Source organism: Phoca vitulina, unplaced genomic scaffold (genome assembly GCF_004348235.1).
Source record: "Phoca vitulina isolate PV1807 unplaced genomic scaffold, GSC_HSeal_1.0 scaffold8, whole genome shotgun sequence".
In the NCBI taxonomy this organism is placed as follows: Eukaryota; Metazoa; Chordata; class Mammalia; order Carnivora; family Phocidae; genus Phoca; species Phoca vitulina.
Genome location: NW_022589711.1, coordinates 79,858,901 through 80,003,079, shown reverse-complemented (window position 1 = coordinate 80,003,079; position 144,179 = coordinate 79,858,901). Strand labels below are relative to the sequence as shown.

Genomic DNA, 144,179 nt, shown 5'->3' with positions numbered 1-144,179 from the left:
GCTCAGGGTAGAGTCCACTTGGGATTCTCTCTCTCTCTCTCCCTCTGCCCTTCCCTCTGCTCATGTTCTCTCTAAATAAATAAAATCTTAAAAGAAAAAAAACATACTCCTCATACATCACTAAATTCACTTCAAAATTTGTCCATCATAAGAATTTAAATTCTTAAAATCATAAGAATTTAAAGAATTGCAAAGAATGTAATTTCCAGAACTTTCTAGATATAAACATTTAAAAATATATTTGGTACATCCAATGAATGTATCTTTTAAATGTATCCAATGGAATTTAAATACCAAAGCAATTTGACTAGCACTTCCATTTTTAAAAAAATGAATAAATGAACAAGCTCTTATTTAACTGTTGGAAATTTTGTATTTATATCATTTATTTATTATTGAATTTATATTTCCATTCCACTTCTGCCTAAAATTCAGTCCTAATGTAATTTTATTTCATTTATTGAAATGTTTTATTGATCAAACTTCTTTGTACAAAAATAGTATATAAATATCAATTTATTTTTTTTAAGTTTCCTGTGACCATAAGGTTCTAAGTAATAAAATTCTTCTATATTGTTAATGTTATAATTACTATTATTAATCAATTAAAACAATAGAAATATATTATAAACTTTGAATAATCATAGAATAAAAAGGAAATTATATTGGAAATGCACCTTTTATTGAGAGGAGCTTGTTTTCATTTCCAATTCATTCATGTATTCAATGAATATTACTTATTAACAGAATAAGACAAGAGTTTGCCATCATTTCTATTTCCATTTTTGTTTTTATAGATGTAAACCTTGAGAAACCCTGTTCATAAATAAGTAGGTGGAAATGGAAGGTGTCTTGTTACAGCAATGTCAATCAATTCTGTGAGTTCCCTGTGAAGTATATGCCAAAAATCACATTGTGATTGATCCACCATCAAAAATTATTTTTAGCCATCTATCAGGTGACAACCCATTAGGTTCTACTTAAATTTTGTTGACAAAAGAATTGGAGACCACTTGGCTTGCAAAAATGTATTAGTCAGTCATTAGAGCCATTTACTGTCTTAAACCCACCGCTATACCACCAGGCATTTCTTCTCAGGTGCTTTTTACCACCTGGGGGAAAGCATCTCAGTAAGACTGGGAGAAAAGTCATTAATTTATTGAGTAAGAGAAGCTTGTAAGAGGGAAGATGGGGGAAATGCCAGCAGGACAACTTTTTCAGCAGTTCCCAGGCAGATCCACTTTGAGAAATGGTTCGTGTGGAAGTTGATTGATTCCCCTAAAGCTATCAATCCCCGCCCATGTCATGGAAAGTCTTTGTAAACTCTCTTGGGATTTGCATACTGATATTGGAACACCATTGTATGAGCTCATTCTTCTACCACTTTTAAATATATCCTTCAAATCTGTGCCCCATCATTACACCTCGTACCTCAATCACCAACGATGTGGTGGGTATTTTTCCAGTTACTGGAGATACAACAACCAATAAAAGAGACTGTCCTTTGTGCTAGTAGAGGAGATAGACAAGAAGTTATCAGAATTTGACTCCATTTTACAGTGAGCAAACTAGGGACATGATCATGATAGAGTCAGAAATAGAAAGCTCAGGCCATTGCGGCCCCTGGGACACAGCTGTCACGTCTCCCGGTAGCCTGCAAGGGCCGGGCGCTGTGACCTCTGTCCTACGTTTCCCCAGCTCCAGGTAGAGTGCGGGCACACAACTGGCTCTCCATGCATATTTGCTTAATTAATTGTCTGATAAACTGTCCTTTAAATGAGGACCACTCTAGAGTCATTTATAAAATCACAGCAGTTTTAGATTCAGAAGGAAACTTAGTGACCACTTGATCCCATTTCTCCTTTACTTTTTTTTAGGAAACTGTTTATTCTCCATCAACCTTATATCCATTTTCTGTTTAAGAGTCTGTGGAAGAGCAGCTTAGGATCACGCAGGGGTTGTTCCTCCCCACCGAGTGGCCTGAGCAGTGGGAGCTGCAGAGCAGTCCTGAGCCGTGGCTGGGAGCTCCAGTCTTCCGTAGGGAACTGCAGGACACGTGCACACCATCTGAGACCTCAGGCTGAGTAGCAGTAAATTCGGGATCTGGGGCAGCCCATTCACCCGGAAATTCCTCCTTGGTCACGGCCTTTTCAGGAGAGATCAGGCCTGGCCTCCCCTGGGGGTTCACGGGAGACGGTGCCACACGGTGTGCAGAACTTCGAACATCCATCACCTCCGACCCACTGCGTGAGCTCCCGCGCTGTTGTGTGGGTGGCCGTGTCCACACAGCGTAGAGGAGAGTCTGGTTACACAGAGCGATGGCAGGCGGGTTAACAGAAGACATCTCTGTGAGAGGCTGGTGGTCAGCCCGGGGATCCGTGACCACCGGGAGACACAGCCCCCTACAGGCTGCCAGCACCTGGTTAGCGAAGGTTCTGGGAGCGAAGCGGCCACAATCAGAGTGGCTCCTGCGGCAGCAGCTGACATGAGCACAGCCCCCGGGCCACTGTGCCTGGACGATATGACACTGACATCAGCCGGGTTTTTGATGGCAACAACAGCACGAGCTGCCGGTAGACACTTTTCTCAGGTTCTCTTCAGATTTATGATGTAGACGCCATCACTTTTCCCTTTGTAGATGTACTGTTCCATTTGGAAGTCAAGGTTGGTGCCACCTAAATGGGTTCCTGCTGCAAGGAATTTGAGGACATCCTCCTCCCTTTGCAGGAGAATGCCAAAGGCTCCAGACATTGTGAAAGTTTCCCTTTAAGTTCCATGGGGACCCAGAACAATGTGGACCCTCATCTGGACCCTCAGCACAGAAAAGCCATTTCACCTTTTCTTGAAGAAGAGAAATGAAGACTGGAAAGGCAAAGTGACTTGTCAAGGTTACGAATCTAGTCAGTGATAGATCTTGTATTTGTGGCCAGTGGAAACTCTAGATCCTTCCAATCCAGGCAAATTCTACATCCAGTGTCCTTTAACATAGCCCAACTTGATAGCCTCCACTGAGAAATATTCCTGCTCCATAACCAAGTAACCTCCCAACAAAGCCTTAGCATCTACATGAAATGTGAAATAAGAAAATGTTTCTATTTCATTAATTCCCTTGGAATTCACAGGAATAATGTATCATAACAGAAACAACTGGTCAGTTGGGTCACTGAGAGTGGCTATCCATATAACCCAAAATATGGTTTCTTGTTTTCAGCTTGGAGAGTATGAATGAAATTTTTAATGAATGGGATTCTTACACGGTTTCACTGTGAATTTAATATCTATAAAGAAGCCCAGAGGCCAAACTTCCCATTAAGGGTTAGCAGGATTACTGGTCAAGAAGATTCCCTCAGGCAGAGAAATAACAGTTCAAGTGGAAAAGCAGTTGTTTCTGTTCTGAGGTCTCTGGGGTAAGTCCTTGAAGTCACTGCTGCCACTACCAGAGGGAAGTCCCTAGTGGCCAAAGAAAGAGGTTCCAAGTAAAAGAAAGAGTTGTTTAATTACACTGGCACAAATGGAAACCAAACAAGTAAATAAGAGAATTTGAGAGGAGAATTTGTTGCTTTGGTTTCTGAGTCTGCCCCCAGTGGTTTCATTTTGTATATCTGTGGCATTTGGTTGAGGTGATGTGCGGTGAGAAGTTTCTGCTCATGGCTTTCCAATAAGAAATCCTGGAAACCACACTCAGGGGTAAGGACCAAAGGAACCCAAAAGAAGAAATCCTTTCACAGCTATCCTTCACCCTCTACTGATGACCCCCAGATAAGAAGCTCTCTCCCTGAGCTCTCTTCTGCATTCCAAGCTGGATTTCTCACTCCCTCCTGGACGTCTCTACGTGAAACTTCCAAAGACATCTCAAATCCATTCTCATTGTCTTTGCCCCCAAAACTGATCCTTCTCCTGTTTTCTCTTGCTCAGCAGACCACCCTACCATTTACCCAGGTACCCAAGTCTGAAACCTAGAATTTCTTCTTGACGCTTTCTCCTGTACCACTTCAAACTCAGTCACCTCCAGGTCCTGTCATTGCTGTCCTCTAAGCAAACTTCACACCTTTCTCTTCCTTAGGAGGCATAAAGCCAGTGCCTTAGGGGCTCATCAGTTCTCGCTGGAGCTCCCACCTGGGCTCCCAGCCTCCCGTTGGTCCCCTCCAGCCCGCCCTCCACATTGTTCCTCATGGTCTTTCAAAAATAAAAGTTCAGTTACCTACCTTTCCACTCTTTAAAGTCCTTCAGTGACCCTGGCAACAGAAACATCTATAAAATATGTTGAAACAAAGAAGGAATCTGTAAGTCTGGACACAAGAGTAGAAATTCGAGCCCTGTTACTCATCTTGGGCAAGTCACTGGGCCTGTCAGAGCCTCCATTTCCTTATCCATAAGGTTTTAGTCTATATTATTTATTTTTTTCAATTTTTAGTGAATGAAATAATGTTAGTTTTGACCCACAAATTTAATTTCAGAATTCACTGGGAGGCTGTGACCTGCTGTTGATAAGTATTGAACCACACAGTTTCTAAGTTTCCTTCTAACTCTGAAGATTTGGATAGGCCAAGTCAGAAAAGAGAAGAGCTTAAAAGACTAGGAAGAATCCCTTTTAACTAATACCATAGAAACACTCACTTATATACGATGAGGCCATCCCATATCCTAGTCAACAGCTCACTATTTTGCCATTTGTAAATATGGAAACCACAGACACTAGTTAAAAATTAATCATGGGGGCGCCTGAGTGGCTTAGTTGGTTAAGTGTCTGCCTTCGGCTCAGGTTATGATCTCAGGGTCCTGGCATCAAACCCCGTGCCTGTGTCGGGCTCTCTGCTCAGGGTCTGCTTCTCCCTCTCCCTCTGCCCCTGGCCCCCACTCATGCTCTCCCTCTTTCTCTCAAATAAATAAATAAAATCTTTTAAAAAAATTAACCACATAATATATACAATGGAATATTATGCAGCCATCAAAAAAATGAAATCTTAACCATTTGCAATGACATGGATGGAACTAGAGGGCATTATGCTAAGTGAAATAAGTCAGTCAGAGAAAGACAATTATCATATGATCTCACTGATATGTGGAATTTGAGAAACAAGGCAGAGAATCATAGGGGAAGGGAGGAAAAAATGAAACAAGAAGAAACCAGAGAGGGAGACAAACCATAAGAGACTCTTAATCTCAGGAAACAAACTGAGGGTTGCTGGAGTGGTGGGGGGTGGGAGGGATGGCGTAGCTGGGTGATAGACATTGGGGAGGGTATGTACTATGGTGAGCACTGTGAATCGTGTAAGACTGATGAATCACAGACCTGTACCCCTGAAACAATACATTATATGTTAATAATAAAACAAACAAACAAATACTTAATATATGTGCAGAGCTTTTTAATAACCACTTTGTTGCATAAAATCTTGCTATGGAAAATCAAAATAACAATAATAATTTTTTAAAAATAAAAATAATTAACCACAGACCTCAGTTTAAAATTGTATAATTGGTTTTATGATAGTATCCACAACTCCCTGTCTCTTTAGGCAGCCAATCCCTTTTAAAAAATACAAAAAAGTGTGGAGAACAGGGGCGCCTGGGTGGCTCAGTCGTTGAGCGTCTGCCTTCGGCTTAGGTCATGATCCCAGGGTCCTGGGATCGAGCCCCACATCGGGCTCCCTGCTTGGCGGGAAGCCTGCTTCTCCCTCTCCCACTCCCCCTGCTTGTGTTCCCTCTCTCACTGTCTCTCTCTGTCAAATAAATAAATAAAATCTTTTTTTAAAAGTGTGGAGAACAGCTTTTTTTTAATTTGATAATATACCTTGCAGATTATTCTGTATTAGTATATTCAGATACACATCCTTGGATGGCTGCATAGTATTCCATTTCTAGACAGAGATTTATTTAATTAATTCATTACTGATGGCCATTTATACTGAACCACAAACATCCTAGAAGTGGAATTTCAAAGACAAAGAATATATGCAGTTTTCATTTGCTAGATATTACCAAGTTATCTTCCACGGAAATTTTACAAATTTACACCCCAATGAACCAGGTATGAGTGCCAGTTATCCCAGATCTTCACCAACATTTGCTTGAGAATCAGCCACATGGATTCATATCTCAGCTTTGGCATAAGATATGTGATCTTGAACAAGCTGCTGAATCACTCTGAGCCTCAGTTTCCCTGTCTTTTGGCAATACCCATAGGATTGTTACAAGGATTAAATGCAGTAACGAATGAAGAAGATATTTTATAATTTATCAGATGTGTTTGGCAACATCTCGTTTTCTACGAGCCCTATCCCAGTAACAGTAATATAATATTTAACTTTAACATACTATTGTAAATTAACTTATAATTGTAATAGTATAAACCCCTTGAAGGCTGTCAAATTTAAGTAGTATGCCTCCTAGCCTCTGTGCTCAATCAATGTTGACACATGATGTCTCAGAACACACATCTTCGTCTTTAAATATATAGTTTTCAAGTGAGTCTTGCTTATTGATGGTCTTTGAAAGTTAACGCTTTCTAAGCTCTAATGCAGTGCATGATGGACTGACGAAATCATTGCAGGTGACCAATATCTCTTACCAAAAATAGCTCATTTGTTCTGTCAGAAGTTGGTTTTGCAGTGCCATAATATACCAAAGGAAAATTCTCCAAGCAACATTCTTTAGAGTCATTCACTAGAACCTAAATATTTTTTTTTAACAGCTTTACTGATGTATCATTTACCTATTTGGAGTATAAAATTGGTGATTTTTGGTAAATGTACAGAGTTGTGCAAACATCACCACAATCCAGCTTTAGAACATTTCTATCAGCCCAGTAGGATTCCCACATGCCCACCCACATGTCCTCTGCAAGTCTGTTGTGTCAGTTCGCCAGGGATGTGTGGAGAACTTGGATCCTCTCTGCTCCCACACTGCACACTCTCAGAAGGCAGGTGTGTGGAGAATTTTTCAAGCTCCTCAGTGATTGTCTCATTTCCAGATCTCTCTATGAAATTTCTGGCTTGTTGGCCATAAGATTGCTTTTTCCAACCTGACAACAACCTCTGCTGAATGAAGTGCTGGCCGCCCTCATTTACTTGCCTCCAAGATCCTGACGACATGACTGGGAGGTGTTTTTCACCTTTTGCTGGAACTCAGTTGTGCTCTGTCCAGCAGCAAACCTGCCGTGGGTGCTTTCGGCTTGCTGCATTCTACTAGAAGCTTTGCACTGACTGAGCTGGGACGGGAGTGGGGGTGGTGGGGGGACAGTGCCAGGCAAGAATGCCATATCTTCCCATTCTTCGTACCAAAATACAGCAGTTCTGGATGAAAAGAACACTTCTCAATTTGTTGTTTGCCTTTGGTCGATTTCCAGAGCCCTGAAGTGGATGCTGATGACAATGCTGTCTAGTTTTATCATTAACCTCTAGGGGGATGACATACTGACTTGCTCCTTCTGCCCTGTTGGAGTCTGGAAATTGAGTGTGAACCTGAGCAGCCTTCCTCTACTGGACTTCTCAGTGTTCCAGCAGCTCTGACCAGCGGCCTTCAGTGGACAGTACTGTAAGTGATGAATTCTTTGAAGGGAGAGCCAGGACCCAAGGTCACTGTGCCAGACCTGGCAGTCATGAGGTGGCCGGACAGCAGTCAGCATACACGGTTGATCTTGGTTCTGCAGGGGAAATTGGTGGACAAAATGAGCCCAATAGGACAAAAAAAGCAGCAGTAAAAATATGTATTAAATGTAGCCTCTTGTGGCTTTTTAAACGCTAAGAACTGAGCCCCTTCCCAGCTCAGGAAAATCCAGAGGTGAAGGACATTTGAAAGACAGCTGAGGGGCTGAAAGAAATTATTGCCTTGAGACTGAGACATTTTGTTGTAAGCAGTGTAGCAAGTTCAGTGTTCCTCTTACATCTACAGAGAAGAGTCCTTTACTAATATCCCAAGAAGCCAGTACAGCATAACAGCTTGATGTTTGGGGTTGGAGCCAAACTCGCTCAGATGGAACAGCCCCCCACCTTTCCCACCTTCCCCTTTTACATGCTGTGTGACCCTGGGTGATTTTCCTAAGCTCCCTCTGCCTCACCTGCCTCTTCTGTAAACAATACTTGCCTCAGAGGGTTTGTACATGTGGAAGGTCTTTGAATCATTCCTGACCGGTGGTATAAGCTCAGTAGATATTAGTTCTTATTAATATTTATAAACATTGTTTCTAGGGTTCCCCAGTGCATCCCTCATGAGAGGTTACTGGCTGTGAAATGTCCTTACCAGCTCTGGGATAGAGGAGCGGAGTGAGAGCAGGAGCTTAAGAATGGGGCTGCTTTCAGATGCACAATTGTGCCCCCCAAGTGGTACCAAATCCACTCAGAATGACCTGCTGGCCACCACGCTTCTCAGACAGGTGTTTGGGAGCTCCTCCGGACCATCCCTCCCCCAAGCCCAATCCCTGAGCATCAGGCCCCACTGTGCCTGGCCCACATGCCTACTGACCAAGCACCCCTTTCCTCAGGCTGGGCACCCAAGAGTCAGAGGTCCTCTCACCTAGATTCTCCTAGCTCTTCCCTTCAGCTCCTGTGGCCAGGTCCCTGGCAGCTGGCTCTCCCAGAGCAGCCTGCTAGCTCAGCCTGGCTCCAGGCAATGGCCGACACTCCCTAAGGTGACACTTAGGAGCCCTATTTACCCTGCCAAGACAGCAGGTATCTGCTTCTCTGATAATCTGGAATAACTAGCCACCACTTGATAAAGACACACTCAGTGAAAATACATACATGTCATATTCTTGGTATAGGTCAAAATGGCAATCATTCCAAAATTTGACTTCAGTTCTTGTTTAGGGCTGCATGAGACACCACAGAGTGTTTTAGTAATTCTTGATCTCTTAAAAATATATGCCAGGCCCATTTGCGGAACTCAGGATTAAACACACTAAGAGTCCTTATCACACTGAATTCCCATTTTCATGTGATAGAACATAAACTCAGATCTGAACCATATGGGTTTAAGTGATAAAATCAAGCTTAAGACAACCAAAACAAAACAAAATAAAACAAAACAAAACACTAAGAAAGCAGTGGGCCTAATGGCCCAAGGTGCAGCCAGTGAGCACAGACTGCCTGAGTTCAAAGACTTGCTCTTCCCCAGTAGCTGGGTGAGCTTGGATTAGTTAATTAACCTTGCTGTGCCTGTTCCTTCATCTGGAAAATAGGAATAATCATAGTACCGCCTCATGAGGTTGGGTTTTTTTTTTTTTGAGATTTTATTTATTTGACAGAGAGAGAAAGAGAGAGCACAAGCAGGGGGAGCGGCAGGCAGAGGGAGAGGAAGAAGCAGGCTCCCCACTGAGCAGGAAGCCCGATGTGGGGCTCGATCCCAGGACTCTGAGATCATGACCCGAGCCGAAGGCAGATGTTTAACCAGCTAAGCCACCCAGGTGCCCCCTCATGGGGTTCTTTTAAGAAATAAAAGATGTGTGTGATGTGTGTAGCACACTTAGAATAGTACCACATTACTGATGCTTATAAAGTTTAGCTATTCTTCTATTTGTTCTTATTGTATTATTTGCTGGTCAGATAAATCAGCATTTCCTAATTGTTGGTCCATGGAACTCAAAGAGGCCACAAAAACTTACCACTAAATGGACTTAATTTTTTTAAATTTTTTATTGTTATGTTAATCCCCATACATTACATCATTAGTTTTTGATGTAGTGTTCCATGATTCATTGTTTGCGTATAACACCCAGTGCTCCATGCAGAACGTGCCCTCTTTAATACCCATCACCAGGCTAACCCATCCCCCCACCCCCCTCCCCTCTAGAACCCTCAGTTTGTTTTTCAGAGTAAATGGATTTAATTTTTAAGACAAAAACTCACATTGTGCTTAATCAATAAGGTAAATTATATGTGAAGTCAATATGTTGGAAACATTTGTATTTTCAGTGATAAATAAAGCCAAAATGATTATTCAAATGTTTTACTCTCTTTATTGTAAATTTTCATAGAATGAAGTCTATGCTTGCTCACCTTTAACAGCCTGTGAAGGAGAATTTTCATATCTGACCAATCCACAGTAAACCAGTGTTGGGAGATGTTGCCAGGAGGATAAGCACTTAGAAAGAGGCTGCTCCACTCCTTAATTCCCATGTGAATTTATAGGCGCAGTAGATTAATGACCTTCCCGGGACACATTCAGCATCAATAACAACATTAAAATAATTAGAAAATAGTTATTTAAAACAGTGTGCTAAATATATTTGTAATACCTATAAGAAAGGCATAATAGTCACAATATGTTAAAACATCTTACTTATCAATAAGGCACAGGCTAACAAGGCAATTTATAAATGACAAAAGAGAATAAATGGACAACTTATAAAAGAAATACAAATGACTACACAATATGAAAAGGTGCTTAACCTCACTAACAACACACAAAATGTCAAGCAGATATATTTACTCCTAACCCACTGGCAAAGACAAAAATAAATAATTGATGTTACTCGGGATTAGTAACAGTTGGGTGGCAATGTGAACTGGTGGAGCTTAGAGCAAGAATGCTGCCAGAACTTTCTCCCTCTCAGGTGCAAAGCCAGCCGGGAAAAGTGTCTGCCTCGGAGCTCCACCACGTCCCAAAGGCTCTAGTCTCATGCGCTTCCCTAAAGCAAGCACCGTGGCTGAGGAATACAGCACCACGGTTGGCTTAGTCTGAGCCAGTGGGGGGGCCCCACCCAAAGGAGACAAAAATTTAAAGTCACAGACCGCATTTAAAGCCACAGAAATGAACAGGATCACTCAGGGAGAAAATTTAGAGAAGAGCCCAGCACCATGCCAGTGGGAAACTATCATGTAACCACAGATACTGTGTGTATCTTTCCAGGGTGGGTCCATGCTTTCACATTCCTATTTATGTGCATATATTGTTTTATTAATATATAAGACATGACCTCATGTGTATCATTGTTTCCCTCACCAGTATGTCCCGGAGTAATTTCCGTGCCTGGTATCCCCAAATTTAAGGCTTCCCTGGGCTATTTCTCTGAATTAACTCTTGACTGGGGCCAAGAAGAAAGTGGAGGTGGTCCGCTCCTTATGCCCCAACCCACCTCACCCCTACCTTCCTGATAATGGTACCACCATTTCCTGAGACTTGGTTTCTCTTTCTTACATTTTATTTTTTGTTATCCTTTTTAGAATTTATTTTCCTGATTTCGTCTCTTTGGGGGTACATCTATGCTGTCATTTCAATGAGTTTTCAGGAGAATACGTGTGTAAGTCATATGGTCAATCTGCTACAGCAAAGCAAAAGTCTCCGTAATGTAATATAAGGGATAAAAGCAAGTTGTAGAAATATCTACATATACATATATCTACATCTATGTATATAATACATAGATGTTTACATATATACCATTTTTAAATTAACAAATGTATGCTCTGGATGTTTAGAAGTCAAGCAAGAACTTTGTATAGTATACATCTCTATATTTTAAAAAGTTTTTTGAATGGGCATCAAATATTTTTACAAAGAAATATTTTTAAAAATCAGTAAGCTGATTTTTAATTTTTTAAGAGAGAACATGGTCATTAGAGAAATCATTGAAAATTCAAGAAGAAAAATGAATTAGAAGAAAAGCTTCCATAAAGTGTGGAATTACTATATTGTACATCTGAAACTAATATAATACTGTTAAGTTAACTAACTGGAATTAAAATAAAAACTTAAAGAAAACCAATCTCCTTTCACTTTGTTGATAACTATTTGTCAGAATAATATTTTGGCTTGTATCCCCTTTATCTTTTTTCCCTGCAAGTATGCACATGCTTTTTCTCCTCAATGCAATAATTTTGAACATAATGATGTTTTCTCTTAATAATATGTCCTGAGCATCTTTCCAAATCAATAAAGAAGTATCAGCTAATCTAAAAGAATAGATTTAATACTCTCTTTCCAATAAAATTAGAAATCAATATAGAAAGATAAGGGAAAATACATTGGAATTTTAAAGATATCATTCTAATAGTGTATGAGTTGAAGAGGAAATTACAACATAAATTTCAAAATGATGGAAACTAAAAGATAACCAAAGCTCTATAAATCAAGAATTGTAAGATGCAATGTATGTTATATTACATTATGTTAGTAGTCTTAAATGCATTTATTGGTAAGTAAGAAATCTTTAGTAACAAAGAAAGATTGAAAATAATTTGATTTTTTAAATCTGTGTGGTAGTTACATGGGTATTTATTACATATATATGTTTTTGGTTTTTTGTTTTTCTGGGTATTTGGGATATCTCATATATTAAAACTTTTTAAGAAAAATAAATGAGTTAACTCAGGAAACATTTGACTCAAAGTAAACTCAAAGAAAGCAGGAAAAAAGAAATAAATACAAAAGCAGAAACTAATTATGATCAATAAAGCTAAAAGCTAGTTCTTTGAAAAGACAATAAATAAGCCCCCCGTTATACTGATCAAGAAAAAAGAGAGAAGACACGAATTAGGCACAAAATAACATTAGAAATGAAAGGAAGATATAACTACAGATGCAGTTGAAAGTTTAAAGTATAAGAGAAAAACATTATAAGTTTGGAAAATATAAATTATAAAAATAAATTCAAACAGAAATGGAAGACTTGAATAAACCAACAACTGTTTAAAAACTTGAATAAGTTGCAAGGGAAAGAAGTGCTCCTTTGTCCTCTCACAAGCGGCACAGTATGGTCATAGGCAGGTTTTAACAACATTCAACAGATTATTTTATCCAATACAACCATCACAAAAAAAAACAGAACATTTTTCAAAGAAAAAAAGAAAGCTACCAACTTATTTTCTGGAACAAAACTGTTTTAGCCTGGGCTTCCCTGAAAACAGAGCCTGAAACTCAGGCTTGCGTGTGGGTCGTTTATTTGGAATATGATCCCGGGAAGTCGAAGTGAGGGACGGAAGATTGAAACAAGGAAGGAGGAAAGCTAACGTAAGGATACTTCATTGAGTTGGCTTCCACTAAGGGAGACCGAAAGGCCCTATTAATTTCATCTCAGGACTGTCAGCCTGGGAAAGAAAGGAAGGTGCATAGGCTCACCTGAGTAGTTTGGTCAAGGTCCGACCTTGGTCAAAAGTGCTCCCCTGGGCACCTGGGGCGCCTGGGTGGCTCAGTCGGTCAAGCATCTGCCTTTGGCTCGGGTCATGGTCCCAGGGGCCTGGGATTGAGTGCCCATCAGGCTCCCTGCTCCACGGAGGGTCTGCTTCTCCCTTTCTCTCTCCCTCTACTGCTCCCCCTGCTTGCGCTCATACTCTCTCTCTTTCTCTCTCTCAAATAAATAAATAAAATCTTAAAAAAAAAAAGAGTGCCCCCCCAACAGGTGTTAGCTCTTCACTCCCCAGCACAGAGCAGGTTTTGTGGGCATCGCTCACCTATGCTTTGGGAAAGCCCGAGGAAGGATGTGAAAGGAACATGGCATGAACTGAGACAAGGTACGGTAGGTTGTCCTGGGACAAAGCCAGCATGGAACTGGTCATCCAGGAGTTAGAGGTAGGGCTGGAAAGATGTTTAATGCTCAAGAGATGTTTGATAAAAAAACTAAAAACAGGTTTTGCCACCAAAACCAGATCAAAACTATATAAGAAAAGGACTCTATGGGCCAATCTCACTCACACAGACGGATACAGAAGTCCTAAATAAAACCTAAGCAAGTCCCAAAAGGGCTTATCTCAGGAATACAAGAATTTGCTATTAGGAAATACCCATCTGTGTGACTCAACACACTAACAGATTAAAGAATAAAAACAAAATACAATCATCTTCACAGATGTAGAGAAAACATTTGAATATCATTCACAAATTTTAAAAATCTCTTAACAAACCAGGAATGCAAATAAACATCCTTTTATTAATAAGGCTACCCTATCAAAAACTAACAGCAGCACCACAAAAAGATGAAGGCCTAAAAGTTTCCCATTAAAATCAGGATCAGGGGCGCCTGGGTGGCTCAGTCAGTTAAGGGTCTGACTCTTGATTTCGGCTCAGGCCATGATCTCAGTGTGAGATGGACCCCTGCAACAGGCTCAGTGCTCAGCAGGGAGTCTAGTTGAGATTCTCTCTCTCCCTTTCCCTCTGCTCCTCCCCCACCCCTCAAATTAATAAATAACTCTTTAAAAATAAAATAAAATAAAATCAGGAACATGTCAAGATGCTCACTATCATCTCTCTATTAAATAAAGAAAAGTTCCAGAAATAAACCCTCCTATTTATGATCTGTTGATTTCAACAAGAGTATCAAGATGATCCAATGGAGAAAAAATTGTCTTTTCAATAAATGGTGCTGGAGCAACTGAATAGCCACATGCAAAAGAGTGAAGCTGAACCCCTACTTTACATAATATGAACTCAAAATAGATCAAAGACCTCCATGTAAGAGTTAAAATTATAAAACACTTAAAAGAAAATAGAGACATAAATGACTTCAGATTAGGCAATGATTTCTTAGATGCGACACCAAAATCACAAGCAACAAAAGGAAAAATACACAAAGTGGACATCATCAAAATTTAAAATTTCTCTGCTTCAGGGATGCCTGGGTGGCCCTGGTTAAGCGTCTGCCTTCAGATCAGGTCATGATCCCAGGGTCCTGGGATCGAGTCCCGCATCAGGCTCCTTGCTCAGAGGGGAGGCTGCTTCTCCCTCTGCCTGCCACTCCCCCTGCTTGTGCTCCCTCTCTCTCTCTTTGACAAATAAATAAGTGAGATCTTTTAAAAAATAATAATAATAAAAATAAAATTTCTCTGCTTCAAAGAACACCATCAAGAAAGTGATGATACAACCCACAGAATGGGAGAAAATCTTTGCATATCATATGCCTGATAAGAGACTTCTATCTAAAAAATATAAAGAACTATTACAACTCAGTAATAAAAAGACAAACTGGTTCAAAAATGGGTAAAGGATTAAAGAAGATCTACAAGTGGCCAGTAAGTACATGAGAAGATGTACAACATCACTAGTCATTAAGGAAATGAAAATCAAAACCATGCTGAAATACTACTCCAAACCCACCAGGATGACTATAAGCCAAAAGTTAGGTAATAACCATTGTTGGTGAAAATGTAGAGAAATTGGAACCCTCATACACTTAATGGTGAGAATGTAAAATGGTACAGCCATTTTGGAAAACAGTGTGGCAGTTCTTTAAACAGTTACCATATGACCCAGCAATTCTACTCTAGATTTATACCCAAGAGAAATAAAAACTTAAGTCTACACAAGACCATGATTTCGTGAACATTCATAACAGCATTACTGATAATAGCCAAAAGGCAGAAACAACCCAAATGGCCATCAACTGATGAATGGATAAATAAAATGTGGCATGTTTGTATCATGGAATATTTTTGGCAACAAAATGAAAGGAAGTGATTTGGCAATGACTTCTAGGATATGACAACCAAAGCACAGGCATCAAAAGAAAAAATAGATAAATTGGACTTCAACAAAAATAAGAACTTCTGTGCATCCAAGGGTACTATCAAGACAGCAAAAAAGACAGCCTACGGGATGGGATAAAATATTTGTAAATCATATATCCAATAAGAGAATAACATCCAGAATATATCGAGAACTCCTAAAACTCAACCACAAAAAAAGACCCAATTCAAAAATTAGTAAATTACTTGAATAGACATTTTCTCAAAGATCTACGAGTGCCCAGTAAGCACATGAAAAGATGCTCAATATCATTAATCATTAGAGAAATGCAAGACGAAACTCCAGTGAGATACCACTTCACACCTAGTAGGATGGCAATAATAATGAAAATGGGTGTTGATAAGGATACAGAGAAATTGGAACCCTCATGTGTTGCTAGCAGAAATATGAGATGATGCAGCCACTGTGGAAAACAGTTTGGTGGTTTCTCAAAAGGTTAAACATGAAACTACCATATGACCCAGCAATTTCACTCCTAGGGAATTGAAAAGAATTTAAAGAACTAAAAAGTAGAGACTCAAACAGATATTTGCACATCAATGTTCACAGTAGCATTATTCACAAAAGCCAAGAAGTGTAAACAACCCAAGTGTCCATCAAGGAATGAATGGATATACAAAATGTGATATATATATATGATATATATATATATATATCATATATATTTTATATATATTATATGTATATAATATATATGTAACATATGTAATGAAATATTATTCAGTCATAAAAAAGAAGTGAAATTTTGGTATGTGCTATAACTTGGATGGATATTGAAAACATTTTGCTTAGTGAATGAATGGCAAATTCATGGACAGAAAGTAAAATACGGGCTACCAGCGGCTGGAGGGTGAAGGGAAGGAGTACTACTTAATGGATAAAATGTTTTTCTTGGGGATGTTGAAAAAGTTTGGGATATAGATGATGGTGATGATAACACAACATAGTGAATGTACTTAATGCCACTGACACGTAAACTTACAAATGGCTAAAATGATAAATCTTATGTATATTTTACTACAATAAAAAAAGAAATGAAGTATTGATACATGCTCCAAAATGGATGAACCTTGAAAATATTATGCTAAGTGAAAGCAACCAGTCACAACAAGTCACATATGGTATGATTCCATTTATATGAAATTCCGGAATAGGCAAATTCATAGAGACAGAAAGAAGATTAGTCCTTGTGTAAGGCTCAGAGGGAGGGAGAGCTTAGGAGTGTGCAGTTTTTTATAGGGTGATGAAATGTTCCAACAATGATTGTGATGACCCTTACATGACTCTGTAAATATGCTAAAGCCATTGAATTTTACAATGTAAATGAGTAAATTATATGGCATATGAATTATGTCTTAATAAAGCTGTTACAAAACACCAAAACATATTCAAAAATTATTTAAATTATTTAAAAATAAGAAAATAAGACCAAAAAATTAAAAAGAAGAAGAAGAAAGAGAAGAATGCAGAAGAAGTACACAGGAAAATGAAGAAAGAATGAAAAGAAAGAACAGAAGCTCTTTTAATCAGTAAGTAAACACAAAATTATTTGTTTATGATATAACTATTATAGAAGAGTTGACTCTCAGACAAACGTTTTAAACGTTGTTGATTCCAAAATCAACACACCAAAATCAATAGCAGCCTATAGTAGGCTGAATAGTGGCCCCCAGTGATATCAGGTTCTAATCCATGAAACCTGAAAATGTTGCCTTGTTTGGAAAAAGGATCTTTGCAGATGTGAGAAGTTAAGGATTGAGATGAGGAGATCATCCTGAATTATCTGGATGGACCTTAAATGCAATCACATGTTTCATAAGGGGGCAATTTCACACATACACATACGGAGAGAGAGAGAGAGAAAGAGGAGAAGGCAATGTAAAGATAGAGCAGAGAGGGATTTGAAGGTTGACCTTGAAGATTGGATTAATGTGGACTCAAACCAAGGAACACTGCAGCCACCAGAAGCTAGAAGAAGTGAGGAACATGTTCTCCCCTAGAACCTCTGGAGGAAGTATAGCCATGCCAACAGCTTGATTTGGGCCCAGTAATACTGATCTTGCATTTCTGGCCTTGAAACTGTAAGAGAATAAATTTGTTTTGTTTGTTTTGTTTTTTAGATTTTATTTATTTATTTTGAAAGAGAGAGTGGTGTGGGAAGGGGGATGGAGAGAGAAATGCAGGCAGACTCTGCACTGAGCACAGAGCCCAACTCGGGGCTCCATCTCACAACCCCGAGATCAGACTTGAGCCGAAACCAAGAGCTGGACACTTAACCAACTGTGCCACCCAGGTGCCCCTAAATTTCTGTTGTTTTAAGCCATCAAGCTTTTAGAAATGGCAGCCCTGGGGAACTAATGCACAGCCCTATAGCACCCACCAGAAGAAACTAATTAAAAGACATAATGAACAAAAGTTCCCACTCATAATAGCAATAAACACTTTAAGATACTTAGGAACAAATCTAATACTGTTCAGCACTAATCACAGAGTTTCTGGTGAAGCACCAGGTCTTGCTTCCCTAGCAGACTAAAAAGCCCTTTGAGTTTTGAGAACACATTTTTATTTATGAATGATGTATCCCGTGCCTCCTATGAACTGGTTAATCCACCAGGTACTAGAGATTTAAAAATAAATAGACATAAAGCCTGACCTCAAAACAAACAGACAGGTAGTAACACTAGAATGCAACAGGTATTTCAATAGAATTAACAGTTTCATGGGAGTTTGGCAGAAAGAGGAGCCCTACCTTGAAAAATTAAGTTTCACAAAGGAGAAACCTCCTGAACTACCTCTTCAAACTTCAGGCCAAGAAGAGGTGAAGCAAGAACAGTGCAAGTAGAAGGAATAGTGAGTGTAAAGATAATGAAGTATCAGGAAAGAATCTGACATATTTGGGGAACAGGAAAAAGTTCACTCTGTGTCCACTGCGGGCACTATTCTGTATGTATTGCATACTTCTTAGGGAAAAAGCTGGAAAGGTAGGAAGAGGCCAGATCAAAAGGAGAAGGAGGAGAGGAAGAGGAAGAAGGAGAAGGAGGAGAGGTAGAAGGAGAAGAGGAGGAGGAGAGGAAGAAGAAGGAGGAGGAGGAGGAAGAAGAAGGGGGAGGAAGAAGAAGAAGGAGGGGAAGAAGAAAGAAGAAGAAGAAGAAGAAGAAGAAGAAGAAGAAGAAGAAGAAGAAGAAGAAGAAGAAGAAGAAGAAGAAGAAGAAAGGAGAAGAAGAAGAAGGAAGAAGAAGAAGAAGAAGAAGGAGGAGGAGGAAGAGGAGGAGGAGGAGAGGAAGGGGAAGAAGGGGAAGGAGAAGAGGGGGAAGGAGAAGAAGGAAGAAGGAGAAGAAGACAAAGAAGGAGAAGAAGGGGAGAAGGAAGGAGAGGGGAAGGGGAAGGAAGGGGAAGGAAGAGGGAAGGGAGGGGGAAGATGGGGAGGAGGAGGAAAGATGCCTTAAGCCAAACAAAAGGACTCCTTGAAGAAAAGGAAGCTAGAAAAAGTCTTTAGCTATGGAAGAGATTTGATTTTTTTCTAGTTAACTCTGGTGGAGAGTGGGAACAGACTGGTATCAGGGAGGCCAATTAGGAAGCAATGAAGCAATGAAGCAGTCCAGACAAGAGGTGGTGAGAGCTTCAGAAAAGCAGTGGAGGTGGAGGAAAGGTGACAGGTTGGAGAAGTTTTAAGCATTGAGTCCATGGAGACCAACTGGACGTGGAAGTGAAGGGGCAGTTGAAGAATGGCAACTCCATGAGAACAGGGGATGGTTGTCTGTCTGTGCACAGCCATGTCCCTGGCATTAACACCAATTCCTGCCACACAGTAAATACTCAAAAACCAATCGTCTAAGGAATAAATGTAGTACGACTCCCAGTCTGTAAGGTGGAAGATATATTTAATAGTGACATGTATAGGCAAAAACACGGGAGGAGGAATCTATGTATGGGCAAAAGTGCAGTGGTTTATTTGAGTCCTGTTGGTTTATGTGCCTCTAAGTGGGGATTTTGTCTGGAACTCAGGAGTTTGAGACCACTGGAAATAGATGAGATTTCCAGGAAAAAGCATCAGAGCAAGAAGGGCTAAGATCAAGGATAGACCCTCGCCCTTCCTTCCACCCTCATCCCCTCATATACACTGGGTTTTCACCAACTCTCAAGAGGTGGTCAGCAAAGGACACTCAGAAGCAGCTCCAGATGTAGAAGGAGCATGTTTCCCTGATGCCAAGGGATAAGAGTTGAGCAGGAAAGAGTGTTTACCCTCTCATAGGCTGCAAAGAAACCAAGTAAGATGAGAACCACAGGAAAGGCAATTAGGACACTGGATTAGTCTGCTCGGGCTGCCATAACAAAATACCATAGCCTGGGTGACTTAAACAACAGACATTTATTTTTCTCACAGTTCTGGAAACTAGAAGTCTGAGACCAGGGTGCCAACATGGTTGGGTTCTGGTGAGGACTTTCTTGCGGCTTGCAGAGAGCTGCCTTGCCTCTGTGTGCTCACATGGAGGAGAGAGTGGGAGGGAGGAGAGAGAGAGGCTCCATTCTCACAACCTCATCTAAACCTAATTAACCCCCAAAGACTCCATCTCCAAATACCATCACATTAGGGGTTAAGCTTTCAAAATATGAATTTTGATGGGGACACAATTCGTCCATAGTGGAGACTATTAATGACCCTTGAGAGAGCAACTTGAGAGGAGTGGGGAGAGCAGAAGCAGATAGTAATGGTGGAAAGTGAATGGGAGTAACCTTTGATATTTTTAGCTCTTTGTGCCTGGAATATAGTAGGACCTTACTAGATAACATTAAATGAATGTTTGTGGAAGATTCTCAGAACTTTTACCTGTCCCCTTATTCACTTAAAATAGTTACACCCTATCTTGAGTTTCTCCTGCATCCTTCTTCCAAATCCCTCTGGACTCACTTTGCTTCAGATGTCACAATTGTTCTGCTGAAAGCACCTGATGACCACGCCCCAGTGGAGAGCACGAGCCATCTGCATGGAAGGCCACTGAGCATAGCGACACGTGCATCAAACTGGGGAGTGTGCCCAGGGCTATGCAGGGCAACCTCTACCCAGCTCCAGCCAGCTCTTATCATAAAGAATTGTGGGCCCCGCACTGCGGTACATTTGTATTTTCCAAGAGAAGTCATAATCTCAAATTATTACGTGAAACTACCCAAGTTTTCCATTAGCAACTAATTCAAACTAGTTATGGGGGTTCAACAAAGTGCACCTGCTGGGCTCGGAGACACTCAATCCACACGCAACTCTCAGGTCGCCATGCTGGTCCCTGCTGTAGATCTTGTAGGGAGTAAATTAAACGTAAATGACAGAAACTTCTACTACTACATAATAAATCAGAGAGTTCAGAACCTCATCAACTCCTAGGCATGATCTGGGTTGAGAATAAAAATAAGCTTCCCCTAAATTCATGGAAACATAACCCAAATTAGAGTTGCAGAGGACACTCAGAGATGTCAAGTACATTCCTAATGGATCAAGAAGGACAAGCAGGCTGTTGACGATGCAGCCCTTCATGTCTCCATCAGAACAGATGTTGGTTAGAAGAGGCCACAGGGCAGTGATGTCACTCAGATCCAGACTCTCATTAGGGAGCAGGATTGGGGGGTGGTGAGGGGGCGTCAGAGAAAAGAGGACCAGAGTCTGTTCCCTTGACCTCCCAGAGACCTGTTTCCTCCTTTATACAACCAAGGGGCTGAGCCTGGGTCGCTCTCCCCAGTCCCTTCTGCTCTGCTATGTGCACTGAGTGGTGGGCTGAATGCGTTTCTGTTCCCCTGTCGGGACTCAGGTTGTTTTCTGACCTGCAGGAGCAAGCAACACCTCTTCCATTGGATGAAAAGCTGTCGCCACAGGCCACAACCAGTCGGCACTCTGAACCAGTCTTGGGGGGGAATAAGCAGTGTCAGAAATTCATCTTCATAACTAGTAAGTGAAATTTGGCAGAGAAGAAAGACAAGAGACAAGACTAAAGGGAATAATTTCTTTTGTTTTGTTTTGTTTTTCCACTCTGCATCCTTTCCCTTATTAAAATGAGAGAGACAACTTAAGAAAAAGTCTTGCTCTTAGAGGAGTAAATTGCATTCAATTTATTCATTCAACCACTCACTCAACAAATATTTATTGAGTGCCTCTGGGCTCCAGCCCCTGTGCTAGGCTTAGGGATAGATATATATATACTATGAAAGAAAGGCACTGTGAGGAGGCAGACGCCTCCCTAAAAATGCTATTTAAGCTGGAGGGTGGAGGAGGAGCAACGCACAAGAACTGTTCAGGGAAGGGTGTTCGAAGAATAGGAAATAGCAAGTCCAAAGAACGGAGTCAGAGAGAGCGTGGCAAGTCCCAGAAACTGTCAAAGGGCCAGCTGGCCAGAGCCTGGTAACAAAAGAGGGCGAGTAAGTGGATTCCCAGATTCCTGGAGTGGTGGCCACCATTTGGATGGCCGTCATGAGTTTGGATTTTACTCCAAGGGCAATGGAAAGTTGTTTGAAAGGGATACAAGGAGGGGGTTGACATTATCTGATTTCTGCAAAGATCCCTCTGGCTGCCGCATGAAGATTAGATTTGGGGAAGACAGGAGAAACCTGATCATGAGACGGACACAATCATTCAGGCCAGGATGATGGCTATGGAGAGCAGTGAATGGACTGGGATATATTCTAGAAGCAGAAGAGAGAATATGCTGATGGCTTGAATGTAGATGGTGTGGGAATGTGAGGAATCAAGGATGACTCCTAGATATTTACCTGAAACACAGACATTTGTGGGTACTGTATACCACAGTGGGGAAGGCTGGCACAGGAGTGGGTTCAAAGAAGAAAAAATGGTTATTTTAGTAAGTAAGTGACTTTTACTATTTTAGAAGAACCCCTTAAACAATGTCCCAGGTCACAGTGCTGATCATGTCATTGTCCTGCCTCAAACATGTCAATCGTAGTAGTATTATTATTATTGTCATTCCACATAATTTGCAATTCCTTAAATATGCCTTTCTCTCCTCACACCTTTTAGCCTTTGAACATATTGTTTTCTTTCCCTAGAACATCCTCCCCTCTTCGTCCACTTGATGAACTCAACTCAACTCAAAAGAGATACTTCTTCATAGAAGATTTCCTTGATTGCTCCAGGCTGAGTTATGTGTGTTTTCTAACAGGGAGACATAGTACTAATTTAGAGCACAGAACATGGAGTCAGACTGCCTGGGTTCAAATCCTGACTATACCACTCAGCTTCTGGGGGTCCGTCAAGTTCAGGCACTACACCTGGGTTGAGTCTATACCCCCCAAATTGCCTGGGACAGTGCTTGGCACATCATAGGGGCTCAGGAAATCTGGAATGAATGAATGTGTATTGGAATGTTGCCTGGTAAAGATCTCGTGAAGACGCGTAACTGACTTTCTTTATTGTTCTCGTTAGGCTTCAAACCCCCAAACCAAGTTTTCCAATCTCCCTTCCAAACGAGAGGACATTCTCCGGAGACATATATCAAAATGCCCGAAATGAGAAGCAATTGCATTTATTTTCCTGCGGTGCTTTCCCTTCTTTAGAAGAATTTCTCTACCGTGAGCCCGCCATCTACACTCTCAGTAAGCAGGTTATCTGCGTGCCTTCCTGGGCGCCTCGCCCGTGCCTGAGCTGAACGCCCTCCAGTGCTGACAGCTGGGCCCGCCGGCACATGGGTCCTCTCGCTCTGTCCCCAGTTCCCAGCAATGGCGGCACTAGCCTGAGAGTTTGAGCCATAACCACACACCCCGCACGTGTATGTTCTCCAGATTTCTTCTTTATTCAGCCACCCAGCTAGATCTCGTGTTCGTCTGGAGATCTGTGCAGTGTGCTGGGAGGCAGAAGGGAAAGATGGCAAGATTTGAAGGCCGCAAATCTGGGCCCAACTCGTTAGGCGATCTGAGCAACCACTCTGAATCAAGTCTTTTAAATGAGTACAAGGATGGCTCCTGCCCTGCAGGAGTGTTCTGGGTGTGGCAAGCTATTGTTAAGAGCACTCTGGAGACTAAAAATGTCTGTGGAAAACGTCACGATTGAGCATCCTAAAAAAGGAAGAGAGAATAATAGATTTAGTGATGCTCCTAGTTATCCATTCTCTTAATATTGTGAGAAGTGCTTTAAAATTCATGGCCTAGTTTATTAAAATTGATTGTCTGACATAGTATGTGCTCTGCTCGAGGCACATAATAGAGCAAAGCAGGGCTGGATTCACACTCTGGTCTCTGGGCTCTGAGTCTGCTAGTTTTTCCATTCTGCTGGACAGCTGGGGTCCAGGTCAGCTGGGGGCCCGTCTCTCTCTCAAGAGGGTAGGCCAAAGCCTATGGTGAGTTCCCCCACATATTCCTCTACTCTGATTCCCCCAAATTCCTGATTCCCAAATCTTCTTGGTTTCAGGGCTCCTTAAGACCACAAATTCATCTGTGAAGACAGAGGAGGCCCCTCTTTTTTCCTGAAGGCCTTGGCCCCTGGCTGAGTCCAGCTGTTAGCGGCAGAGGGAGACCAGCATCCATTGCTTCAGAACAAGCCTCTCCACCTCTTCACAAGAGCCTCAGCAAGCAATTCACGCACATACCTACAACCTGTTGGGTGCTGTCCCAGGCCCCTTGTGGGTACAGAGTTGACCCAGGTCCAGTCAGTCCCTGACCTTGAGAATGCCTAACTGGGCAGCAGTGGAGTCAGGATTTGAACCCAGACAGGTCAGGAATTTTATACTGAAAAGGTTCTCAGAATTCACGAGGTCCAATATTCTCATTTTACAGATGACAACGCTGCTTCAGAATTTACTAGGTGCCAGGCCATATTCTAAGGATTTTTAAAATGTGAGATAGGTACAAAGGAAAAAATGGAGCCTAAGAACTTTTAAGAAACTTACCTAAGATCACATGGCAAGGAATAAATGGCAGAGCTTCGGGCTTCCACATCCACACCCTCAACCTGTCTTACTGAGTGAGGAGTAGCATGGGGACCTCAGGCCCCTCTGCCAGGTTACCAGCCCTTCCCCACACACCCGTCAGGTGTCCTGTCCCCCACTTCCGGCAGGCCCGACAAGGCCCAGTTTTGAGCCAGAGGGCAGAGACGCTGTCAGTGACAACCCAGAGAATGAACAAGAGAGGGGTTTGTCCTCTGCTGTTGTTCCTCTAGCCTTTAGTCAGCCAGAGAGAGTGGTTTCCCAGAATCTCCCAAGTCACACAGAAAAGCCCCAGCAACACAACGGGCACTGAGAAAACAGCCCCGCATCCTTCCAGCTGAGCCCTCTCCACTGTTCTCTCTCAAATCCTGCACCCTCCTTTGCCCTTTACCTGACTTTGAGAGAACAAGTCCTCAGCCTCCAATTTGAGCTGCCATTTGAGTGGAGAAACTTCAACAGATGGGTCGAGACAGATCTGCGGATTGGATCCAGGGGGCGGCTCATAAAATGTGGTGTCAGAGCCCCTTCGAGAGGGCTCCCAGGCAAAGCACTCCAGCTGGCCCTGGGTAAGGTAGGCCCATGGAATCTGGATGGAGGCCTCTAGCCTGCCAGGCCTGAGTCTGCTGCAAAGACACTCTCGTCTCCGCATCAGAACATTTTTGCAGCTACTTCCTACTGCAGGAGAACAGACTCCAGTCTTTTCTGTGCTGGGGTTTCCAGCTCCCATCTGTGTCAGCATGAGCCCCTTTCATACCCTTGAAATACCAGGGATCTGGTCTGAAAAAACCCCGACCCTGCTGCTGGTTTAGGGCCTCACAGTTGCTTTCAGGCCATCATCTGCTCCGCATTTATTGAGCATCTACTATGTGCCAGGCATTAGGCTCCATGCCAGAGATCAAGTGATGAAGAAAGCAAATATGGTCCCTGCCCTTAAGGAAAGAATGGTCCAGTGGGGATACAGGCCATCATGACCAGGACCATGAAGTACAGGACTAGGGAACTTAGCCCAGTGTGGGTGGTCAGGGAAGGCTTTCTGGAGGAAGAGATATGTAATCTGAGGTCTGAAGAATTAGTGGAGTTTAACCAAGCAGAAGTCAAAGGAAGGAGGACTGGGTGGGAAAGTGTTCTAGGTAGAAAGGAACGTGTGCAGAAGCCTTGGTGAGAAGAAACCCTTGACTTTCAAGGAATGAATGTTGTGAAGAACGTGAGGGGCGGGTTGGCAATGGACTGTGGAGAAAGGCTGGAGAGATTACAAAGGCCCAAGTTGGATTTATGAAGAAAATAGAGGCTGTTACTGGGTTTTATGTAAGCAAGAGTGTGTCTGGCTGACCCCTCATCGTACCACAGGCTGTATTCAAGTCGGTAAGTGACCTGGCCCTCAGCTCATATGTTACCTTCTCAGAAAGGCCTCCCTGAGCACCTTAGCTTTCACGCAGAGAAGGCACAGAGCTCAATTTGAATGAAAGTTGGAAATTTTGATTGACATAGGCCGTGACTAATAAGTGATGGGATCCGGCTCGGGATTGGGGGGGTGGGGCTGGGGTGGGAATTCAACAGGTCTCAGTCATAGCTCTTGGAAAAACTAAAGCCCTCCAACTTATAATCAACAGGTTGAAGCTCTTCACTCAAAACAGTTCCACAAGGTCAGGGACCATCTGGTCACTTGCAGTAGCGAACACCAGAGGGAACCAAAGCTAGGCGTTTGAGGAAGAAGTGTGAGGAGACCATGGGCGTTTCACAGAAAAGGGTAAACAAGAACTTTCATTTTCTCTTGGCCTCAGAGCAGGTATGAACAGCAACACCAACACATTGAGGCCTTTCACCAGAAACAGCATTACTACGGCAAATAACCCGGATAGAGCCTCATTACTCAAGCTAATGGTTTAAAAACCCCACACGGCTTAGCAGTAAGCATGAGGGAAGTGACAGAAGGAAAGACCTGTGAGCTCCCCCCAGGTGGGGGCGGGGCTCAGGAAGCCTAGCCCCGCCCTCAGGACTAGCAGGACTGGGCACCCCTTTCGGAAACCAAAACAAAGAAGAGGTTCCAGCATGGAGTTGGTTAGAAAAAAGAGGGAAACAAAAAATCCCACAACTGTAAACGGTGGCTCCCTGAGCACAGCCAGCGTGAGTGGAATTTCCTTTTGCTGTTTAGGAACGAGCGTTTCATGAGGCCGATCTCCAGACAAGACAGAAAGCAATGATTCATTACCTCAGCCTTCTGTTTCTGCCTGCACTCAGCTCAGGAAGACATGAGGCCCTAGTGCTCCAAGTTCCCATTCGTCTTTACTCTTGAAAGGTCACTTTGAAAAGACTGATGAAAACTTGACAAATGTAAATATTAGCCGTGTCTTGAATGACGAGCATTTCTCAAGCAAGAAACTAGCAGTTATTTTACGGAGGGGTCTAAAATAAAAATCACCCCGTGGAAGCACGTCTTGCCCTAACACTACAGCTCAAGTACCCGGAGTTTGCAGTCCCTCAGGTTCTGGGTTCTGAGAAGAGAGGATTTCTTGATGTAGGTGAGACCCACATGGACAGGCATGGACCAGCTTTGACGAATTCTGGCTTCTCAAAATAAATCCGTAAACGAAGGGACTCTTTCAGTGATCACTGAAAATGATAAATGGGCTGGGAAATTGATAGTTACGTGAGAAGACACCAGAAATGGTTTGAAGAACTAAGTTGAAGAAGAAAACCCTGGGGAAGCTGAGGGAACCTTGGGGAGAAGAGCAGTTGGTAACAGTCATCAGATATTTAAAAAAAAAAACAAAAAAGAAGTTATGTAAAAGATGGTGAGCCAGATCTTTTCAAATCCACAGGGGGTCGGGGCTCCTGGGTGGCTCAGATGGTTAAGCATCTGCCTTCGGCTCAAGTCGTGATCCCAGGGTCTTGGGATCAAGACCCACGTCCGGCTCCTGGCTCAGCAGGGAGCCTGCTTCTCCCTCTGCTTCTCCCCCTGCTCGTGCTCTCTCTCTCTCTCTCTCTGTATCTCTGTGTCTCGAATGAATAAATAAAATCTTTAAATAAATAAATAAATAAATAAATAAAAAATAAAAAAAATCCACAGGGGGAAATGAGAAAGTACACTTAACTAGCCACCTAGTCCTCTAGCCCATTTTTGCACACTCCTTCCTCCAACTACTAAGCTCTGATCCAAAAGCTACTTACAGAACCTGGAAGTTTGTGTTTCGAGACCATATATGCTCTTAATTCATTCTATGGCTTTATCTTCATAGCCATCACTTTTTAAAATGACTGCCAAACAGCTATTGACCACGCTTTAACAGAATATGAGATCATTGGTAAAATATAAGATTTTGAATAAGTAGACACATTACCTTAGCCATCACTTCTGTCCTTCAAAATCCCCTCGCTACCCATGGCCAAGGTCACTGGCACCTTATAAAAATGATAAACAGGCTTCAAAGATTTCAAGAACTCTCTGGGCTTCTCTCACACCGCATTTGGCGTCAAGCCCTCTCCCTCTGGTGTGGCTCCCTAAGATGCCATTCTGTTGTCCCAAACCTGGAGTCTCCACAGAGCCTCTGGATGGATAATTCAGTTGTCCTGAAACTTTGGGTTTTTGGTTTTTTTTCAGCCCCAGTTCATTGGTCGTCTCATCCTCAGTTTCATATCTTGCAGCTTATCCGAAAATCCCACCCAACATTACCAAGCAGCTCTTATTCCACAATTCAGCTCCCTGAAGAAGGCTTCTATTCTCTGGGAGGAGAAGCTCACAAGTAATACCGGCAGGAATGCTAACATAAGATCAGGAAGACCTAGCCAACATTGTACAAATGGTGCTCTTTGGAACAAGTCGAGTTAGTGGATTACACCAACACCAGGATTCCATGATCAGATAAGAAGGGAAAATATTAGGTTTATCACTCTACCCCAGTGACACACAATAGATACACAGTAAGTACTATTAATTGAATACATGGATTAAATACATATCTGCAAGACTTCTCAAAAACTTTAAAGTTCTGGTATGCATTATAAATCTCCAAGAGGGTGACGATTTGCTCAAAACTTGCTCAAGGGATCCCTCTCTTATTTTTCACTGAACATCAACTAACATTTCATGGAACACTATTATATTGAAGAACTCAGTTTGGAAAATGCTGACCTAGTTCCTTTTTTCCCTCCAATGTGATTTCTCTGCTATATTTTAGCCAGTCATATCTTTGACTCAAAACTACCTAAAAATAAATAACTATTTTTGTAATGCATATTTTTCTCCAAACCACAAGAGTTTCCTACCTGTGCAGTCAGTTTTTCAGGGAGTCCCGCAAAAAAGCACCACAGGAGAGAATTACTGGCCTTTTATAAGATCCATAGGCATTAAAGAACTTGACCGATTGTTTGGGTCCCAAATAGTAGAGGCTATTTGGTGATTTATTGTTATTTTCTGCCCAAAATACCTGATTCAAATAAATTAGGCACCCACAGTTTTTAATGTCAGTATGGTTTTTATGCAGTAGCTTTCCTTTGAGGGGCATGTATGTATCCTAGAAGCTTAAGTGCCAATTCACAATTCAGTTTCCCGTGCTTCCCTAGAGACACCTGCTTCCCTTGCCTTCTGTGGATGCCAAGAAAATGCCTGAGCCAAGAGATGTAAAGGAATCCACAACTTTTCATGCATCTGTGCCTTATATGCATTTACAGTTAATTATAATAATATTGTATCTATCCAGAAATCGCTGTCAGAAGCAGGTAAGAAATACGAAGTTGAAACGGTCCGAGTGGCCAAAAGAGACATTTATTTCATGGTTTACGGCCAGAAGTGTATACACCTTCTTCATTGCAGTGACCCTCATACTTTCACTCAGAGCCAACTTATTTTTTATCTCGTACATAATTGCAACAAGTGTAAGGACTTGTTTCAAAGTTTAAGGACAAGTTTAAAATTCTAAGAATTTTTTTTAAAACAACAGTCTGCTGGGCATGACGGGCAAATGGCGCCACAGCAATGATCTGCTCCTTGACCCAGCATCCCTTTGGTTTTGAGAGCCGTGGGCTTTATGTCTTTATACCTGTAAGGCTGGCTGGTCTCTCAACTGTGGAAGCAATCCCCCTTGGGAAGGACAGGCAGGAGAAGGAGCTCAGGACCAGTTCCTTGGTGGCTCAGCATCACGCTGGTTTCAGAGTCCTGTTTGGATGGTAGTACCCCACTTGTCCATCACTGAGTTCTGTCATGTTCCAAAGACATATCCCCACCTTATACCAATCTGGTCCCTTTTGAAGTTTGCTTTGGGTCAGTCCACTCTCATTTGAAAGTTGATTTTTTTTCCGTTTAGGTATGATGATTCCACTTTTCAACACCAAAAAGTAGGACATAAAGTATGATGACAAATAATTTTCCGACTTGTGTATCCTATTTAGTGACACATTTAACAAATTATCATTAAAGCCAAATCCATATAAAATGATAAATTCAGCTATATATATTTACTATATATATCATTAGCTATACAATTTTTAAACATTAGAAGTTGGAATTTGCCCTTTAAAATCTGGCTTATGTGGCCACCTTTGTTCCATGTACCTATAGAAGGACATATTTGTTTCTTGAATTAACTTTACTTCTCTCTGCTGTGGGGATATTTTTGCATATAAAAACATGTCCAAGCATTTTAGTTTCTATGGCACTAGGAAAAAATGAAGCCCATTTTCTTTACGGAAAAAAAAAGTAGCCAATTTCTATGCATGTAGGCATATGTGTCTCCCTCTGGGGAGAGGAACGCTGGCTTCCTGGCCAAGTCAAACAGGCTGGTTCAGCGCCGAGGCCTTTTATAGCCTGAAGATCTGGGCTGCATTTCCCTCATCTGTAAAAATAAAGCACAAAACAGGGCTACTGTCAAGTTTCAAATGAGATAATATGCGTGCTAGTGCTTTGAGAAGGGCTATAAAAATACAAGCCATATAATTACCAGCGGAGTGGGGATTCCAGCAGGCACCATGGTAAATGTGGTCACAGATCAGGGGTAAAGACTCCCAGGACACCCTGCAAGGCCAGGCCCCGCTAGTTCTTAAAGCTGCAGAGAGGTCCCCACCCCCACCCTGGCAGTATGAGACAGAGACTCAACTTATCCTTTTCTGCTTCTTGTGGCCCTAGAACTCTGCTCCCCCAACCACTCCCTGAGGACAAAGTAAAGTAAAACAGACAGCAGTAGAAGAAAGCAATGTGTACTCATTCTTATGAGCCTTGCCACGTTAATACTGATCCTTTCCTGGGATAATCGATTTATACCTATAAGTCTGGCTGACCTCTCAACTCTGGAAACAATCCACCTTGGGAAGGACGGGGCAGGATTAGGAGCTTTTATATTGCGCTATACATTGCTCCTATTTTAAATTTTTATATACATAAGACATATATATGATATATGATATATATATAGAGAGAGAGAGAGATGTAGCTGTAGATACATAAAACCAGGCGTTTTATATTGGTGTGAAGCCAGTCCTTTCACTGGAATCATCCATACCTTGTGCTTCTACAGGTCCTTTGAATTCTCTCTATTGATGAGCCAATCAACTATGGAAAGAGCCCAGATGTCCATCAACAGATGAATGGATAAAGAAGATGTGGTGTATATATGTATACACACACACACACACACACACACACACACACACACAATGGAATATTATGCAGTCATCAAAAATAAAATCGTGCCATTTGCAATGACATGGATAGAACTAGAGGGTATTATGCTAAGTGAAATAAGTCAATCAGAGAAAGACAATTATCATATGGTCTCACTGATATGTAGAATTTAAGAAACAAAACAGAGGATCATAGGGGAAGAGAGGAAAAAATAAAACAAGACAAAACCAGAGGGGGAGACAAACCATAAGAGACTCTTGGTCATAGGAAACATACTGAAAGTTGCTGGAGGGGAAGGGGGTAGAGGGATGGGGTAACTGGGTGATGGACAGTAAGGAGAGCATGTGATGTAATGATCACTGGGTATTATATAAGACTGATGAATCACAGGCCTGTACCTCTGAGACCAATAATACATTATATGTTAATTAATTGAATTAAATTTTTAAAAAACGTTTAAAAAACAAAACAAAGTACCTAACTAACTAGTTCTCTACCAGGACAGTGTACACAGAAATGAAATAGTCTGCCTATGGCGACTTTGGCAGCAATAATGCATCTTAGGTCAAGACTAACTTTCTTAGTGTTTCCCTGTGTACAAAACTTACCCCAAATGATAAGCTCTCTCTCTAGACTATGTGTCTGCCCCCCCACCCAAGTTTGTATACTCCATGCTTGTGTACGTGTTCTTCAATCACGTCTTCGTTCATTCAACAAACATGTATCAATCTCCTTCTATTTCTAGTCAGATTTGCCTAAAATATCTTTCTTTTAAAAGAGTTTTTTTTATTTATTCATTTGAGAGAGAAAGAGAGACAGAGATAGAGAGAGACAGAGAGAGGACAAGCAGGGGGAGAGGCAGAAGCAGACTCCCCGCTGAGCTGGGAGCCCAACACAGGGCTCAATTCCAGGACCCGGAGATCATGATCTGAGCTGAAGGCAGACGCATAACCGACTGAGCCACCCAGGTGCCCCATAAAATATCCTTTTTTAAAAAACACATAAACCCTCTGCCTCCTCCTCTCTTTCAGAGCCAGCCCACATATCACGTCCTTAGGGCTACCTTATTTGTGAATAATTGCTCATTGAATTTATCATACAATATTTTACCTCCTCACACACCTACATCCCTTACCAGTTTATGAGTACCCTCAAGGCAGGACTCAGTCTTGACTCTATTTTATTCCTAGTTCCAAATGCTGGCACATAGTAGACAGTCAAGAAATGTTTGTTAATTTGAATTCTATGAGACGGAGCCTGGGTCAGAGTAAGATGAGTAAGACAAGGGCCTTGCCTCAAGGAGCTCACAGCTATCACCTTCCAGTTAGCCTTGCCTACAGCTGGGAAGTTTTCACTCCCCTTTCTTCTTCCCCTTGTTCTTTCCAGCCCTGGATTATTAGGCAAAATAAGCACTACTTAATTGACCAAGGGAAAGGGGCACCTTGGAGTTTTCCTCCTGGTGCTGATGCCCTTAACTCTTTCACTGCCATTCTTGACTTGAGTGGAATATCTTAATAATTGTCTTTATCTGCCTACGTTCACCTTGAACCAGCATCATTAAAAAGGCATTTTCTGGGACGTCTAGGTGGCTCAGTCAGTTAAGTATCTGCCTTTGGCTCAAGTCATGATCCCAGATCCTGGGATCAAGCTCCGCATGGGCTCCCTGCTCAGCCGGGAGTCTGCTTCTCCCTCTGTCCCTCCCCCCATGCTCTCTCTCATTAATAAATAAATACAATCTTTTTTTTTTTTTTAAGCATTTTCTTTGGCACGGTGACTCAACTCAAAGTTTGGTTTGAAGGTGTTGTCAGATATCTCCTTTTTTTTTCCATCTCTCATGGCATGAGTGTTTCACTTCCAACCAGTGATTTGTGTAACAGACCCTTTATTTGAAGCGATGGAAGGGCCAAGAGGGTACCATTGTTGACTATGTTTAGGGTATCAATTGACCTTAATCTAGCCCTGGTCCATTCATTATTTGTTAGTAACTCTAGTGAAAGGCTTGTTGCAGGAAAATGAAACACCTGGATAAAAGGAGGCATCTTGGTCATTGAGTACAATCTGACCCCCACCCAACTGCTCCGTCTATTTGCTTACATGTACCCACCCCTGTGCTCTATTCCATTTCCACTTTGACATCCACTTTCTCCCAAGACAACTCCCCCCACCATAATATAGACTTCCTCACCGTCCTGTTCACTTATCTGGAGTTCACTCCTAGGAGAACCCAGCTCCAGTCCCACCTCCGGTTTGCACAATGTCTAGAAGTCACAGCACATTGCACCAAGTCATAGACATGGAGTGCCACTATCCAACAGCCCATGAGTTCTCTTGGGTTATTTTTAAATGTGAACATATACACATATTTTAACCCTCAATTAGATGGCAAGTTTCTGGAAAACTAAGTCAGTGTTTTTTGGTATAGGGGAATGTGAGCAGTAGGTGTACGATAAATGTTTTATATTAAATGCTCTCCAGATTTCAGTTATTCATGGGGCCCCATCTTTCCCCATTCTCCCCCTCCCCAAGCACAAATCAGTATTGTCACTCTTTAGTCCAACTTCAGGCAGATTTAAGAGTCTTCTCTCACTATCTCTCACTCAGGGGCAAGTCTCCTGCATAGAGGACATCCCCATGAAAATTCAAATCAAGATATTTATGGGAAGTTTGAGCCTGGCGCCCTCACTTACGTATCCTCCTGAAGAGCAGGGACGTTCCACTTCCTTGTTATTGTAAAAGTTTTCTTCTGTCTTTCAACAAGTGAAGATCACCTGGGGAGGAAACAAGTAGTCCCTAAACAAGGAAGTCTCAAAATGTCAAGTATCTATAGTCAGCAAAACTGTCTCCAGGAGCCCTAGGCAGGGACTGCTGACATGAGAGGGTGGGCGAGGTGATGAGCTTACAGTGGTGTGGGGTGGTGACACCAGTGACCTCAGCTGCCACTGCACATCTGCACTCTGCAAAGTAAGTTAGTCACCCTGTCGTTCACTCCTCACCACTCTCCGATGAGAGCAGAACCTGTATTACCCCCATTTAACAGACGAGCAAACGGAGGCTCAATCGGTTTAATAGCAGGCCTGACTTCCAAGCATAAACACAACCACTACAACACATTGAGAAGTTTTTTCTAACAACTCCTGAGGCTCAAGCCCAAGAAATGAAGTGGTGTTAAACACGAGCGGAGTATTCGTTATGAGCACAAACTGATTCTGAAGTTGATTTTTCTAAAATGGCTCCAAATGCAATTTGAAGTAATTTCCAAGTGTCTAGGTTTATTGTGTCAAGGAAGCTCTGAGGATTATAGAATAAAGTTGCTACAAGATGCAGCAAGACCAACTGCTCTGGGTAATCTTGTAAGCTTCAACAACCATGGGCAGAAAAATAAATTCACCCAATTGTGCAGAGCAGAATGGTGCTCCAGGTGAGCCATCTTGATCCAGCCAGTGATCCCACCTTGACCTTGGGCTCTAATTGCCTTTATTGTGGACACGATACAAAGATAGCATTTAATTTATGAGTCACTCAGCTCTATGAGGGTATGGTTGGCAATTCAAAACTTTTCATTCAGTGTTCTAGAGCTGTGTTTTTAAAACTCATTAGTTACATGTTAAATCAATTTAGTGGGTAGTAACCATCAAGAGAGAAAGGGAAGGAGAGAGGGAGAAGAAAAAGAGAAAATAAAGTGCGTTCCACACATTATGAGCAATATTGTTTTGTGAAACAATTTTCAGCTGGAAGTCATTTTTTAAATATAGATGTTTACCTGGAATATGATGTAAAAATCACAGCCTGAAAACACTTGAAAAACACTGGCCTTGGGATGCCCAGGTGGCTCAGGCCGTTTGGGCCTCTGACTCTTGATTTTGGCTCAGGTCATCATCTCAGGGTCGTGAGATCGAGCCCTGCATCGGGCTCTGCACTCAGCATGGAGTCTGCTCAGGATTATCTCTCTCCTTCTCCCTCTGTCCCTCCCCACTCTGTGCTCTCTTTCTCTCTCTCTAAAACAAATAAAAATCTTAAAAAAAAAAAAAAAAGAAAGAAAAACACTGGCCTTGATTTTTGAAGTAAAGTTTCTTCAAAATACAGGCTATTGGGCACCTGGGTGGCTCAGTTGGTTAAGCGTCTGCCTTCGGCTCAGGTCATGATCCCAGGGTGTTGGGATCAAGCCCCACATCAGGCTCCCTGCTCCACGGGGAGTCTGCGTCTCTCTCTACCCTTTCCCCTGCTCATGCTCTCTCTCTATCTCACTCTCTCTCTCAAATAAATAAATAAAAATCTTAAAAAAAATACAGGTTATTGAGTTTCCACTATTACTGAGCTAAACGGAAACACTTCTAAGGTTGTCTTTCTTACCAACCTTGCTGAGCCTACTGAAGAAGTTATGCCTACTGTGTGGCCTTGGGTTAATCCCTGAACTGGAGGAAACCCAGCTACAGCAGCTCCTGCTCACAGCCCCCAGCACGAACCATGTGTGGAGCCTACACCTGCTGCAGAAATCCTCTAGAAGGCACCATGGAGAACAGGGAGTCACTCTGAGACCGAGGAGAGAGCCCTGAGGGGTGTTCGGGTCCAGACGGTTAGCTAGCTACTCGACACTAAAGTTAGCTTTCATTCCTGTCACCGTTATTAGCCAACCCTTCGTCTGACCTTTCCCACTGATGTGGCTTGGCAGAAAATGGGGCTACACAGCATTGTGGAAAATCCTTCAGCATCAATCACATTTTTCCAGAGAATTCACATATCCGCCAGCCCAACTCTGAGGGGCTCATTCAGGTCCAGGAAATGTGCTAATGAGTCAGGCCCTGTTAGCATAATTTCATTATTAAAAAAGGTTCCTATCCTATGAGGAACTATACATCTGCACTCTGTCTCTCTCAGCCTATTCTAATTTTAGGATGTGGGGTTCCATGGTGCAAAGCACACTTCTCTATAAAGCCACAGGAATCCCTTCTGAAATTACAGCTGGGTAATACTTTTTTGTTTCTATTCCATTATCACATCAATTCACTGACAACATGTACCAAAACATCTAGGAAATTTTCAAGCTTTGTACAACAGTTAAAGAGATTTATGCAGAGCAATACTGTCACGACTCATGGTTTCCAATAAAAGGGGAAAAAAACAGACTCCTTATTTCTTACGAATAATCTATCCATTGAAAGGTCATCCACTTGTTTTGTAAAGATCTCCAATGCTCACATGGTCTATAAGCTCTTGGGAAAGTGGGGTGTGTCCTCATGTGAAAAGAAAGAGAAAGCATTAGGGACCTCATGTTTTTAAGATTTTAATTTCAATGCTACGTATTAGAATGGAAAAGTAGCAAAAGAGCCACAACAACATTAATAGCTGCGGTTTATTCCATATTTACCATGTGCCAATTGCTTTATACGCAGTGTCTTATTTAATTCTCCAAACGATCTTAAAAGCAGAGCTGACATTCAGCCAGGATGCAGTGGTAGACTGTGGAGTAACTGAAATGTTTCTTCACCAGTTAGTATATATTCACTGCCCTGAGACCACTGAGTGACAGTGCCCTCCCTCTCCATGCACACAACACCTTGTTCACCCTTTCCTCTTCCCTGGGGACATCCAGGACTATTCCAGGACTAAAGCATAGATACCAGAGACTGTTGTGATTGGTCAGTGTCCATGCTGTACCCATGGTTAAATATTTCCAATGTCACCCCTGACTTAGGAGGTAGACATGATTATCCTCATTTGCAGATGAAGAACCAGAAGCTTTAAAGAGTATGGCACACTCTCTTCTCCAAAGTTGACTACAACAAAATTTCCAGTCATGCATGCCTTCAAGAACCTTGTCACCGGGCCTCTGTTTCTCCTCCCCTAGAGATTGGGTTAGTGATCTCAATGAACAGAATGTGGCCGAAATGATGCTGTGTGACTTCTGGGGCTAGGTTAGCAAAGGCAATTCATTTTCTACTTGGCTCTCTCATGGGACACTCACTGTTGAAATACAACGACCACGTAGAAAAAGCCCAAGCCACACGAAGAGGCCATGTGTAGGTGCTCTGGCTGAGGTCCCAGCTGAGGTCCCAGCTGACTCCCAGCATCAACAACCAGACATGTGAGTGAATGAGCCTCCAGATGACATGGGGGGGCAGCCCCCACCTGTCAAATTACTCCTCAGACTTTGAGTCTTCCAGCGAAGGCCCCAGATAGCAGAGAACGGAGACAAACTGCCCTGAGATACCCTATCGAAATTTCTCACCTTAAAATTTATGAGTATGCAAAATGGGGGGAATTTGTTACATGGCAATACATAATCATAGGAAGGTTAAACAATTTGTCCAAGGTCACACACCTAGTAAGTGGTGAAGCCAGAATCACCTGACTCTGAAAGCTAGCATTCTTAACCACCAGGTGACACTGCTCCTGAGGCAACATGGTAGCCAGAAGATACCAGCTGGACCACCTTGCAGCTGGGTGTGTGGAGTTGATGGATGGGCCAGGGTTGCCATCACTCTCCATGGTGCTAACCCACACACCTTTTATCCTGCGGCTCTCTTATGTATGGTTTCCATTTCCAATTATCATCTCCTGATCCAAGATATCTGCTCCAATTCTAGCCATCACATCTGGATTCCAGTCATTAAGAAGACAGAAAGAAGAGAAAAGCATGCAACCCTCCTCTCAAGAAAATTTTCTGGAAAGCGCCAACACTATTTCTACTTAACATACCACAGTCCAGAACTCAGTCACATGGTGCACCTTGCTGCAAGTGATGTTGGGTGGCCTAGTGTCCTGCTAAAACCTAGAAGCATGTTTCTGTAGGTTCTAGAGTGTAAAAGAAGAAGAGATCTGATATCAAGACACCTGGCAATCTCTGCCATAGAAAAGAAAGGGGATTGGGTAGAAATCAATGATTTCCAATTTGAGCCATGTTAATTCTTCACTTGCTCTACTTTCCCCCAACCTTTTGTTTCTTTAAAAAATACTTATAATCTATTATTAAATATTTTCTAGAGGATTTGAACTGATTTTGCTGTGAAAGTTTTGAATGCCCAGAGACAAAGGAATCCCTTGGCATGTTGCAAGGGGAAATTTGCCCTAAAGGTAATCTGGGTTCACTCTACTGTGGCCCATCAACCCCCAAAGGAATAGAAATGCTGAACAGACCAAGAACCTAAAAAATATATTGTCATGTTCAGCCACACAGGATTAGCTGATGGTTTTGGCTTGGTTGAGAAATAAAAGTTACAACGAACTTTGCAGGAGCCCATTTCTAAGTTGCAAAGTGTATTTTTTCCCCTCTTAAGTGTACATCGAGAAAGTATTTCAGATGACGCTTTCTCAGATGACTACAATGCCAAAAGTGATTTCACTTATCCCTCCCTAAAATTTGAATGTCTACTCTCTTTTCCATTTCTAAGATTCTTCCCAACATGGAAACCATTTAGGTGGGTGGAGGCGGAAAGCAGCCTTGGACTAAACAAACACATCACTTGAACTTCTCATCACAAGCCACTAAGATACACATTTTTCAGTGCTTGATGATTCAATCACAAATAATCCTTTAAAGAAGGGACCTGAAATGCCATGGCCAATGCAAGCAAGTTTAAAGAAAGGAAAATGATATTATCCCCAATAGACAAATCTGTCTTTACAACATTTTGATAAAAATTTGCCACCATGTAAGTAAATAAAACAGAAAGTCCAGGATGGCTTAGCAATAGGGAGAAAAGACTAATATAAAATGTTCCATTGGCACAAAAATACAAAATCTGCTTTCTGAATTGGAGTCTATTTGATCTTAATTAGAGATGTCTTCAACTTGTTTCTGCGAGAAACGGGACTAGAGTTTGGATGGAATGTTTTACCCAGGCTTCCAGGGGAGCTTGGGAAAGAGTGTGTAACAAGAAGGCCTAACCCTAAGAATTCCTCCCTGGAATCTAAAATCCTGATCCTGAAGTAAAACTGGGTAGGAACTCTGTGACCTGCACTTTCTGATGAGAAAGGGGGCGGGGGTCTGTGTTCTGCCCACAGGGGAAGAGGGAAAGCTTGAGTGAAGATAAATTTTGCTATGGATGCTTCCCTCCACCACACAGAAAGCCAGCCAGAACAGAAAAGGAGCAAAAGTCTGCACAGCATTTTGTGAAAGACAAACAGCTTTCACCCTTAGACCTCTATAAGGCTCTTTGCAGCTTGGAGGGAAAGCATATCATCCATACAATTCTGACCATGGAAACCAAGGTTCGGATCACTCATGATTTTCTAGGAATCACCAGCTGGTGAGTGGAAGAGTTCGTACTCCAGCCAGGTCATCAATACCAAAGAGATTATTCTTTCTATGACTTCACATTTCTCTCTCTCTTCACTTTTCCAGGTGTCCACTGTGTAAGGACACACCACATAGGCATTGGTTTTTAAAATATGTCCACAAATTCTTCAAAACTCCTCCTTAAAAATAGAGCCTACCAATTCTTCTTCCTTTTAGCATGAACTGGACTTAGTGACTCACTCCTAACAAACAGAATATGGAGAAAAGACCACGTAATGACCAGGTCATAGAGGGCTGCTGCTGTGTCTGTTGGTTCGCTCATCTGGGGGAAGCCAACACACAAGTTGTGAGGGCAATCAAGCAGCCTTATGGAGAGAATTAAGGCCCCCTTTCAACAGCCAGCAATGAACCGAAGGCTCCTGCCAACAGCCTTGTGAGTGAGCCATCTTGGCAGGGGGCTCGCCCAGTCAGGGGTTCAGGTGACGGTAGCCTCAACTAACATCTTGACTGTGGCCTCATGAGAGGCTCTGAGCCAGAACTGCCCAAAACCCACTCTCAAATGCCTGACACATAGAGACTGTGAGATAACAAATATTTATTGTTCCAAACCACTAAGTTTTGGGGCTAATTTGGTACACAGAAGTAGAAAACTAATAGGGGTGCCTCGGTGGCTGAGTCCGTTGAGCCTCCGACTCTTGATTTCATCTCAGGTCATGATCTCATGTGGAGATCCGTGTCAGGCTCTGAGCTGGGTGCCTGCTTTGGATTCTCTCTCTCCTTCTCCCTCTGCCCTTCCCCCTCTGCTCATGCTGTCTCTCTCTCAATAAATAAATAAATAAATAAATAAGTTAATTAATTAATTTTTAAAAAAGAAATAGATAACTAATAAACTAGAGAGCTCTTCATTCTGTTCCTTGTCTCCCAAAAGTGTATTCTTTTCACCATACCATGTGTTTTTGTTTTTGTTTTGTTTTTATCTCTCTCTACTTTTCAAAGAGTCCAGATTGTTTAAGTACAAACAACCCAGGGGACCCCTCATGCTATTCTTTGGCTCCCAAGCCCTAGCTTTTGGGCACATTTTCCCAAATTCATGATATCCTTTAGCTATTCTGTTCATCTAATTTGAGTCAGCATGTTAGTGTTTAATAATCTGTATCATCCCCTCCAGATACTATGTTTATTTTAACAGGGAACTTCAACATCTGAACCTAAAGGGCAGTTGCAACATCAGGTAGAGTGGGAGGGGGATTTCTGGCCCTTGAACTGCACTCATAGTATTCCGCTGTATTCTCTCTTTGTGGACACCCTACAGGCTATGCTATGCGATTACCCAACATATCCAGGGACACAAATCCTGGATTTGAAAAAGTCCAACAAAGGAAGTAATTGAAAAATGAAAAGTAGAAGGTTGAATCCGAAAAGGCCATATACTGTATGGTTCCAACTCTATGACATTCTGGAAAGGGCAAAACTATGGATACAGTAAAGATCCATGGTTGCCAGGGGTTGGAGTGAGGGAGAGATGAATAGGCAGAGCATAGAGGATTTTTAGGGCAGTGAAACTACTCAGTACGGCACTGTAATGACAGATACATGTTCTTATGCATTTGTCCAAACCCACTGAATGTACAACACCAAGTGTGAATCTTAATGTAAACTATGGACTCTGGGTGATAATGATGTGTTGTTGTAGGTTCACTGATTTTAACAAATGTACCACTCTGGTGGGGGACGTTGATAGTGGAGGGAAAAGGACATGTGTGGGGAAAAGGGGCATAGGGGAACTCGTACTTTCTACTCAATTTTGCTATGACTCGAACTGTTCTTTTAAAAAGTCTATAAAAACCTAAAAAATAAAATTTTATTGTTTTTACTGTTAGTCTGGGGGTGCCTGGGTAGCGTAGTCAGTTAAGCATCTGACTCTTGGTTTCGGCTCAGGTCGTGATCTCAAGGGTCATGGGATCAAGCCCGGCATCGGGCTCCACGCTCAGCAGGGAGGCTGCTTGAGAGTCTCTCTCCCTCTCCCTCTGCCCCTCCTGCTCGTGCTTTCTCTCTTTCTCTAAAATGAAATAAATAAATCTTTTTTCTTAAAAAAATGTAGGTTAGTCTAGATTCATAGATTGTGTAGAAGAGAGGCAGACAGCAATGGAGGAGACCACAGTTTTAAGGAAGGCCTACATCCAACACCAGAATCCTTGATGTCCGTGCGGTGAGGAGCCAATATGGCACCTCACCAACAGCAAAGTCAATTTCTGAGCTATCTGTTTTCTGCCCAGCCTTGGACTAGATACTGGTGGTACAGAAATTATAAATGACTTTCCAGATCTACAATCCACTTAAGGAAACAACGTAACACACAAGAAGAAGAATAAGCGAGAGCAACCAATACAACCCGGGATGATAGAGATTGCTGACATGTGTGGTGGTGAAGCTAGGTGTGAATTAACTAGTAGGACAGGGGTGTGAGAAGTGGCTGAAGTGACAGTTAAATGATGCCAGGTGCAGAAGATAAAAGATAAAAGGTGCAGAATTGGGTGGGAGGAGTAGCTATCTTGGTGGGGATTCAAGTGAAGGTATCTTAGAGAAGCTGACTTCTCAGTGATGTGTTGGAGGGCTATTGCACATGGATTTTCAAAGACATTACTCTACTATCCAGGAACTTGACTTACTCCCCAAAGGCCCAGAAAATGGAGAGCACTCCCGTAGACAAAATGGAACATGCCTGCATAGAGAGACCTGCCTGGTGCTAAGTACTGGCTTTTGCAAGAGGACCTGGTGTTTCCACACAATCATGTACTCTGCTCCCAGACGGAGGCAGCCTGTGGCACCACCCATCTGACCCCAGCTAGGGGTTTCAGGAGCCCGCTCGTGATGCAGGTGAGGCAGGGCTGGTTTGTGGGCCGGGAGTACAGAGCCCAGGGCACTCAGAGGGCAGAATCAACTGCCAGACATACAACAGAAATGAAGGGTGAGGGGGCTGCTAAGGGGGAAGCAAATCGGGAGGAAGGGCCAGCAAGATAGAGACCCTCTGAGTTCAGAAACTCAAAAGCTGAGACCTTTTTATAATACATCACTCTTCAATGGGAAGAGGACGGCTAAGGTAGAGCCCTTAAGCTGTGCGTCTTCATACAGCTCCTAGCTGTAAAACAGGGATGATGACAGAGCTTACCTCATAGAGTTGGCATGAGGATTGGGTGAATTCAAATACCTACAGTCACTCGGAATTATGCTGAGCACGCAGTACGTGCTTAGTAAGTATTAGTTGTTGCTGCTGATGTTACTAAACCCAGACAGAGGCAGCAACGGCTCCTGGAAAGAAAGTTGCCAGAGGAACCCACACAACACTCGGTGACAAAGGTGCCTCGTGACAGCATGCTAGAAATGTTTTCTAAACACATTCTGCCGGGCTGACTGCCCTCTCCCTGCTGTAGGGATGGTCCATTCTGGCCCAGCGCCTGGGATCCTGCCAGAGGCTGTCTTGCCCCACCATCGGCTTGGGGCTGCCCGGGACTGGGGCCCACCGGGGACCATCGAGCGGCCACCACAAGCCTCAGCCCCCAGCACGCGGTCAGCAAGGAAACGCAGCCTCCTCCTTGCAGGGGCAGATGTGACCCGAGCAAATCACGTTGCCCTCATCTCTGGCACAGCTGACCCTGAAGCCTGCATTAATCCCCTCGGTTTGGCAAAGGAGCAGTTCCCAGGGTTATCTTTAGAATTCACCCTCCAAATGCTTTAGCAAGGAGAGACTTTTACTGATGAGTGAAGGGATGAAATGGGTTAGCTCAGTTGTCACAGTCGCAGAAGGAGGGGCCTCGTTGTGTCAGCAGGACAGAGAAAGTTAGCATTTAAAAAACACCAATGGCATCTCCTGAGAACTTTCTCTTTTGCCCTGCCAAATCAGGTCTCCTCGTCACCATCCCCGTTTTATGTGGCCAAGGGTGAAAGATGCAGAAGTCCTGGGAACCTCTTGCTTCTCTTTATAGAGACCCTCTCCCCACAACTATTCTTGGGCTAAAATCTGTGTTCTACTCTTTGGCTCAGCTGGCTCCTACACTTGGAAGCATTTAGCAATGTTGGTCACTCATTCAGAAATATTTATCAAGGACTTACCATGTGCCAGGCACTGTACTAGGCCCTGAGGGTGAAAAGATAAATAAGATAAATTGTGCTCCAGGGTCTCTGTCCACCTGGTGGGGTCACAACCATGAAAAAAGCAATGTAGTAAATTCTGTATCATAAGTTGGTTATCTTATTTTCAGACTTTGCGGAGTGTGCATGAGAGTCTATACCCATAACCCACCACCTGATGAATGTCTTACAGTTTACCCCTGTCAAGGAGAATTACGTTTTAATAAAAGTGCTGAAAGGCAGAAAGGCTTTCAAGACAAAAAAGGAATCCATCTCTGTGGCAGACACTCCTTACTGGTGAGAGAGATGGGGGGCAGGAATTTTCCATGCACTTTTCAGTCATCTGATTCCACCTTCCTTAGAAGGTATCCCCAAAAGCCAAGATTATAACTCAGATGCCCCACTTTCATGCCGAGCATCTTATCAAAAGAATCACCTATACTAAAGGTTTCTCTCTGGAGAGGGGAAGGTTTGCCTGCTGTTAAGAAAAGCAGTGTTTTTTACCATATCTTTACACTAAGGACACTATTTCTCCCAAGACTCAAACCCTTTCTCAGGGGAACAAGATGTCAGCAGTCTATTGTTAATGCATCATCTTCTATCTGCTAAGAGATACCGATGGGTCCCTGGCCATGGAGGTGGGCTTGTCGTGGGTCTGCCCTACAGCTTCAGCTAAAATTAGGCTTTATCTCAGCTGGAAGGGTCTCCTTCTTTTGTGGAAAGCTATTTGGGATGGAAAGGGATATAGTTCTTATTTTTTATGAGCCACTTCTGGCTAAGGATAACTTCACTGGGTGATCTCAACAGTAAGGAAAAGGGGAAACACCCTACACATTTTGGGTGTCCTGGGAAGAGCCCCCCTTTGAACTCTGCCCTGCCCATTGCCACTGGCCATGGCCAAAATTAGGGATAGACTGTCCTGGGGGCCTACCCCGGCTAGGTGGAGACACTCATTTAAAAATAAACAAAACTGGAGAAAAAGCTACTGGAATTGGGTCTGCTGGTCAACAGACTATCATTAGGACAAACACGGTATGAAGGGGTCCAAGAGAGAAGCCCAGGAGACACAGAGATACAGAAAGTTAACAACCTACCTGCAAATTCACCCCATAGAGCGGACACTATCTAATAGCCACCTCTACCCAAGGCCCGCTAAGTGACTGAAATACTAAGTGCTATAAAAGAGGAAAGAGCCAACGAGGAAAGCGATTCTGTGGGTCAGGGGGCAGCAAGTCAAAGAAAACTTACAGAGGACATGGGACTTGTGTTGGGCCCTTAGAGCCCAGACCAAAGTAAAGTAAAGCAATCTCAGAACCAACAACTGTAACTCAAATGATATTTTCAGGTATCTAAGTCAGGGATATGAATTGTATACATGAGGGGTATAGCATACTAACTTACTGAAGCTTGAGCTGGCTCATGTAGTAATTTTTATTAAACTATGAATTGACTTAAACTGGAAAATATTTGTTTTTTTTAAAATGACCAAATCAACCCAAGTGGAAATAAACCAACCATATTTTTCTAAGATGACCAATAAAAATTAAAACAAAGGCGTTCATTCATTCATTTGTTCCTTTGACAAACACTGAGTGTCTACTAGTGCCAGTCAATGTTCTAAGAGAATATAAGGTTCTTGCCTTTGAAGCTTACAGTTTGGTAGGGGGAAGACAGACAATAAAACAGATTGAATAAACAAGTAAATATCTGGAAGTAATAGGTTGAAAATAAAACCAAGTAATGTACTAGAACTATTAATTCAGATTGGGTGGTCAGGAAAGGATTTTCTGGGGGAAGTGACACTTGATAAGAAAAGGAAATGATGAGTAGGAGCTGGGAAGGCAAAGATAGGGTACTGGGATGATTGTTTCAGGCCAAATAAACAAGCATGAAGGACCTAAGGTAGGAGCACTTAATGTGTTCAAGAAACCAAAAGAGAACAAGGGCTAAAAAGTGGTGAGCAGGAGGAAGGTGGGACAAAATTAGTTAGGAAAGCTAGGAGGACCATGTCATGGTAGGCCTCATGGGCCACGGTCAGGGGCTTGGACTTTGCTCTAAGTGTGATGAGAAGCCACAGATGGTTTCAACTGCTGAGTGGAAAATGGGCCGTACAGAGTGAGAGGCGGGGGCAGGGAGGCCACACCAGGTGCCGTGGCAGTAGCCTGGTGAGAGAGGGTGATGGTTTGGATGAGGCATGCATGCCAGCTGACCCAAATCTCAATTTTTCCATTGCCATCATGGGAAAGCATCAGCAAGCTGTTCTTAAGTTACCTGGTGGTTGAAAAACAAAAATGAATTCTCCCAAATAAGGTTCAGTCAAACCATATAGGGATGCCCTTTTCCAACAAGCCATGCTAGAGTTGTCTTAGTCTCAGACAAAAGAATAGAGGAAACACCCCTTTTGGTGTCCTTGAATCTTTAACAGCTTTGGAATTTGAGAAGATGAGTTTGAACTAGCTGGACTGAGTCTTGGACAGCAGAGATTGAAAGGGAGTTTGGCTGCCATACTGAAGAGCAGGGGACACCCTGCATCTCCAGCTAACTAAATCAGCAGTTATCTGTCCTTTTGGTGGAGGATTATTCCTGTGGAAACTCAGTTTTGTCTTCAAAGGATCATAGAGAGTAAGGTTAGAGAACGGGAGTTGGGATTTGAGTATGAATCTCTTCTGATACATTTTGAGCTCTTCAGCAAATCACACACCAGTCTAAAACTGGTTCTTCTTGGCTGGGTGGGAGAAGAAAGGGTTAGATTTCATCAGTCACCATGTGCACAGAATTTTATATAATGGTCTACAAGATACACAGAAATTGTAAAATGCATATTATTATTTGCCAGATGCCAACTGTGTTTATATAACTTGATTTTCTTGGTTAGTGATCTCCATTTTGTAAATTAGTTCAAACCAATAAATCAAACTCCATTTCATGCTATGAGAGAGCTACAGATTAAGCTAGCAAGCCCTGTGTGGGGTTCTTTATAAAAGAATAAGAGAGTCAAACTTGTGTTCTTAATGCCCATTTTATATGCATGACTTGAGTTGAGTTCCTTATGCATAATTCATGTGGTCATTTACAGGCTTTTTCATGACTCTTCCTTTAAGGGTTAACTAACAAAGGACGTTATCAGCCATGGCAACCAAGATGTTATGCAAATCTATCTCAGAGCCAACGGAAAAGGGGGTGGGTTGATTAATTAAAAAGATAGAGGAGGAAAGAGGGATACACATCCCTCTTGATGTTACTCATCATTTATTAATGTATTTAACTGAAAAGAATTTTGAAGGGTAAATACGTGTTTGTGCATTTCCTCTGGGTGTGAGGGCGCTACTTATCCTGTGAGCAGCCATTTGAATGAATGCAAAACTACTGATTTCATTCATTTCATTTCCTCTCCCTCCAAGGAACAGCATCATGAGAAGGTGGATTTGGTATCAGGTGACACCAGATTTTTGCTCCCTTTAGCCCATTAAACTAATCAAGTCACTTCTTTTAACAACTCACTTTCTTGGATATGCAGTACAAATAAAAATATTTGTCCCTATTTATTTACCTTGGTATAGGGTGGGAGGGGACTACACAAGGGTATGAATAGGAGAAGACAGCAGTTATTGGGAGTCATCTGGAAGCTGGATGTCAGAAGCAGAGACCAAGAGAGGTGATTCTCCCAGAGCTATTGAGGTGATAGAGAACTAAGTGAAAGCAAAGTTCCAGCAAAGCATTCCCACCACAAAGCTCCTGACATAGCTGCTACTTCATTAAATTGCTGGAGAGAAACAAAGTGGGATCCTCTAACTTGCCAACTGAGACTTTGCAATTTTCATTTCCAAAAACTGATCCAAAAGCAGTGATAGGGTCTGACTCCTGAGTAGTTAAAATGTTTACCCTTTACCTGAAGAACAAATGTTTCCATCAAGTGCAGCTATAAAGCAAGACTGAATCAAGAAGCAAATTAGTCTTTCTTTTTTTCTCTCTCTCTCTTCCTCTCTCCCATTCTCCCACTGCCCCCCTGCCCCATCCCACCTCTCTCTCTCAGGCTTCCGTACTGATTGAGACAAGGTCAGAGCTCCTGTCCAGGAGAATCTTCCAGAGACAGAGAGCGAAGCCATCAAAGGTCTTTCTGGATTCCATAAACAATCCCAGAATAGCTTCAAATTAATGGATGACTACTCCTTGACTAATAGAATCCCCATGACAAGACAGCAGCCAAATTTTCTATGAGCTACCTGGCTTTTGACCTTATTTCCTGTACCTGAGAATTAAAGACACCTACTCCCATATCCCGAGTGTTTGCTCTTCAGCATATTCTATTTTAAAATTATGGTGTAATTACATTCTAATCCCACATTACAAAGAATTTGTGGATTGTTCTGAATCAACTGTGGAGTAGACAACACCTTGTTACTGTTCCAAAATAACCTCTGTTATTTTTTGATTATACAAATAATATATGTTTATTGTATAAATTTTGGAAAAAAAGAAAAGTCTGAATAAAGAATTAAAAACTCCCTGTCAGTATTTGATGTGTTTTCTTAGGTTTTTTTTTCTGAACATATGTGAATACATCTGTAATTACAACATTAAAAGCATGGTCTATTTCCCCATAGAAGAAAATTATAATTGGGGTTGCCTCTGATCTGGATTTCAGCACTTCATCCCAGGGGCCACAAATGATGTGCCATAAAACATAGCTACAACTACAGAGTTCTATAACCATTTAAAATTAGTCTTAAATGAGCAATGTTCATAATTCCTGCTAATATCCCAGATTACAATGAGGTCACAGAGGCTTCCAAGACACTGAATATCACTAATTTTTTAAGAGGTGAGCATTCTTGGAACTAAGAATTCCCTTCCCAACCTTCCAGGAAGAGGAATCTCCAGAATCACCAGAACAATGGATTTTCAGAGCTTTGCTGTTTTCCCAGCAAAGTTGGTGCCCACAACCCCAATCTCTAAGTCTGACCAGTTGTTGGATTGATATCACTGGGGTCTTTGCCTGTCCTCTCTGGAAACTAGAAGCCAGTTAATCCCATAATTCCTTATAGTAAAAAAGGTAAGCCTCTCTCAGTTCCTCATACCTCACATAGTCTTAATTCTGTATTCCTTAGAGCTTCTTTCTCATCTTTTTCCACCATGATTTTTTTTCTAAGGAAACTTCCTACCATTCCCTTTGGAATCCTCACTCTGTGTAAAAAACGAACAAACAAACAAACAAAAACCTCCAAGTCTCCCATTTCTAGTAATATAGATTATTTGGAACAACATCCTGCTGGAAACAACTAAACAAGAGCTGAATTCACTTTTAAGTCTTCTTGAAAGAATCAAAGAAGTCAGCAAGGAATTATAAAACTGAAGAGAAATTCTGATAGCCCAGTGAGTTCAATAAGCAGAAAAGTTACTAAGAGCATGTGTCCATTCTGAAAATTTTGAACTTTGGTTTTAATGGCCTTGTGGGTGAAGGGCACATTTACCAATCCCTGGACCTGCACAAGACCGAGGGTCTAACAGGAGACACATAGACAGGCTCCATAGTAAGCTAGGATTTCCAAAGAGTACAGCCTGAGAGTGAGGCTAAACTGGCTCACCCTGGGAACCTCAATCCTTCAATCTACAAGGTGGTCCTAGGTTATTAGTGCCCCAAGATCCCAAGCAGAAGCAAAGAACATTCTTTCTGTAGAATTCATCATAGGTTTTGAGTTATTACAGATTTTTTTCAACTATAATGACACACACACAATCACAGCTAACAACTCCAGAGCAATAAGCAATAAACAAAAACCCTCGTGCACAACCTCAGATACTGAAAGTATCAGATAAAGACTATAAAACAATTATGCTTGTGTTTAAAGTTTATGAAAGACATGCTTGAAGATATCTGCAGAGAACATAAAACCATAAAAAAGCAATATAATGTATTTAGAAAAGAACCAAATAGAACTTCTGTGAAAGGAAAATGCAATAACAAATTAAGAATTCAGTGGATGGTTTTGATGCTGCTGAAGAGAGAATTAGTAAGCTGAAATATGGGTCAGAAAAATTATCCACAGTGGAGCACAGAAAGACAAAAAAATGGAAATCACAGAAGAGAAGGTAAGAAACAGAAGACAGAGGGATAAAGTCTAATGTGTATTTAACTGGTGTCAGAAGAAGCTAGATATTATTGGGGCAAGACAGTATCTGAAGAGATAATGGCTGAAAATGTTCCAGAGTTGGTGAAAGATGCCAATCCAAAAATTCAAAAATCACTACAATATTTAGCAATATACCTAAAAATGTTAGACACATTATAGTGAGCGTACAGAAAACTAGAGATGAAGATAAATAAAACCTTAAAAACCTCCAGAGGAAGAAAGGCATCAACTTCAAAGGAGCATCAATTAAACTGACAATTTCTCAACAGCAATAATGGAAACAAGAAGACAATGCAGTCCTATCTCCAAAGAGCTGACCAAAGATTACTGCCACTTGAATTTTATTTTTTTTAAAGATTTTTATTTATTTATTTGACAGAGAGAGATAGACAGCGAGAGAGGGAACACAAGCAGGGGGAGTGGAAGAGAGAGAAGCAGGCTTCCTGCTGAGCAAGGAGCCCGATGCAGGACTCGATCCCAGGACCCTGGGATCATGACCTGAGCCAAAGGCAGATGCTTAACCATCTGAGCCACCCAGGCGCCCCTAGAGCAAAGCTCTTTTATTTTCCACTGATATCCATGCCACCAAGCTCAGTCGCCCACTATCCGTCTTGATTCACACACACACACACACACACACATCCCTACCTTGGCCCATTGACTGAAAACACTGGCCCTGACTCCAGCTTTCTCTCTGACCCATCTCACAACATCGCCAAGAGTGACTTCAGCATCCACATGACAAAATCAGCTCACAACCCGCCGTTCAATTGTGGACACTACCCCCACCCCCAGTTTCAATACTCTTTGATCTTAACAACCCATTCCCATGGTCATATCCTGGACCCTAAAATGCTGTTTTAAATATTTTATCTTATTTTTAAAGCACAAAAGCAATACAAACTCACTGTAAAAGAAACAGTGTAAATACTATTAACTTTTTTTTTTAAAAAAAAGAGACAAAAAGAAAATTAAAATCACCCATGATCCCACCCTCCAGAAATAACAAAACATGGCTGTGTGTGTCTGCCCCCAGGTGTTTGGGTGCCTAAGAGAAAGCCAACCTGTCTTTCACAGCATGGGCCTGTCCTTTCAACTAAACCATGTGCTTGTCTGCATCATGTGACAATGTCTCTTGATAGTTAACAGCCAACAGTTAACCTGTGTTCTGTTCTGGATGCAGGTAGACCATTGCTTTGACCTTAACAAGCTGCCTCCTCTCTCTAGATTATATTGCCTTTTCTGTAGAACAAAAGCATTGCCTCTGATAGGTTTTTTTTTTTTTTAATTTATTTATTTGTCAGAGAGAGAGAGCACAAGCAGGGGGAATGGCAGGCAGAGAGAGAGGGAGAAGCAGACTCCCCGCTGAGCAGGGAGCCCAATGCGGGACTCGATCCCAGGATCCTGGGATCATGACCTGAGCCCAAGGCAGACGCTTAACGACTGAGCCACCCACGTGCCCCGACTCTGATGTTTTCTAAGGTCTCTTCTAGTATAGGATATTCATATTTCTAAGACTTCCCTAAAAGCGAAACTTGGAGGAACATCTACACAGTCAGCCTGGGCAGCTGGCTTACCGTACTATCAGAGCCAAAGGCCCAATCTGACAAACACTGTTATCATCCAGAAGGCCCGCTGTACGGATTCACAGCGCTGGTGGTATTACTGTGCATTTTTAATCAGGGGCTATTATGATGAACAGCATTTTCCCATTTCTATTTCCTGCACTCCCTTGACACCTCCATTCCCATTTTCAAAGGATATGGAAACAGCTCGCTTCACTTCAGATGTCAGTGTTTATTAACACTAGGGCAGGAAAGATGTGCATGTGAACCAGCAGAGATTAAATAATGGAGACGGACATAAAAGCTTTTTATGTTGATGTTCTTACATATCATTTATTGACAATACAATCTTGTTTAATGCTTTCCAATCCCATTTCGGGGTTTGTCAGGAGCATGCTGGGACATTGTTCACAAGCCATTTTGTACCAATTCCTTGGTAAGCAAGTGAAAAATCTTTGGAGGATGGCAGGCTAACAGTGGCCATAAGGAGAATTCAGACCGTGATTCTGTGTTTGGTGCCCAAAGGGTCTCTGCTCCCCCAAGCACTTGGTTCAGACAGCTCCCAGGCTCCATGCCTGAGTGAGGTCTGATCATCACCTTCCCCTTACTGAGCCCCTCCTGTTCACCCGTTTTTCTTACTTGCAGGTTGCATGAATGACTGGCAAAATTCAGGACTGTGACAGAACTCTGAAACAAGCAGGTGAGGCAGACAAAACGCCTCAGTCTATGGGAGCGTGGGATCAAAACCAGACATTACGATTTGGTGAGTAAGTAGAAGACTACAAACAGAATGCTAAAATCCCAAACAAAAGTAAAAGCAGTGTTTACATGGTACATCCAGTGCAGGGTCAAGTACCTCTGAGCATAAAGAGAGATCAGGAGCTGAGAGGAATACCAGGTGTGTGTACCCGCAATCAGAGAACCCCTGACCCACATCAACATAGCCCCACACTGCATATTTAATATGGAAATCTATTAAAAAATGGTTGAAGCATATTTAACATCAGGTTTCTTCACATTTACTGAAAGAGTATATAGTACAGTAGTTAAGGGCTCAGGCTCTGGAACCAAGCATAGCTGAGTTCAAACCCTACCTCCATGAACTATACTTTTCTCAAGCCAAATGGGAATGATAGTAATACCCCCTTCCTAAGATAATTGTGAAAATTAAATGAAAGGATGCACATAAAGTACTGCATATAGCACCTACCACATCCAGGAACTCAAAAATCATAAGCTATTGTCATGGGATGTAGGTGGGCTCTTTTTTGGCTACTTGAGATAAATGGTTAGAGATTAAGTCAGTTTCCTTAAATCTCGACCAATACCAGCAAACATATTGATATATATATAAGCTTAGTTCCAATACTTGTGATTATGATTTTCTTTAATTCCACCTATCTTCATCTTTACTTATTTATTTATTGTCCTGTGATGTTAGGACAAGGTTCTTTTGGTAATTTTATATAGTTGAAAGTCCCTGTAGAAATTTAAATGGTCATATTAATTTCTTTAGTTCTGCCTTTCTGAAGTAACTAGCACATAGTAGTGTGTCTCTTTAGAATAGGAACTTGTCACGTGTTGAAATTATTCTTTAAAAGTATAAACTTCTAGGGCGCCTGGGTGGCTCAGTTGGTTAAGCAGCTGCCTTCGGCTCAGGTCATGATCCTGGAGTCCCGGGATCGAGTCCCGTATCAGGCTCCCTGCTCAGCAGGGAGTCTGCTTCTCCCTCTGACCCTCCTCCCTCTCATGCTCTCTGTCTCTCATTCTCTCTCAAATAAATAAATAAAATCTATAAATAAATAAATAAATAAAAGTATAAACTTCTATACAATCACTAGGGGGTATTTTAAGTAAGTCATTTTTTTTCTTTCAATAATTCCATGTATGCAAAGATTTAAAACTATAGGCAGTAAAATTCATGGTCCAAAAGGGCCATCAAAGTTCAGGCAGCCTTAAGGACATGGCACACTGTCAGCACTGAATAATAATGTATCTTAACCATTAACATTGACTCTTTCTTCGCGTTTCGAGTTTTATGAAAATCTTGTATAGAAGATGTGCCAACTTGTGGGGATCGTTGTGCACAGTGCTCAAATGTGGAAGCCACAGACGTGCACAGTGTCATGGGGGTGGTGCCTGCACACCAAGTAGATTGGGGGAGACTCCAGGATTGATTAATTCAGTGCTGGATCACCAAGGACCCAGATTCTATATTTCCACTCTGCTATCTATCCTCACTGGGTCACCTTGGTCCTCAGGCTGCTTGCCTTTCTGGTAACTTCCCATCCAGATAGAAGGGTACCCAAAGGGAGAAGAGGTATCTATCCGACTTATGCATTATGTTTTAACTTCCCCCTCTGGAAGAAAAGGATGTCGCTTTCTTTTCCCACCAAACACAAGCCCCTTCTTAGTCCTCCATTCTCCCAATAGAGTTACATCACCATTTTGATTAGAGAGATATTCAGTGTTTACACTCTGATGACTATTTAGACATTACTCAGACTGAGTCAGATGTTATCCTATGATTTATAGTCTTTTTTGTAAAACTTTGGGCTTTCCCTGGAGTTTACAACTACCTATTTTTATTTACTTATTTTTGAACATACTTACTATTGATTCAACCAAAAAGTCTCCATTAATCATCTAAATTCCTCTCCAGATGTTCGGAAACATGAGAAATTTATAAAATCATATTCTTGAAGAATTTTCTCTTGGAGACTTCTGACCTGTTCTGATCAGAGCTAGCTGCCATTTGGGGATACTTGTTAACATCACCCTAAGATGTTCTTTTTTTCCGTCTCTTTTTTTCAGCAATTCTTTTTTTTTCTCTTTTTTTCTTTTTTTTGGTTTACTACTGAGTTTTTGTGGTGCACACCCTTCTGTAGCCTCCCTGAAAAAAAGGAATGGATCAGAGGTAAATTTATAAGGTCTTGGAAATGTCCTCATCTTCATTTGCTTGATAGCTTGGTGGGTATAGAATTATAGATTGTAAAACATTTTGTTTCTGATATATTCGAGGACATTTCTCCACTTTCTTCTAGCTTCTAGTTTTGCTGGTGAAAAATCCAGAACTGTTATGATTCATCATCCTTTGTTACATAATCTGTTTTCTTTTCTCTCTAGAAACTTGTAGGATCACATCTACATCCCTGTGTTACGAAATTTAATGAGACGAGGCCTTGATGTGAGTCTGTTTTCATTTATGCTGATAGCCACTCAGTGAGCTCTTTCTGTTTCCTTTAGTTCCAGAAAATTTTGTTGAACCATTTCTTTGTTGATTTTTTCCAGTTCCACGTTATAAACTTTTTAATTGCCAATGTAATAAGCAAAACACACAAATTTTTAAATGTTTGATTTTCATTTCTTTGGTTATAGTGATGTTGAGTATATTTTCATACTATCTTTACTGTTTTTATTTCCTATGTTAATTATCTGTTTGTGCCCTTCATCCATTGCATACCCTTTCTTTCTAGCAGGACTTTCCCTACTTTTAGGCGAAAGATTCTTCAGCCATTATTAAAGTATTAAAAAACAAGAAGAAATATAGGAAGACAATTCATATGATGCCACCACCCAAAGATAGCCAGCCACAGTAGATAATTTGGTGTTTTCTTCCATCCTTCTTTCCTTTTTGTTCTATGCATATATGATTGTGGATCATGTTGTTATCTGACAAAGTTGTGATCATTCTGTTTGTACAATTACGTGCTCTACAATTCTATTTTTTTATTTTTAAACCTCTGAAGAAGGCACTTTCAAATGTTGAGTCACTCAATTCTTTTTTAAATTTTTTATCAAAGAGTTCTATCCTAAAATCCTAATTTTCAGTAGGCCCACATAGCACTTGCTCTGAACTCAAGGCAGGGAAAGGGCTGTATACCTCTGGAGACATGTGTAATTGGAAAATTTAAAAATAGTTCTGTGACGAAAGGGAATAGGTTCAAGATAAGGGTTTTGAGTCTCTTAAGATTCCAAACTCAGGAATTCCCCACTCTTGGCAGACCTTCCTGATTTCTCTCTCTTTCCCTCAAGAACTGTACCTAGACCCTCTTTATTCTCTCCTTCCAATACTCAGGTCTTCACCCCACCTTTCTTTCCTCACTGCCCATTCTAGATCCTGATGGCCCAGAGGCCTTCACCCCTGGTGAAGGAATCTCCAGATTTCTTCCTCCAGAAATCTTCATGACTCACTCCCGCACCTCCTTCCAATCTTCACTCCCTGGTCACGCACACCCACACCCACTTGGGCCACACTCCCAATTCCCTATACCTTATTCCATGGTTTCTTTTGTTCCTAACCACGCAAAAGTATGGTCTTTAGTATTTATTCTGTGTCCCCTATCCACCCCACTCCTGAGGTTAGAGATCTTTGTTATGTTCACTAATGTATCCCCAGAGAGACTAGGACAGTGCCTGGCACATGGCATGTGTCAGTAACTTACTCATTTTGTTGAATGAATAAACGATCGCTCAAACAAGCACTCCACATGCCTTTACCACCCTGGCTCTCTCCCACCCTTACTGTGTCAATTTCCAAACTTGAATTTAGATAACACTCATTTTTTTCAGCCTCTGATGCTGTGGCTTCTACTATTTTCAGGCTGCTGAGAGTCTGCCAAGTGGATACACCACAAAATCATATTGCTAAGCCTCACGTGTGCCTTTAATCATACCTAACCATTTTTGTATTTAGCTCATGTTGCCTCCCTAGCAAATTCCACACTGTGATGTTCTAGAACACCTTTCCTTTTTGAATTTGCACAGAGCCAGATTGGAGTCCCACCTATAGCCCACGTTCAGACCTGAGCGGTTGTTTTCATTTTTGCAATACCTTTTTTCCAGCTCTTAATTTGTCCGTACATTTGTTGGCCTCTTTCCCTCATCTACTTCTAACTTAAGCACTCTTGCTGAATTTTCAATCTACTCACAAGCTGCCCTAAATCATTTTGTTTTAATAGAGAGAGTTGTAAGTTTTCGGTTTCTTCTTTTGTTTTTGTTTTTTTTTTTCTTTTAGTGTTCTTAGGTGATTTTAAAAGGCTCTATGAAGTTTAAGCTTAATGGCTGTGTTATATTCCATTATGTAATAATGTACTTAACCTATACTATGTTGGACACAGATATATTTTTCCAGTTATTTTGTTATCGTAAAAACTTAGAGACATAAATCTTTATTTTGCAGTTCTGCAAATTCCTTATGGTAGGTTTCTAGATTTATTGGGGCCAAATGGTATAAACACTTTAAGATTTATGATAAATTTTGCCAAGTTTCTTTTCAGAAAAGCTGTACTGATTTATGTTCCTAGTCACAGTGATCATTTCATTATACCCTCACCAAGACTAGGTGTTCTCATGTTACCATTTTTTCCCCAACTGGATAGCCAAAGAATAGTGTTTTATTTTAACTGCATCTCTTTGATCATTCAAGTTATATATAACATTTTTTCACATATTCATTAACTATTTGTACTTGTCTTTTTGCAAATTGCCTATTAATGTTTTTTTTTTCTCTTTCATCTATTGAGGTATTCATGTTCCTAAACATGATTATTTATTTATTTGACAGAGAGAGAGAGAATAAGCAGGGGGAGGGGCAAAGGGAGAGGGACAAACAGGCCCCCCAAGGAGCAGGGAGCCAAATTTGGGACTCGATTCCAGGACCCCAGGATCATAACCTGAGCCGAACGCAGATGTTTAACCAAGTGAGCCACCCAGGTGCCCCATGTTTTTAAACATTTTGTGTGTGCACTTGATAAATTTAGTGTAGTAATTATGTGTAACATTCAGCAGAAGTAATTTTCCAGTTTGATGATTGCCTTTTCATTCATTTCTGCCTTTTTATATATACACACTGTTTTTTGTTTGTTTTTAAAGACTTACTTATTTACTTGGGGGGGACAGAGAGAAGGGAAGAGAGAAACTTAAGCAGACTCTGCACTGAGCGAGGAACATGACATGGGGTGATCTCACCACCCTGAGATCACGACCTGAGCTGAAACCAAGTGCAACGTTTAACCGACTGTGCCACCCAGGCGCCCCTGTGCCCACTGTTTTTAAATCTTGTTAAAGCTATGTATCATTGCCTTGGGACTCTTCGCATTTGCTTTTAGCCCTGAAGAGTCTTCTCTGATCCAGAAATTTGATACTGTCCTCTAGTTTTTGTTTTTAATAGTTTGAGATTTATTCAAGTTGCTCTTCATATACTGGCATGGCAAGTGTTATCATATAAATTTTTCTTCCAACTAACCAACCACTAATGTTCCAGTTTTGGAGTTTTAGCTGGACCAACAAATAACACCATTTCCCCCTCGTGAATTAGAAACTCCTTAAGAGATAAGGATACAATGTGGGCAGATGTTGTCTTCTTAATGCTGTAAAGCTGATTAAAACATGTAATGTTAGATAACCAGCCAAAATAATCTGCTAGTGCACCTCCTCCCTGGATTAAGCTGCCTCCCCCCCAGGCCCTGATAGACGCCCAGTGAATCCCAGAAGTGCAGGAGCAGGAACCCTCTCACTAAGGGACCCCCAAGCAGAGGGCAGACCAGCATCCAGTTTATGTGCAGGCCAGCAGATCCAAATGAGGGAGGAAGGGCTTGAGTCACAAGCACTCTTGTTTCTCTTAGAATTCTAAACTCATCAGTCAGGTATTTCCCTCTTCCTCCCCTAGAAAGGAGAAGGTAAGGGCTTGGGAGGGGAGCGGGCAGTGTGATTCTAGTTGATGACCCCGTACCTAGAAACACACACTCAGGAAACCAGCTTCTCTCTATCCCTTCCTCCCACCCCACTTTCCCCTCCCCTCCCCCCACCCAGCGACATCCAGCACCATTCACTGAAGAACCTTTCACTGCTGTCCTGTTTTGTGATGCTATCTTTATCATCACCGTGGATGTTCTATGGGCATTTCTGCCCTCTCCTGTTTCACTAAACTCCGCTAACAGTAGAAACAAATTGATAACATTATTGCTATTTTCTGTTGTCTTTTACTTTCTGGGAAAGCCGATCCCTCCCCGCCACCCCTCTTCTTTTTCTTTCCTCAAAATGTATTAGTTATATTGTCTGTTGTCCTCTAGATGAACTTTAGAATGATTTTGTCATATTCCAAAAATAACCCTTTGGGGATTTTGACTGGAGTTATATTATAACTATAATTTGGTAGGAATTGACATTTTTATAATATTCCCTTCTCCCTCCCAAGAACATGGTATGGTTCTATTTATTGAAGCTTTCTTTTATATCTTGTAGTAAAATCTTGTCATTTATTCATATAAATCTTTCATATTTCTTGTTAAGTTATTCCGCATTTCATCTCTTTTGTTGCTATTGGGAATGCAATATTTTTCCCATTATGTTTCCTCACTGGTTATAGTTAGTATATAGAAAATCTAGGGGTGCCTGGGTGGCTCAGTCGTTAAGCGTCTGCCTTCAGCTCAGGTCATGGTCCCGGGGTCCTGGGATCGAGCCCCGCATCGGGCTCCCTGCTCTGCAAGAATCCTGCTTCTCCCTCTCCCACTCCCCCAGCTTGTGTTCCCTCTCTTGCTATGTCTCTGTCAAATAAATAAAATCTAAAAAAAAAAAGAAAATCTAGTAATTTTCAGATATTTATCTTTATATGTGTGTGTGGATCTTTCACATATTAAGTCATTCTTTTCACTCTTTTATTAATATCAGTATTTCCCCGGGCCATGCTACTAAAATCATCTCAGATCTCCTTGCAAAACCCTGTGTTCTCTGTTCAGTCCTTACCATCCTTGACTTCTTTGCTGACCACTCTCCTCCTTTTTAAAAAGCTATTATTTATTAAGTACCTCTTGTGAGTCAGGAATTATGCTAAGTGCTTCACTTAGATTAATGCATTCAGTCCTCATGATAGCCTTATTTTAAGTAGGTCTTATTCTACCCATTTTACAGATGAAGCTGAGACTTAGAAGGATAAGCAAAATTCCCCAAGGTCACACAATAAGTAAGGGGTAGTATTGGGCATTCATGTGTTCAAAACCTTTTCAATCCTTCGTCGTCTTCTATGACATTTTTTTTTTTGCCTTTTTCCTTTTATCCTGTATCCCTGTTGTTCATTTTTAAAATTTGGGACATTTTTGGTCATTTTTCTTTCAACTGTTTTTTCTGAAGTTTCCTCCTTCCACACTCTTTCTGGGACTCTGATGACATGAACATCAGACCTTTTGATATTCTCCCACAGGAAAAAGGGGCTCTGCCTTTCCTATCCCCTCCAAATCTTTTTTCTCTGTTGTTCAGACTGGATAATTTCTATTGATTTGTCTTCAAATGTACTCACTCTTTCTTCTGTTATCTGAGGCCTGCTATTCTGTCTATCTGGAGGGCTTTTTATTTTGGTGTTTGTATTTTTCAGTTCTAAAATTTCCATTTGGTTCTTTTATATTTTCTACTTCTTTGCTGAGTCTATCTTCCCACTCATTTCAAGACTGCTTGCCTTTACTTCTTGGAACATTTCTATAATCACTACTTAAAAGTTACAATTCCAAAATCTGTGTCATCTCAGCAGGGGCATCTGTCGCTTAGCTTTTCTTATGTGAGATGACATTTACCTGTATGACGAGTAATTTTGGATTGTACCTTTGACATTCTAAATGTATGTAATGAGACCTGGAATCATGCGTAGATCCTATGGGGAATTTTGATATTTTTGTTTTAACAGGCAATTGACCTGATTGGGGTCAGTCCACAAGTTCCAACCCGCCTTCTGTGGATTGTAGTTCCAACAACAGTTCAGTTTTCAGTGTCTTTGCAGGGCTATTCAGATCTGTGCCCTGTGTGTACCATCCAGTGACCAGTAAGGGACCAGCATGGTGTCAGTCCACAGGTCTGTTCTCATAGTCCAATAACCTATTTAGGATCACACAGATGCAGGTCCAAGTGAGCCCAGGAGTGAGCCCAGGGGTTCATAAACTATCTAATGGGGTTGATTTCCTGAGCTGTTCTACCTCCATGATCTTCTTGATACGTTTTCATTCCCGGGGGCTTCCCTTTCAATCTGGGTGTTTAGTCTCCTCCACCCCCTGGCTGTGTACTTCCCACAACACAGAGTATGCATTCCCAAACGTGAAATACACACTCAATATGATAAGGCCAATCTAAGTGCCGTGTCTCCCAGCCTCAGCCCCACACCCAGACCAGTGACAGTTTGCAGGGGGATGTCTTGAGCTGATTAGCTCACACCAGTTAGGATGTTCCTCAGGGGCTGAGGATGGGCTGGACATCTGACAAAATCAACGTGCTGTGAAGAACAGGGACATGGCTGCTGAGGAGAAAACGAGCAGTGTCTATACACTGCTTCTTTCCTCCTTTTCTTCCCTAAACCACTAAATGTTACCATCACCCTCCTAATCACTCAGGCTTTTAAAACCTCTGTGTTTTCTTCACCTCTGTGCTTCCCCTTTCCAACCCCTGTGAACATCCAGTCGGTGCTCAGCCTAAAGATGCCTCTTCAACAGGGACTCTCTCTTTGATATTCTCTGTCTAGCCAATTTTAAAGCCTCCTTTTATTTCCTTGCCCTCAGATTCCTCCTCTCCATAGTCAGCTTCCTTAGCATTGTGATCAAGCCTCCCCCCTCCATCTGCCCTCTGCCTTTCCAGAAGTATCAGTTTTGCATGCCCCTGGGGTCACCAGACACCCGCCTCTACCACATCTGCTACATTTGACTGAATGTCAGTCCTTAAACATACACTGCAGTTTCTGCCTTTTGTCCCAGCTGTGTCTTCCCAAAAGACCCTTTTAACCCAATCACATTAGCCAAGACTCAGTGAACACGCCATGTTCTCCCTGAAGGCTCAGTGACCTTACCAAGGTAGAATTTGTCTCTTTCCCCTTAGGTTTTAGGACATCTCTACTGTAGCTCTTGATCACATTTGCCCTGAGTTCTACTATTATTTCCTTCATCAGGGCATGAGCTACTTAAGATGCAAGACCATCTCTTATTCTCTTTTGTAGTCCCCAACGTATCTGGCCCAGTACCTCAGATGCAGTAGATACTCAAGATATGGTTGTTTCATTAGATTCAATTAAATGGGCTTGAATCTTTAGCCTCTACTGTAACATTCTTGGGATCAATGCAATCCAGAAAAATTATCCTCCTTCCAATGGACTTCTGTAGGTATCTTGCTCAGAAAGGAATTTAATAAGAGAAATTATTCTCTCCCCAACATAGCCTGGGCACTCACCTCTATGCCACTGTAGTTCCTTATAGTACTTCTCATTTTGTATCATTAATCATTGTTTAATTATTTGGTCGGTATCTCTCCTGCCCCAAACTTTGACATCATTCTTTGAAGGCAGAAACTGATAATTATTCTTCTCCACTGTATGACTAACACCTACCACAATTTCAGGTTTGCTGAAAGCACTCACAAATACTTATTCCTTGAATGGAGTTCAATAATTAAGAGCTTCTGAGAAGAAATAAACAGAGGTTTAAATCTGTTACATAGCACTGCAAATTGCAGTGATAAGAAATAAACTCAGAAGTCTAGAAGCAACTGAACAACAGAAAATAAGAAACACCATAAAATATAATCTGCCCTTATCAACACAATCTCAACTTATCCTTCTCCCATTCTCTTCACTCTTTCTTAACTTCCCAAATTCTTTCATTCTTTCTTTTCCTCCTTTGTTCATACATGGGGATGGGGTTGCCAATTGTCTCCTTGTTTCCAGTCTCATCTTCTTACATGTGATTTAGAGTTTTTAGCTTGTTTTATGGCTGCCTAGGTAAAGTTGATATTTCTTTGCCCCGTCCCTTGCAGCTTAGTGTGGTCATGTGACTAAGTTCTGGCCAGTGGAATGAAAATAGAATGATGTATGCAACTTTGGGGTCATACCCTTGAGGGAAAGAAGTATGCTCTCCCTTTCCACTTATCCCCTTCCCAACAGCTGAAATGCAAGTGTGATGCCTGGAGCTACAGCAGCCACGTTGACCCACAAGGTGGAAGCTACATGTTAGGGTAGAGCAAGAAGATGAAAGTAGCTTGGATCCCTACCCCCATGTAGTCACCAAACCCACCTTGGCTATCCACCCACATTGTTAAGAAAGTGAGCTAGAGAAATGCCTACCTTATTTAAGCTGCTGCTACCTTTGTCTTTAAAATAACATCAGTATTTACATCCTTAATAATACAATGCATGGGGGCGCCTGGGTGGCTCAGTCAGTTGAGCGGCTGCCTTCGGCTCAGGTCATGATCCCAGGGTCCTGGGATCGAGCCCCGCGTCGGGCTCCCTGCTCAGTGGAGAGTCTGCTTCTCCCTCTCTCTCTGCCTACTTGTGCTCTCTCTCTATCTCTCTGTCAAATAAATAAATAAAATCTTTAAAAAAAAAAAAAAATAATACAATGCATGGCCATCTTTATGACCATTTTTCCCAACAGAAAAAAAAGGGGGGGGGGGCGGAAATGAAGGTACTTTTTGAAAAAATCCTGCACCTATAGACCAAAATTCTTGGCTATTTACCTTGTGACAATACTTCTTTCATCTGGAACCTATCTCCAGAAGAGAATGGTATGAGCTATAGGTGCAAGATGTCTCATTCTCAAAGGATAATGTGTGTTACCACAAGGGAATTAATGCAAGCATAAGACACTTTGCAAGAAACAACCCATGTCCATCAATAGATGAATGCATAAAGATGCAGTACACACACACACACACAATGGATTTCTCAGCCATAAAAAAGAATGAGATCTTGCCATTCATGACAACATGGATGGACATAGACGGTATCATGCTAAGTGAAATAAGTCAGACAAAGACAAATACCATATGATTTCACTTACACGTTGAACCTAAAAAACAAAATGGACAAAAAGCAGAAATAGACCCATAAATACAGAGAACAAATTGATGGCTGCCAGAGGGGAGGAGGACTGGGGGATAGGCAAAATGGCCAAAGGGGAGTGGGAGGTACAGACTTCCAGTTATAGCATGAACAAGCCATGGGGATAAAAGGTATAGCATAGGAAATATAGTCAATGGTACTATAATAGTGTTGTATGGTGAGCATAGTATAACATGGAGACTTGTTGAATCACTATATTATACACATGAAACTAATGTAATATTGGGTGTCAACTATACTTCAATAAAAATAAATTAAAATATTGATAGCTTTAAAAAAAAGACATTTTTGGGGTTTCCTGGGTGGCTCTGTTGGTTAAGCATCTGCCTTTGGCTCAGGTCATGATCCCAGGGTCCTGGGATTGAGCCCCACATTGGGCTCCATGCTCAGTGGGGAGCTTGCTTTTCCCTCTCCTCAGCCCCTCTCCCTTGCTTATACACGCTCTCTCTTTTTCTCTCAAATAAATAAATAAAATCTTTAAAAAATAATAATAATAAAATGTAAAAAAAGATGTTTTCCAAAATTTTATAACATGCTCTATATCTTGAAAACGTATAGATGCTTGCTATCTTGTGATATTTCTATTAAAAAATAAAGTTGACCTTTCAGTATCTAAATGAGAAAAGAAAAGTTGTAATTGAATGTCTACTGAGAATCGTTTTGGTTTTAAGTAAAGGGTTAGAAGTCTGTCCCCATTTGGACTTTTGCGGCCAGAGGAAAAAAATCCAGCAATAGCATTACCCATTATTATTTAATGTTACTTTGAGTAGACAGCAAAAGAGGTTCTATTGAAAAAGCCTTCTGAATTACGTTTGTCTCTCAGGGTTCTGAATCTTTCATTCACTTCCCCCAAAAAAGAACTAAATACTTATTTTAAGGTCTGAAAAAAACAAGGGAAATTATTGGCCAAGGATCCCCCTAAAACACTTAGGGTGAGTACTGAGATACTGTGCATTTCATTAATTTAACTGCTGAGAACTGTGATTGCTTACTAATATTTATGCAACTTCTCAAACTTATTAATGATAATAACTTCATATTTTGTATTTAAAAGAAACAGTAGACTCTTAGCATTCTTAGATTTAACCTCCTGGTTTTTATCCATGAAAAACTTGGGATGTGTATAATATGATATGATCTTATATTTTGCTGCATTTCACAGAGGAAATCATGCCTTGAATGATCCATTTGACAGGTTCACAAAGGTCTATGAATGTCAGGATCTCACCTTCAGAATTATGACTATCCTCTCTTCAGCAGGAGGCTTGCCTGGTTCAAAGGACCTTGTTCATCAGAAATCTGGAGGGCTTCCTTCTACAGATCCTAGAGTTTACAGTGCCTGGAAGACCAAGAGAAGAGACCATCTCCTTTCAAAACCCTTTTGTTAGTCATTAATAATAGAGAGAGGCAAGTGTTAGTTACTGATCCCTTTTCTCTACAAATTATTCTCTTGCTAAAGGGACAGAGAAAATATTACTAGTAGATGTGCAGTTTGGAAGGAAGACTATCAATCAAGAGATCTCAAATGAGTGAGGCCCTTCTCAGTGGCTTCCTGGATTAGAAGCTCTGATGCATTCATTGCTCTGTTCGAGAACCGAGCACAAGGTCAGGTGCACAGGGGGTGCTCAACAAATATTTGTTGAAGGAATAAATAGATTCTATGGATAATTCAAGGAAGCATAAGAAATATTCCTGCCCTGAAAGAGTTTACCAGTTATACAGACATAATACATAAATAAAAAGAAACCAATTTTCTAAGAAGCTAAGAATTGGTACTGATTTTAAGTACTGTAGCTTTGCTGGAAGGTAGTTCTCTAAGGCTTAGATGAAAAAGTTGAAGGTGAGATGAGCCTTAAGAGAAGGGTAGGTACAGAGGAAGGAATTCCAGAGAGAAAGATAGGCATGAAGATGTAAGGTAGAGCCAAACACACTGGGCAGATACGATGGCAGAAGACGGTTGGGGTTGAGGATGAGGTTAGAAAAAGAAGCAGAGGCTGTGTGGAAGGCCTGAGCCAGCCAGCCTGAGCCAGCCAGACTTTTCTATGGGTCACAGGAAGCCCTTGTGGTTTGCTCCCCTGGAGGAGAGAGCCAGGAGGGGGCAGGAAGACCAACTGCTCTCTAGTCCGCATGTCCGGGTAAGAGTCTAACTTAGGGCAGTGGCAGGAGCAATGGAGAAAGGAATGACATCGGGAAGCACAGTGAACCACCCCTGTAGGATCCGTGAGATAAAGCTGCAACACTTTTCACTGGAATCACAGGAAGCGAGTCAGTTCACTGTGGGCTGCTCTGACATAAGATGCACTAGAATAAATTCTAAAGTAGGAAAAATCTTTTCACTTATAAAACAGTTCTATTAGCTTGGCTTAAAACATTTTTTCAGAAATATTCAAGTTCATTTATTTTCAAAAATACACAAGAGTAGGGGCGCCTGGGTGGCTCAGTCATTAAGCATCTGCCCTCGGCTCATGTCATGATCCCGGGGTTCTGGGATCGAGCCCTGCATTGGGCTCCCTGCTCAGCTGGAAGCCTGCTTCTCCCTCTCCCACTCCCCCTGCTTGTGTTCCCTCTCTTGCTGTGTCTCTCTCTGTCAAATAAATAAATAAAACCCTAAAAAATATATATAAATATAAAAAAAATAAAAATACACAAGAATATACAGAAACAAGTAAAAACTACCCCAAATCCCACTCCCATCCACCAAGATTACTGTTATTATTTTGGTGAATACCTTTCCACACGTTCTTGTATGCACAGATATATACAAAGTATGATAGAATTTTATTAATGTGTTCCATATGTGTTGTTCCACAATCGATTTTCCTCAGCCCCTAATATGTTGTAAACATTTTTCCGTGTTGATAAACATTGACCTACATATCATAATGTCAGTCTGCCTATATCACAATGTTCCATTAATGGATATTTAGATTCTCTCTGTGTGATACCATAAACAATCCTGTGATTAACCTTATTATGCATATAATTTCCCATCTGTATAATTATCTCCAAAATACAAATCTAAGAGGTTTTGGCTAGGTCAAAAGCATATATAATTTTATGTTTTGATACCTATTTCCAAACTGCCCTCCAAAAAGTACATCCCTTCTTTCATTTACTCAATAACTATTTCTTGAACACCTACTCTGGACCAAGCACTATTCTGTATGCTGAGAATAGGACAGTGATTAAAATGGACAAAGTCCCTGCCCTCAGGGACTGTACATTCTAAGGCAGAACAACAGACACTAAACAAACAACTAACAGGTAACATATTGTCAAGTAGTGGTAACTGCTAGGAAAGCAAAATAAAACAGTAGCAGGCTGGAGAGTCACAGAGTGGACAGAGGAAAAAGCGCATTTTACACAAAGTTGTGAGGAAGCAACGATGAGGAAGAAACATGTGATCGGACCTGTGAAGATAGCCGAGGGTAACAGTGGTGCAGAGAGAAGGAACAGGAAGTGCAAAAACCCTGCCGTGAGAACCTGCCCAGCACGTTCCAGAAAGGCAGTGACTCCTGAGAGTCGCAGGAAATGTGGGTGGATAGGGAGCCAGGTCAGACCTGAGAATGCACACTAGGAGCAGTGTCCGCGAGGGGCTTCGCAGCCATTCGTAGAGGTGTTTGGATCCATTATATCGGCCAAAGGGATCTGAGATTCTAGTCTGAGGACACTAAAAGAGAAGGGAGAAAGATGGGACCAGATCTACTTTTGTGTTTTGCCCCTTCTCGGTCTCCTATTCATTAGACACTCTGCTGAGCATGGAGCCTGACGTGGGGCTCGATCTCATGACCCTGAGATCATGACCTGAGCCCAAACCAAGAGCTGGACACTTAACCGACTGAGCCACCCAGGCGCCCCAAGACCTGTCATCTTAATAAAAACTCAGGCAGCAACATGGGCTCATGATAGCTGATTTATATTAATTTTCCCCAAGCCATCTAACACAGAATCTTTAACACAGAAGGTGGTATAAATATAAATATTTGCTGGATAAACAAAAGAATGTATTGACAAATCTTCTCTAAAAGTACCTTTACTTTGTAGGTGCTCTTCTATTGTTTTGATTAGCGTCAATTTCAGAGGTTACATTTTGACTCTCTTCTCCAATTCTGAAGATTTTTGAGGACAGCTCCCTGAGCCCTGCCCTGGCATCTTCTTACATCTGCAGGGAAGGTCTGAGGAATTTAAATGTGACCAAAGAGAGCACTGACAGTATTTAAGACACAGGTCTGAGTAAACCCAGGGCTTCACTCTGCCCCAACATATCTGCCTGAGATCACAATTTCTTCTACAGTGATACTTTAGAAGTCACACAGAAAAAAAATAATACTAAATAAGAGCATAAGAAATTTTAAAAAAATTAACTTCAGGAGAAAACGTGATTTGCTGACAATGAAAATTGCAATGTTGGTTAATTTACTGTTCTTCAAACAAAATTAATAATAACATTTTCTTCTGGTTATAAAAGTAATTCATACTCATTGTAGAAAAATGTTTCAATACTGAAAAGCATAAGGTAGAAAATAAAAATTACACAATAACCCATTATCCAGGGACAGCCACTATTGAAATTTTGTTGGATTTCTTTCCATTTTAAACATAATTTTGATCCTACTGTACACACATAGTCTTATATCTTTCTTTTTCCCCTGACAACAAATTCTGAACATTTTCCCAATAACATGTGTTTTTTTTTTTTTAAGGATTTATTTATTTATTTGAGAGAGCACGTGGAGGGCGGGGCTGAGGGAGAGAATCCAAGCAGACTCCGCACGGAGCGGGGAGCTTGATGCGGCTCGAACCCACAACCCATGAGATCAAAACCTGAGCTGAAACCAAGAGTCAGATGCCCAACTGACTAAGCCACCCAGGCACCCCTTAATAACATGTCTTTAATATTAGTAAAAGATAAAGTAATGTTCCAACTATGCCTTTGTCATAATTTATATTATGTGCCTATTATGGACGATTGTTTTCAACCTATATTATAAACTCTTACAGTGTTGCAGTGAACATTCTTGTACATGATCGCTGAACAAATCTCTAATCAATGCCCTGAAGTAGAGCCCGAATGTGTAACTGTTTGGCCAAAATATACGATGTTTTTAAAGTCTTTTGTTAAGTGTTTCAGAAGTTCTTTCTGAGTTTTATTATTTATTTTCTTTCCAGAAAGGTCGTATTAATTTACACTTCCTTCCTACTACCCTCAACCATCCCTGTCACCCACTCTTTACCCTAAGAGACTAGCAAGGATGTGCTGGGTTCAAATCCCAGCCCCACTCTCTTAGGGAAGTTATTTAACCTCATGAAAGCTCAATTTCCTCATCTGTAAAGTGGGGATAGTAACGGGGTATCCAGCTCATAGGCTGTTATAAAGATTAAATGAAATGATAACATAAAATTGCCTATTATAGTCCCTGGCACATAACATGCAGTCAATAAGTATTATCAACTGGTACCAGTAACCAGTAAAATCACTCCACCCGATTCACTCCTAACCAGCGTAATATTTGGGTGCAAAATCCCCTAACACAGTCGGGAAAAGTACCAAGCTTCCCTGTGTAATAAAACTGTTTATAGCTGAAGTCACGCAATTATTGTATCCACACACAAAGCCTCGGTATTCTAAAAATGGCAGCCTCTTTAGTTACCACCTGGAAGCAAAGAGGATCTTCTGAAAGGTGTTTTCTGCGCTTTATACATTATTTTCACAATGGTATTTTTCTTATTATTTCAAGGGAAACATATCCACTCCAGGGGCAATGGCCACAATTTGGAACTACTGCAGCACGAACAGCTATATAATTCATCAACAGGCCTCACAGGTATCCACCTACTACATTTTGGCCATAGGCTTTCAAAAGAAATCAATGCTTGTTCGTTTTAAAGTCCCTGAGCAACTTAACTAAGAATTTCATTCCAATTAATCTGGAATTCAATGGGTTCGCTATTTGGCTGCCCCGGAATTTTTGGTTGAGGTGATCCCAAGATAAATGAAATCATTTGCAGAGAGCCGTTTATCAGATGGAGGCCCTAAAACTTGCATGAAATCAGTTTAGCTCTATTTAAATCCAAAATAGATCATTTTCAGTTGTTTTATGAGAACACATTAGCTTAATTTTTTATAGAGATATTTATTGTGTGGGGGAGCATTAGTCTTCAGCTCTAGAGAGAAACAAAACTGTTCTGTATTTGTTGTCTGAGAGGATCTTCCTACCAGTGGCATGAATATTCAGAATGTGTTCTAGATTCTTTGAAGTTCCTTGACAGTGGGTAAATTTGTGTCATTATTTAGGAGAGAAACCCTGGGACATTTTACGTTGTAAAAACAACAGAGGAAATGAAATTGTAGGATATCAGTTAAAGGTCCGGGTTGTTGTTTTCACCTGGGACTTCTTTGGAAATCTACTAAATAAAAAGCTTGGGTCTCCTGCCAAAAGGTAGTATTTGGGAACAGAAAACTGATTCAACTCTTCCCTTTCAGAAGTACAAATATGCCCAGTGTTTTCCTGTCCCATTTTCCTTCTCCATACTCTGAGATCAGTGTTATCAGACCCTATAAATTTCCCATGCAGTGGGTCACCAAATAAACAGAGATATATGATACCAAACAGTTGAGTTTAAATGTCTTCCGGTTTAACTGTTTTGGCCAGAAGAGATGGGTCATTCCTCCTGTGCGATGGATTAGGGAAAAATTCTCATTTTGAGTTGTCCAGAACCTGATTCCACCCAGATCAGCTTCCAACTCCCTGCCGCTACAAAGAATGACTTGCTGGACGTCCTCATGTATGTCCCTTTGTGAGCCTGCATAAGAATCTCTTTGGGATAGACACCGAAGGTAGAACACTGAGTTATCAGATGTGCATGTATTTAATCTGACCGAGTCAGATGACAGGACATAGCTGCATCGGTCTACTTGCATTATATAAAGTATTCTGGAATCCGACATTTCCCCCCCGACACTTGTCAGTATCCAATGTTCTAATTTTTGCCAATCTAATAGGTATGAAGTGGTATCTCATTCTTTCTTTCATTTGTGTTTTTCTGATTATAATATATCCGGGCATCTCATTATGCTGGTTAGCCTTGGGGGTTTCCTCTCTGTAAATCACTTGTTCATAAGCTTTATCAATTTTCACTGGGATTTCTGTCTTTTTCTTGTTGACTTGCAAGAGGTCCTGGTCTACTCTCCTATGGGACAGTGCAAAATATCTTCTCCCCTTCAGTCAGCTGTCTGTTAACTGTCCATGCTTAACAGAAATTCATACTACAGAAATTCTTAGTTTTGGGGCACCTGGGTGGCTCAGTCAGTCAAGCATCTGCCTTCAGCTCAGGTCATGATCTCAGGGTCCTAGGATCGAGCCCCACATAGGGCTCTCTGCTCAGTGGGGACCTGCTTCTCCCTCTCCCTCTGTCCCCTGCTCATGCTCTCTCTCTCTCTCTTGATCTGTAGCTCAAATAAATAAATAAAATCTTTTTTAAAAAATTCTTAGTTTTTTGGTAATCAAATTTATCAGTATTTTGCCTTATGGCTTGGAGCTTTGATGTTTTTAAGAAGTCCTCCCCATTCATGAGTGACAAAGATAGCCTCCTACATTGTCCTCTAGCACTATAACAATTTTACTTTTCTTATTTAGTCTTTAATCTGCTTCCAAGTGGATTTATCTCTGTATGCTGTTTTAGGTTGGAGTCCAGTTTTATATTTCACCATATAGTGAACATTTTCTACTAAACAATCCATGTTTTCTTCATTGACCTGGGTGCCATCTGAATCTTATACTAAATACTCATATGTACACGTCTGTCTCTAATTTCTCTATTTTGTTTCAATGGTCTATTTGGCCATTCTTTTGCCAAACACTATTCTTATTCCTATTGTTTTGAATGATGTCTTTATATCTGGGCTACTCTCCCTGTTTATGACTCCTTTACAAGTTTAGCTTAGATATTCATGGGCTTTTATTCTTACATATACATGTTATGGTAGGCTTATTATTAAGTTCCTCAGAAAATTATTTGTAATCTGCATTGGGATTGCATTGAATATGTGAATTAATTAAGATAGACCTGAGCTCTTTATATATTAAGATCTTCCACCCAAGGGTATGGAATGTGTTTCCATTTAAATTAAATCACTCTATGTTCTTGATTAGCCTTTAAATTTTTTTTCCAAAGACTATTCTATACTTACACTAACTCATGTAATAATCACAACCACCATTTAATCTTCTAGTATCACCATTTTCCAAATGAGGAAACTGAGCCCAGAGAAATAAGGGACTTGCCCAAGAACTCACTGCAAGTGAGTAAAGTAAGTAACAGAGCCTACATTCAAATAGTTTATAGTCCATACTCTTAACCACTGTATTGCCTCTCAATTTACAGGCAGTAACTTTATAAACTTTATAGTTTGGCTGCTATTGTGAATGGTATCTTCTTTGTATTATTATTCATTCATTATCTGATAAATTATTTTTATTATATTTTCTAATTTATTGTTGCAGTTGTAGAGAAATGTTGTTCTTTTTTTTAATTTTTATTCCAGTATAGTTAACATAAAGTGTTATATTAGCTTCGGGTGTACAATATAGTGATTCAACAATTCCATACATCACCCAGTGTTCTTTTTTTTTTTTAATTCCAGAAATGTAGTTGATTTTTAAAAGTTGATATTTGCATCCAGTGAAGTTTCTGATTTTTCTAATTTGTTTTATGGTCTTTTTTTTTTTTTTTTCCTTTTTTTTTTTTTTTTTTTGGTATATCAACTGTCAATAATGGCCATTTTGTCTTGTCCTTTCCAATTTTTAAGTCTTCTCATTCCTTTTTCTTGCCTTATAGCATTGGCCAAGACTTCCAGTAAATGGTAGACTCTCTGTAGAAGAGATCATGGACAAAGAATGTCTCTTAAAAAAAGCAATGTTGTCCCAGAAGAAGGTTTTCATTTTATCTTGGCTATACTATATGCAGCACATCAGAGAACTGTTTCACAGAGTATAGGTTAGAAATTGTGTCTGGTGGTCAAGAATCCATTCTAAGCAGACAGGCCCTGTGCTTATCTATGCCACAGAAATTACTTTTCCTTAGGAGATAGCCCTTCCGGGGGAGACATAGCTCAGTTGTGATAAATTTGACTTCATTCTGACTTTAAGTACATTTAATTCCATCCTAAAGCCCTATAGCAACAACACAGCTCTGCACCTGTCACTTGCTTCACACAATCTGCTAGATGCAATTGCTTCTGACAACACACTGGTCTCCATCCCCATGGGGGAATTCACAGACAGCAGCATTGGAAGGAGCCTTAGAGATCAAGTGTTGCTCTCATTTTACACACATCTGAAAGTCCCTATAGTGGGTGCCTCATCACCCTTGAGCAGATGATACACCTTGGGGGGCTGATGCTAACAACTGAGAGAGCTTGAGTCAGACTAGGGGCTAACACAGCTTTCTCCTAATTGGCTTCATCACTCCAGCTTCAATTGGCCCTGCTTAGCATTCCTGGCAGCATCTCAAGGCTTACAGTGTCTCATCCATCCTGACTTCAATGGGGACTTAGAGGAGAGAAAGAGGAAACATCCACTCTCCTTTCTTGTGTCCTCAAGGCTTTTCCCTATTCAAGATTGGCTCATCTGTACAGAAGTGGGTACTGGTGTCTCCATCATGTAGTCCTGGAGCCTGAGCACAGTCAGACCCATCAGAAGCTCTGAGTAGGTGACCAAACACACCCCTTCCTTTTACACATACCCAGGGTGACTAACACTTGTGGTAGAGATGAGTGAACTGAAAAGCCCCACAGGAACCTTACACCCAGTACATCCAAAATGGAACTTCTCACCATCTCCTCCAAAATCACTCCCCTCTTACAGTAACCCCTGCCCGGGCCCTGGAACAATCTCCGTTCCACCATCCTCAGCACCTTCCTGCCCATCACACCTAAGGAGTTACCAAGCCTTGGCCACTCAGCACCCTGAGAGTCTCTCTGGCCCACTCTCTCCTCCCCATTCTGATTGAGGCCTTGGCCATACCCTCCCAGCTGCTCCCTGTGCTCTACTCCTGACCCCTGGGATCCACCTTCCATACTACTGCTGAAGGGAATCTTCCTCATGCCTCTCTAACCATGCCTCCTGCCTAAAACCTTAGAAGGCTCCCCACCACCGTCAGAGCAGATGCTCCCTAGCATGGCAGCTACTACTCTCATAGCACAGCCCCGTTGCTCTCTCCAACCTCACACCCTGATGGCAGGACCCCCAGATCCCCACTTCCCTCTACCCTCCCTGACTGTGCTTCTGATCCCTGTTCCCCCTACCTAGAACCTGCATCCCATTTAGTGGGAACAGTCTAATGCCCCTAGAAGCATGTTGGGGGGCCCTGCTCCTGGGAGCCTTCATTGCCTCCTCACCCCCTTGTCCTGCTGAGGTGCCCTCTCTCTGGGCTTCTCCTAAGACCCTGTGCATCCATCCCACTAAATTATAACATTCTCTCACTGTAGGAAACCGGATTCTCTATGACAATAGTTTATTGCATAACCAGTCTGGTTTCATCTCTGTTCATATTTAAGATACAACCGTGAATAAAATACATGGAGTCAGATTTAGTGTGGGAGTGCCCCCAAAGGGACCTGTTCACCACTGGGTGTCGAACGCCTAGCACAATGTCAACCTGGCACACGGTGGCCCATCTGAATGAACAAATGATGAGTGGATGAATGATGAACGCCCCTTCAGGACTGGGTGGGCGGTCACGATCAGGGCACATGCTGGATGTAGATAGATAGTGAGTGGCACCACTCGGCGCTGCGTGGGGAGGGGGCGCTGCAGGGCGGCGGGGCGAGGGCTGGATGGCTAGGGGCGGGGGCGTCTGAGGCCGGGGACCGAGGGTGGCCGGCGAGGGCTCGGGCTTGCCCGCGGACCCTGCGCCACGACTCTGCGCGAATTTCGCTTTCGCTTTGGGCCAGCTGGAGGCGGCGGGGCCGTCCCCAGAACAGCTGCGGCCGGGCACCGTGGAGTTAATCCGAAAGCGCCGCAAACCCCGCGGGCCGAACTCCACGTGTCACCGAGAAGCTGATGTAGAGAGAGACAGAGAGAGAAAGCAAGCAGGAGACCAGAGTCCCGGGAAAGTCCTGCCGCGCCTCGGGACAATTATAAAAATGTGACCCCCTGGGTCGGCCTCCCACCACCGCCCTCACCTGCTGCGCCCTCAGTCCGCGTCCAGCGCCGGCTCAGTGTCCACGCAGTGCCCGCTCAGCATGTGCCCGCCGCGCGGTGAGTACCCAGCCTGACCGGAGACGCCGCGCTGGGCGCGCTCGCAGGCGCTCGGGTGGGGAGGGGCGGCAGCCGGGGAGGAGGAGGCAGAAACTTGGGAGCCGCTAAGGGAAGACTGGAGGGCAGTGCGCAACCTCGTGCAAAGGTGAAAGAAAGAATGACTGCGTGCTTACCATGCCCTAAATAGGACACTGTCTCCTTATCTAGAAACAGCCTCGTGGGCTATCATTATGCCCACTTCACAGGTTTGAAACTGAGGCCCCACGCGGTACCTTTCTTTCTCAGGGTCCCTCAGCTACAGCTATGAGAGGGCAGATTCCAGCCAGCTTCAAAGTGAGGCTGTCTCCCCACTGTTTCCAAAACACTAGGCCATGAGTCTAGGCTAGTCACTTCCCTACCTGGCCTCAGTCTCCCTACTGGTGAAATAGAGGCTTTTTCTGGGTGAGCGCTGAATCCAACATCCTTGTCTGAGCTCATTAGGGGGCCCTCACAGGTTGGCTTCTAGCCCTACAATAGAGCCCTGCCTTCCAAGAACTTGATTCATTTCTCAGGTGTTGAAGAAGATTGGAAATGGTGCAGGGAAGTTGGTGTGGTTAAGATGTGGATGGGTGGAGATGACCAGAATGAATAGAAGGTAGAGGCAGGCCAAACCAAGCTGACAAGCTCAGCCTGCTCCTCTTCCTTTCCAGGCCTCCTCCTTGTGACCATCCTGGTCCTCCTAAACCACCTGGACCACCTCAGTTTGGCCAGGAGCCTCCCCACAGCCTCACCAAGCCCAGGAATGTTCCAGTGCCTCAACCACTCCCAAAACCTGCTGAAAGCCATCAGCAACACGCTTCAGAAGGTGAGTTTTTCAATATTCTTGTTCCCACTTTGCAGCCTCTCTAGGGAAGGGGCTTCTCTGAACCCCTGGTCACCTGAAAAGAACTGCGGAGAAATTGGGGACGTTAATCAGGAGCTGTCAAGACGGGGAGACAGAACTTTACAAAGGGCCCAACTATTAGCTAAAGAGTCTCAATGGAATTGTGTCTCCAGAGAAAGGAAGAGTGGTAATAAATTATAATGGCACTCATTTTGGCTATGTCTACACAGAGGAAAGTGAATATTTACAGTGTTCCCTGTAGCCTGCCAACAGAGATGGAATTGTGTCAGGCCCACACTGTTTTTCTGACACACTTATCAATCCAGGAAACCATTATTAGGTGCAGCCTCTGTGCTCTAGGGGCTACAAAGATGAATTAGACTTGCCCCTCACATTGCTCACCAGCTTCCAGTGTGGTAACACAGTTCTCTGTCTGAGCAACACATTCCAGGGGGCCTGTGACAGTGGGCATCCAGCCTTCATTTTCTAGGGAGAGAGTTATCTAATATTATTTACAGCTTCATTCATTTTTTTAGGTTTCATATTTTAATGCAAAAACATCTTCTTTCCTTTTAAAAGTACTTCTATACCTATAGCTTCTGCTGGAACAGCCGAAGACTGATGTTTTAAAAGTTGTCTTTTGGCTTCTTGTTCTCTAGTAAATCTTTCCTGAATATTTTCTAGCTTGTTGTTTTATGAATATATTAAAATAAGCTCAAGGCCACAAGACCTTCTAAAGAATTCTTTTCCCCCTCTAAGCTTTCACAATGTGCTGCCAATTGCTTCTCACAGTTCAATCTTAATTAAAAAGGCCAAGTGAAAACTGCAGAGAAAAGTGCTTTGACTCCTGAAGAAAGTTTCAATATGGATACAATTGAGGAGCTGCAATTTAAATAGATGCTTTATGTGAAAAAGCTAACTCTTCGACTCCCCAGTATAGCACTAATGGTCAAAAGATTGCAGAACTCAGTTTGATATTTTTTTATACCATTCCTTTGTCAAATTAGCTAGAACAAATCAGCTGGCTACTTACAGAAGAAAGAGGTGGCAAATGCATGCGATTCACAGCCCACAGATTTGTAGAGTTTGGTCCATACCTTTTGTCTTTGATTTTGAGTTTGATGCCATTGAAAAAGAGGACCTTTCATATAAGAATCCAGATTTCCAGCTTCTCTTGAAAAGATCTAAAGAACTACAACAGAGGGACCATATTTCCAAAATGTAACTCTTTACCACCTGCTCAGGATGGTGACTGCCCAGGTGTGTGTGAACACCTCCAGGACCAGTGTGTAGTTTCCTGTTTCTGCTATAACGAATTACCACAAAGTAAGCGGCTTTAAACCACACCAATTTCTTATCTTACAGCCCTGGAGTTCAGAAATCTGAAATAGGCTAGAGTCCAGGTGTGAGCAGAGCTATGTCCCTTCTGGAGACTCTAGGGGAGAATCCATTTTCTTGCCTTTTTCAGCTTCTAGAGGCAACCCACATTCCCTGGTGTATAGCCCCCTTCCATCCTCAAAGCCAGCAATGGCCAGTTGAGTTGTCCACATGCTGCATTATTCTGATGGTGACCCAGGAATTACATTGGACCCACCCAGATAATCCAAGATAACCTCCCTATTGTAAGTCAGCTGATTAACAACCTTCATTTCATCAGCAACTGTAATTCCCCTTGGCCGTGTAACATATTCTCAGGTTCTAGGGGTTAGGAAGTAGATGTGCGGTTGGGGGATAGGGCATTATTCTGCTTACCACAGAGATTTTACTACTTGTTTCCAAACATGCTCTGCATCTCAAGTCTTGATTATGGTTCATGCAGTTCCCTCTGCCTGAAATTCTCTCTCCTCTGCCTGCCACCTTCTAATCCTCTTAATGCAGATGTCTCATCTCTGGTGAAGCCTTCATACCCTTCTCAGTACTTCTCACCTGCTGACATGACTCCTCATCATTTGGGCACTTTCCTGTCTCTGCAGTTGAACTTGGAATCTGGGAAGGGAGCAGCAGATGATAGTCCTTTTCTTTGTCATGTTCCTTAGTACAGTAAGTCCCCCCTTATCCAAGGGGGATACTTTCCAAGACCCCCAGTGGACCTCTGAAACTGCAGACAGTACCAAACCCTATATTGTGTTTTTTTCCTATACACACATACCTATGATAAAGTTTAATTTCTAAACTAGGCACAATAAGAGATTAATAATAATAACTGATAATAAAATAGAGCCATTCTAACAACATAAGTTATAGGAATGTGATCTCTACATACCTTACTGTCCCGTACTCACCCTTCTTCTTGTGATGATCTGAGATGATATAATGCCTACGTGATGGGGTGAAGTAAAGTGAGTGACACGGGCACTGTGACGTAGCATAAGGCTACTAGTAACCTTTTGACTCCGCGTTGGAAGGAGGATCGTCTCCTTCCGGACCACGGTTGCTGGCAGGCAACTGAAACCAAGGAAAGTGAAGCCACAGATAAGAGGGGGGACTGCTCGTACACCTGGGGCTCAATGAATAGAAAAATGATCTCAATCTTCAATCAGATTTACGGACTTCTTAGATAAATTTCATAATTCTAATTCAACAGTGCTTTCCAGCATGCTCGTAAGATGACATCTGTGTGTGTGGTTGTGTATGTGTATGTGAACCGCAAATTAAATGTCCACTTGTGTTTAGGGCTACACGTTTGTTATATCCATCAGGTTGGGACCTTAACAGTTCTGCCTTTAGAAGTTATACTTGAAAAGGATATTCATAAAACACAGGTGCTTTGGCAAAAGGAAAAAACTGTCTTCACCAGAAACGAGTGTCACAGCATGGTGTAGATGCTGATTAGCATAGCCTGTTGAAATGATTTATAGTGTTTACATAATGGAAAAATGGATCATCCAGAGAAACAGGTCCTAAGCAAAGGGAGAGGAGGGATGGAGAGAGAATGTAAATAACCTGTTTCCTTTTGTCTTAGGAAGATCCCAAATTTCCTACAGGTCAAAGAGATGGATGTCAGAAGCAGCCAGCTCTCTCTTTGCTGGCACCCTGCGGGGCCAGCCTTATATGAAGCCAGGTGCCTTGTTAATAATATAAGCTGGGTTACTCTTTATGTTTTTTACAGGCCAGACAAACCCTAGAACTTTATTCCTGCACTTCCGAAGAGATTGATCATGAGGATATCACAAAGGATAAAACCAGCACAGTGGAGGCCTGCTTACCATTGGAATTAACCATGGTATAGATGATTTTCTTCCCCAAGCATGTAATACAGTTAAGAGCTAGGCATCAAACCTCATCTTCTTCCAAAAATGTGCATGTTTCTGGTTTCTATCATCGTGAGATTTTAACAGGTCCCACTTCAGAAGTTGAATTTAAAAAAAAAAAAAAATATATATATATATATATATATATATATACAACAAATATGTGTTTTACAACAATGTGAATATACTTAATACTATTGAACTGTACACTTAAGAGTAGTAAAGATGGTAAATTTTATGTTATGTGTTTTTTACCACAATAAAAAAGATATGTGTGAGAAAAGCCAGGAAGACGTATATTAAGAATTAATATCTTTGATGTGATTTTTTTTTTTCTCTAGAATGAGAGTTGCCTGGCTTCCAGAGAGATCTCTTTGATAACTGTAAGTCAGAAAATTAAAGGTTTCAGCCTATACGATGAATTCATATCATTGATGTCTCATTATTTTTTCTTCTAGAATGGGAGTCGCCTGGCCTCCAGAAAGGCATCTTTTATGACGGTAAGACACAAATACTCTTTCTTTCCTCAAATGCAATGTGGGGGAAACATTTTTAGCCATCTCAGTGGTTCTTTCCCCATTTTGTCATATCACTTAGACCCTGTGCCTTAGCAGTATCTACGAGGATTTGAAGATGTACCAGGTAGAGTTCAAGGCCATGAACGCAAAACTTTTAATGGATCCTAAGAGGCAGATCTTTCTGGATCAAAACATGCTGACAGCTATTGATGAGCTGTTACAGGTAAGACCTTCATACTACCAGTAAGAGCACCTTCTTCATGCTGAGATGGCTAGTCAGGGTCCATGATGAAGTATAAAATCGCCCCTTCCTGGATTGGGAGAGGCCTGAAATCCCCCTCCTATATCCCCTACAGAGCCTCTTGACAAAGGGCACTCGTGAGAGGCCACGGCAAGAAAAGCAGACTCCCACTTGTTGATCATGTGGTATACACCAGCCTCTCTGCAGATGTTTTCATAGATTTTCTCTTACCATCCCCATAACAACCACATGGGGTGTGTACAACGGAGAAAAGCCAAGCTTAGAGTCAGCCGCTTGTCCAAATGGCTTGTAAGTGACAGAGCCAGGATTGAAACCCCCATCAGAGAGATTTCACGAGACTTATCTTCTCTCTCACTTCTAAAGGCTCCAGGATGTGCACTGAGGGGCCAGCATGCATATCTGCAAATACTGTCAGAGAAAACAAGTGGGGTAATGCCTGGGTATGACCCATTTTGAACTAAAATGTGTATGAAATAAAAGAATGACCTATCACCTGGGACATCCACAGTGTCACTCATAGACAAGAACTGGCTTTGTAATTTTCTGAATCACCATAGCACATGATGCTAATACAAAACAGAGAAATATTCACATAAGAAAGAGCAGGGTGACTACCTTGGTGACCAGGGCATGGAATACAAATAAGTATGATTTCTCTCTTTGTGCCAAATCACTGTTTGAAAGGCAATGAGCTTCCTGCAAGTATCAAAGAATGTTAGCATCTCGAGAGTTATCTCATTTTCGGGGGTCCAAGAGTCGACTTGAGCATCGGAATCCATTCTACCAGGAATCAGCCAACCATGCCCAAACCATTCACCCCCTCCGGGAGTCGGTATTTTCCCTTGTAAAATGGCGTGGCTTTACCCACCTTACCTTTCTCTTGGGCTTTTTGCAAGGAACAAGTGGAAGTATTGATCCTTATGAAAATATAAGATCTTGCATTGTGTTATGAAATGAAAGGGTAAAACTGAGAGATCCATTGCCAGGTTTATGTATCTGGTACAAATGAGTGTCTGCAGCAAACAGGTCTGTTACTCAAGGAGTTCCGATCAGTAGCAATTCATCACCTCTCTGTTCTAAAAAGGACTTAGCTTCTTAGTATAACATACAAAAATTAATTAGGTATTGCAGCAGATGTCATCTGAACAGAATTGTTCCTTTCTAAAATGCAACTCCCACTGATGATTTTCTAAATAGCTTTAAGTGTCTTTTCAGAGCCCACTGAAGATACATGTGCTTGGATAATGAGTATTTCTTCTCTCAGGTTCTGCCTGGCCATCTGGCTGGGAGTAGATTTGGGTCGGGTTTAGGAGATATAATGAGGGAGTGGGTTGCAGACTCTGAGACATGTATTGGCTTCACCCATTTTTACGGATGAATGTTTTAATTTTGGAATACCATGTATGTCATCCTTAATATTTATCCTCATAGGCCCTGAATTTCAACAGTGTGACTGTGCCGCAGAAATCCTCCCTTGAAGAACCGGATTTTTATAAAACTAAAATCAAGCTCTGCATACTTCTTCATGCTTTCAGAATTCGTGCGGTGACCATCAATAGAATGATGAGCTATCTGAATTCTTCCTAAAAAGCTGAGGTCCCTCCCGACCTTCAAGTCATTCTTATAATAATGTGAACCAAAAATATTTTTCACGGGATGTGGGTTAAGAACCAGGGAAGGGGTGGCTTGACCTGGTCCTACTTAAGCTAGTACAATAATTCTCATGCTTGTTTACATTAGTTGCCCCCGCAAATCTGAAAGATGTGACTGTTATATCCACAGGCTGCCTTTGATCAAGTAGATTTCACATTTACTATGGATAAGTTATTTTTTAAGTTTTCGTGAGCAAATTGCTAAAGAGGGAAAATGTCCTCACTGAACATGTTTTTCTTTTCCCTTTAATAGAAGAGCAAGAATTTATAAGCTATTTCTGTACCAAAGTGTTTGTAGAAACAAACGCTCAAGCATAATTTATTTTAAAATAATTATTTATATAATTTTGTGTTCATGAAGGCATGTGAATTAACTTATATTTATTTATGTTATATTTATTAAAGTATTTATTATCAAATGGATTTGAGAAATACCTTATGTTCTAAAAATAAAATGATTGAATAAAATAAGTCTCATATTTTTTCTAATATAATTGGAATACTTTAAGCGTTAAAATACACATTGTGGGAAAACTGAAAACTCCAATGTGAACAAAATTCCCTTGGAAAGAATGCCACGATATTCTTACCCAAGTCCTACTGCCTCTAATCTCCCATTTTAAAGGGAGACTTCTAAGACTAGATACGCTTTAATACCAAGGCCATCGGGTGAGTTACGGTTTTTGAGAGTATATTTTGTTCAACACCTGCATCTAAAAGTAAAATACATAAAAATGTTTTTTCCCCGTTAACCACAGCCCCATAACATACTGCGTGCATTAGACAAATACATAATAACATCCTCCAACTGGGAAAAATATCATTTAGAGGTCTTCTAGTTAAATTATTCTAATTTTTGTGACCCTTTGGGCCCTCAGGGGGAAGCTGTTTCCAAATTACAATGAGAAAAATTCTCCATTTGCTTCAAATGATACAGAACTTTTGCCTGAACCACATGGATAATTGCCTCTCTTTGACTTAAGAGATGTGCTCTTAATGACCCAATATTAAATTCCATCTTTTTAATTCTCTAAACCATGTGAATTTTAAAAGATTCACCTGGCAGAATACCATGTAATTTTAGTGCTCTGATAATCATCTTCCTCCTTCGTATGAAAAGGCTATAAGAAAGGCACTATTTAGGGGGTCCTGCCCCCTTCCTCATGTGACTCCTCCCCACCACATCCCAGCTCGTATCCTTGGGGACCCCTCATCTATGTGGCAGACTGACTCATTTGTTGAGATTCTCACCCCACTTGGTATACAATTAGATAGAAATCATCAGAAACTAGATCCCAACACCTACTCCCTTTTTCTTGAGGAATTCCTCCACAACCTTGAATGACCTGCAAGTGATTCACAGACAGGAGTTTCTTGCCTTTAAGTGTTGGGTTTAGGGTTTCAGTGGCTTTGATAATGGGAAGAAGAGCTCGATGGCATGATGGGCCATCCTTACTTGGAATGACGACTCGTCCGTGGTCTGTGCCCAGAAACAAGGAGAGGCAAGCGGATCATCTGTCTATGGACAGGGTTTGTATAGAAGAACACAGGTGTTACTTTGGTTCTAGAAATTACCATGACTGGCCCAAGAAACCTCTTCCCAACTAATTCCATTCTTCATTATGTGGTTAGTTTGTCTCTTTTTTCTTTTAATCCTGGGCCTACAATCTACAAGTTGTATAACATGACCAAGTTGTTTTAACCTCTCCTTGTTTCCTAAGAAGGGAAGACGATGCTAGAACCTACCTCAGAGGATCAGAGCGAGGGTTCCATGGAACAGCTCATGCAGAGCACTCACACTGCACCCGACATGTAATACATACACCATGTGAGCCATTTTTGAAAATTATTAGCAGTCTTTGGGCTTGGTGACTGGGCCAAATTGGTGAAACCCTCCTTTGCTACTATTTTCTTACCTGTGAAATTCAGAAAACTGTAGGCCCTATTTCAGTGCTGTTGTGAGGATTCGATGACACAGTACAGGGCCAGCATCGAGTCAATGCTCAACATCAGTTTGTTAAAAGTGTTAAGATTGTTTAGATTTCCGCAATGCCCTGTCCCTGCACAGCACTCAGCACATCATAGGTGTTCACCAGGTGCCTGGTGCAAGTCCCTGCCTTCACAGAATAAAGGATGGGGAGCAAAGGAACTTAATAGGACCAAGGCCCCTCCTCCCTAAAAATATTCCCCAGCCCTAGCTTGTTAGAGATTCATTTGATCAACAAATTATTTTTAAAAGGAAATAAAGAGTGAAAGTGTTTCTCACACCTGAGAATGACTTAATCCGAGAATCAGCATGAAAACAAACCGCTGACAGCTGCCCCACTGAGGGCCCGGAGCTTTGGACAAAGGGAACAGTTCTGGGGAGCAACCTGGCCAGACATCCAAAGGCAGGTATTGGACAACTCAAGAGATGCAAAAGCACCTTAGACATCCTAATGAGGAAAGAAAACATGGGGACAGAAAGAGAAGAAAAACCAGCTTTTTTTTTCTTTTTTTAAGATTTTATTTATTTATTTGAGAGACAGCGAGAGAGGGAACACAAGCAGGGGGAGTGGGTGAGGGAGAAGCAGGCTTCCCGCTGAGCACGGAGCCCGATGCAGGGCTTGATCCCAGGACCCGGGGATCATGACCTGAGCCAAAGGCAGACGCTTAATGACTGAGCCACCCAGGCGCCCTGAAAAACCAGCTTTGTCTGGGGCGAGCACCGACAGACGGGTGGGTCCCCTTGGCTGTATCACCCTGAACCATTCAGGTGCTATCTTTGTTTGAAGACTAGACGCTTGGTTCTAGCCAGCATGATCTGGCTTCCTAGTTTAGGACAAAGTGCATTACAATATTGCCACAGAATGAATGTTTGTGCCCCCTTAAAATGCCTACGTTGAGGCCCTGATCCCCAAAGTGATGGTACTTAGAGGTGAGGCGTTAGGAGGTGAGTTAGGTCATGAGCGTGTTGCCCTGATGATAGGATTTGTGCCCTTGTAAGAAGAGAGGGGGGAAACCCCCACCCCCCTGTGGGAACACAGTGACAGGTGGCTGTCTGCAAACCAGGATGAGAGCCCTCACCAGATACCAAATCTGCCTGCACCCTGACTTCAGACTCCCTAGCCTCCAGAACTGTGAGGAATGAATGTCTGTTGTTTAAGCCACCCAGTCTCTGGCATTTTATTGTAACAGTCTGAGCTGACCAAGAAATCTATTTTAAATAAGGGAGAAAAAAAAAACAAACAAACCCAGCCACATTTTCAAAAATTGAATTGTATCAACTTTTTGGTTGAAATGTATTTGGTGAGAACAGGTTAAAAACTTCAGTTGTATTTATGTTTCTTTGAATATGATATTAAAAATATGAATGTGAGGGGCACCTGGCTAGCTCAGTCTGTAAAGCACATAAATCTTGATCTCAGGATCGTGAGTTCAAGCCCCACGTTGGGTGTGGAGCTTACTTAAAAAAAAAATATGTAGGGGCACCTGGGGTGGCTCAGTCAGTTAAGCATATGACTCTTGATTCTGGCTGAGGTTGTGATCTCAGGGTCATGGGATCGAACCCCACATCAGGCTCTACGCTCAGTGTGGAGTCAGCTTGGGACTCTCTCTCTCTCCCTCTGCCCCTTCCCTCACTTGTTCTCTCTCTCTTATTATAAAATAATAAATAAAATCATTTTTAAAATATGAATGTGAATTATGACATCAATTTAACATCAGAATATATTCACGTGACCTTTTTTAGAAGCAACATTAACTAATGCTTACCGGGTGCTAACTAAATGCTAGGCGTGTTTCTAAGTGTTTACCACAAATGCATCAAATCCTCCCAATAATCACACGAGGAGAAACTATTACCTTCCCCTTTTTATAGATGAGGAAACTCAGGTAAGAAACCACATAAGCTTGCATGACGAGTAAGTGATGCGCCATGATTCGACCCCGGGCGGCCTGGTTCCAGCCCATGTAGCCACTGCAGCCTTTCCCCTTACTGGGTAGTAAGGGCCCAGTAAGTCAAGGGACATTTTCATCATAAGCATACAAACACCATCATGGTTATTTATACATCTCTCCCCCTCGAGACACTATGAGAACCTCAAGTACAGGAAATGCCATGTTGTTACCCATGTCTATGTGTTCTTAGGCCCTGGCACTGAAAGGTGGTAGAAAGCAAGACAAGGCAAATCTTCATGGGCTCCCCTATGTTTCTCATTTCTTTTTCTAATCTGGGAATAAAGAAGAAAGTCTTTAGTCTTTAAAAATCAAAGTATTCCCAATTACCAAAAAAAAGTTTAAAATTGTAAAAAAAATGCACACATGTGCTTAGTTCAAAACAATTTTACATGCTTATGCTGGAGAAAAATCTGAATTCATAAGCCTGTTGATTTATGTAACCCACATAGCTATGGCTTGGCATTATGTGGTCACTGTCCTTCAGAAGCCACACGCCAACACATCACACTGGTGAACCGAACAGTCGTCCACTTCCCCGTGCACGGGTCTCACACACACACACCCCTTGACGGTAGTTCCAAGAGGCCCAGGCGATCACGTCACTGGCTGGTTCCCACACTGCCCCTGACTGGAGTGGTTCGGAGATCCAGCCAAGCTCCTCGACAACCCCCCATAGCCCTCAGTAACCCCCCAACCAGAGAAGCTCCCTTTCTGATCGCTTTACCCATGCAGGTTCCAGACGAGATTTCACAAATGGCTTTTACAGCTAAGGAAAAGTTAAAAACTCACTGAACTAGTCCAAGTCTCTCCTGTAGTTGAGTTTTTATAAGTCACAAAACCGTCTCTTAGACTTCCCAACTTGCTTGAAAATAAAGCACCACTGTAAATGCACAGAGCATACCTTTTTTTTTTTTAAGATTTTATTTATTTATATGTCAGAGAGAGAGAGCACACACAAGCAGGGAGAGCGGCAGTCTAAGGGAGAAGCAGGCTCTCCACTGAGTGGGGAGCCCGATGCGGGGCTCGATCCCAGGACCCTGGGATCATGACCTGAGCCGAAGGCAGACGCTCAACCGACCTAGCCACCCAGGCGTCCCTAGAGCATACCTGTTCTAAAAATGAAATTCAAGCCAGAGGTGACAGCAAACAGCAAGAATGGACTTCCACAGAATAAAGATGGCTGACTAACTCCAGGATGTCTTGTCTCACCAGGAATCTACATCATGACAGGAACACATTGGATCTAAATTCCACTGGGGGGCTTCAGGGCAGAGCTGGAGGTCCTCATTAAGAAGCAGGAAAAACCTCAGAACTCCGTGCTCAGAATTCAACCCCAGGACCTCCGCTCCAGAGCCGTTATCAGAAACACTCAAACCACAGGCTGTGGGCTGGAAAAGATAGAATCCCAGCAGTTCTCCAGTTGGGATCACACCCTTCAGCAAGCCATATGCTGCTTTAGCCCCAAGAAGAACTTCCAGCAATGGGCAACGGGTTAGACCAACAGCTGAAAACCACCCTCCTCATGAGAATCCCTTTAAAAATCAGCAAATATGATGGCCTCTTCAGAAAATGGGAGTGAAAATGTGCTTCCACAGGACAAAGCAGAGGAGGAAAATTTTCCCCTAAAGCAATTCAATAAAACTACAAAATGAGTCCCTAATGTGCAGAAAAATCCCATTAGGGAGATGCACAGGTGAGGAACTAATATGAACCCACCTGGTTTTAAATAAAAACACACCTTCCAATAACGAGGGGGAAGGGGTGTCGTGACACACTCAGTCATTTCTGGAGTGAGGACAGTTACGGGGACAAGGGGATGGGCAAACTCTCCTGAATTTCTACAAACTCCCGGGTGAACCAACTTACCGTGGTTTATGCTCAGTCCCAGTTCAAAAACTGGAGAGCTGGCTACAAAACCAACTAATGCCCAAACAGCCAGGATAACAGCAATCGAGAAATATGATGCTTTTAAAAAATACTTTGTAAGTAAATAATAATACAAAGAAGACACATGAGTACTGTACAAATGCAGATTTATTTTTCTTCCCTTCATCCATAGTATGAAAAAGGTTGAAAATTGTTAGGAAACCGCTTACATACAAAGCACCTCTGAAATTATGCTTTTCTTCGGAAAACAATTTATAAAAAATAATAAACATTTAAAAATTCAAGTCCTTTAATAAAGTATTTTACACTCCTGAATGTTAAAACTCCTGTGTTTCCTAAAATATAGTACAATTTAAAAAAAAAACTCATAAAGTGACACTGATTTGAATTCCACAGGATCCCTGACAATTAAAAATATGTTCTCCCCTATAAAGTGAATCTGTTCTTCACAGGCAAAACAATATTAAAGTGTATTTCTCTGATTAATTCATTGAGATTTATTTTATTCTCCAGCTAATTCTTACAGTAGACTAATGGTAATTTATAGTTTCTTCAAATAAGTTAACAAAACATATCCAAAATGTTAATCACCACATGCATGATTCTGGGAGAGTGACAATATCTATACATACCCCAAAAAACCATTTCACCAATTAACAAGAGCCAATGTGGCTCATTATTCCCTGGGGCAAATCTTCTTCAAGAAGACATGACAGTTTTCCCTTGGTCCTGCTACAGCTATTTCTGAGTGGCATTTTTCCCCCCAGAAAGTAAATGATCCCAGGGTGAAAGTCAAGAAATGTAGTGTTTAGCGTTGTGATTTTGGAATGTTGATGAAATTTCTAGGGACTCTCTGACCATCCATCTATCCTCACCACATGAGATAAGATCGCCTCTGAGCGTGCACCCCAACATGTGATGGGGACAGGATTACCTTCCTCTCATCACTCTAGGACCAGGTAACATGATTGGTTTACCGGTTTAACAGACCACCAGCCAGACAGGTTGGTAAAGTGAGCTAGGGAAAGCATCCCACCTAAGGAGATATATTGTACCTGGGGGCATGTGTGTCTGTCTGAGTGGGGGCTAAAAGAACTCAGGAATCTCTCGTCATTATTAATGTCACGATGAAAAAAAGCTCAACTAAATTGGTGCAAGTCTAAGCACACTACCACTTAATTGCTAAAAAGTTTTCAAATACTTGATATGAATTTCATAGTTCACAGACTCCAAAAGGAAAATTACCACATTTCTCACCTGACTGAGTGGAGTCATTTTAAGCACCTTTGTAAGGATAGATGTTGGATGGGGAAGCAGGGCAGGATGGTGTGAGCAAGAGGTGCAAAAAAAAAAAAAAAAAAAATCTCGATGTTGTGAAGGTTTTTTTCTTCCTTTAAGTTTTCTAAATATTTTACATTTTCTGTGCCCCTGAATAATGCGAGCTGCAGAGTGGCTGCCTGTGTGCAAGGAGCTGCCTCCAGACTGTGAAGTTCAAGGTCTCATCAAGTCCATACCCAATTACCAGTTGAAGTGGTCTTTGCAGATAAAAGTTCCTGAGGCTTCCTTTTTCAGTTCATCTGCCAAACTTCACCTTTCCTGTAAGAAACCTAACAAAAGAAAGAATCAAACAAATTCAGGGATTCACTGTTGGGGAGAAAAGGGAGCATGCTTTTAGGGAAAATCACTTGGCCATTTCAAAAAGGATCTTCTGCAATGGCTGGGTTTTCCTGAGCTGAAGATAAGCCACTGCAATTTAAAGACTACAGTTACAAGATAATAAAACATCCTGATAAAAATACAAAATTCCACCAATTAACTGGATATTCTGGCCACACAAAGGCACAAAATATTGGTAAATTTTGATTTTTTTTTTTGCTTGTTTGTTTTTAACTCAGAAGAGTTTTGTTTGCCTATTTAATGAGGGAATTGGGCTAATAAGCTAGCTTTTATGATCTCTTTCAGTGCTAAAAAAAAAATCTCACAAACCCCTTTATGGTTCTAATGTATCAACAAGTCAAGTGTCTAGTGAGATCAGGAGCAGAGACAAAAAACAAAATAACAACCCATTATAAAGATTTTTCTGTGAGAGAGATTTTTCAAAGCTTATTACTCTGAAGGAAGAGGCTGTGATTATTTGGTTATGACAACACAGAGGCCATTGTTGGCAACAGGCAGAAGCGCCTATATGCAAATAAGCAGATTTCCACACGTGGGCCTCAGTAATTTACAAAATTTCAACATATCCAGGAATATGAATGAAAAAATCGGCACCAAACCTCAGTATTCTATTTGAATAAGCTTGAGGCTTCTGCATCCAAAATCTACTGGGGAAATATGCCCACAGTATCTCAAAGAATCGGGACAGATCACAGAATGATTTTACTGTTCATATAAACTTGTGGGGCATTTACACATTTTTGCATCCTTTTTGGAATAAAAAGCCCAAACAGAATTCCAATAAAGCCCTCTCTCTGACTTCCTGAGGCTTTGGAGAAGTAACACTGCATTTATCAACTACAGTAACAATAGGTAATAAAGGTTTGAAGTGGTTTGACCCATGTGCCAAATCAAGCCACATACACAAAAAGAAGTAATTAAAGACAAAGGAAGGAACTGTGTAGTTTTCTGTATTAAGCCTAGAAACTTTAGCCCTGCTCTGGGCTCTCGGCTTTTCCTCTTCTCTGCTACTGGAGGTTCACTGGCGCCACCCAGTGGCCTTCCCCAGCACTGCTTCAGCGCCACAAGGCCTAGAGGCTGAATGTCTCAAGTACCATAATGTAACATCCTTATCCACCCCTTAGCGAGCCTTACTACCTGCCTGGAGCTTTCCATGCATTATCTTTTTTTCATTCTCACAATAAACCCAGGACACAGGGGTTTTTGCATCCATTTGCCAGATGGGAACACAGAGGTTTAAAGTTAGGTTGAGAATTTGCTTAGTCACAAGCCAGCCAGCACCTGAGATGGGATTTGAACCGTTCCTCTGAGCCCACGCGCAAATCAGCCTTACTTAGATCTCTACTTATGGCAGTCCACACGCTTACTCGACCTTTACATAATTCTCTGAACCCAAGCTCACAAATAAAGCAACACATTCTATGGTAGAAAGTTGCTATTTGCAAAGACACAGCTTGATTCTAAGTAAACGACTAAGATAATTTTCTGCTCACCTTTCAGCACATCTTGGACTTCAACAGAAACGTTTTTCAGGCACTTATATAAATTCTCGGCTGTGGCATTACCCTGCTCCTTTTCTTGCCACTTCTTCAGCATCCTAAAGTTACACATCGTAATGTCTTCTTTCTTCTCCCGGATATCATCAATATCACCAATCTCCAACTCCAGGTTGGCAATGGCAATTTTTATCCACTCCTTCCCCAGCTTCGCGGCGAGGGTAATCAACTGTGCGTCTGTTAACAGCGTTCTGGTCTTTGCTCCATCTAAAAGCAAACAAGGAAGTCCACCATTCCTTTCAGCATGTCAATCATTTATAGCAATTTATAATGAAAATGTATTCTCCTTATGTAAGAAAGGACACCATGATTTGTAACATTAGCTGCCTTTAAAATATATTTAAGTCTCCCTGCTTTCCACACTATTATAAGGACTGAAGGGAACGATTTCATATAATAACATTAAACTGGGGTATAATGTTCACAATGGTAATTCAGTAACTCAGGGAATGAGACTGTTTTACAAAGCAGCACAAATTGGGTGGGAATAAAAAAAAAAACAATCAGACTCCAAAAATAATTTATATAGCTCAAAAAGAAAAATATACAGTTACATCCTTGCCCAGCTCTGTGTCTTTGTCTGAATGTTAGTGCCACACATAGACGCTACCTTAAGGGCCACTAAAGCGGGCAGCAAGAGATCTGAATCGCAATTTCCATTATGCCATCTCCTGGCATTCGGGGAGAAGCACAATCCACAGAAAAGTCATGAGATGTATCTGTAATATCTGTTGAACTCTAAAAAACAGCATCATAATCTTGGAGGGACATGTGTCTGCTACTGTTAAACCATCGGCCCCATGAAAAATATGAGCCCTATCACTAAGCTAGATTTTTCTCTTTTCATGTTTTTTAGTTGGTTGTGCAATAGTGTAGCAAAGCTCACTGGTCGCCTAGATTCAGCGAAGGACCATAAAAGCATTACAAATACTAGAGGTGAAATTAGAAGGGAGTGAGAAGTAGAGTATTTTCTGCCCTTCCTCCAGGACCACAATACCTCTGCTCACCTACAGCTGACAATTTACTAATAGGAATGTAACCTTTGTGCTGGGACCCTTCCCCACCTCACAGATCCCTAACCTTCTAGATTGAAGAATGGGTCTAAGCAATGGCCTGCGCCCTCTAGTGGCTTCTTGAGACGTGGTGCATTGCTCCTAGCTCTCCCAATGGCCGCTGCAATGGAAGCTGCGCGGGCAACCTAGGAAAAATCCAAGTTCTCAGGACCATCCCCAGATCTGTTTCTGATTCCGAACCTAAACTTTAACAAGATCTCCAGCTGATTCTATTGAGCCTGAGTGCTGACCATATTTAAAAAGCATCAATCACACTCATAGAGTAAATCTAAAACCACCAGGATGGTGGTGACTTAGTATCTCAAAGAACGTTGTGGAAGTACCTAAAACAAAGTAAATCCTTATTAAATTATTTAGATACCACACTGTCAGCTCCAAAAAGGCTGGAAATCCTTAATCTTTCTAGGGAGCATTTAATAATTTTAATTCTATTTCTACCTACTTGCTATTGGAGCTAATTTTAAAAAGCCAGAAGTTAACTGCATGTAACAAGAAACTTATAACTGTGTCCCAGTTATAAGATGAATACGGTCTGAGGATCTAATGGACAGCATGGTGACTAGAGTTAATACTGTATTATATACTTGAAATTTGCTGAGAGTAGATGTTACATATTGTCGCCACCAAAAACAAAACAAAAAAGTGAGGTGATGGATGTACTAATTAACTTGATTGGTAAATATTTTACAATGTATATGTGTACCAAATCATCACATTGTACGCTTTAAGTATACACAATTTTATTTGTCAATTACATCTCAATAAAACTAGGGGGAAAAAACGTATTCCAATATAGTTAGGTTTTTAAAATAATTCTAGAGCCTCACTTATTTTGATGTTTACTTAACAAAAATAACAATAAACATTTCTATAGTGATACACAATAAAAATCATCCACATGCCACCCTCACAATGTTCTAGAAAGTAGAGAGTTAACTTGCTTCACTTTACAGAGAGTTTATCTGCTTTCAGAGATTCATACCTTACAAAAATAGTAAAAGAATAGGTATTTTGATGAAGCAGTTTATTTATGGAGTTATATGAGGTTCCTGAAGCCTTGAGAACTTGAGTCTCATATAATTTGAGTCTGTTTTTAAACTTAAGTTTGTAAATTCTGGCTGGACTTGAATTTTGAGTACATACTCCATCTCCTGGTTCCTTGGAGTACTGTTGTTAAACATTTAAATCTCGTATTTTCACAACTATCAAGCCTTGGTCTCTGCCATTTAATTGGAAGAAATTGAGACTTGCCTCCAAAAATTGAGCTGGAGGCTCTTTACCCCAGATGTAGCTAGTACCCATGAAGCCAATGAATGCACACATGGACATTCACAATTTCATTCAATCGACATTCATTGTCTTCTACATAAAAGGCTCCATGCTCATTGCTACAGGAAACATAAAGATGGACGGTTCATAGCCCCTACGCTTACAGACTATAAGGGAGCTCCCCCTGGTGCCCCATTCTATTTAGACTGAGTGAAGGGGTTCCACTGGAGGACTCAAACTGGAAAAAGGGTGGGGCTGACCAAGCAGGACCATTCTCCGGGCCTGAGGAGCTGGGACACAGGGAGAAGGTATCTGGGAGGACAGGCACAACTGGGATGCGGCTCCAGAAGACTGACCCAACAGCCGGGCTTGGATGACTATCAGTGGGGGAAACCAGGGAAAATAATTTATAGCCGCTGATGATCTTTTTACACACCTGAAGTGTCAACCTGCTTCATTCTCTTGTCATAGACATCCTCATCAGGTAAGCTGCTAGTCATTTTTCGCCGCCTGTTACCTTAAAAAAAAAAAAATATCAACAAATTGGCTTTCCCTTGTATTTCTTATTTTCTACCTACCTTCTTTTTTTAAAAAAAGATTTTATTTATTTATTTGACAAAGAGAGACACAGCGAGAGAGGGAACACAAGCAGGGAGAGTGGCAGAGGGAGAAGCAGGCTTCCCACCGAGCAGGGAGCCCGATGCGGGGCTCCATCCCAGGACCCCAGGATCATGACCTGAGCCGAAGGCAGATGCTTAACCGACTGAGCCACCCAGGCGCCCCTCTACCTACCTTTAACCTGGATTTTTAAGGAAATCATCATTCAGGTAGAAACAAATTGAAAATTTATTCAAAGGTTGTTCAGATGATTAAGAGAATAACAGAATACTTAGCAGATCTTTAGTGATACCACATTTGCCCAGCAAAATAAAAATTCTAGTGGATAGAAGGAACAAAAGAATAGGTTAAAACTCGTTCAACGTCCAGTTAACTAGCACTTACAATTTGTGCTTCTTTTCGAAATGTTCTGATTCTGATCATGCTGAACCCAGTCACCTGTTAAAGGATAATAAGCAGCAATTGGAACAGACAAAACTTGATTTAAAGCAATTTATGAAAGTGTATGAAGCTCTACAGTCTTGGCAGTCTCTCTCAAGTTCAAATATGAGTTTGGGGTTTTAACTTGGTATGTAGGCCAATGCACATATCTTTGAGATAAATACCGAGCACCCCTTCCAACAGGTCCTACAAGACAAATGCTTCCCAAACTCAAGTCATCTGCACACAACTATCCCAATTCTTGCCAAACCCATATGCCAGGTGAAATGCTACTTATTCAGTATTTCTTTACATCTCTAACTACTGTAAACAGAACACTGGTATCACTTGCTATATGGATAAGGAAGTCATAAAGATAAAAAATGTTTATTTTAAATGTTATTTATATGTACTCCACCTAAAACAATCTCATATATTATCATTCTGTACTTTGGAACATTGTACATGGGGAGTTCTTTCTGAACACATCATTGTGATTCTACATCACGTCCCCTGTTTGAGATGCAGTCCCTGCTCTGTAAGGTGTCTGTGCCTCATCCAGGCCTTCTGTAGGCGCCTAGGGTGAAGATGCCTTAATAGTGATGAGCAATCTCAATTAACCATTAGTTTAGCCCCTCCCCCCAAAACACTGGAGACCAGAAACACCTTACAATGCAGAGTTTTATTAAATATGTTTTTAAAAACCAAGCATAAAAGGTCTTATAAAGTGGTCTTTAAAATGACCAAGAGACTTATTCTTAGCCCAGAAAATGTGTTATTCAGATTGTACATGTTGAGTACCTCTATTACAGCGGCATTAGCTGTGGCCAAAAAGTAACATCGAGCTAACTTAAGAGTATAATACTGGGAATAAGAATCAATCCCATCTACCGAAAAGGCTCGTGCTTAAACAAGGACTGAGAATTCCAAACTGCTTCGATCGGGTTTCACTGCTACAGTATAGAGACACGACAGGAAAGGCAGACTCTGCAGACTGTAACAGGCAGCAATCTGCATGGCGGAAAGACATAAATGTATGACCAGCACACAGCACGCATCCCACGTCATCATTAGCAGGGACCTAATTCATTTGTCTACACGTGACCCAATGGGTACAAAAGAAACTAGCTGAAAATGGACTCTAATGTTGTTCAGATGATACAGAGACTTATAGAATACTTAACAGACCCTTGTTATTATTACATTTGTACAGCAAAATAAAAATTCTAGAGGATAAAATTAATAGAAGAGTGGGTTAAAATTCCTTTGATATCCCGCTAATGGCACTCACCGCTTGTGCTGTTTTTTGGAATGATACTGGATTACGTATGATACCGGGAAAGAGTTAAGGTATTATAATTCAATGCAAATGATGCAAAAATAATTTCTACTACAAACATGTGGCATTGGCAGGAGGGACCCCAGTGCCATGCGCAGAGGAGGATACAACAGCCACAAGCAGGTTCAGGGTCTTGCCCACACTCACTCACAGAGCTGCTCAATTCTAGGGCTGGAACTAGAACTCATAGGACCTCACTCCCAACCACTCTTCTGCCTCCCTTTTGGCTCCAAAATGTGCCCACTAGACATATGTCTGTTGTTTTAATAACTTCCTTCAAAGAGAATTGAAAGTCAAGGTCAGATCTGCCTGAGGAGGCGGCCAAGGGCAGCTATGGGATGTCCCCCTGCATCTCCCCTCTTCCAGAGGAAGTCCACATCAGCTGCAGCCCTCTCCAACTCCTCCCAGCACAGGGGAGGATGTTGAAAAGGTGACTGCCAAGGGACTTCCCAGCGCAGAAATCTTAAACAAGGGGAATGCGTTCCCACAGCAGAGCTGTAATCACACAGAGCAGGGCTACCACCTGCAGATCAGATAGGCAGGGTGAGGCAAATGAGACAGGAAATCAGCCAAAACACAGATGTACATCCAGGTCATGGGACAGACTTTGTCAGGATGTCCCTAATTCACATTAAAGCATCTGAGATCCAAACCTCAGAATGTAAGGGGGGGGGGAGGGAACCAAACCCTCTATGGGCTAAGCCCACCCGCTGCCTGAAGCTTCCACACCTCACTGAACTACCCACTGACCAAGGGGTCTGGCTGTGGGTGCCTGAGAACCAGAGCCTTGCCGGGGTCTTTGTGTCTCTTAAATCAGATTTTTAGATGTTATGGTAATGGAACAATCACTCTACTTGTTTGCCCACCCAGACCGCCCCCCCAAACCCGAGTTTTCATTCAAGATACGAAACACTTACATTCTCTCAGTTTTGCTTTCCATACAATTTCCTCAGAATCCATTTCGACCAAAAGTAATTTAAACTCCACTGGTTGCTCCAAATACACTTCAATGTAACTTTTCAATTTTAAAAGTGAACCATCAACAAATTCAATTTCCTTTAAAAAAAAAAAAAAAGTGATTTTTTTTTTTTTTTTAAATAAAAGCTGCATTAGTTGACAACATGAAATGTCAAATAAGGAATAATAGAAGGGTCAGTGCTGACTTGAATGCTCACTGAAATTCTGATGCTGGAAATCTCACTCCTTAATCACAGACCCTCTGATTCTCTTGCTTCTCCTAGTCCCTCTTTACTCAGACCTGCTTTTCTCCCTCATTGAGGCTTCCAGTACTTTGGCCCTATTTTTTTAAGGTGTAACTTTTCAGCCCTTTCTTGGTTTCAGTGTTTCATGTTCCCACACTAATCACCCTTTCATAAGTGCTTTTAAGCTTCCTCACCATCTTTCACTTCGATCATTCCACAACCTGGAATTGATTCAAGACATTTACAGAACTACACTGTGTGTTTCATCCACATTGAATTCCCTCATCAAATACCACCTTGCCCCAGCAAACCCTTTCATCGCTATTTTATGGATAAAGGATCTCAGAGAAACTAACTAACTTGCCCAAATCCACACTAGGAAGTGGGAGAACTGAATTCGCATCCACACGTTCTGACTCAACCACCACATTTAACCTCTACATTTATCCACTATAGAGACTGCCCCATGCCTTGGACTTCCTCTGCTCCTCTCCAGACTGGCTAGCAAGCCTGCAGGGAGAAATCTACTTTAAAAAAAAAAAAAATCATTGAACTGCACTGGGCATCACCCTTAAAAACCAACAGTCTTACCCTGTCCCTCTCCCTTTCCATTATAAACCACTACCATTATCCTCACCATGGGTCACCAAGGCCTACAAAGCCAAGATCTCTCTCTCCCAAAGCCCTCTGCATTCCCATTTCTCATTCCCATTTCTCTGGTGCCTTGGGCCTGGCTGCACATCCCCATCACCTCACTTAGGCACTTACGGTTCCCTCTTCCAGGAGGGCTGTCTCTCCCGGTGAATCCCTCTCCCTTCAAACCCAGAACAAATGTCACCACATAGGAACACTTCCTTCCTGGAAACCCACTGCACCCATCTCTATGGTAATACCACATTACACGTTAAAATTATTTCTTTACATGACTATAGTATGTCTCTCTCTATACTGGCATCTTTTGAGGGAAAAGATCACGACTTACTCATTTTAGCTCTTCTCCCAGACTGACCTGTAATTGGTACTTTTGATAAATGTCAGTTAAACAAATCATTAATGGTCTAAAATCTGTAAGAACACCTTAGATTTAACAGTTTCACAACTCTCAGAGTACCCCAAAACCATTACCTTATATGATCATTAGGGCAATCCTAGAAGATTATCCCCATTAATCCAGAAATTTGGTTAAGAGAGAGCACAAAACTGGTGACAGAACTAGACTATTTAAAGCCCTCCCACCGTCATCATCTTGTGTAAGCGAGACCTCTGGGGACCATCTGAGTCCCTTCCTAGACAGATTTACCCATTCAATGTGTGTTATTCCCTCTCCTAGTGGCTCTTAATCTTGGCAGCACATTACAGTCACACTGGGAGCTTTAACAAGCTCAATGCCGAGGCCACTCCCAGACCAATTAAGTCAGTATCGCTGGGGGTAGGACCCAGGCCACAGACTTTTTTAAAAGCTCCCCTGGGAATTCCATTTGGCAGCAAAGGCCAAGAATCACACTGTTCTAAGCAAACCCTTCGAATTTCATTTCACGTCCCAGACAAGACTGCAGCTGGCTTCTCGTGATCATCTTGAGGTAGCATCTGCCAGGGCTTGGTCAGCTTGCAAGGGCTAGGAATCAACCTCTCAGATCCCAGTGGGAAGACTGCGGCATTAGGGGCCACGGGCAGAGTGGGCTCAGGGCCAGGCTTGTCTGCCACCTGGGCGTGGGACCTAGGCAGTTCGCTCGCCCGCTTTGCACATTAGTCCCTTCAGCTTCACTGTTGTGAAGCTCAAAAAAAAAAAAAGAAACAAAAAAACACACCAGGTGGGAAGAAACCCTTTGCAACTGGAAAGGAAGGTATAGAAGGCTGTCTGACCAACCTGACTGCTTCTACAGGGCCCGAGGCCTCTGATAATATAATAATGCAACATGGGCCACCGCCATCAGCTCTCTCATGTTTCCTATTTTAACGTAATGGAATCCAAACATATTTTCAACTTTTCACAAACTATAAAACAAACAAAAAGAGGTGTACAAAAAGAATTTCCACACAGATGTCTAGTTAGGTAAGCTACAACACGCATTCAGAGCACGCAATGAAAATAAGTTTTAAAAATAACTTTGTCACTTTACAGGAAACCGAAATCACTTACAAATGTCATGATGTGTACACTGAATAGTTGAAATCTAGTGACAATTGGTTCCCATAACTATTTTTCAAATGCCTCCCAGTAAGAAAAAGCCAGTATCCTTGTTAGCAACTCTTTCCCATTAACCTTCAGTGTTCTGTGACTTAAAATTAAACTTAAGGTTTTTATTCCTTTGAAACTAACATTGTTTGAAGAATTTAATTTAAAAAACTCAAGAAAATTTAAAATCTTTTTAAAGGGAAAAAGATTAAATAGTCTATTTTTGCGACGGTGGTAGATTAATCCTGAAATTCAACAGCATCTTTGGAATAAGCTACAAGTTTAGCAAAACAATTGCTTTCCTATAAATAAATTAAAAATGAGAACAAAATGCATTCTTCTAAAACTTTCAAAATAACTTATCCACAAAATATACATCCCTGCTGCTACTCCAAGTGGTTTTTTAAAATACATACCTCTGGGGTGATTTCAGCTTCTGGTTCACTGATCAGTCTGTATTTCTTCCCGTTCTGCAATAACTTCTGGCAAACGGGAGGCTTGTCAATTTTCATGAATTTCTTAGAGGAGTGCTTTACCGACTTGGAAATATCCTACAGGTAGAAATAGGTTTTGGCTGTGAAATGTATCAGCAACAACCAGAGGAACCATAAGTGCCCAGCAGTGCACGTGCCGCCCTGCATTATCTTCATGTCCCCCTACAGAATGACAGCGATGGCAAAACCTTCACAGCGCTCTAAAAAGGAGGCTAATTAGGCACCTTGGACCCATGCTGCAGGCCTCCAGGTCTCCAAACATCTTTCTGCCCAAGCGCACCAGCCAGAAGCAACATACGTGCCCTGTATGGGACCGAAAGTTTGCTTCTGAAGGATTTGAGAAAATTGCATGAGCGCTAGCATTACACATTTGTGTCGATTATCTGCCCATCGTGTGAATACAAAGCAACGATTTTATTGTATACAGTTCTGCTTTACCCAGAGCTTGCTTCTACCCAGCACTTTACGTGTTTCTACCCTCAGTTTCCCCACTGTCCCAGAGGGGTCGCTGATTTTATATGCGCAGTTCGAATGCCCCGAGGAGGCAAATGGAGACTTTGGCCCAGGCTCACTTGTAAAGCAGTTGTATAGCTGAACATGAAATCTGGGTTTCCTGAATGCAAAGTGCAAGGAAATCTTCCTACAGAGGAAAAAAAAATCAACCCCAGAAGGTGTAAAAGTATAGCATCAATAGGAAGCACACCCTGCCCTAACCATGCCATGCTCCTATGGTTCCAGCAACATAATCAGCTCCTCACCCCCGCTTCCCAGGAAGTAGAGATAGCACCCTTTTAATTAACTGAATTTACTTTTAAGAAACATAAAGTTCATTGAATAATGGTACTTATTCCAAATCCATGCTAATTCTACTTTACTTTACTCTACTTTTTACACCATTTTGAAAAGTAGTTTCCCAATTGAAAGTATGAACTTTAACAGGATTATAGGAAGCATATTTTACCTTCTTAGGAAGAAACTAAGAACCTATTACTCAATAGAGTTCTTAAATTTTAATATATATTGCCAATTATAATCAATATAACTTATGTTTAAAGATATCAAAACACTGTAACCTAAAAACACTGGAAATAGGTAGCTTGATACTGGAGGGGGCCAAAGTCTGGCTATGCCAAGATGAGCCACTGTGGCATGAAGATCGTTTTTAGTTAAAAAGCAATCAAGGGTGGGGGTTGGGTGAAATATGTGAAGGGGATTAAGAGTACACTTATCATGAAAAGCCCTGAGTAATGTATAGAATTGATGAATCACTATATTGTACACCTGAAACTAACATAATCCTGTATGTTAACTATACTGGAATTTTTTAAAAAATTAATTAATTCAAACAATTTTTTTAAAAAAAGCAATCCGAACCCAGCAGATTCAGGAAAAGCTCTCCCCCACCCCCTGCCTGACAGCTGCCTAAAAGAATCTGCATAGAGGACCTGCTCCAGGAAGAGAACTGTCACCACAGATAACTACACTAGCACATGAACTAGGTAAGAGAGACAGGGAGGGGAGGAACGTAGCAAGGCCTGTGGGATCAAAGTCCTCTACGTTCCATGGCTTCTGAGTGGCCCAGCAGATGCTTGTTTACCAGACATTTACTCTTTTTCATTTTTCTGTGAATTGCATTTCTTCCCTTTGAAGTCCCAGACCCCTGCCCCCTTCTCCTTAGATCAGAATGACCGCCCTCCAGGAATCAGAGAACTTGGCACGCACCTAGGCACCGACCCTATAACCTCTCTAGATGAGTGCCAGATGAGACCCACAGCAGGGGGACACTTCAATCAACAGGAACGGGACCCACAGACACATGGCATCATGTTTGAACACAAAGTAGTCAACACTTACTATTCATTTTCATTAACTTTACCTTGATGAAAGACTCGTTATTGGTTGCTATGTACACTCGAAAAGACAAGGATGGGTTATGGTCAATGGCTTTGTAGAGAATCACAGCCCCATGGTGGTATACGGTCTCTTCACTTTGAATAACAGGTCCCACAGGAGAAAGAGAGTTCACACGCCATTTGACATGGGTTGTAGAATGATCCACGGTAGATTCTAACGAGGCCCCAGAACTTTTAACATGTAAGACTTTGAATGTCATATTGGCATCATGGTCTGTTAAAATATGAAGGTAAATTAGCACTCCAGGCGGTACACGGGTTGCACACATACTCTCACATATACACACACGTGCACACGAATTACTTTTAGGAAACAAGTACTTACGACCCAAGCAGAGGGAATGTGGAAACTGAATGGAGGTAAGACAGGTTGGGTCACACTTAACATCAAACAAGGGTCCACCGACAACCCAGGGTTTAACAACCAGGTCTGCATATTTGCTCCAGGACAAAACGCAATACTTGATGTCAACTTTTCTGTTAACCTCAAATATCAGACCAGTTTCCGTGCACTGGTAAGTTCCCTCTGTGTCCAACTTCAGTCTGCATTGGACAGATAAGAACACCTTTTTAGTCCTTATGTTTGGTCAGGAGAGGACTTCTTAAAATTATTTATGTTTTTAATCTCATTCAAAAGCACTAATGAAATTCTATAGCATTTTGAAGAAGCATCACTACCAAAGAAAATAGTCCAAGTAATTACATGAAGTATGTGAAATTAATTACGTTGTTTTGTGTTTCCCCTACCCGGGGTCATTTTTATGTACGAAGTTAAATTACTGACGATGTTAAATTTTCTCTATTCATAACTACTTACAAAAACTGTTCCCCGGAAAGGAGCCTGGGGGTCACTTGTTCATTGTGTTTCTGGAGAAAGTAATACACAAGTAAATGTTCTTTTCTTAAAGCAAATTAGAGAATCATATTCTATTAGCAAGTAATACATATTAGCAAGTAATACACAAGTAAATGTTCTTTTCTTAAAGCAAATTAGAGAATCATATTCTATAATGAAAAGATACTTACATTTTCAGCATTACAGTGTTCACAGTAAGGTTGGATCTTTTTCAGTTCTAAACGATAGAGAAAAAGTTTCACTCACATGAATGTGATCGGCATTTTCAAATACAAATTTTTAAATAAATATATGTGATATGACCAGATGACAAAATTCAGAGGTACATGCCCCTTCAGCAGTAACAGTATTTAAAAGAATATTTTGGAAAATGTCAGTTTATACCTGAATGTGAATGATCTTTGGGCAATTCTTTATCCTCCCAGTCTTCCGCTGTGAACGAGATCATCACACATGCATCGGCACAAGTCAGTCACAGGGTAAATGGTGTACTACTCAAGCACCCACCTTCAGCTTCCCAACCAACAGAACTTTAAACATGTATTTAAACACCTCCACAAGTCGATCCAATGACACATTATGTCTGTCAATCCCACTGTAGGTCTAAGGTGCAAAAATGAGCTCGAATGTGACTCGAGTTTCAGTGTACCCTATTTTGGCACATAAATCTTTATGTGATCTTTCTATGCGGCAGCAAAGGCTTTGTCATCATCCTTTACACCTGACCCTCTCACACAAGCATGAGAGAGAAGCAGAGGAAACCGCATCGCCCGGTTCTTACTCTGAGCAGAAGCTTCCTCCGTGCAAGACCCTCCTGGCTCCCCATCTGTGAAGACAAGAGGGGCATATGAGCAATCTCTTCATTAGTTATTCCTCACCGGGGCCAGTGTCTCCACTGGAGAGCTGCAGCCCCCACTGAAGATTCCTTCATGGCCCAAGATAATGCCTGGCTGGCATCAGCCCTCCAGCTATTAGGGCTAGAGATTAGCCTGGAAGAAAAGAATTGACATCCGATTTTAAGCATATTTAAACTGGAACGACTGTAAGAGTCTCTGATTTAGCATGCAGATTCCTTCCACATGGCTCAAGGCCCTATACGATCTAGCCACCCATTACCTCATCTCCTGCCTGCCTCCCCGCACCTGCTGCCCTCCAGTCACTACCCGCCATTTCTCCACCTCAAAACTCACTCCTGACTGAGGGCCTTTGCACGGACTGTCTCCTCTCACAAATATTCATGTTGTTTGCCTCCTCACATCTTTGTGGTCTCTGCTCAAACGTCCCCTTATCTGAGAGGCTTTCCTGACACACATGCACACTCCCCCTCCCTGAAACACGGCCTGCCTGACATACTCACTCTGCCCCCTTCATTTTCCTTTGGGGCATCTCCCCCACCCGGCACACTGTAGTTTAGTGTTTTCTGCTTCCTGTTTCTCTCCCTACTAGAATGTAAGCTTCATGAGTACTGTACCGCAAGGGCCTGGTAAGTGCTCAGTCACTATTTTCTGAATGATTAGAATTCTGTAATACAAAAATGTATTAAGAAAGGGAACAGCAGGGGCGCCTGGGTGGCTCAGTCAGTTAAGCGTCTGCCTTCGGCTCAGGTCATCATCCCAGGGTCCTGGGATAGAGCCCTGCATCGGGCTCCCTGCTCAGCGGGGAGCCTGCTTCTCCCTCTCTCTCTACCCCTTCCCCCTGCTCATGCTCACTCTCTCTCTTTCTCTCAAATAAATAAAATCTTAAAAAAAAAAGAAAGAAAGAAAGAACGGGAACAGCAATGAATTTTTCTATTATCTACGTTGGTCACTAGTTGCATGAGCTTGGGCTCTCTGGCGATATTACTAAGCTCCCCATGCTTCACTTTCCACATCTATCCAATGGGGATTAGAATAATACCACCCCCCCCAAAATTTAGGAAAATTAAATGACCATTCCCTAATGCTCAGTAAGTGTTAGATAACTATTATTAACTATTATTTTGCTATGGTGATAGGTGGGACTCATTAAAAAAATTTAAGAATTCTAGACAACAACCCTGCCACTTAAGGCAAGACCTAATGTGTCAAATGCTTGGATTTATATTGTAAAGGTCTGAACAACCTTTGGGAGGGTCACCCCATGGGTAAAGCACTCCTCAACACATATACAAGGTCCTATGCCATCAGCAATGCCCAGGAGGTACAGACATCCCCCGCCCCCAGGATAGCACGCTCCTGCCTAATCTCCTGACCTATAGGGTCAGTATCCAAGGACCAGGGCTTGCAAGAAAGAACCAGCTTTAAAAAAACAGCATGAAGATAATGTGGCAAATAGAGACTAAAAGTATTCAGGGTCCTGGACTCAGAACACGATAGATCCGAAATATTGACCCAACTCCTGCATCACACCATCCTCCGATCATATTTCCTCAGTTACTGTCCTATAAAGGATCATAAAATTCTAAATTATTGATTGGCTGTCTGTCTACATTGTATTTGATCCACAGCCCATGGTTTTCTGCCTTAGGAGCAGAGGAAGTGAAAGAGATCAGAGAATCCTATCCAGCTGGCAAACACTGAGTCTCTGACCAGGTCTTCCCAGCCGAAGCAGAGAAATTGAAGCAATTCTCCCCAATTTATCAACCATGGCTTCCCTTCAATCCATCGGACGTGGGTGACCCCACATTCATGCCTGTGAGTAGAAAGCATATCCACTCAGGAGGAGGACGGGTGGGCCTGCATCGCCGGCTGGCCCACAGAGGAGCAAACATTCCAACGTGGCCTACCCGGTCTTTCCACCTGACCTGAGAACAGAGGTGAATGGGAGGGTACCTCTCTGATCTCTCCCCTAATGGGAAGGATCAAAGACCTTTTTTTTTTTTTTTTAAAGATTTTATTTATTTATTTGACACAGAGAGAGAGAGAGGAATCACAAGCAGGCAGAGTGGCAGGGAGTGGCAGAGGGAGAAGCAAGCTTCCCGCGGAGCAGGGAGCCCGATGTGGGACTCGATCCCAGGACTCTGGGATCGTGACCTGAGCCGAAGGCAGACGCTTAATGACTGAGCCACCCAGGCACCCCAGGATCAAAGACCTTTTAACAATGAGAATAATCTTGGGGGAAGGCAGGACCTCTTCCACGACCTGGGGCTCCAAGGACAAGCATCCTCAGCCCTCCCACAGAAAATGCCAGGGCACTTTGACTGCCAAAGAGTACCAAGATGTCTGACCCAGTCAAGGGCCAGCCCCTCCGAGCTCCACATACGCCCTGCTGACCACACTGACCCCACCCACCCACCAGATTTTGAGCCTATCTTGAGCCTCATTGACTCCGAATGCCTTCCACCTAGGTTGCCTGCCCTGGTGCGGCCCAGGCCTAGCTTCTGGACCCTGAGGGTCCTGACCCTGGACTCCACGTCCCTATGGCCCATTACCCAGTTGTTACCAGGGACAACATCAGAAACCTGGTCCCTATGCCAGCTTTCTAATTTCATTTCTATCTTAATCCAACCTATGAGGCTGGACTTTTGACTGCATTTTGAAGGATGAAATAATCCATAATGTACAGAGAATTGCGGGTGAGAGGGTTGGCACACATTTTTTCTTTATGGGTATCAGAATAGGACATTTCCACGAGGGTGCTACACACATCATTCCAGCTTCTTATCAATGTATAACATGATTTCAGGAAACTTACAGTTACCATCATAGGTTCTCCACAGAGAAACTGTGGAGAGAATCAGATCATATACAGGACTTCTGAATGAAGAGATTTCATTTATTTTCAAGTACTGCAAAGGAGCCCTCTGACTGCCTTGCTACAGTGTTCATGGGCAGATCAGAGTCTTAAGACCTGGGGGAAAAAATCCTACAGTAAAATAAAATCACTTAAAATACAAGCTTAGTCACTCACAAAACTTTAGACAAAAACCATATTTTATTTTTAGAATCCATCCCCTTCAAGTGGTTTCATACTCAAGTTGTTCACAAATAGCTAGAACAGAATGCCAGAAACTCCAAACCACAAATGGTACATCTGGAGCGGCAAATAGTTGCGTCGGCCCTAATCTGTGAGCAGCGAGCACCGCAGGAGGAAGCTCGGGCCACTTGCGGCCGGCCTCTCAATCTTTCCTCCTTAGGGCACCTAAGAGCAGAACAGCACACATACTATCTTGGTATCGATGCAGATCACGAGCATATGCTTTGTATGCCCGGTGTAGGGAGCTCACATTCTCAAAACACTTAGAGAAGTTTCCTAACGTTTACCTTAATTTTGCACAGAAAAAAGATAATGAGCAAGCGATCGGTAATGTAAAAATCCCAAAGGCTATCCTTCCCTTTCTTCCTTTCAACAACAAAAAATAAAATCGGGAGGAAGGATATACTCACTTGTTTGTTCTGGTTCTGGTTCCTCATTATCTACAAAAAGAAAAAAAGTCTAAATCAAATTCTTTTGACAACCAAGAGGAAACACAGGCTGATGGGAGAATAGGTAAAATGTTTGGCTTTCGCCAATAGCAACCATTTCCTGCCTTTCTTCTTCAGCTCATCCTGTTCTCCCACTTCGCTTGCCAACTAGAAAGTATTTACCACGTATGTATTTCTTCAGGACTTCACAAAACCACGCTAGTAATAGGTCCTCAAACAATATAAGAGATGTGTGCATTACTTTAAGATAAAAGTAAAGGTTCATAGGTTTAACCAGAATTCCGTAATTAAGGAAAGGCATACATTACTCACCAGATTCACTTTCAGAGCTGCTCTCAGAGCTGCTGTCCTCCCCTGAATAAAAACATACACCACAGGAAGTACACAGTGAATAAAAAATATTTTTTTAATTATACCTATTATAAAATAGATCCGAACTCAACTGATTTCTTCCTAATTTAATAAATTCTCATTGAGTCCAAAACTAGTCTGGTTCCTATAAGAGGGGGCTTATTTTTCTTCGGAAGTGGATAAAACATACTTGAGTTATTTAAGTATGGCTTATTTTTCTTCGGAAGTGGATAAAACATACTTGAGTTATTTAAGTATGAGCTCCGATCACCCTCTGGCTGCAGTAACGATTTCATCTGGTCGTCACGCAAGCCCTTCCCAGTCGTGACTTGCCCTCGCTGCTCCTGTCTGGCTCCTGCATTTGCACATCTGGACAGTTCACACGCACAAGGCCAATGACACAACCATGCAGAAATTCTGGAGTGTGTGCCATTGACTGAAGCACAGGACAAACGTAGTCCGTATTATCCAACTACTTCTGGAAAGAGTGGTCCCCAAGAATGCTCCCTCCACTTCCTCACCCCCGACTCAGTGCCTCAGCACACTGCAATCACGCTTCTGTTCCCACAGCTAGCTGGAAATCCTCTCCCTGATGTCCCCAAAGGACCACTAACCCCCAGAAAATGACTCCCACAGGTAGACACCCACCACTCCCTCCTGCCCGCATGGCCCTCCTGTGATGTCTATCCTGGTTCCCCTACCTCTCTAAGTGCTCTCCCCCGGGGCGGCCTTGCAACTCCTCTCTGCCACCACCGCCCTCCCCCCCAATTACTAACGCCCCAGGCCCCACTCCTCATTCCCAGCCTCCTTTCCCCCTCGAGAGCCCTCAGAAGACACGGCACCCACTCCCCAGTCGGATCCTGACCTCCACCCCCAGGGGCACCTGGGCCTCTCCTGGCAGACCCCAAGAGCTCCCCAGGCCCAACCTGCCAGCCAGGCTCATTCCCCACTCCCACTCCTCATCCTCTCCTCCTCCCAGTTTCCAGACACTGCCTCCCCCTCCACGCAGGCTCTGGATTCAGCATGCACACACATGGAAAGCTATTAGCATTATTCTCAAACCCTCCTCCCTACGTCCATAACAAAGGAGTGGCAGCAGTTACAAGGAGGGAGGAAAAGATCTGAGAATAATGAGAACAATAATAACAGCACTAATAGCAGCTTGTTTTGAGTGTTCCATGTGCCAGGCATGTATATATGTTTACTAGTTTACATGTACTTACTCATATTTATTTACCCATTTTGTATATGTATACTTCACATATATTTATGTAAAATGCTTCACTTGTATTTACGCATGTCTCCTCACGACTGCCCAATGATGTAAGCGGAGGCCAGACCACTCCCACCCTACCCCCTCACCCCGCCCCCAGGAAGTCTGGAGCTAAGTAAGATTTCAACTCACGCAGTCTGGCCGGAACCTGCACCCTCAACCACGTTGCTACACTTACACACATGCTTATTATTACTCCAGCAAGTCAGCCCCTGGGAGCTGGTGACTGATTGGACATGGGCCTAGAGGGGGTAGTGGGAAGCAGGTTCCTGTATGAGAGGATGCCTGCGGGGAGGTGAGGCACTGACTAGGGACAGACGCTGGGAAATCAAGTGATGGGACGTGGCCTTGGTCCTCCAGGGCTGGAAGCACAGAACAGTGGTTCTCAACCTTGGCTGCACCTTGGAATCACCTGGAGAGCTTTCTCAACACATCCATGCCCGGGACTCGGCCCTTCCCTAGAGGTTCTGATTTAGCCGGCCTGGGGTGGGGCCTGAACAGCAGTATTTATCTTTAAAGTCTCCAGATGATTGCAATGAATTTTAACCACTCCCCTGTTCCCCAAACTTGAACGCCAGGATGATTGCCACTCCTCCAAGCCTTTCCAGATACCTTCCCACTGCCTGGAAGCCCCTCCCCCAGGCCCCACCTCCAGAGTTCCCAGGGATCTGTTCAGACCCAGCCCAAAGTCACATCTGCTGTCCTCCACCCCACCGAGTTAGCCACGCCTCCTCGATGATCCCTCCTGCCACATTTATCCTCTGGCAAACGGCGGCTGATTGTCTTGCTGTTGGTCTGCCAGGCCTGGAGCTATGTCTTACCATCTTGAATGTATGAATGAACATCTGCCCGGCTTCTAAGTACCAAGCAGACCAAGACCAGCCTCCTAGGTCAGTTCCCTTGCTTATGGAAACTGCCACCTACCAATCTGGAGCGGTTTGCCTCCTTCTTCAGTCTCTCCTTGCCCTCTGTGTAAGGAGGCCAGCTTGCCAGCCAGCAGCCGGGGAATGCCTGAATGTAACAAAGCAGCTGCAGTCCATAAGTAAAATAAATTATAATTTTCTAAAACTGAAAATGCTTCATACAGTATCAGTTTTTTAATAACTCAACATTGACTTAGGAGTACCATACCTTTTTCTTCTGAAGAGGCATTGTGATGGTCATCACTAGCACAAGAAAAGAAAAAGACTTTTAAAAACTGATACTAATTTTACATAAAATAATTACGAAAATCTTCAAAATGATCATTATATTGTTTCTCCAGAAATGTTGCAAATTAAAGAACTCTCTCCCTCCTCAATGGTTTTCCTGCCCCTCTCATTCTCCACCTATGGGCTGACTCCACCTACAGCCAAGCCAAACACACCAGTAGGGCTTGTTGGATGTGCACCTGACCCCCTTCTCGTCCCATCACACCCCCAGGAGCCAGCACCACACCTTCAAGGTTCACGGGATTGCCATTCCATGCCCAGCCATCTGGCTTTCCTCTGTCCTGTCCCTAGGCACACAGTCCTAACTGCCCAGCCTGCACTGGCCTCCAGGCCCTCCATCTGGTTCCGTGAGTCATCCTCCTTCTCCCAGGTCGTCTCATTCTGCCTCTCTGGCCTCCTCCCTCAGATATGGCACCCTGAGCACTGAGGGCTCTAGAAGTTCTCTCCCTTGTCCTCACCACGGCCTGAACTCTCTGTGCCCTACGCACATGGTCTCCACTCTCCTGCTCCCCATTTTCCCCTGGACTCAAAGCTACCTGGCTTCTGCTCTCCCACGCTACCAGTGACTCCTGGCCAACAGACCCAATGGGCCCTCTTCAGTCCTTAGTGACTATGGCCTCATTAGATGAAGTAGGTGGCGGGCTTCTCCATGGCTTCCACGTCCCTTCTTACCTGGTCTCCTGACACCTCCCACCTCCCCTGTGGCAGTGACCTCTCCCCTCTGTGTTCTTCATCCACTGTCTCCATCTGCTCCAGCCTCCCGGGCAGCGACGTGACCCGGAGTCACCTCTGCGTACCCTCCTCTTCCCACCTCACACTGCCTCAGTGCGCCCTTCACACCAGGGTTTCCCATCCTAAATCTGCACCTCCTTCCCAGGCCTCTTCTCTGAGTTCCAGGTGCCCAGGGCCTCGGGGGCACTTCAGTACTTTAAATTAACCACAGTCAGCACTTAATCGTTGCTTTCCATCTTCATCAGAACCTGCTCCTCCTTACCTACCTTTGCAGAGAATCACATCCCTGGGGCACCTACCTGGAACCTCCGGCAATCACCAGCTCCTGCCCCCTCTTCCTCATCAAGCAGCCAATCCAAGTCCTCCTGAGCCTCCCTCTAGACATCTCTCAAATCTGTCCCCTCCTTGGCATACACTCTCTGCCTCAGTTTAAGTACGTTCCCTCTCTCTCTCTTCCTCTCTCTTCCTCTCCCTCTCTGTCTCTCATCATTGGCTCTCACCTGGTTAGTTGATTATAATTTTCTCATACTTAGTATACGTGCCTGCAGTCTCCCTCTCTTGGTTCATCATGTGACTATCAGTGTGATCTAATCACGTCTTTGCTTATACCCTTCTGTGGCTTCTCAGTGCTTTCTGGCTAAACCTAAGTTCCTAGGCAGGGCGCACAAGGACCTCCACCCTGCTCCCTTGTCTCCCACCCATGCGCTCCCCCAGAGTGAAAGATCCTCAGTGTCCCAAGCACACCCTGGATAACACACACACACACACACACACACACACACACACACACACACACACACATATACACCACTCTCTCTGTATCACCACCCCAGCCAGGGTCATTGCCTATGGCCTTGCAAGTCATATGCCCCAACTCTGGGGGCTCCATGAACATGCACTATGACGTTGGGGCACCCCCTGGAGTTGTGTGTGCATATAAGTAACAGCCCTGCCCTCCCCTTGATGCCAAAACTCCTATTTATCATGTAAGAACAGCACTTCTCAAAGTATAGTCTGAGGAACATTAGAGCTATATGAGGTACCCTCTAAAAACAGTTGTTCTGGGCCCACTGAATCAGAATCTTTGATGAATAAATAAAAATACAGGAAGAAAACAACACTGATGTTATTTGTACTTATACGTGTTTAAAATCTTTATTTTCTCATTCAATCGCCCCAAAAAGCCTCTGAAGGCCATTTTACGAATGCAGAGAGAGGCTCAGACAGGTTAATTAACTTCCTCAGGGTCACAGAGCTAACAACTAGAGAAGGAGCACTTGACTCTAGGCCATTATGACTTCAAAGCCCACGTACTTGCCTGGCCCAAAGCCTCCCCACCCCCCCCCCCCCCCCCCCACCCCCCCCACCCCCCGATGCCCACCACTCCACCCCCAGGTCCCAACCCTGGCTGCAAACTGAGGACCAAGACAGCAAAGGCAGCAGACCAACTGCTTTCCCTTTCCTTCCTCTTCTTCCCCCAAGTCAGTTGGGACCCCCAGATGTTGTAAACCTCCTTGACTCAGGATTTTAGCTGGTAAACTTCCCCAAGTATTTGGTATTTCCCAAGCTCCATGGTTCTAGGAAATACACACATTCTCGTTTTCAGACTTAAATCCTTTTGTTTTTTAATCCTCAACTCTTGCTCAAAAGGTCAGGCTGTGGTGGTGAACCTGTAATTGGGAAATGCTTCAAGAAACCAAGAAAGGCTAAAATATGGTTTTTAATGAAATTTATAAAAGGACAAGCCAAACATGACATCTTTTTTCTCTAGACTCCTACCTCTTATAATGCAGTCACTATGCCTTTTAATTTGAAGATAATTATGAGAACATGGATTGAAAGTTGGCCATTCTTATTGCACAAAATATGCCTGGTTAAAACCCACTTCTGTGTTCTCAACAAAACTGTGTTTTTCTCCTTACTAGCACTTTCATTTTCCCCTTTCTGCAGCTGCTTATCTGTTTCCAGACATGTATCCATCTGCTTAGATATGACAACTTTTGCTAAAACCCAGAAAGCCTCTGCATAAAACCTTCATTTTCTCCGTGAAGTAGATGAGAGTGAGTGGTGTCCAAGATGAGATTAGTGAGGCTGCGGGGTAAAAGGCCAGCTCCCGACACAGAAACACCCGACACGAACGCCAGGACAGCGGAGGGGGAGGGGCTTAGACGCAATGAGCAGGAGCCCGCCCCCAAGGCAGCTCCCTCCCACCCCCAGCCCCGCCCCGCCTTAGGAAAGCCACGTGGGGCAGGCAGACCCTAGTGGACCCAGAGCGCTCCTTGCCACTGCATGAGTGCTAGGTGCCCGCCCTCTCTTCTATCATGGACACTGTTCTAAAGTAAACACCACGGCAATCATGGAGAGAGAGCACCCATTCCGAATGTTCTCAGTTTAATTCAGGGACCAAAGATAAGTAGGAAAGCGGCATGGACGTCTACTCAGCACTTAAAACTCCTTAAATGTTGACGTGGACTCCATCATTATTACTAGGTAGAATTTTACCGCAGTTCCAACACCAGCATCAAATATAAATGTTGCCTCATACCTGTCAGCTTCCAGGCCCCAGACTCGCACGCCCCTTCCCTTAGGGGAAGGGGGAAACAAAAACACCCTGCATCTTGGCACAGTAAAATCCCTGAGCTGCTGCAGGACGGAAAGAACAGGCTTAAAAACCTCAAAGGGCTAATATTAAATGAGGGTGTTTACTGAATGTTTGTTGGAAAAATGAGGATTCTATGAAACTATGTGCAAATGAGCAAAACCAATTGTTGTCGGAATTAAGTCATAGCTGCAATGAAATGAAACCTGAGAGCAATACCAAATCTTCATGTAGGTGCAGGACCTTAAAACTTCCAAAGTGCTTTCAGACCCACGAGAGCACCAGCTCCTCACATGAACTCTGCCAGGAAGGCAGGGCAAGGACTGCCATCCCCACGTGCAGATGAGGACACTGCAGCTCAGAGGTGCCCAGTCACGTAGCCAAACCCGCACGGGCCGGTGAAGGATGCACGAGAACCAGAATGCCTGGACAGGCTGATATCAGGCATAAGAATGATTTCACCCAATCTGGCTCCGTAAGTAATAATTCTCCACCCAAATATTTTTTAACAATACTTAAAGTAAAAATAAAACCTTAATATGATAACAGCTTGTATTTGTTAAATGTTTACTGTGTGCTGGAAATTAAGTCAAGGACTTGGCATTATGTCAATTAGCTCATTTAACCATCACGACCATCTTTTAAGTGCCTGACACTGAGCTAGTAGTATCCCCATTTCACAGAAGAGAAAATAATGCTCAGAGATCTTGGGTAACTTATCCAAGAATCCTGGTCCATCTGATTGGAGAGCCCAAGCTTTTACCAGTACAGTTTTACAACAGAAAGCTAAAAATTCTGCCAAGTAGAATTTTTCACCAGAATTAAACCAAGCAGTATTTTACTTCTTTTAGCCCCTATCAACCTTCTAGAAAACAGACCATAACAAGTAAAGTAAAACCCATAAGTAAATCAGTTAAAGAAAGTGGAAAAGATTTTATGTTAGTCACAAACCAGAGTTAAAATGCACAATCATGAAATAACTATACTTCCCGGGGCATAATCTCAATGCAAGTAATATTCTCTATAATATAGATCTCTTTTCCATCAATTCAAATTAACAAACGCCTATTTACCATATGACAGATGCTGCGCTAGGCAGAGGGGATATAAAAGTAACACAAGACACATGAACCCTGTCCCCAGGGGGCACCCAAATGGAGGAGGAGACAGATCAGAAAACAAATATATATGTATACGATGCAGGAAGAACAAAATAAAAATAAACATAAGCTATAGTGTTAGCCCAGAGCAGGCTCTGAAGAACTAGGAAGAACCAAGCTCTTATGCTAAGATCACAGGCACGTGACTGACTACACAGCCAATTAAACCATGATGCTAAGGCCATCTTGCATTTTCAAAGAGCACTGCATCCCCACAAACAGGATCCTCCAGCTGTTAGGCTCAGAAAAAGCTGAAAATGAAAGGAACCTACAAGATCTTCCAGTCTGATGCATCATTTTACAAGGGGAGATGGGAAAATAGGAGAGGACAAGTGAATAAATACCCACGATCACATAGCTAGTTATAAGCAGACACAATCTCACAACGTGTCTCAGGTCTCCTGGTTTCCTTATCAATTCATTCATTCAGCTAACACGTGTGGAGTGTGTGTGCCAGATATGAGTGAACAAAGCAACTGGTCTGTGCTTTCCCCAGCCCAGCAGCCTGATGGGGAAGCCTGACTTCCTGTATCTAAGACAGGAAGTGCTTTGAGAGAATGACAAGAGAGCTCCTCTAAGATTGAGGAATTGGGGAGGGCTCCCTGGGGAAGTGACATTTAAGCTGAGCGACCAAGGACAGCAGAAATGGACAAGAGAGAAGGACTGGGAATAGTGGGGGCAGCTCCTGTCTGAGACAGGAAGGAGTGGATCAAGGTCCAGGAACAGGAGGAAAGCAAGTGTGGTCAGGGGGAGAGAAGCAGGAGATGAGGAAGGTCAGGGAGGTGGAGAAATCCTAACTCTGTAACCAAACTGATGGTAACCCCAAGGATGCTAAGTGGCAATTATTCAGTCTGCTGAGTAGTGTCTGTATTTCCATCTTGGGAAGATTGACATCTTAAAAGTAGAGGAGGAAGTCAATAGTGCAGGGTCCCAGAATCTGCTGTCCTCAATGTCTTACATGGGGACCACGTGAACCCGTGCAACCCTCTGACAACCTGCAGGTTAAGACACTGCTTGTGTTGAGTCCAGAGACCTAAGCGTTTCCCCAAAGAAAACCTCAGTCCCCCAGGCCACAAGAGCCAGTCCCCCTGCCCAGGCAGTTGTAGTAGTAGGTGACAAAAAACTCCCACGGGGCTGTGTAACTTTAAAGCACACTCCAAGGAAACTGTCTGCATTCAGAACTGAGCTCTAGAAGCCAAAAGTGCCCTCCATATAAGCCAGGACAGAAAGACTTCCATCCATGCCAAGCTCTCCAAGACCAGCCCTGGGGTAGGTCAGAGACTCAATAAAGGGAAGGTGGGGGCAGGTGGAGGAGTGGGGGACAGGAGAGATGTGGGTACCCTAAGCCACCAGCTGTCCAAAACCTTGAGGATACTTTCTGAACCAAATCGGCTTCCGATCATGACCTAGTTTCTTTTCTTCTTTCTTCCCAAAGATCACCACTTCCAATCAGCTTGCCCACAAAAGAAGCTATCCTATGGGTTTTTTTCTTCAATGTTCAGGTCCCTGAATGAGAGCACAGTCTTGGGTTCCTCCAAAGGTACTCAGTGCTGGTAAAGATGGAAAATCCACAGGGCTGGCTCAACAGGCTGGCTCCTTCACCTACCCCTATCCCCTTTTTAAATTTCTCCAATAGGAAAAAATAATGGTGGAACTGGTAGATCTTTGGGTACCAAAAGGCTAAAGGATTCATTGCATATTATTTGTAATAGGCAAAAACTGGAAACAACTACCATGCTCATTAAGAGTAAGAAATGGATGAACAAAATGTGATATAATCATATAATGGAATATTATGAACAATGAGAATGAAAGAACTGCTTACACACAACAATGTGGATCAATCTCACAAACATAATGTTGCACAAAACAAACCAGACGTGAAGGTTATATGCTATATGCTGCTATTTTTATAAAGCTTACAAATAAGCAAAATTAATCTCTCATTCCTTTGGGAAGGAGAAACAGGACTGTGAGTAATCGGAGTATGAGAGAGGCTTCTAGAGTGCCATATTTTATGTATTGACCTGGGCAATGGTTACATAGATGTGTTCACTTTGTGATGTGCCACTTAAGATGCTTGTGTTTTCTCTATGATTGTGTACACACACACACACACAGGTTTTCAGCATCTTGGAAAAGGAAAGTATCTAGAACTTTGGCTTTACAGGCCACAGTTGTGAATGGAGAATAACCCTGGCTGGTAGGGGAGCAAGATGAAGAAGCTAAGTGCATTGAGGATATGGCCTAAAAGGCAGCTAGCTGTGGGGTGGCAGGAACTGGGGGAAACAGTTTCAGGGTTTACTCCCTTCCTCCTTCTTGTACCTGTCAGTGAGAGCTTAGCCTAATGTACTCCAAAGGGAAGTGGGGCCAGGAGAGAAAAGGGCTGGGACCAGGCTGGCAGGGAGAAGGGAGGCCGCTGGGACATTTCCAGCAGTGAGAAGACAAGGAGGGAAGGAGGAAAAGAGAAGAGAAAGAAATCCTGAGTGAACAAGGAGAGCTCTCCTGAGCTGAAGATGTGTGGGGTGGGGAATTGCCATGACTCAGCCCCGCAGAAGGAATTTCTCTTCTCCACTCCTTGAGCCAATAACATCTCATGCACACCTGGATTAATGGAGTTATTGCACTGCTCTGCGGTAATTTGTTTACAAGTCTGGGAACTGATAAAACAATGAGTGCGAGCGAGGGGGTGTGTATAGCCAAGGATTCCACATCCCCAGCATCCGGCACATGGTTTGGCATATAACTTGCACCGAAAAAAAAAAAAAAAAAAGTTCTTTGAACAAATAAATGACAGAAAGACTAGGGTAGACATAAAGACTCTATTCCTCAGTATTTAAAAAATCTGTAACAAACAGCTTAAATGGTCAAAAATATGAGAAGGGAATGCTGTGCAGCTACTAAAAATTACAAGCAACTTTACAGCTTACAGAGACTTGCACCTCACCCTTGGCTGATACTGAATTTTATGGACTTTGTTGCCATGCTGAAACATGAAAATGACACATTAGCAACAATCTCCCTGAAGAGGCCAGGAAGATCAGAGATGGAGGACTAAGGAGTTTTCGTGGAAAGAGGTGGGGAGGGTACATATCCTACAGTAATACCAACAAGGGCTGGTAGTTCTGGGTGGCCAGCAGAAAAATTCGGTTAGCTCTGTTTGTGTAAATAACTGTGTTAATGTCACATACTATATTTCAATTCACTTCCTCTCTTTATTGCTTTGGCAGGGGGAAAACTTCACTTCTAGCAATAATTTAAAGTTCTCTTTAACAATCATTCCCAAGACTTGCTGTTGGGTGAACACCTCTGTAAGAAGAGCTTTTGATTTTCAATGTGGACTCAGTTCGTGTCCTACTGTGGTTTTTGTTCATGATCCGAACGTCAAGAAATCAAATAGTAAAACCTATCTACACACAGACTTTTCTAGGCTGCCTTCCTGATTGCAACAGTGTTTTAAAGAAAGGACAGTGGCAGAAAAAACAAACCTCCCTCCTCCCTGTGAGAAACTGGGCCTAATGTTTAATGATCCACGAAAAACTGAAGTCCTGGACACTTTAAACCTTGGCAGTCTCTCCTTGTTCTAGTTGTTCCTGTAGAAACTTGGTTTTGCAGCAGTGACTGTCCAAAAAGAAAATTTTCTGCAGTCTGAATCCTTGCTGAGCGTTTATGCACTGCTTTTGGGTGACTTCCTGCAAGCGCTTAACGGCAATGAAAGGATTACCTAAAGGATATATTACACAAACCGCCCATCACACGTCTTGCTGAAACACCACATCCGATGCTAAAAGCCTCCTTCTGCAGATGACAGTAACTCTGGAGAACACGCCCACAATATCCTTAGAGCATCCCCAAACTAGCTCTTAATAAACATTCCCATGTAAAAAGCAGCTGCTTTTAAAGCTCTGGTGAGGGACGCCTGGGTGATTCAGTCGGTTAAGCGTCTGCCTTCGGCTCAGGTCATGATCCCAGAGCCCTGGGATCGAGTCCCGCATCGGGCTCCTTGCTCAGCGGGGAGCCTGCTTCTCCCTCTGCCTGCCGCTCCCGCTTGTGTGTGCTCTCTGACAAATAAATAAATAAAATCTTAAAAAAAAAAAAAAAAACTTAAAAAAAATAAAGGTCTGGGGACAAACAGAAGCATTGGCTACCGCGGCAGGAATAGCAGAAACCCTGCAAGCACTGTTGACTGGAGCTTTCTGTGAGCGAGACGTTGTGTTAGCGCCACATGGGGGGTGAGGGGCTGCCGGGGGTGGGGCCTCCACGCATCGGCAAGGGCGGCGGTAAGGGAACTAATTCTACCCTCGACTCAAACAATTTAAAAGCCGATAGTGTTCAGCAAAACCCCGGGCACCCTCCTGCAGCGAGTCCTCTTCCAGGTACAGAGGGCGCAGGGGCTCCCGAGAGCTGAAGCCCGGGAGCTAGGGGCAGATGAGGACAGCAGAAACCGAGGCTCGGGGGCGGGGAGTCACCGCGGAGGCGGGAAGCGCGCGAGTCCACCCGCGGGGAGCAAGGGGGCGCCGCAGGGCGACCTGCCCTCCCCGGCACCCGCCGGCCGCCCGCAGCCGCCTCCACCAGAAGGATGTGAATACATCGGGCCCACCTGCCGCCGCGGCGGCGCGGAGCAGCAAGCGCCCAGGAAAGCGCGGCCGCTGGGAGCCGCAGCGCCGCCTGTAGGCCCCGCCTCTGGGCCGGGAGCGCGGGGCCTCCGGAGCTGCGCGCCCCCGCCTCCCGCGCGGGCACCTGCGCGCGACCCCGCCGCCGCCTGCCCTACCCAGGTGCGGCCCGCCGAGACCCCGGAGCCAGGCATTGAGGGGGGTCCGAGTCGGGCCCGGGGGACGCACTGGCTCCCCACGCTCTGTGCCCGCGCGGGGCAGGCGCCGCCCGCGAAGTGTGCTTTGTTTGTGCGGCCGGAGCGGGGATGCCGGGACGGGAGTGGAGCCCTCGCCCCCGCCGGCACAGGGCGAAGGGCAGAGCCCGGGAGGGGCCGGGGGTGCCGAAGGGGGCAAAGCCTCTTCTGCAACGCGTCGACGTTGGGCCCGGCCGTCCCCCGACCCTGCTCTGCCCTTTCTCCTTCCGAACCCCCCAGCCCCGCAGACGCGCTCACCTGCTCTCCACGACCCCCACGCCGCGGTTCATCGTCGCTGTGCCGCTGGGAGGGGGCGCCACGCGCGCCCCGGGCTCGGCGCTCAGTGCGCACCCGGGCGGCTGCTGCAGGGGCTCGCGTGCGGAGCGCTGCCCTGCACACTCGGAGGCGGACGACGCTGCGCGGGGAGGGAAGAGGGCGAGCGAGAGCCACCGGGGGAGGGGACTGACTGGGAGGGGGTGCCGGGCGCGCATCCGCAGCGGCGGCCGGAGGCTGCCGAGGCTCCGGTAACGGAAACGCACGCTCGCCGGCGGCCCCGCGCGTGCACACCAACGTGCACACTCGCACACGTGCGTGCGCACACCGGACCAGCCCCGGCTGCTTGTCGGCGCCCTCGCCCCGAGGGAACTCGGCTTGATGACCCTAAGCGGCGGTGTCTGTGAAGAAGGACCCGCGCCATTCTCTCAGGAGGGGTCAGAGAGCTCAAGTCCTCCTGATTGGGGTCTGGCTACTCCAGTATCTGGGGATTTTCACTGGGGACATGAAACACCCCCACCACGAAGGGGTTCCCAGATTTGCTTCTTAGGATCTATAAACCCCCTGAAATTCTGTCAGGTTTTGTATCTAAAATACAAGTGCCTGGAATGACGTACCACAGCTTTTATCAAATTAACGGCTTTGAGACCTCCCCCCGCCCCCAAAAAACCATAAAGATGGATGGATTAAACCAGTGGTTCCCAAACTTTGCAATGTATTAAATCACCCAGAGAGTTTTTTAAATAGCGATGCCCCACGTAGCATCTCACACCAATTAAATCCGTGAAGTGGGACCCAGGCATCACTATTTTTAAAAAGTTCCCATGTGATTCCAATGCTCAGGAAAGCATGCGAACCACTGCCTAGACGGTTGGTGGTCCTCACCACACACTGTTATTTAACGAAGGTTATTTAACGAAGTGGTGGCTGTCACAGCACCTAGCCCAGGTCTGGCTCACTTCAGGGCGACTGCAGGAAGGAGGCAAAGGCAGAGTCCAGGATGGGTCCTCTAACTGGCAGCCTTCTCTTTGCTGTTCTGAAATTCTCCACAGACTGAAATACCCCTGACCTCCTGGAAATGGCCTCATGTAATGCCTGAAGCTGGGGAAGAAAATGGCTCATTGCAGCTTGAAGAGACATCTGTCTTTGAGATTCCTCCAAAAGGCTCAGCCCCGTGCCTGCCTCACTGTGACTGGAAGGTCCTGCACTGGCAGTGTGGGTGAGCACAATCAAAGTCATAACCCCTACTGGTGGAATACCTGTGAGTCCAACACTGTAGTCGACACTTTATATTCTAAGAAAGAGCTGCCCTGGCACTGTTACTGGGCCTTGGTGTTCTCCCGCCGAACATCAACAATTTCGCAGAAGATCAACACCAGACAAGGCCTCTCTGGGACCATGATGGATCAAGACAAGAACAAGATCACTCAGCAATCATGTCGGAACACAGACAAAATGTGAACATGGTCCAAGCCACAAAATACCAAACATACAGCTATCCTGGCTAATAAGAGGGACTGCTGCTTCTTGGCCACTCATGCCCTTAGCCTTACTCGAGTCTGCCCTCTCTATGGCTAAGATTTATGAAGATACACATTCATAGAACTACCCCTGCTTTCTTAAGCCTGCCCCCAAGTCAGTTAACAAGAGCCCAGATCCTTTAATGATATTTTCTAACATCCTCTCACTGAGACACCTTTATGGTGTCCCTCACCAATGAGTAATAAATCCAGCTTGTATAACTACAGGTGTATTCCAAGTGGTCTTTGGCAAGAGGACATTAAAAATAAATTATCTTGCTTAATCATTGCAATAACAACACAAGGTAAATATTACACCCTCTTTACATACAAGCTAACTGGGGTTCTAATAGGTCCTATAACTGGAGCTCACACAGGGCCACCAGCTGTCAGTGAAAGCTGGTTCATGTTCACATGGGCTTGTGGGGAGCCAGACTAGTCTGTTGCATACCCACACAAACTCTGGCTTCCAGATGAGCCTGAGCTCCAACCCCAGTTCTGCTATGGGAATTTGAGCAAGTTATTTAACTTTTCTCATTCTCAGCTTCCTTGCCCCTCCCCCCAAAGGGGGGGATGTCTAAGAACTGGTATTTTTTAAATTGAGATATAATTGACATATAACATTGTATCAATTTCAAGTATACAACATAATGATTCCATAATTTGTATATATTGTGAAATGATCACCACAATAAGTCTAGTGAACATCCATCACGGCACATAGTTACAAATTTTTTTCTCATGATGAGAACTTTAAGATATACTCTCTTAGCAACTTTCAAATATATAATACATTATAATTAACTATAAGGAATTGGCATATTTTGTATAAGTTCCCCAAGTGGCCCAACCCAGCACCTGTTGGCCCACGGTGGTTTGGGATCTACTGGCCCTATACTCCCTTTCCCTCTTTCCCATTCACTTCTCAACCAATTGTAACATTGTTCCTGACCCACTGCCCACTCTTGCTAAGGTCAGCAGTTACCTTGCAGCTGCTAGATCTGAAGTATACTTTTCCATATGCTATTGACTCACTTGACCATTCTCCCCTTCCTGAAATTCTCCTTCTTTGGCTTCCAGGAGGCCCACGTGGTATGATAAGCAACTGAGGCCCAGAGAACTAAAACACTTGATCCGACAGCCTGTGAGGCACTAAAGCCCGAAAACAACCATGTGAGTGAGCTTGGAAGTGGATCCTTTACCCCAGTTGAGTCTTTTCATGACTGCAGCCCTGGTGGGCCAAGCTACTTCCAGATTCCTGACCCACGCAAACTATGACATAATAAATGTTTGTTGTTTTAAGCTGCTAAATTTCAGGATAATTTGTTATACAGCAGTAAACAACTAATACAAACAGGAAACAAGATCTTACAGTTAGTGCAGTAGAATCACATCATTTGCACTTCAACTTAGGTAAATTCAACCTTAGTTGGTTTGAAAAAGAGGGAGAGAGAACAATTTACACAGTGTCGACAATTCTGCCTTCTATTCCAGTGAAATAACAGGATAAGATGAAAGAGGTGGGTCTGGTTTCATTAATCAGTCCATTCCAGTCCTGGGCACCTCTCACAGAGGAGAAAGTCTTAATGCTGGCTGTGCAGCTCATATTTTAACTATCCATATTTAGTACAAAGTGGGGGAAATGAGGCTAATTCACTGACTTGGGTTCGATATATAATGTAGTCAAAATAACCCCTGAAATCCCTTAACTCATCAGGACCTGAGCCCAGAAGTCCCCAAGCAAAGAACAGTACTGACCTTAGGCCAGGGCCAGCCCTGGAAACTTGCTTCAGGTGGCCCCACCGTGGCCCTCCTCCATTCGTACCTCCCACAGGATGAGGAGCCAATGAGGCCCAAGGGATGTGCCCTTCTGGAGACTGTTCCCCCCCACCCAACTTATAGACCAAATTCAGGGGATAAGAGATCCCAAATTCCCTGTCCAAATGGTCCTGAGCCCACTTCTAGGGCCTGCATAGGCCTTTTTCCTAGGTCCAACTTTCTGTGGGTGGAGCATATCACCAGAGGGTACAGGCCAGGGTAAGAGAGACCAAGGGCAGCTGCTTAAGGGGATATGGATGGCGCTTGGGTGGTCCACATGGGAGCTGAGTGGTCCACATGTGTGTACAGAGCCCTTCACCATGCGGACAAGGCAAGCAGTGGAAAACCAAGAGGGTGGCCTATGGACCCCGATCCAGCTCTCCTAATGCTGCCTCACACTGGTAATGGACTCTGAGAAGTCTAACTTGACCTGATCTTCCACATCATTTTACAGGAATATCTGTCAGGTCAGGAAAATGGAATGTATTTCATTTAACAGTGGGCTAGCTTGATTTATAACTTTTAAATATTTAGACATATTACATAGGGACATTCATCATTACTGTAGCCTTGGGTCCAAATGATCAGGAAGCTCTGGCCAAGAACCAAATTGCTTGTATTTACTTCAATTTACTCTAGTTTTGGCCTCTCTTTGCCTGAGGAAGTGGAGGCCAAGGCATCATTTGAATGGGAGAGGACACCGCAATAAAGTGATTACTTTTCCATCTCCTTCTCCTTTTATTTAAATATATTTGTTTATTATTTTTCCCAACACATTTGGTTAAATCCATGAAGATGGTGTGTCTTCTCTCTCTGAGGCCCAAATGAAGCTTGTTCTTGGGAACCCCTGTTGGTAAAGTCCATACTTGGATTTTTTGTTTTGTGGTGGTTGTTTAATCTTTTCCCTGGGGTAAATACTCATCTCAGGAGTGTTCATTCCAGACTATTTTCCCCAAACCTTCCTATATATTGTAGAAAATACCATTTTTATGTATGTTTGTCTCAAAAATTGTGTGACGCGTGCACTGCTTTTCAGTTTGTTTTTACTCTACAGTGTATCTCAAAGGTTTATCTATCTTAAGGACAAATTTTGTTATTTATATATTTATCACTATTTGATTTATATAATTTTTAGTCTCATTTTGATACTAAAGATACTATATGAAATTTGTATGTGAGTCCTGCTTGTTTTTAGATTAAAAAGTAAGTTTATTTATCTTAATTTTCGGAGAATGGAGTATTAGTAGAGAGAGATTTGAAGAGAGGACTTCCTGAAGATATCTTGGAGAATTCCTTAAATACTATAATATCAGGGGCACCTGGGTGGCTTAGTCGACTCTTGGTCTCAGCTCAGGTCTTGATCTCAGGGTCGTGGGTTCAAGCCCTGCATTGCGCTCCATGCTGGGCGTGGAGCCTACTTAAAAAAAAAAAAGAAAAGATACTGTAAGCTCAGAGTGAGAATCGTTCCTTGAAGCTGTGAACAGGAGAAGATCAGGCATTTCCTGATTTAAGTATGTCAAAGACTACCCAGTTTTCTCTCCACATCTGTTTTCTCTGTGTCATAGACTCTTATCTTCTGTACCAGGCCTAGAAAAGCAGATGCAGCCAAGATATCAACACTAAGAAGTTCTTTTGCTACTGACATTATCCAGTAGAAGTCTTTAGTTATGTATTCAAACAACTCTTGGTTTTCTTCCTAAAGGCCATTGATATATTCTCTTGGGTTCTGGACTACCTTAGAGCTTGCCGTGTTTGTTTTCTAGAATGAGGGCATCCAGTTTTTTTGTTGAAGATGCTTTTCATGGCATCCTAGGACTTGCTATGCACCGGTTTCTCCAAATGACAAGACAAGCAGTCCTCCAGCTTCCATGGAGGAGTGTTGCCCCCCGGCTTCCCCATCAGTCGGAGCTCACCGCAGTACACCTTCCTTCCAGTGAAACACACCACAACTGACAACATGGCCCTTTGCCCAGAACTAACAGACTTCCAGCACTGAAGTTAAATCATTTATCTAGAAGAATCTTTATCTAGTTGTAATGGACTGAATGTTTGTGTCCCCTGCCCACATAATTTAGATGTTGAAACCCTACCCCCTGCTGTGGTGGTACTGAATGTGAGGCCTTTAGGAGGTAATTAGGTGTACATAAGGTCATGATGGTGAAACCCCCCCCCCCATAATGAAGTAAGTGTCTTCTTAAAAAGAGAAAGACAGGACACCAGAGCTCCCTTTTCATCTTGTGAGGAAATAGCAAAAAGGCGGCCACCTGCAAGCCAGGAAGAGAACTCTCACCAAAAACCATATCTACTAGCACCTTGGACTTGCCCAGCCTCCAGAACTGTGAGAAATAAATGTCTGTTGTTTAAGCCGCCAGGGCTGTGACATTTTGTTATGGCAGCCCAAGCTGACTCACACACTGGTCTTTAGGCTTCTGTTGTCAACCGATGTTATTATATTTTGGGGAGGACTATTCTGTTTCTGCCTTTATCTGGCTAGACTTCATCTCTTTGCTTCATTTACTTTGAGACAGAAAGTATGTGAGGAGGAATTTGAGGAAAGTAACTTCAGCTAGGAAGTTATCATTCTTCCCTCCTACAACCCCTGACATCCCCATTCTAATCGTGCACCTGAAGATGTAACTACTCAAAGAGTGATTTCCAGATCTAGCTTTATGACACATCATCATGTCTCCGATGAACTCTAGGGCTGCTACAGAACAATAAAATATTGCTCAACACAATTTTAACTCGCCTTAATTTTTAAAATTAAAAATCATCTGGGTTTTTTTTTAGGAGGAAATAGGATAATTATAATTCCAGAAAAACTGGAAATTTTCCTTTTAGTGTGATTTACTATCATTTTATGTATAAACCCTGTCTTCCCGTTTGTGATGACAGAATCCATAAGTACAGGTCAGGATGTTAGTTTGAGCTGAAAACAAATTTAGTAAAGGCCTTGCTACACAAAGTGCGGTCCACAGGCCAGCAGCATCAGCATCACCTGGAAACTTGTTAGAAATGCAGAATCCCAGGCCCACCCAGACCTACTGAGTCCCAATCAACATTTTAACACAACCTCCTGGTGATTTGTAAGCACTGCAGTTATGAGAAGCACTGATATAAAGATATTGGGTAGTTCATAGACTCTCCAAGAGGGCCAGAGAGCAGATTTGGGATATTGCTGTCTGGAACAACACCCCAATCATTCCACAGAGGGGCTCAGTGAGGACAGGAGCCTGGACAGCCACTACTGGGCAGCAGACTTCATTCACCTTTGGAGCCCGTGTGGGTCCAGTCCCTTTTTCATCTCTCTAGCTTCCAAGCCGAGGCATAAGGCAGATGCAGAAGGTTGCTGGGGCCCACGTGACAGCCGCCCCCCCAGCTTGGGGGAGGCCAGGAAAGGGACTGGCATTTTCAATTTAAGTAATGACAGGAGGGGTGTGCCTCCGAAGGGGAGGGAGTCTTCAAAACATAGGCAAGGAGGTTCAGCTGCTGGGTGGCCATAAAAAATGGCAGATCTCCACTTCCTATGTATTTCTTTTTGGAGGAATGGTGGAGTCCAGCTCTGCCATTATCTACCCAGTCACCTTTAGCAAATCCAGCCTCTATTCCATCATCTTTCATATTATTTTAGTATGATGGCTTCTATTTACACAGAGCTTTATAGTTTGCAAAGCATGTTTTCCTTTGAGCCACAGAACAACTCTGGGTGATAGATAAGGAAGGGAGTATAATCTCCACTTTATAGGTCAGAAAAGAGAGGCACAAAGTGACGTGTCTGCAAGTGCTGAGACCACGAATCTTCGAGCTTCAGGTACTGTAACCTGGAACCACAGTCAAATGAGTTAATTCATGTGAAAGTAAATTGAAAGTGTAATGTGTTATTCCAGTGAAAGGTATTTCTTGTCACTCCGGTATTGTTCCACAAATACACTTCCTGGTGGACTGAATCACCCACCATGATTCTGTGGGTCCCAGAATCAACAATCCCCTTTCTCTCCTTGTGGTATGGTAAAACTATCGCCAGGAAAAGTTAATAATTAATATCAGTGCTGGTGTGAATATTAATGAACAATAAAAAATACCACAGGAACCCAGATGGAAGAAGTGACTAAACTAAAATTGTTTCACTGTTTACAGTCATTTGCAGAAAGTGACTGAGAAGACATTAAACGTTTCTTCTGAACTATTTTTGAAGAACTAAAATGGCCGCCAATTCAATTATTTGTTCTTTGTCCTCATACTTTATAAATTCTTCTATAAGTTCCCATGTCCAATTCTAGGAGGTAAAAAGGCAGCTAGAGAAAGGCCCAGGACAATGATTAGACCAGAATTCAGGTCTTCTGTTCTCAAAATCAATGTTTATTTTGAGTTCCTAAATAATGAGGCTTTTCTATTTTTTTTTCTAGAAAGACACAATAGTTTCCTTTTATCTCTTTTAACAGTAGGTCACACCGTATGGTTCCTTCATCATCTGTTATGAATTCTACTAACTCCAGTTCTTTCTTTGTCATTGATGTTACATCAAGTGAAAGACTTTTCAACAGGGTTTTTAATTGGGTGAGGTCTCAAGGTCAAATGTCTTTGGCAAAACCTACCCAAGGAAATAAGTTTTCAGCTAACATAGTGGAGGAAAGATTATTACACTTTTTTTACTATTATGAAGTCCCTCTGTGCAAATATATGATAATAAATGTTATCACCATCCCCTCTAAACTGAAATAATTTTATTCACATTCACTTATTTGCCTAAAATTGAGAGATTTTACTAAGAAAGAAAGGAAGAATGATTATTAGGACAACCAGGAGTCTTCTCTTCCTTGAACCTCACTGCTCTGTGACTGTGACCTTGGACAAGTAACTTGTCCTCTCTGAGCTTCAGTTTTGTTCTTTGTACAATGAGAATAGTAGGATCATAAGCATATTGTTAGGATTTAGCTAGTGTGTGTAAAGTAACTAGTTCAGTGCCCGGCACAAAGTGAGTGCTCAATAAACATTGACTACTGCTAATACTGAAAAGGATTGCATGACTGAAGCACTAGATTGAAGCTACTATGAAGAGAACTGTATGATGGCTACAAAACTTGAATTAGAGTGTGAGCATATAACAAGGATTATTTTGCTGGGTATTATATTATTGCTGAGCTTTCTCCTATCGCTATTTCAAGGAATTCTGGGAGCTAAATGGAATATTAAGATTAGATAGTTTCAGATTCTTGGACAACTGAGGTTTAATTTCCCCAGGTAGAAACGGCTACCCCAGGTAGAAATGGTAGAAGAGTTGGATGTGTGTTAACCTGCATTATCTAGATACAATATCTAGATAGTAGCCTAGAACAATGACACTCAGCCTCAGTTTGACAAAACTTCAGGTTGTCTCCAGATATTTGTAAGCATACGACGAATTCTTCAAAATGAACTTAACTAAAGATAAATGTTTATGCATGCAGTATACACTGTGTTCTGACATTATTTTATGCAACTTTTACTGAGCTCTGACCACGTACCAAGCACCCTGGTAGGTACTGCAGATACAGTGACAAGTGAAAGTAGAGATGGGCCCTGCCTTCCTGGAGTGGGCAACCTCTGAAGGGAGAGACACTTTAATCACATAATTGCCCAAGTCAATGTTAAAATTGCAACTCCAGCATTATGAACAGGAGGTGCATGGTGCTCTGAAAATATACAATAGGGTAAAAAGCTACACAGGAAGATAAGGAAGGTTTTCCTGAGGAAAGTCATGCCCTTTTTCCGTCTGAGGCATGAGGAGCATAGTGGACATGTTCTCATGCGATCTGGAATTAATCCAGGTTTTGTGGGGCCTAAAAAGCATATAATTTGGGAAGTTCTCTTTCAGAAAAGGAATACAAACATATTTTACTTTGGAAATTTTATATAAACACATTGACCCGGGGTGCCTGGGTGGCTCAGTCATTAAGCGTCTGCCTTCGGCTCAGGTCATGGTCCCAGGGTCCTGGGATCGAGCCCCACATCGGGCTCCCTGCTCGGCGGGAAGCCTACTTCTCCCTCTCCCACTCCCCCTGCTTGTGTTCCTTCTCTAGCTGTGTCTCTCTCTGTCAAATAAATAAATAAAATCTTTTAAAAAAACCACACACACACACATCAACCATGCAAACACATTAAGGGCCCATGTAAGTGAGCAGCTCTGAGGCTCAAGCTTCATCAGTTGTAGGTAACCCTCTCAGGATGGGATAGACTAACTTGGTGATGGCTTTTGAATGAGCAAGGGAAGTTTCCAGACCCTGCCCAAGGAGACAAGTACTCCAATTCCCTCTTAGAGCTGGGGACCAGTGAGAACTTTTAGAGCAGTCTTTATAGTAACCTCAATTTTTAATTAAAAGGCCCAAAAGGATGGGATACGTGGGTGGCTCAGTCAGTTAAGCGTCTGCGTTTTTGGCTTAAGTCACGATCTCAGGGTCCTGGGATGGAGCCCCACATCTGGCTCTCTGCTCAGCAGGGAGTCTGCTTCTCTCTCTCATTCTCCCTCTGTACTTTCCCTCCCTCCCTCTCTCTCTGTCTCTCAAATAAATAATCTTAAAAAAAAAAAAAAAAAGGCTCAAAAGGGTTTGCTGGGTTACTCTAGGGCCTGGACTGTAACTTTCAGATTTTTTGAAAGTGGTATTCACGGGCAAAGAGATTTTCCATCCTTCATACCCACGATGTGCAACTCAAGGCAAAACTCAACTAGGGTGACCATCCATCTCAACTGGCTTGAAACTCTCCCAGTTTTAGCACTAAAAGTGCCTATCCTGAAGAAACCCCTCAGGCAAAAGGGGACAGATGGGCACCCTCACCCAGCAGAGGGCAGCTTGTGAATCCTTACCACTGGGATGCCTCTTCTGGTGGAAGTGGGTGTGACAAGCATTAATTATTGCTCACCCACTTTCCCTTCCCCTCTATTTCCCAACAGGAAGGAGGTGTACACTTCTCTGTTCTTTTGAAGTTAGGTGATGTCATGAGACTTGCTTTGTCCAATAAAACATGAGTGGAAAAAATGTTTGGGACTTCTGGGTAGAAACACTTAAGAACCAGTATGTGTATTTCTCCATATTTTCTTCCTCATACCATGACACTGGCAATGTCTTAGATGGTGGAGACTTTGTCAACCTGAGTCCCTGAGTAGGGATGACATGGAGCAAAGCCCCCCCACCAACCCTCAAAGTCATGCAGTGTGTGGAATAAACTATTATTCTTTTAAGCCACTGGAATTTGGATGACTTTTGTTACTGCAGCATAACCCAGTCCATCCTGACTGATACAGAAAGTAAAGCCAAGACCCTACTTAGAGTCTACAGAAGTAGTATGGTTTTAATGATTTTCTTGTGGAAAATCTTCTATATTATTACTATAATAAAACTGTTGTACATATCCTGATAGGATACTGAAAGAAGAGAAAACCAGTGTCACTCTTCCAAACTCTCTGGCAGGAGAAAGGTCCTAGACTATCCTGAAGACCTAGTGAGAAAAACTCCCTGGGCTTGGGATTCCTCTAGCAGGTGTTGCCCTCTTGACATCACAGGATTAGGCAGGTGCATGATGCCCAGACCCTTCAGAGAAAATGAGGCTCTGCCACAAGTGTGCTGCACTATAGATTACAAAATTTAACATGCACTCTGATAGTAACAGGGTTAAATTAGATATGACATATAAATATTTAAATAAGTTTATGGAGGTATCATTTACATACTGTAAAACAATTATAAGTGTACAATTCCATGAGTTGTAGTAAACTTGCCAGGTTGTGCAACCATCACATTTTCACCCATTAGAACATTTCCATCACCCCAAAAAGATCCCTCTTGCCCAATCATAGTTAATACCCATTCCCACGTCCAACTCTAGGCAACCACTAATCTACTTTCTATCTTTACAGGTTTGCCTTTTCCGGACATTTTTCAAGTTTTTTTTAGATTTTATTTATTTATTTGAGAGAGACAGTGAGCGCGAGAGAGCACAAGCAAGGGAAGAGGCAGAAGGAGAGGGAGGAGCAGACTCCCCACTGAGCATGGTACCCGATCCCAGGACCCTGGGATCATAACCTGAGCTGAAAGCAGACGCCTAACCAACTGAGCCATCCAGGCACCCCTGGACATTTTATATAAATAGAATCATATATTATGTATTTTTTTGTGTCTTCTTTCAGTTTACATCATGTTTGTGAGTGTCATCCACATTGTGGAATGTATTAACACACACACACACACACATCAGTATCGGTATATATATTTTTAGGTAGCCATATATTTTTTTGAAGAGGCAGGATATGGTGGAGAAATCACAGGCTTCAGAGACTGTTAAACTTGTGTTGAATCCCAACCCCCTGGAAGCTCTCAAACTGTCAGTTCAATTATTCCCCATGCCTTTAAAAGAGTAACAAAGTCTCTGTACTTGAATACAAGTATCCCTATCATTCCCCAACATCTTCTTTCTTAAGGTTTATATGGAAAGGTGTCTGTACATCAGAAACAGTATCTCCCTGTGCAGGGATGTGGAGAAGGGGCAAAATCCCAGAAACCTCACAGTGACCATTTCTTCCTCGCTCCACACAACATTTCCTCAGCCCTGCAGCCAGAGCACCTGGCATGGTCCTTCTCCTTCCTTGGGCCAGGTTTCCAGAGGTGCTGAGGAGCCCTAGAGTAAAGTAAACTGCGCAGAGACAAACAGCAGGAGGAAGACAGGAAGGCAGAAGAAGGGGGCAGGATAACTCGGAAACCCAACAAAGCAGCAGCAAACAACACTGCAGATACAGCCCAAACAGCCTTCAAGAAAAAAATTCTGGCATCAGGGTGTGCGTTTAAGTTACAGATACCAAAATACCTGTGTGTAAAACTTTGGATTTCCTTACTATAGATTTTATATACCTCGCTGTTCCCACAGTGCATCAAATATTTACTCCACTAAAAGATAACACAAATGTAATTAAGAAGACATCATGATATTGCAGAAAACATTTAAGCCCTGAGCTGAGGGAAAATGCCAGGGAGACACTCTCAAAATGCCCTCTTCCAGTGGTTTCCAGCCCTGGCTGCACGTTAGAATCACCTGGGGAACTCTCAAAGACACTCGATGCCCAGGCACACCCAACCGTGTTAGTTCCCCCTGACTGGCAAACAAATTACCACAAGCATGGTGGCTTACGCACCTGAAATTTATTCTCTCACCGTTCTAGAGGCTGGAAGTTTGAAATCAAGGTATGAGCAGGGCTGCGCTTCTTCTGAAGGCTCTAGGGGAGAATTCTTCCTTGTCTCTTCCAGCCTCTGGTGGCTTGAGGTGTTCCCTGGCTTGTGTCCACCTGGTTGCAATCTCCACTCCATCTTCGAGCGGCCTCCTCCTCTTCTCCATCTGTCTCTTCCCTGGTGTCTCTCTAAGGACACTTGTCAATGGATTTAGGGCCAACTGGGATAATCCAGGATGATTTCCTCTCAATATCCTTGGCTTAATTACATCTGCAAAGACCCTTTTCCAAAAGAGCTGACATTCACAGGTTCTGGGAAGTAAACACACCTTTTGGGGAGCAACCATTCAACCCACAAACAGCTGCTAGAGAATGAATGTTCGTATGCCCCCAAAATTCCTATGCTGAAGCCTAGCCCCCAATGTGATGGTATTTGGAAGTGGGGTCTTTGGGAGGTGACTAAGTCATGAGGGTGGAGCCCTCTTAAATGGGATTAGTGCCCTCACTAAAAGAGGTCCCAGAGAGCTACTTCACCCTTTCCTACCATGTGAGGACACAGCAAAAACACAGCCGTCTATAAATCAGGAAGGTCTATAAATCTCACCACACACTGAACCTGCTGGTGCCTTGATCTTGGACTTCCCAGCCTCCGGAATGATAAGAAATAAATTTCTGTTCTTTATAAGCCACCCAGTCTATGGCATTCTGTTTAGCAGCCTGAATAAACTAAGACCGAAATCAACCAATTAAATCAGACCTTTTAGGGTGGAACTGGCCATTAGCAATTTTCTTTTCTTTTCTTTTGAGAGAGAGATTGAGAGCAAGAGAGAGATTGAGAGCACGAGTGGGAGGAGGGGCAGAGGGGGAAGCAGACTTCCGGCAGAGCCGGGAGCTCGACAGGGCACTCGATCCCAGGACCCTGGGATCATGATCCAACCGACTGAGCCACCCAGGCGTCCCTGGGCATTAGCATTTTTTAAAGTTTCCCAAAGTAATTCCAACTTGCAGCCAAGTTTAAGAATCACTGATCTATTTGAACTGCCACTTCCTGCCCAGCAGAGGCCCTGGGGTGGGAACAGAAGAGGCCCAAAGAGAGCCCAGACAAAGATTGAATGGACTGCCCATCACAAAAGGAGGAGGAGAAGGGAATGGTTGGGAAGAGGGAATCCCTATGGAATAATATAAGAAATGCCCAATGGAATAGGAGAAGCTTCTGGCTTCCAAGGTTTAGAATCTGCTCATAGGAGGGAGTTTGGCTAAAGGTTAAGGGCAAGGCCTTGACATCAGATAAGCCTGGCTTCAAATACTGGCTCTGTCATTCGTTTGCTTGTGACCTTAGGCAAGCCACCTAACCTCTCCGCACTTGAGTTGTCTCATCTCTCAGAATGGAAAGGAGACAGCAGCTACATGCCATCAGTTACTGGACGTAAAGGTTACCAATGGAATTTAGAAATGATAGACCAGGGGCGCCTGGGTGGCTCAGTCATTAAGCGTCTGCCTTCGGCTCAGGTCATGATCCCAGGGTCCTGGGATCGAGCCCTGCATCGGGCTCCCTGCTCGGCGGTGAGCCTGCTTCTCCCTCTCCTACTCCCCCTGCTTGTGTTCCCTCTCTCACTGTGTCTCTGCCAAATAAATAAATAAAATCTTTAAAAAAAAAAAAAAAGAAAAGAAAAGAAAAAGAAATGACAGACCAAATTCCCAAAGAGCTGGCTTCACTGGGTACAGAAAAAAAATGCAAAATGATGGGAAAGAAGTTTAATATACAATCCCTTGGCTGTTTTTACCTGTAATAATTAAAGTGGAAGTAAAGGGGAGCATTGTGGCAAATCCTGGTGCTGGGCCATACTCGAATTTGGCTGGTCAGAGCTAGGGTTGCTAGCTTCATGGTCATGACCAAAGGGACAAATTATGCTCAAACAACAGATAACACCTCTGCAACCTCTGGACACCAAGAAAGCAGTCCAAATGGTGGAGGGAAGAGGGTGTGGAGGGTATGCAAAACCAAGAAACTACTAAACCAGAGGACATGGTGTGAAGTAGCTGTCTCATTTTGTAGATCGATATCATCAGCTTCCTGAAGAACTTTTACTAAAATAGATCGTGCGAGAAGACTGAGGAACAGTCTTCTTGATTTTGAATACAGCAGAGTACAAGAGCATGTTTGGTTGATGTGGGACCCACCACTTACTATTGAACAATCAGACATGGCGGTACGCGCTCCAAACACACAGCAGGCTGCTCCAGAAGGGACAGCTAGCCCGGTAGACTGGATAAAAGCCACTGTAAACTTTGTTTACCCTGAGAAGGTACATTGGTGGTCCCAATCCTTAAATGCTGAATGGAACTGCCCAGATGAGGCAGCTCATAGGCTGCATTGGCAATCCATGCTGGTTTGGCTTTATGATGATCAGGATGTTCATCCTCTTAATATACCCCTTACCCAGGTCATAGCAAACGCTGTGATTAAGGGAGCCCCTTTTGCATAGATACCCCATATAAACATACTACTGCAAAGGCAAGCAACAGTCCAAGAAACCATATCAGAATTGTTTTCTCAGCTTACCTGTAGTCTAAGAAAATTAGGCCCATTCACCAAAGAATGGGGGAAAAGGAGGATAGTCAAGGAACGAGTCCCAGCAGGATAGTCTTTAAATAGTTATTAGGAAATGGAATGAATATGGAGGACACTGATGATGTTGAAACACTGATCTTAATATTCCACTATGGGAGATTGAGTGGACTGGTAGCAGCTACTGCTGGTGCCCCAACATTGAAGGGCTCTAAACAAATCCACTCTATTTACCCTGGTTTGGAGGAAATTCAAAAGCTGGAAGGCAAAGATAACAATGAAAAACATGACATCGTATCACTGGTGGCAATGGTCAGGCAAATTAATCAGGATGAAGATTGATAAAAGTACCAGGGTGTCTTGGCCTGATCCCTAGCTTGGGGACCCAAGGCCATATGCACATGTGTGGCCAAAATGGCCAGGGGGTGGACAAAACTTTTTCTGGGACTCCTTAATGCAGGAGCCCAATGTGTAATTTCAAAACCTATTGGTGAGGTCCTCAAGGGGGCCACAGTTAGCTTGGGAGCATAGGGGGATGCAATGGTAGAAAGTTTGGGTGAAAATTGGATTGTCTGAACAGACTATGTGAGATAGTTGTATCCCTTTATCTGGATGTATTATGGGGATGGATATTATGTCTGATCGGGAAACACTTCCTACATCTTGTATTGTAAAAGTGAAGGCATGTAATTGTACCTTTGGCTATTATTAATTGGACATGCTAAATGCGAACCTATAGATTTGCTGGTGCCCACACAGGTGGTTAATATGACACAACTCTTGGATGACTAGTAGACAAGAGATGTCCACTTTAATGACATCTCTGTAGGTTAGCCCTATGTGGCCCATGAGAAAGAGAAATGGCTGATAGAGACAAACAGCAGATTATCAAGGCTTGAATAAAGTACTATATCACCTACAGCATTAGCAGTCCCTGGTATGGTTCCAACACTGCAAAAAATATAAGCCAAAGATACTGGTACTTGGTGCTAGATCTTGCAAATGCTCTTTTCTTGATCACAGTCTCAGAAAAGAGCCAACCACAGTTTGCTTTCATATGAGAAGGATACCAGTTTACAATGACTGTGTTGTCACAGGGTTATTCAAATTCACCAGCTTCCTCCCATAATTTGGTTTGATAATATACTACATTGATGATATCATGATAGTATCAGACCCTGAGGAATGAGCCAAGACTACTTAAATGAAAGGGTGACACAGAGGCTGGTTGACAAATCCAGCAAAGATCCCAGAGCCCATCCAAAAAGTAAAATTATTAGGAGTAACGTGGGCAGGAGCCCAACTTTGACATGCTACAGACAACTAAAAACCAACAGTCATTGTTGCCTACCCCTGGAACTAAGTGCCTGCGGTGGTGCTTGGATGTGGAGGGCATGGATTCCACGTCTGGGAGCATTGCTTGCTTCCATCATAAAACTACCTGAAAGAAGGCCGTATTTGAATGGGAGACTTCACAGTAGCAAAAAGTGATAGCCCGATCAATATTGGGCCCTCATGATTCACACTGAGATATGATCTTGGAAGTATCTGCAAACTCACACTTAACACAGACTAGAGCTTATAGCAATAGCCCCTGAATACTTTGCTGGGGGTGACTGCTGGGATTTGAGGCCAGAAAATTTCCAGATGCAGCAGTATGGTACATATCATATGAGAGATGAATATTGCTTGCTATTATTGGGCATTAACTGAAACTGTGTCTGTGAGTGAAGGACCCAAAATAATCTTGAAACCTGAAATATGCATAATATCTTGGGTGATGTCACAGAAACATTCCAATAAGGAAATCAGTACCATGAAGAGCTTCATAATAAAATGGAAATGGGTCTACTCAGGAACATGCTTCTAGAGGAATGAAAGGAGGTTCTCATTATTGCCGGAGTCCAGCTCCAGCCAGGGTGGGTCTCTCGTAGGAAAGGACGGCGTCGGCGAATGAGGAGACACAGACACAGGGTCAGGTTGCAAGCATCTCCTCCTGACAGGCTCAGAGGAACTTTGTTTATATGTTAGGTTATTTTTGTTTTTCCAAATCTTAGATCATTTTCTGGATTACAGCCATAGCCTTCTTTCATTTTTCTTTTGTAATGATTAACATGACCTTTATTGATTTCTGCTTATTGGCTTTCGCTAAAACTAAAAAACAGTACGCAAAGAGAAAGGTGCTAGACAGAGCATGACCGTCTTGTTATTTTGTTCTATAGAAACTAATTCTTTGTGGAAACATTCCCACAATTATAAAGATTGCCATAAACAAAATGAAAGAGAATAGCAGGAGCCAGCTGTGGAGTCTCCTGTTTTCAGGATCGTCCCCCATACTTGGACTTTGTCAAACAGCATGAGTAGCTTGGCTCGCGCCACATTATATTCAGGAGTGGGTAGCCTCATTTCTACAGAGCCAACTTTGGGATCATCAGGGGAGCTGCCAGATCCTATTGACACATTGGTGGTGTCATATGAATGACTCTTGACTGACCAACAAAAAGCTATGTGGTTTATGGATGGCAGTTTACAGTACAAGCAGCATCCTATTTGGAAGGCTGCGGACTGTGACGAGCTGGTGAAAAACTATAACTGAAGAAGGTGAGAACCAATCAGCACAGTGGGCTGGATTACATCTATTTTCCTTGCATTGATGGAGGAATTGAACAACAATGAGAACCCCGAAATCAGAGTGTGTCTGGCTCATGGGCTTGGCCATACAGTCAGGCAGATGGACAATGAAAAATCAGATTATTAGGTGGAGGTCCATATGGGACATAGCCCTATGGGAATTTAAGGGGTGCATTAAATAGGACGCGTCAGTGCCCAGTAGAAGAACTTCTTTCCCGGATTGGAAGGTGATTGGAATCAGCAATTGGTTATCTTGGTTCATTCACCTGAGGTGTTCAACTGGGTCCAAGGAGGGGGGAGCTGCAGCAACACAGAGATGGGCTGGTCATCAGCATGTTCCTGTTGCACCCCCAGCGGCACAAAATGCCAACCAGCACTGTCCTTTCTGCCAGCTAGGAAGACAGAAACTACAGGCAGCTGGGGGAGCAGATCCCCAGGGAGAAGACTCGTGCGCACAGCTGGCAAGCCGACTACATTGGGTCAGGGCCGATAGTGCTGGGAGCCTATAGATTGGTCCTGATGGAACAGACACTTAATTTGGACTGGGCTTTGCATACCTAGTGGTAATGCAAATGCTCAAAACACTATAAAAGGACCAGAGTGGAAGATATAATTTGGACCCTGAGTTACATTTCTTCAGACCAAGGAATGCACTTTACAGCCTATAGTGTCCAAGAGTGGGCAAAGAGATCTCACACAAATGGATATAGCATGCTGCTTACCATTCTCAGAGTAGTGGCTTGATAGAGAGCTGGCAGGGACAATTGAACATTTACTGCCTAAATTTGGGGAGATAACGGCATGAACAGCTAATGCACACACCTTCCTGAGTGTGTGTTCACATTCAACGTGTGGGGAGCCAAGGAGGGCTCCCCACTCATTAGATTTCTCTGCTTCTCTGGAGGATTTGGGGGATAGGGGATGGGGAGGGTGCTAGGATGACTATATAATTGTTCCCACATCACCTCAACTTTCTTTTTTCCTAACTGGTGGTGATCATTCTGGGGCCAGGACTGCAACTGTAGGTACCAAAAGCAGGAGGAAGTCGAGATGATCCCGACCAAGAAACTCTAACTGTACCTTTAAATCTGTATGTCAGAATTCCTAAGGGCCTATGGGCTGCATTGTACCTTCACTCCATCTGGCAAAATTCAGGTTGACCATGAGTACAGCTGTGTTGCTCAATGCTCTACAATGCCTACTCATTCTGCACCTGTGTAGCCCTACTCTGTATGAAGAGGAGTGGATTGAGGGGGAAGCACTCTGGATCAGCACAGGGGCTGAACCTCACATCCCTTCAAATGGTGGAAAAGTTTGGGTAAAAATAAATGACACATGGAGAGGAGAAACAGTAGCTGGGGGTAAAGGAATGAATAAATGGGTTTATGCAACAGGAGAAATCCAATATTGCACTGATGCCATTAGTGAGGCTCAAAGCAACAGAAGAATATTGTCTCCTAGCACAGTTATATCAGGTGCCTGAAAGGGTAAAGCCATATGTTTGCCAAGACCATCTCTGCTTTGGGAGTCTGACAAGGACAAGTGGAAATCTGCAGATCTGACTAGCATTGCTCTGGGTGACATTTTAGTCACCTGATATAACGAACTGAACCAATTATTAAGAACCAAATAGAACTCTAGTCATGTTCCCACATCTTTTGGCTCTTATTTTCCAGGTTACATCTACTACCAGCGATCTCATTAAGTTAGGAATTTCCAGGAAATACTTCCTACTGGGCCATCGAATTGTGTAGTATATAGCTTCTGGCCAACTGATTACTGTGTAAACCTCGAGGATCAAATGCCTATGAAGGCCCCCAGTCACAAGGATCAAAATATAGCAGTGGTCTACCCCATATGCCACAGAGTACTGAGAACAAATGCATACTACCCTTGTTTTGGTGGATGGCAAGGTATTAAGCAGAATAGGAAAAGACGATGACTTTCTGGGGAATAAAGCAGTGGGCATCACATGGTAGAGCTGAGTTCCCCTGGGAACGGCCTCACCCCAAGATGAAGAAGGCTATGGTAGGCCTGATGGCATACTCAGACTATACCACATCTATGTGGGACTACCACTCATCTCGCCCCAGCATGGGAGTATTCCTGAGGACAAAACATGTATCCCAACTGCACCCAGGCCATTAGCACACAATCACAACAGCATGCATGGTAGATTCAACCGCATTGACCCCCAGGACAGAAAAGGGTCTTAGGGGAGATAGGTACCCGTTTAGGTGTCAAAGGACAAAATGAATTTGCTCTTACTGAGGAGCCATATTCAGAGGATGACAATAGAGTTTTCCTATTACTGGCATGAAAGGTAGCCTATAAAGGCCTATTGTGCAGCACATAGGGACAAAAGCCATCCAAGTCAGGGATAATTAAAGACATTTTTATTGGATGCCCAAGGCAACTTCAGAATAAAAATCCCACTTTTTATTGGGCTAGTAGTCAAAGAAATGTACCCTGTAAATTTATAAAACCAGTTTCCAATTAAACTCACTTATTGTTTTTAGAGTCTGTGTCGAGAGCATTCTTATAAATCCTTAAACAGATTTCCATGCAGTTCGATTTTCTAAGGGTCACAGTTTTATGTCAGAAACACTGAAGTTCCAAGTAAATCAAAGAAGATTCTTTGCATAAAACGCATGGTCTCCCATATTTCAACTCCAGCTCCCAAAGCGCTCTTCCATGGGCCACAGAGTCCAAAGGGCTCATTTTAAACTAGGTTTAGACGCCTGTTCCTGTGCCTCTGTTTCAGAAGGCCCCAGCCAGCCTCACTGGCCTCATTCCCTGAAGCTGCAGCTCAAACTACAGTTTTACTGGGTTGGGAGGAGGATAGGAAGAGTGCCAAACCATGAAGCAAATGGTAAACAATGAAATATTGATGGCGTCAAAAAGAGCCTCAGGGAATCACAGAGGCTCACATTACTCAAAAGCCTTGCGGGTTTGATAAAATTGCTTAGCCATGTATCTAAGGATAGAAAAGCCCAAATACACTGCACAAACTCCAACTGTGGGGGTAATCAAGTTTTTCAAACAATAAAGAAAAAATTAAATTCTGGATTTTAAGATATTTATTGTCACCTTCCTCTCTTAGACCTATAGGCAGATCAGTTGAAGAAATATTTAGATTTGAAAAGAAATGTCTAAAAAATCCAACCTCAGAGCTGTACACTGTAAAACAAAGCCTCCAATATGCTATCACCTTTTAGATACTCATCACCTTCTAATAAAAGAAAGAAAAAAGATAGCTTTGAAATTTTTGGAAAACATGCTTTGAAAGAACTTTAAAATACATTCTCAGGGGATATTAAGTAGCTGGGTTGAGAATAAAACACTGTACCATTTAGCATCTGGTAGAGGATGTGAAAAATCTCTTTAGAAAGTTCCAAGCCAAATAATTTGGGGTAATTGCTTGAGCATCTGGAAATACCAACTCTTTCATGACTTTGGTCTGACCTCAGAGAGATGCAAACATACATGGGAGAGCCCATCAACTTTTCCATTGTTTATATGTCCATGCTTACAAAGTCATGAGCAAAAATGAAAGTAGTTTGATATATTGCAGTGGATGGAGGGTTTATGGGTAATTTTTTTTCTTTTCTTCTGATTTATGTTAATGTTGCTACTCTTACCATGATTTCACAATCACATTTTCACAAATGTTTCCTGCATGATGCTTCCTCTACAGCCAAAAAGATCCAGGGTTACACAAAAACAGTTGTGGGGCAAGTAGGTTCTTGACCAGATTTGTGTGAATTCTCCCTAGAGCCCAAGATGAGGGATCTTAGGATAAAAATAAAGACTCCCAGCAAAACCAAATACCTGATAACCTTCTAAATAAGTGATAAAGGAGCCGATGAACCATTGGATTTCAAATCTAGCTGCACATCAGGATCTGGAATAGAATTTTAAAAATACAGCTGCTCAGATTCCTAGGCATTGTGATTCAGTAGCTCTGGGGAAGGGGCCAGACATCTGTATTTTTTCAGATCTCCATAGACCATAGTTAGGAATGAGAATAGACAAGTTCCTGCAAGCATCGTGGGGAAGTTACTTTTCATTTTATATCCAAATGTATGTTTTGACTTTTTTATTTTTAGCATGTAGATGTGTTTATAATAATAAATAGTATAAAAACAGTTTATTTTAGGGGCGCCTGGGTGGCTCAGTCGGTTAAGCGTCTGCCTTCGGCTCAGGTCATGATCCCAGGGGCCTGAGATGGAGCCCTGCATGGGGCTCCCTGCTCAGCGGGGAGTCTGCTTCACCCTTTCTCTCTCCCTCTGCCTCTCCCCCGGCTCATGCTCGCGCGCTCTCTCTCTCTCTCTCTCTCTCTCTCTCAAATAAATAAATAAAATCTTTTTAAAAAGCAGTTTAATTTGCAATCATATATACATATGATTCACAATCACATATACATGGAAATTTGTTCTTGCTACAGGTCCCACAAATACCTCCATTCTCTGCTTCTCCCAGAACAGTTGGTAGATGCCTTCTAGTTCTATCCCTTTGACATGCAAATGCAATACCCCTTGCGAATTGGTCCTCAAACAAGGCTGTGCATCAGAATCACCTGAGAAGCTTTTCAAACTATAGACTTCCAGGCCCATCCCAGGGAGATTTTATTCGTAACATACAAGGTGGCATCAAAAATCTTCATTTTTAAAAGGCTCCCCAGGGAGTTCTATCATGTTTAGAATCTGCCACCTTGGGTTGCGTGGGTTGGGGGGAGCAAATTAAGCAGTTCCCTATCAATCACTGATATCTTACGAATATGAGGATGCAGGACAGATTGGGCCATAGTTGGTCAGAGGAAGGAGAGGGTTTATAGGAGGGCACTACATTTGGGAGGTGCAGAGAGAAAAGGACATCCACAGACCAATTCTCCCACCCCATAGTTTGGCTAGTTTCTAGCCAAAACCTTGCACTGAACAGATTTTGGCTGCATCTTTTACCTTTTCAGACTTCCAAGTTATAAAATACAGTAAACTCAGTTGCCTTTCAATTGTTTTGGTCTTTGGGACTATTTTCAAGTAAATAATATATGCAAAAGCCATGACATTAAAATGAGAAGCAGAACATACTAAACCATAAGTTCCCAAGGGCAAAGGTAGGGCTTGAGATCCCTTCCAGTTCCAGCCATGCCTACAGATGGCTTGGTGGATGCCCAGTGAAGGTCCATTGCTCACCAAAAATCCAGCAAGCCACCTGGTTTTTACTTTAGCTCCTCCTTTTGAATGCATTGGGACAAATCATTCAATCAGGACCTCAGGCTTTTTCTGGCAAATCAACAAGAATGTTTCTTGAAAAACTTCAAGGACCACCCCCCCTCCGCCCCCCATGAAAGTTGCTACAAAGTTGAAAATTTGTTAAATATAACAGAATCAGTTCTAGACAGGATTATAGTAGAGTAAGATATAGGGAATCTAGAATAAAAATAAATTAGAAAAAGTCCAGGATAGGTTTGCAAAATCCCAGAGAACTTGTACAAATTGAACATGAAAGGTATTTAATGATTTAAAGAGCTAGTGAGTCTAGTCACAATGGTAATATGATATAAACATGTCACAAGACAGTATCAAAGCCTCGAAGAATTTCTATAAGCCAACATTTTAAAGACATATTTACTTGTTCAGACATATTCACATCTGTATTGATACATTCAAACAAGATTCATGAAAAGATATGGATGAAGGTAACACTTAAATGACATTTACTTTTGCTTTTGAAATGGAGATTCCCTCCCTCGCCTTTAAGCTATTTGGTTCCCAGTAACATCTTTTCTTTCAAATTCACTCCCTTGGTTTAATTTTTCTAAGTGCCTTTCTCCACTAGCTTTCAAATAAATTATTTACCCCTCTGAAATGTTTTAAACATCAACCCAGCCAAAGCTGATGTAAGTGAACCCAGAGGAATTGACAACACAAAATGAAAGGTTTTTTTTCTTAAATGGGGCTACAGAAAAACAAGGCAAAATTGATAAAAGAATAACCTTAATTCTCCATTTAACCTTAATTCTCCACTCAGGAGAGGAAATGCGTGCAAGACAAACTGGGGTATGATGACATTTTCCTAGACGTTTCCTTTTCTACCAGGAGTCAAAATGTAGCATATTCGGTGCCTGTTAAAATGGATAAGTAGCTAACATACAAAAATTAATTGTCGTATAGAAGAGTGTTAAGGTATTTTGTTGAAAAAGGAAATATTGCAACAGCATACAGTATTTAGTGTGACTGAGTTAGCATATAGGATTTAATTAAAGAAATGGCATAAATTCCACAAGGTTTTATTTTCTGGCAGATGACCAAGGACACAAAAAAATGAACTGTGATTTTTCTCAGGTTCACAATGCAAGAATGAAAATTTTCAGACTTTGACTTTTACCTTAAAATAAATGCAGAAATGGGGACAGCTCTGGCCAGAAAGGGGATTATGTACTGGGTATATTCCCACCTCGATTTAGAAAAATGCTCCTGGAGGATGAACAATAAACCTTTCTAAGTCTCTCTCACCGCAGCTGTACACAAAGGAGCAAGAAAGACCTAGAAAACACAGCAGACGCTGAGAATGAATGGGACAGAGCTTCTCCGTGGAAGCAAGTGTGGGCGAAGCAACGAGTTGGGATCTGTTCCCACAAGAATGTTTACATCTTCATTAAACCAGAGACTCCAGCCAAAGAAATACCTCCAGGGATTAGGAATCAGGATTCTTTTTAATGCTTTAGCTTGTAATGAACTACTAAAGAAATTAAGTTGATACAGGAAGAGAGAACCCACCTTATTTTCCTGCCCTCCGACCGCAGATCCGTGGTTTCGAGTGAGAAGTGACCTTGGAATTCACAGAATCTATCTCCTCCTCCACCTTATTTCATCATTGAGAAAACAGGCCCACAGGAAGTTTTTTCTAATCTTCCCACCTCCCCTCCGTGCCCCAGCGTGGTCACTTGCTAAGTCCCCTCTGCTTGTTACTACTGCTCCAACACTGGTCTGGAGCCCTCTTAGAACTCTTAGATTTTGGTCAGCAGAGTCCTTAGATGAATTAACAAACCACCAGCAAGCCACTTACTCATTCACACACACACACGCACACACGCACACGTGGGCACGCACGCACACACAAGCGCAAAAACTCGCTCACAAAGGACAAAAGCAAAAACGAATCCCTCACGTAAATATAACAAGCAGTAACTACAGGGTACATCAACACAATGGAGTTATTGTAAAAGCACAGGACTGGAGACTGCTGCTGTACAGAAATGTGAGAATGAAGTAATATCCAGGAGGAAAAGGCAGTTAAAAAATTCTCTTTATTTGCAGTGGAAAAACCTGACATACATCAACAGTGATAAGTCCTGTGGATAGGGCGTACTGTTGATATGATGTGATGAAAATGACACTCTGTCTCTGTGGCCTTTTCCGAAAACGTGTAACCCCAGTCTAATCATGAGAAAAAGATGAGATAAATCCCAAGTATCTACGAAGTACTTGACCGGTACTCCTCGGAACTGTCAAGGCCGTCAAAAACAAGGAAAGTCCGAGACACTGATAAGACAAGAGGAGTCTAAGGAGTCACGACTAACCGCAATGTGGCATCCTGGAGGGGATCATGGGACAGGAAAAAGACATTAGATAAACACTAAGGAAATCTGAATGGACTTTGGTTTGTTAATAATAATACAGCAGTATTGATTTGTTATTTGTAACAAATGTACCGCACTAATTAATGTGAGTCGTCCGTAACAGGGGGACCTGGGTGCAGAGTATATGAGAACTCTATACTATCTTTGTGATTTTTTTTGTAAATCTAAAACAGTTCTGAAACAAAATGTTTATTTACAAAATTCTATTTATATAGTACATATACTGGTGCTTCTGAAGTCAGAAAGATCAGCTTACAGTCTAGTTTCAGCTTCTTAACCTCATCATCCTGGACGACTCTTGCCTTCATTTTCCTTCCTTGTCTCTAACGATTGTAGAAACTGAAGGGGATCCAGATACTTCATCCCGAAATAAGCCACTTTGGCATAAGGATTATTTTTATTATTTTAAGCTAAAGGCAACTGAGAAACAGCAGACATAGGAAGAGCTCTCTGCCCTCCCCCTCTCTACCTAAAAGCAGGGCATAAATTCCCCTTCGCAGAAGTGACATAAACTTCCATTTGTAAAGCTATTCCTCTCTCCCATACCAGGAAGAGAAACAGCTTAATCACTGCAGAGGGCGCCTGGAGTTGAAGTCAGCATAGCAAATCTTACTTAACAACCCTTGTCTACCACACAGTTCCTAGTTAACTTCCCACACTTGACTGTCCTTCAGAGCCCCAACACCTTTTCCTTTATCTAATCACTTCTCCACAATTTATCATTCTTTGTAAAATAATATATAAGCCCCCAAAGCTAACGACTTCTTTGGGTTTTCACATCCTTCCTGTGAAGTCCCCATGCATATGACCATATTAA

The 144,179-nt window shown here is 42.7% G+C and overlaps 2 protein-coding genes and 1 long non-coding RNA gene across 3 annotated transcripts; 1 reads left to right on the top strand and 2 right to left on the bottom strand.

The window, feature by feature from the left end:
* Positions 1–28,794: 28,794 nt before the first annotated feature.
* Positions 28,795–74,278, bottom strand: LOC116634116. The gene is made up of 4 exons (XR_004299861.1): positions 74,099–74,278; positions 64,142–64,252; positions 33,675–33,755; positions 28,795–30,202 (listed from the first exon to the last, which is right to left on the bottom strand). It is a non-coding gene; the product is annotated as an uncharacterized LOC116634116 (long non-coding RNA).
* Positions 74,105–81,071, top strand: IL12A (interleukin 12A). The gene is made up of 7 exons (XM_032407334.1): positions 74,105–74,174; positions 74,864–75,018; positions 78,146–78,259; positions 78,629–78,670; positions 78,746–78,787; positions 78,885–79,028; positions 80,499–81,071. Exons 1-7 carry the CDS (start codon positions 74,159–74,161, stop codon positions 80,652–80,654), a joined length of 669 nt encoding a protein of 222 aa, XP_032263225.1. The 5' UTR covers positions 74,105–74,158; the 3' UTR covers positions 80,655–81,071.
* A 5,609-nt stretch (positions 81,072–86,680) lies between these two features.
* LOC116634114 lies at positions 86,681–118,258 on the bottom strand. The gene is made up of 17 exons (XM_032407333.1): positions 117,972–118,258; positions 108,297–108,331; positions 108,090–108,176; positions 105,854–105,895; positions 105,503–105,532; positions 101,920–101,964; positions 101,523–101,570; positions 101,309–101,355; positions 101,100–101,149; positions 100,608–100,825; positions 100,246–100,496; positions 98,292–98,426; positions 95,415–95,553; positions 93,123–93,176; positions 92,557–92,637; positions 89,716–89,985; positions 86,681–88,152 (listed from the first exon to the last, which is right to left on the bottom strand). The coding sequence occupies exons 1-17, from the start codon at positions 118,202–118,204 to the stop codon at positions 88,133–88,135; spliced, it is 1,785 nt and encodes a 594-aa protein (XP_032263224.1). The 5' UTR covers positions 118,205–118,258; the 3' UTR covers positions 86,681–88,132.
* Between the last annotated feature and the right edge of the window lie 25,921 nt (positions 118,259–144,179).

Bases quoted from the DNA above. Each gene is read 5' to 3' on its own strand.
- LOC116634114 (XM_032407333.1), bottom strand. From the start codon at position 118,204: ATGCGCGCCCGGCACCCCCTCCCAGTCAGTCCCCTCCCCCGGTGGCTC. The intron at 108,332-117,971 runs GTGAGCGCGTCT...TTCTTGTGCTAG, and splicing joins GTGGGGGTCGTGGAGAGCAG to TGATGACCATCACAATGCCT. The intron at 88,153-89,715 runs GTGAGCAGAAAA...TTCTTTTGTTAG, and splicing joins AGTCCAAGATGTGCTGAAAG to GTTTCTTACAGGAAAGGTGA.
- IL12A (XM_032407334.1), top strand. The intron at 75,019-78,145 runs GTGAGTTTTTCA...TGTTTTTTACAG, and splicing joins TCAGCAACACGCTTCAGAAG to GCCAGACAAACCCTAGAACT. The intron at 79,029-80,498 runs GTAAGACCTTCA...TTATCCTCATAG, and splicing joins CTATTGATGAGCTGTTACAG to GCCCTGAATTTCAACAGTGT.